This window comes from Mytilus edulis, chromosome 12 (assembly GCF_963676685.1).
Source record: "Mytilus edulis chromosome 12, xbMytEdul2.2, whole genome shotgun sequence".
NCBI lineage: Eukaryota > Metazoa > Mollusca > Bivalvia > Mytilida > Mytilidae > Mytilus > Mytilus edulis.
In genome coordinates this window covers 8,593,702-8,715,597 of record NC_092355.1, presented here as the reverse complement: position 1 = coordinate 8,715,597, position 121,896 = coordinate 8,593,702, and the positions used below count along the sequence as shown (strand labels likewise).

At 32.0% G+C, this 121,896-nt stretch overlaps 7 protein-coding genes across 10 annotated transcripts; 3 read left to right on the top strand and 4 right to left on the bottom strand.

Moving 5' to 3' along the window:
• Positions 1 to 2,383: 2,383 nt before the first annotated feature.
• LOC139499629 (eukaryotic translation initiation factor 5B-like) lies at positions 2,384 to 5,655 on the bottom strand. The gene is made up of 2 exons (XM_071288372.1): positions 5,376 to 5,655; positions 2,384 to 3,230 (listed from the first exon to the last, which is right to left on the bottom strand). The coding sequence occupies exons 1-2, from the start codon at positions 5,432 to 5,434 to the stop codon at positions 2,444 to 2,446; spliced, it is 846 nt and encodes a 281-aa protein (XP_071144473.1). The 5' UTR covers positions 5,435 to 5,655; the 3' UTR covers positions 2,384 to 2,443.
• A 7,746-nt stretch (positions 5,656 to 13,401) lies between these two features.
• On the bottom strand, positions 13,402 to 17,458 carry LOC139499628 (large ribosomal subunit protein eL30-like). The gene is made up of 5 exons (XM_071288371.1): positions 17,434 to 17,458; positions 16,271 to 16,324; positions 15,774 to 15,919; positions 14,279 to 14,409; positions 13,402 to 13,480 (listed from the first exon to the last, which is right to left on the bottom strand). Exons 2-5 carry the CDS (start codon positions 16,289 to 16,291, stop codon positions 13,434 to 13,436), a joined length of 345 nt encoding a protein of 114 aa, XP_071144472.1. The 5' UTR covers positions 16,292 to 16,324; positions 17,434 to 17,458; the 3' UTR covers positions 13,402 to 13,433.
• Positions 17,459 to 17,510: 52 nt separating this feature from the next.
• LOC139499626 (WD repeat-containing protein 35-like) lies at positions 17,511 to 51,503 on the top strand. 4 transcript variants are annotated; one of them, XM_071288367.1, is made up of 34 exons: positions 17,544 to 17,695; positions 20,827 to 20,944; positions 21,798 to 21,872; positions 22,837 to 22,929; positions 27,594 to 27,605; positions 29,078 to 29,179; positions 29,521 to 29,600; positions 30,081 to 30,161; positions 30,429 to 30,594; positions 31,040 to 31,185; positions 32,054 to 32,179; positions 32,838 to 32,930; positions 33,230 to 33,322; positions 33,752 to 33,948; positions 35,996 to 36,068; positions 36,885 to 36,905; positions 37,695 to 37,748; positions 38,111 to 38,220; positions 38,688 to 38,829; positions 39,640 to 39,708; positions 40,481 to 40,609; positions 41,067 to 41,155; positions 41,783 to 41,900; positions 42,323 to 42,408; positions 43,117 to 43,260; positions 43,668 to 43,800; positions 44,214 to 44,276; positions 44,857 to 45,069; positions 46,691 to 46,834; positions 47,198 to 47,330; positions 47,830 to 47,916; positions 49,247 to 49,376; positions 50,121 to 50,189; positions 50,883 to 51,503. In XM_071288367.1, exons 1-34 carry the CDS (start codon positions 17,672 to 17,674, stop codon positions 51,046 to 51,048), a joined length of 3,579 nt encoding a protein of 1,192 aa, XP_071144468.1. In that variant the 5' UTR covers positions 17,544 to 17,671; the 3' UTR covers positions 51,049 to 51,503. The 4 variants fall into 4 exon arrangements, with proteins under 4 accessions (XP_071144471.1, XP_071144469.1, XP_071144468.1 ...); XM_071288368.1 differs by lacking the exon at positions 27,594 to 27,605 and having other exon boundaries at positions 17,542 to 17,695; XM_071288369.1 differs by lacking the exon at positions 36,885 to 36,905.
• Positions 51,504 to 53,300: 1,797 nt separating this feature from the next.
• On the bottom strand, positions 53,301 to 56,129 carry LOC139497393 (uncharacterized). Its single transcript, XM_071285606.1, has 2 exons — positions 55,988 to 56,129; positions 53,301 to 54,180 (listed from the first exon to the last, which is right to left on the bottom strand). The coding sequence occupies exons 1-2, from the start codon at positions 56,127 to 56,129 to the stop codon at positions 53,486 to 53,488; spliced, it is 837 nt and encodes a 278-aa protein (XP_071141707.1). The 3' UTR covers positions 53,301 to 53,485.
• Positions 56,130 to 63,088: 6,959 nt separating this feature from the next.
• LOC139499654 (thioredoxin domain-containing protein 5-like) lies at positions 63,089 to 107,058 on the bottom strand. Its single transcript, XM_071288408.1, has 12 exons — positions 106,855 to 107,058; positions 100,868 to 100,958; positions 94,084 to 94,242; positions 92,995 to 93,201; positions 92,024 to 92,110; positions 90,347 to 90,481; positions 89,995 to 90,077; positions 72,365 to 72,491; positions 71,890 to 72,051; positions 70,067 to 70,149; positions 69,268 to 69,394; positions 63,089 to 68,301 (listed from the first exon to the last, which is right to left on the bottom strand). Exons 1-12 carry the CDS (start codon positions 107,007 to 107,009, stop codon positions 68,164 to 68,166), a joined length of 1,554 nt encoding a protein of 517 aa, XP_071144509.1. The 5' UTR covers positions 107,010 to 107,058; the 3' UTR covers positions 63,089 to 68,163.
• LOC139499660 (uncharacterized) lies at positions 74,820 to 82,397 on the top strand. Its single transcript, XM_071288413.1, has 2 exons — positions 74,820 to 74,911; positions 80,607 to 82,397. Exon 2 carries the CDS (start codon positions 81,382 to 81,384, stop codon positions 82,279 to 82,281), a length of 900 nt encoding a protein of 299 aa, XP_071144514.1. The 5' UTR covers positions 74,820 to 74,911; positions 80,607 to 81,381; the 3' UTR covers positions 82,282 to 82,397.
• A 160-nt stretch (positions 107,059 to 107,218) lies between the features above and the next one.
• On the top strand, positions 107,219 to 117,350 carry LOC139499663 (large ribosomal subunit protein P1-like). The gene is made up of 5 exons (XM_071288417.1): positions 107,219 to 107,423; positions 113,925 to 113,985; positions 116,415 to 116,543; positions 116,931 to 116,993; positions 117,325 to 117,350. Exons 1-5 carry the CDS (start codon positions 107,352 to 107,354, stop codon positions 117,336 to 117,338), a joined length of 339 nt encoding a protein of 112 aa, XP_071144518.1. The 5' UTR covers positions 107,219 to 107,351; the 3' UTR covers positions 117,339 to 117,350.
• The last annotated feature ends 4,546 nt before the right edge of the window (positions 117,351 to 121,896 follow it).

Here is a 121,896-nt window from a genome sequence, read left to right as displayed (position 1 = left end):
GTGTTTTCTTTTTAAATTGGTATTTCACAACTACATGAAATTTCGTTTTTTATATATTGAATGAATTTTGCTGAATTTCATTGCCTAACGGAAGTTAACGTTACTATTCATGTTAAGTAATACATTTAACAGAATTGATAGCAAAAAATGACTATTATGTGTGTAAAGTTCGAGAGAAAAGCACATGAAATACCACACATGTAGTTTCTTTGACATCCTTGTCAATCTTTGTTTCACTCGCCTTCAATAACACAACATTGTTATCCGCAAGCTAAGAGTTCTGTGGCATCGCCGCGGTTTTCTTTTATTTTTTAATCTTTTTTTCGGGGGGAGAGGAACGCAAATTGTTAAAACTATCTGTGTCCATTTCTTTGATAGGTGTTAAAACTATCTGTTTCTATTTCTTTGATAGGTGTTAAAACTATCTGTTTTCATTTCTTTGATAGGTGTTTGCTAACAATTTGCGTTTTAACTTAAAGTGTAATTGTTTAATGGATCCTTGATATATAAACAATGAATAATAGTATACAAAATTGAGCAAAGGGGGATTATCACTTAGTACTCTTGTCAGCTAAAAAGGGACGATTTTATACAAAGGAAACTCAGTAGACTATACCGGTATAGCAAATGATCCCATATAGACATACAACTGCAGTATCATTCAAGGATATTTTCATTTCATTTTGATAACACATTGCTACTATAGTTTTTATAGAGATCCTCTATCCGGAGAAATCTAACCTTTACAAAGATATCTATTAGTTAATGTATCGACAAATGTGTACACGAAGACACAGGCACTTGTCTCAAAAAAAAAAATTTCCTATATACCTTAATATAACATATATATTAAGGTATATAGGAATTTTTTTTTTTTTGAGACAAGTGCCTGTGCACGAAGACCATTTAGTAATTTGTATAATACTATAGGACAACATTACACGTACTAATGGGCCAACTAGTCATTTAGACTATATGGTTGTCAAATATGTTAATATGTACTTTTCAGTAAAGAATATGAAAAGAATCCGTTATATATCCTACCGCAGTATTTCAAATTAGTTGTAAGGTATAATTTACTTACCATGATGTTTGTAGATTTCATCAACAGATATGTATATGTTTGTTATGACATAAAGGTGTATTTTAATGTTTAGATTCTCAGTGATAAGTGACATTAGTGTTATGGAATGTAAATGTTAACAGGTAGTCAGTTCACCTATTTATTTGTATAAAGTTGATATCATAGTTATATGTTGGAGTGACCTTATTTATTTGTTTTAGATTACATCCTTAGTAAATCCTTCTTGAGAATCCTCGTACACCTTACCACAATTTATATTGATAGATATAATAAGATGCGGTGTTAGTGCGAATGAGACAACTCTCCATCAAAGTCACAATTTATAAAAGTAAACCATTTATATGTCTTCAACACGGAACCTTGGCCTTCACCGAATAGCAAGCTATGTTTATCAGTGGTTTTCGTATTTTCCCCAGCTTTTATATATTAATTATCTAACTCATGACATTTTATTTTTTCTTTGCGTCAACGGTATTGCCTTTAGATTTTGTTTTTCAACTGCCTCCCTTTTTTGTACCTTTTTTCCTTCTTCTGAAGACAGCTTTAACCGCGCTTTATTCTTTAATTGCCTGTTCCGTGTTAGCCATGAGCCAGTAGTTCAGTATCTAATTGTCGTTGGTTCATGTCTGTCACATTTGTTTCTCGTTAATTGTTTTCTTAGAAACTGAGCCGTCAGTTTTCTCAATTGAGTTGTTTCGTATATTTAATGTGGGGGGCCTTTCCAGTACAGACTGTACAGCCTACAGCCGACTCTACGATATTGGTTTTTCCTCATTATTAAAAGCCGTACCGGTTGCATAAACATGCTTACATCAACTTCTTATTATGTTGAATAGTTGTCTCATTGGTAACCATACCACATCTCCTTGTTTTTATTTTACATGTATACCTAAATCAGAAATTCATAAATGTTTTTTGTTTTCGTTTTAGATATAGATATACAGGTGGTTTCCCTGTTTGTATGGATTAAAACTAGTCATTTTGGGCTCTTTCAAGCTTGCTGTTCGGTGTGAGCTGTGTTGAAGGCTGTACTTTGACCTATAATGATTTTCTTTTACAAATTGTGACTTGGATGAAGAGTCGTCTCATTTGGCTAGGGGTTCAAGTCAGTTATGTATCATCTGTGTATGCAAATGACAACTGATCGGTATAGGATCCTGAACTTTTACATTGCCTATAAACATGGACAACTTTCACTCGTGATCAACCAAGCGATCTCTCTGTGGTCGTTTTCCTTTGTACAAATAAAAAGCAAATGCTTAAGGATTTCATAACAATAAATAAGCAGATTTTTTTTTTAAAAGTATCTATATTTACAGAAAAAAACCGAACGTTCTAGTGAGGTGTTAATTCGTCTATTCATGGCATCCACATTTGTACTCCTCCTACAATTTCATTATTAGAACCATCGGTACTATTGTTGTTCGTTTCTACAGCTGATTTTGTCTTTTCAATGTTTGGTTTCGTTTTTATGTTTTGGCCGTCTGATTTTGATTCTTTGTCCGTTTTTGTTTTTTGTTCGGTTAATTTTGATTCCTCGTCCGTTTTGTACCTTCTAGGAATAGAATTATCAAAATTGTCGTCCATCTTTTTTTTAACCAATACATATCTTCTTGGTCTTTCTGCTGGTTTCTCTCTTAAACTGTTGTTTTTATCAGGTCTTGTTAAAACAGTCTTTTGTGAATTCAATTTATGCGACGATGGACGATACCTATATTCTCTAATATTGCTCCCTTTCTCCAAGGGTTTCTGTCCCGAATCTCTCCATGAATTATAATGCCATGAACGTGTTTCTGAGGTAGTATATTCATTGTTTGTCTGATAATCATCTTCACTTGGACCATGATTGCTTAACGAGCTTGGTCCAACCTTCTGCGTATTGTTATTTGCTTGTCGCTCATCAAATATTCTTGTGTTCGGAGGAAGTGGTCTTTTCGAAACCTTTGATTCTTTGTCGACTTTTCTTGTTTCTGAACGCGTTGGTCCGGTAACATCCTCAATCACAGGCCCTCGTTGTTTCCGAGGCTCCTCTATGGGAGAACCACGGCGGTCCTCTGGTTCTTCAATTAGTGGCTCATTCTGATTGGCTCTCGATTTCCCAGTTGGTCTTTTCCTTGTTTCCCTTACATTCTCTTCTTCAGTATGTCTGAAAATTTAGTACGGTAAATAACAAGATTATTATGTTTATGAGCGTCTGGGTGGGGTTTGCGGAATATACCATAATGGCAAAAAAATCGTAAGGGTTCCACGGAACCCAGTGTCTCGCCTACTTTTGCTGTTAATCGCAGACTCAACAAAAATGAGGAAAAACATCAATAAAAATTTCCCTCTCGATACTGTCTTTTGATTGAAAGAAGCTTCCAAGTTTGGTAAAAAATCCAGGATAGTTTATGAATCTAATAAATGTTTTATAAACTTTAACTGCAGACTGTATGTAATGTTAACTGGAAGAAAAACTAAGTCCATTTATAAGTAAAATACGGAAAAAGTGATTTTTTTTTACAAAATTTACTTCTGAATAATATCTTATGATCAGAAACAAGCTTTTGTCTAAGTTTGGTAGAAATCAAGGATAGTTTAAGAACATTATAAAAATTTTAAAAACTTCAACCACAGAGTGAATGTTTTGTTTCTGGCAAAAAACTAAGTCCATTTATAAGTAAAATACGGAAAAGTGGAAATTTATTTTTACAAAATTTTCTTCTTGATACTATCTTATGATCATAAACAAGCTTCTGTCCAAGTTTGGTACAAATCAAGGATAGTTTATGAAAGTTATTAAAATTTTAAAATCTTTAACCACAGAGTGAATGTAATGTTTCCTCGCAGAAAAACTAAGTCCATTTATAAGTAAAATACGGAAAAACTGGAATTTTATTTTTACAAAATTTACTTCTGGATACTTTCTTATGATCATAAACAAGCTTCTGTCCAAGTTTGGTAGAAATACAGTATAGTTTAAGATTGTTTGGAAATTTTGATACACCTTTGAATTTCGTTCAACCCATGCACTACCTCATATGTTTCTTTACTAATCATTTTTGTAGAGCCTTCGACTTTAGTTGAAAAAGCGAGACTAAGCGATCCTACATTCCGTCGTCGTCGTCGTCGGCGGCGGCGTCCACAAATATTCACTCTGTGGTTAAAGTTTTTGAAATTTAAAAACTTTCTTAAACTATACTGGATTTCTACCAAACTTAGACAGAAGCTTGTTTATGATCATAAGATAGTATCCAGATGTAAATTTTGTAAAAATAAAATTCCATTTTTTCCGTATTTTACTTATAAATGGACTTAGTTTTTTCTGCCGGGAAACATTACATTCACTCTGTGGTTAAAGCTTTTAAAGTTTTAATAACTTTCTTAAACTATCCTTGGTTTGTACCAAACTTGGACAGAAGCTTGTTTATGATCATAAGATAGTATCCAGAAGTAAATTTTGTAAAAAAATAAATCCATTTTTTCCCTATTTTACTTTTAAATGGACTTAGTTTTTCTGCGGGGAAAGATTACATTCACTCTGTGGTTAAAGTTTTTAAAATTTTAATAACTTTCTTAAACTATCCTGGGTTTGTACCAAACTTGGACAGAAGCTTATTTATGATCATAAGATAGTATCCAGTAGTAAATTTTGTAAAAAGATAACTCCATTTTTTTCTGTATTTTACTTTTAAATGGACTTTCTTCCTCCCAGTTAACATTACATACAGTCTGTAGTTAAAGTTTTCAAAACATTTATTAGATTCATTAAGTATCCTAAATTTTTACCAAACTTGGACAGAAGCTTCTGGGATAGTTTCAAAAGAAATATTTTTATTGATTTTTTCCTCATTTTTTTTGAGCCTGCGATTTACAGCAAAAGTAAGCGAGACACTTTTTTTTTTTTATAGAATCTAGACTGTATCGGTTACATTTAAACATCAAATCAGTTCACTCAATATGTAAAAGTTGACGTTTATCGTACTTAAAACATTCTCATAGTTTTCGTTGCATTGTGATTTAGTATTGCAACCCGTTTGAAGAAGACCATGCAAAAACAACCCACATTTAAATCAATTTTCTTTGACAATGCCGACATTTATGCAGCCTAGCTAGGCATGTCAGAAATATATATGCATTTTAGATCGCAATCAAAGTTCCTACGGTTGCCTATAGTTGCTTACGTTCACATCAATTTAACTTTGGTGGATAGTGGTCAAATTGACAATCATACCACATCTCCTTATATTTTTATACGTTTATTATAACAGAACATTAATAATCCAAGGTATAACCATACACATATACTTACTCTAGTTCGGATTCTGAATTTCCCATAAAAAAATATAAGTCCAGTTCAGTTAATCTCATCTATATACTTATATTAAATGGGTTCTTCAATTATTTACACGTATATGCACTTCTATGCTATTTTAGTAGTGTTAAGAAAACATTTAAGAAAAGAATGCCAAATTGAATGAATTATCAATTATCTTTTTCAAGTGATCCGTAGCATGGTAAATAAAAAGTGTACAATAATAACTTTAAATGTTCGCTCAACTGGATAGTCAAAAATACGATTTCAATATACGATATTGTACTAGTCTTGTTAATTTCAACTTTAGCATTGTTCATTTAAAGAAGTAATGGTAATAAATTACCTCTCAAAAGACATGTCTGTCACATAGCTAAGAAACTACTAAGCCAACATGAAACGGATTGTTCTTCTTCTGTTGCTTGTTATAGGGGGGGCTTTATCGGGACTCAGGGATCGGGTGGTTTTAAGCTCGGGGGTTCGGGGTTCGGGATCCGGGAATTCGTTTTTCGAATTTCTGGATGGCGGGATTTATAAATTTTTTAAGTCGGGATTTCTAGATTTCATGTTTTTAAGTCCGGGATTTCGGGACCCCTCCTCTATTATACTACTTTGGCGATGTATGAACCCAAATTTCTTCAAAAATGATCTTAAACCACACAACAGAATTTCATGAAACTTAGTAAATAATCGGGGCATACTATATAGATGTGCATATCTACAAGAACTTGGAATTCATTTTTGTCGAGCCTTCGACTTAAGTCGAAAATGCGAGACATAGCGATCCTACATTACGTCGTCAGCGGCGTCCACAAATATTCAGTCTTTGGTTAAGTTTTTGAAATTTTGACAACTTTCTTAACCTAACCTGGATTTCTACCAAACTTTGGACAGAAGCATGTTTATGATCATAAGATAGTATCAAGAAATAAACTATCCTGGATTTTTACCAAACTTGGACTGAAGTTCCCTACAATCAAATGATAGTATCAAAGGAATATTTTTGTTGATTTTTTTCCTCCTTTTTTGTCGAGTCTGCGATTAACAGCAAAAGAAGGCGAGACAATGGGTTCCGAAGAACCCTTACGGATTTTTTTTAAAGGAGCTATGCCCCTTTGAACTTATTGACCTCATGCATTATACTACGATTGATTGTCATAGCATCTCCAGACAGCAGAATTTCATGAAACTTTGTAGATAAGGACATAATAAGATGTGCATATCGACAGGAAATTAGGATTCGAACTTGGCCTCATTATACTACTACAACAGCTTATCATAGTAGCATTTCTCAAACCTTTCAACAGAGTTTCACGAGGGTATCACCAGCCCAGTAGCCAGTACTTCGGTACTGGCATGAAAATACGGATTTTTTGTGTTATTAAAATTTGCTGTTACAAAATATTAGAAATTATTATAAATTAAGGAATGTATCTCCCTCATGCAAAGCTCTGATTCCTTTCACGGATTTGGCTATACTTTTTGGACCTTTTGGATTATAGCTCTTCATCTTTTATATAAGCTTTGGATTTCAATTATTTTGGCCACGAGCATCACTGAAGAGACATGTATTGTCGAAATGCGCATCTGGTGCAAGAAAATTGGTACCGTTAATTTTATTAGTAAACAATAATTTAAGGAAATACAATGTAGATGTGCAAATATGATTCAATATGTGTTCTAGGAGTTACGCCCCTTTGAACTAATTGTCCACAATATACTACTGCAACAGCTTGTCATCACAACTTCTCTTAAACCACAAATGCATGCAATTTAGTAGGTAATAGGGGGCATATTAGTCCGGCCGATTGGTGCAGATATAGAGCAGAATTGCTCACTTGATGAGGAAAGCATGAAACTTTGCATAGTAGTTCTTGGTTATATACCCTTTGATTTCAGCTATGGACCCACTCTGAAAAATCCAATATGGCTGCCATTTTCAAGATGGCGGAAAAATGGTATAAAATTCAAGATTGTCCTAAAAGTATTCTATATAATTTCGGAAATTAAAGTAATGATTCTTTAAAAATGGACTTCATGTTCTTGAATTTGTTATCAATTAATTCAAAAGTATAAAACAAATAATTTGGGTATTTCTATAATACATAAGTTGCAAATATAGCTGCATATACAAAAACAAATAGTGAAATTCAAAATGTTAATCAATATCATAATGTTACATGTTATTGTAATTGTTCTTTAAACGCTTTCAGTTTTAATGGTTGGAATGAAATAGGTTGAAACGAGTCGATTGACGTTAATATAGGTCGGATAAATGTGATGGAATAGTAGGTAACTCATCTGAACTTTGAGGCAGTGCCGAGGGCACCTTGTCTCGTGTCTCTTCAATGCCACGTCTTACGTCACTTATCGCGTTTGCATCTGCCGTACCCACTACATCGTCAAATTATTCTATGTAATCAATAGGTGTACCTTTCTTCAGGCGGATTAGACGATTGCCATCATTTAAAATGGTTAAGGGGCAACTATTTCCTTTTCCAACTACGTGCGTAACCAATATGCAACATTTCAGCGAGCATGGTCCTAAAATGCACTCCTGGTCAGCACTTTTATTAGTCTTAATGGTAACAGTCATGTTTGAACTTGGTGGAACTGTGATGGTTCGTTTTATGCAAACTAGCTGAGTTAAAATCTCGTTTCCACTATTAACAAATGACGCATTTATCCCTTTATTGTTAATGGTAATTGTGGGACTACTCAGGTTTATCACTGCGATCAGTGTGTCCAAAATAACTAGCCTAAGTATAACATCGTCTGTTAATGGCTCTTTGCACACATCCCATTGTATGTTTACTCTATTAATGTCGAGAGTCGTTCCTTATAATCTTCTCAATAACAAGCTGTTAACCTCATCACGTAGCGTTACGTTCTCCAAATCTCAATTTTCTACCGGAATTAATTTCTCATTTACTAATGTTATCATTGCAGCAGTGTCCACAATCATGCTCACATTCTGGTCATGTGTAGTACCTCGTACTACTAAGCTCTTTCAAATGGTTCGTCTGATGACAATATTGGACGAGGCAGTGAACCTCTGTTCGATTGTGTGATAAGATGATGTTTCATTGCCAATAGACTTTGGAATCTGAGTTGTCCTACTGGCCCGACCCTTTGCTCCATTGTTGAGGTTACACTTTGATTTGCTCCGTATCCTGGTGAAGGTGACCGTTGTCTGAAATATTCGGGATTTCTGGAGTTTGTCCGTGGAGATGCTAACCGTTGTCTTTAGGGACTATATGATCTCTAGCTTAGTGGGGGTGTTACTGATCGATAGGCATTAAGCTTGGATGTACTTCTATCTGCCGATTTACCGCGATTGTATTGCTCAATAGATCTTCCACGTTTATATTGATCAGGTGATCTTCCATTGAACTGGTGATCTTCCATGATTTTTTTTATCAGAAGAACCGAGATAATATTGATCGGCCAATCCAAAATTATGCTGATTAGTTGAAAGCATAACATCAGCTAGTTTTGTGACAAGTTGTGTGAGGTTATGCAACTCATAATCCAAAGGACTGCTCATATTTTCTTTAACGGTGGTCGATGGTCATAATTGACACTTTTTTATCCATATATCGCCATCTGGTTTGCTTTTGAGGTTTTCGCGTGTTTTAACGCCTTGTTGAATGTTTCTAGGTTCCTCTCTATTACATGCCTTGAAGATTCTTTGTCTTTAAATCCTCGACGGAATGTTTTGGTTGCAATCTGGTTTGATCGTCTTCCTTGCTGAAGCGCTGCTCCAAATGAATGCTTTTTAAGGCCTTGGAATCATCATCTGTGTTTACCATGCGAGCGTACTCAAAGCCAACATCGGCCTGGCTATCTGGGGCCGGTATCGGGATCGTTCGCCCTGATTACATGTTCGCCCTAGGTTCGTTCGCACTGAGTTTGTTCGCCCTGGTAATCCGTTCGCCCTGGGTTCGTTCGCCCTATTTTCATTTATGATATGTATATGTTACATTAATAAAAGAAATATATATTAATTTATATATATTAAAATTTATGTATATCTATTAACAGTTAAATACAGCATATTAATTAAATAAAATTCTTGGCTGCATTGTTACACTTTATTTTATAATTACTTTTAATTACTGTTGATTGAATTTTTAAAGCTGATTTGGTATGATTTGAAATCTTTGATATCACTGATTAGTATATGAATTGCCTTTGATGGATTAATAATGAAAATAACATTTTTCTCAAATAAAATAGTCGGCTTGGATGGGTAAAAACACTGATGTACAAATTGTTAGGCATGAACTTATAACCTAGTAGCAGCTAGCTGTAGACAACATAATACATCGTAAATATTCGGCGAAATTGTAGACCGACTGCAACATATTTAATTAAATACACACAACACAACACTATACTAAAAAATAAAAATCGTAAATATTCGGCGAAATTGTAGACTGACTTCACCATATTCAATTAAATACACACAACACAACACTATACTAAAAAATAAAAATCGTAAATATTCGGCGAAATTGTAGACTGACTTCAACATATTCAATTAAATACACACAACACAACACTATAATAAAAAATAAAAATCAGGGCGAACAGGTATCAGGGCGAACGGTCTCAGGGCGAAACGGAACTAGGGCGAACTGTAATTAGGGCGAACCGAAATCAGGGCGGACGGACCCGGATTCTCTGGGGCCTACACACATTTTTCCTGATTTCCCATTGTCATCTACCGGCAGTTCGTTCAAATTGGTAAATGAGCGCCTCCCAAGAGATGGATCCTCTTCAATTGAGTTTTTAAATTTGTGGCAGCTGTGGGCTTCGGCTCCGGTCCTTGCTCAAAGATTTTCTTGCCACATGGTATATTCTCTCTCCAGTGAAGAGTCTGAAGAAGAGGTGTTGTCACACTCTTTTTCTTTCCTCTGCCCTTTCCTGGATCGGTCAATGGAGCCAACTTGATGTTATGGGAAGCATATTAGAGCTCCAGAAGCGGACGAGGTTGTCAATATTGGAGTGATAAATGTGGGATTTGCCATTGACTCGACGGGGATGATACCGTAAGTAGGCACTGCATTCAACATTGGAGAAACTTGATAGAATTCATTTGCAGCTAATTGTTTCTGTAATGGTGTGCTGATCTAAACCAAATATTATTGACTCATAGTAGATGGTTAGTGTGCGTAAGAAGACACATAAGCCTTTTGCTGGTATCCTTGATTAGTACTAGAGGTTTATAGTTTGTTCTTAAATGGAGATTGTTGTTGAATAATTTGAACTGTCTCATGCAGGGCCAAGGGCCCTGACATAGGACTTTTGACTTAAGGCGAAGACACCTTCAACAGAGTTGGCACGGTTTATGGTTCATGCGAACTACAATTGTGGAAAGACCCACGGCATGGATTTTGATGTGTACTTTTGGTAAACTTGCGTTGTACTGGCTAAGGTCAAATTTTGGCTTAAATGTGTCCATTGCAGTAAATATTAACTTCTTTATTTCGATTGTCCACTGATTCATTCACAACAGATGCCAGTTGTTGGAAGGTACCCTGCTGTTCAAATGCACTTTGAAATAGAACTGTGTTTCCTTCCTCAGTTGTTGTCAGCTTGTCCATTCGTCTCACCACAACATTGAATATCTTATTGGTCTGACCATCAATTCCGCCAAGCAATTATTACTAGCCTTGTGGTCTATCCTGTCTTCAGACTGCTGAAGTTGCTGAGATATTGCTTTCACCTGTTTGTTATTGATATTCATTGCCTCTTTCTGTTCAGCTTGAAACGTAACGAGACCAACACATATTTTATATATTCGCGCTTCACTCTGTTTTATATTGCGGTAAATATCAACTGTTCTTTTAGCATTTGATTTTCTATCTGTTAAATATTCTTGGTACAATTGTTTAATAGTAATTTCTGAGCTGTCCTCTGTTAAAGCGTCTTCAGCTGTGGGTTTCTCAATATCACCAAGTGATTTAGTTTCTGCCATTTCAATGTTCTTGTCCTTGTTGTCCTCAATTCCTGCCATTTCACTGATATGTGTTTAACTGATTCTCAATTCAGTTTAATGTCTCAAATTGCAAAATATTGCGACCAAGAGATAAGATAGGCACTGAATAATATCTTAAGGCAGATAAATCCCAAATTACAGCTTTTATGTGTGACCCAAGACAACAAATAGTGCAGCTTTTAATGAAAGCTACTACTGCAGCTTTTTATGAAAGCTACTACTTTGTGTATGAAATGACAAGCAAGGCAAAATTAGAAAGGACAGAACTGGGACAGATACCAAATGACACTATACATCAATAAAATGCTTATATTCAGGTCAATTCTCAATAATGAATATTTGCTTATTTTTCAAGGCGGCCATTTTGAAAATAGCCGCCATTTTGTATTTCAAAAATAGAACAAAACAAAATCTTGCTAAGTACACCAAGTCATTCAAATATGTTGATTTTTGTGCACCCAGCACCAAATCCACTGTGGTTTGTGCAATACTGGAAAATATTTTAGAACGTACGGCAGCCATCTTGAAATAGGCCGCCATATTGAATTTTGAGGATGGGTCCATAGCTAATATTGCTCAGTACACAAAAATGTACCATCATGGAAAAATTGGTGCTTTCCTCATTATTTGAGCATTTTTTTCACCGATCGGCCGGACTATATCTACAAGAGCTTAGGAATCTTTTTATTTCAAGGAGCTGCCTATTTGAACTAATTGACCTCAATATACAATTGCTCGTCTCCTTTGACACCAGAATTTCATGATATCGTGTGGATTATAAGGACATGCTAAAATGTGAATATCAACAGGAAATAAGCTCGTCAGAGCTACTTTTCAGAAACTATACATCAGAATTTTATGCAAGTTTGTAGATAAGGAAATACTATGTAGATGTGCACATCCAAGAGATTTGTGTTATAGGAGTTGCGCTCCTTTAAACTTATTGGCCACAATATACTACTGCAACAGCTCGTCATAACTTCTCTTAAATACACACGACAAACATAGTAGATAATAGGGACATGCTATGTAGGTGGGATTCAATTTTGTTCAAGGACCTATGCCCCTATAAACTTATTGACCTCAATTGCTTTTCAGATCTTCAACATTTAGATGTACATATCGACAGGAAAATAGGATTCAATTTGTGTTCTAGGAGTTATATCCCTTTGAACTTAATAGCCTCAATATACTACAACAGAAATCCATGAAACTTTGTAGACAAAGAAATACTGTGTGCACATCTACAGGAAATATGATTCAAATATTTTTCTTGCTAGTTCTGCACCTTTGAACTTATTTGCCTCAATATACTACTACAAAAGTTCGTCATAGCAACTCCTCTGAACCACACAACCGAATTTCATTAAACTTAGATTTGCATATCGACAGGAAATAGCGAGGACTTTTTTCTCCGAGGTTGTGCCCCTTTGTACTTATTGGCTCAATATACTTCTGCAACACCTTTGAAACCATACAACAGAATTTCAAGAAACTTTGTAGAAAATAAGGACATACTATGTAGGTTTTCTAGGAGTTTTGTGCATCTTTCAACTTATTGGCATCATTCCACTACTGCAACAACTTGTCATCACAACCATGCAACAGAATTTCATGAAACTGTAGTTATAGAGGACATGTGTTAATATGCATATCCACAAGAATTGTTTTATCAGTTGACTTTTATAGAGTTGTGAGTTTTTGAACTTGGAAATATTGTCAGATTTTGTTTGCCCAGTGACAGTGTAGGGGCATGGGGTATGTGAGTGTGTTCACAAAGGTACTTTAATTCCTCATATAAAAGATCTAACTTAACTGTATCCACTGAAACTCCTCAGATACCATTATTAAAGTTAGTTTTCTTGTTTGATTTTTTAAGCTCACTACGGGTACATGTTTTACTCATTGTTGAAGGCCATACAGCAACTTTTTAAATTATATGTCTTTTGATGTGATCATCTCTGGTTGAGTTGTCACACTGATAATCATACCACATCTTTTTTCTATTAACAAAACAAATTTTGACCAGAAAATAATATTTTATTGTCCAATTACTGTTGGGTGTCTGTTGGCATGTTCCTGATGATATCTGAATCTCCTACAAATAGAAATAACCAGTTAAATTATGTACAGGGCCAGCAAATTATAAACCTATAAAAACATTACTATAAATCTGGTATACTATAGGAACAGTTATTGATGGTACATATGTAGTCGAATCAGTTATGTAAATTTATATATGCCTTAGGTGACTAAGACTGTGTGCTCAACACTTGTCTTAAACTCCCTCCATAAGGATGCCTTTTGATGCCTGTGTAGTACCTCAGTTGAAATGCTTCGACTACAAAATGTCTGCATCAGACTTAAAAAAAATATGAAAAGGATATTCAATGTATTAACACTTTAAAACTGATGATTTTTTAACTGAAAAAAATCCTATGCGAATCAAGTATATTGCACAAAAAAAAATCCACGGAGGAAAGGGTTAAGAAAGTTGATACTGAACTAAATTTGTAAAATTGAAACGAACAGAAATTTGTCCATTTTTTGTTTCTTTAGCATGCAAATCTTATTAATCCAAATTGTTTAAAACTTGAGTTATTGTAACTTGTGTTTCTCAGTTTAATGTTGCCCTAGATATAGAAACCTTAATATTTGAATTAAGCATAAGGAGTTGAAAGTTTTATTTTTAAATATCCTGTCAATCCAGAATTATAGCAGAAAGTGTGAGGTGGTAATAATCGCAATATCTTACTCGCATTTGGCGATTTTTTTTATATGAATTAATCAAATTTTTCTCAATATCGCAAAAAATCAAAATCTCATTTTAGTGTAAAATGGTTTTTCTACAATGAGTATCCAGTTTTATTATTACATATATCATGGTGCTACTAACCTGGATCTGTGATTCCTAAGGTACACACTCGGAAGTATTTACCACAGGCAGTTCCCAGTTCAATATTATTTCCTGTGTAATGATGGACACCTGTCTTGGCCAACATAGCATAGTATTCTATCTCACTTTTCCTGTGAAAATAATTAAGATTTTATTAATTTCTTAATAATATTACATTTTTAAGTTGCAATTTTACTGTGTAAGCTGTAATAAAGTATTGAGGTTACTAGAACTTCTTTAAACAAGAATGCACATTTTGATATGTTTCAAATAGTTTACTTTTAATATTAAATTTCATGCTGAAAGTCTTGATTTCGGTGTAACAGAAAATTGACACCAAGCAATTAATTATTAAAAGAAGATCAGGACCAGAAGAAACCTGTTAAAATAATATAAATAACTAATCCAAATACACAAAATAAAGTCGACATATTGCTTTAAAAATGAAATATAGAAACGGAGATACAGACCTTATTATCAAATTTAATTGTTGACCATTGAAGGATAAGGTCAAGGTCAAATTACATACAAACTATATTTATTTCACAGGATGTATCAATCTTATATCCTGAATCCACATTCATAATTAAATATCCTCAAGAACAAGAGGAACAGTAAAGAAAGATAACCTTATTACTATCTGTACAATAAAGTTTGAGCCTATCATGCTGGAAACAAGTACATTGTACAAGAATAAATAAACTCCCAAGTCTTTATTTATGTTGTTCTGAATAAACCTTTTGATTTGCTTACCATAATGAGGTCTACACACTTGGCTTGTCCTAGGTTAGACATCAGTCATACAGCTGTTTCATATAAACAAGCTTTGAACAGAAAAGAAAACATCTGAAAGATCGTGAATCCATCTTCACCATTTCAAATAATGGCTCCGGATTCAATCTCTATCAGTACACAAGTCTGAACTTGTGTAAAATTTCCTTCCTTTCCCAAACTAATGGATCCATTTGAATTTTAACCCTATACTTCATTCCCGTAGATTTTTAATTTTTCAATTTTTATTTGAATCAAAACATTAAACATTATATAATTTTATAGTGTACACAAAAATATAAGGGAGATAATACCAATTTTTTTTCTTTTACAATTATAATTTGTCAATGAAGCAATATAAAACTTCAGTGATGCCCATTTCTTTGAGATGTATTTTTTATTATATGGGAAAAGGTTATTGCTTATAAAGATTTTATTTACCTTTATAAACTTATATTATACAATGAAATATCTGCCAAAACTAGGATCTTCCAAAACTAATCGAGGAGTTCCACCTACTTAATGGAACCATTATTTAGCTATCACTTATCCTTTAAAAATTGAAAAGATCCATAAAAAGTTGGTATTCATTACCAACTGTAAAATTAAATCAGCAAATTCATCATCTTAGGCTTTTCTGATTTGACAGATGATATAAAAACACTTAAAACATTTGAGCTTAATAATATAGAGTCGAATGCTTACTTATCCAGTAATAACATACCTTAATGGAGGTGTGTTGTTAGCAATGATCACCAGTTTAGCTTTGCCTTGACGGAGGGTCTTCAGGGTTTGTTTGTATCCAAGTACAAACTTGCCACTCTTCATAACAAGACCAAGTCGAGAATTGATGTTCTCAATGTTCTTTTTCTGTAAGGCAAACAATTTAATTCTTATTTTCTATTTTCGGTTGTGGACATATAGCTATCCCTAATATACCTTAGTTCTGAAATATTTTTTAGCTAAGAATAAGCCTGAAGTTTATTTAAAAATTACCTTTAACAGAAAATATAAAATCTTTTACTTTTAAAATAACAAAGAGATCAGTATAAACTACCCCCCCCCCAAAAAAAAAAAAATTTGAATGGTTGCTGCCTTAGAGCACATATCCTCGACCTTCCATAGATCAGACAGAATTTGTGGTGTTTTTGTGTTGCTCAACATTTATATCTCAATACTTTTTTAATACATGATTGTGCTAAAACCAACATTTCAACTTACGGTTTTCTTTTGGGGTGCCATTTTTTCTTCTTTGGTTGAAGTCGTTAAAAATCACTACAATAAAATAAAATTAATAAATTTATTAGCTCCATAAGACAGGATATCAATAATTTTTCTAATTCTTTACTGAATATTCGAATCCATCACATCTCGCACCACTTATGAAATGAGGCAAACTCGCCTCACTTTATATGAGAAATAACCATTATTTAATAATGCCAACTCGCCCCACTAATGAAAAAGAATAAAAATAATCTCCAGTAGTATTTGAAGTAAAAAACATCATTAAATACAATCATATATTTAAATTTTTTTTTAGTTCAACAATAGTAATTATCATCCCGAAATTAATATGAAGTCCAACAGCGGTTTTGCCAGCCTTAGCTGAAGCCGTGTGAAGTTGTAGCTTGTTCCATATCAAAAAGTGGATATTTGCCCGTCTAAAAGAGATGCGCTGCCTTGTCGCTTCTTGCCTCGTCGATTAACGGCCTAGGAATAATATAAATTTTCCAGTATCAATTTGTCCATTTTTTATAAATAAGTTTCATCAACCTGCCACCCTTTATTTTCTCATTCAATGTCAAATGTGCCAAGCTCTTCTGGCAAAACAGCCATTGGACGTCAAAATCCTCGGACTATATAGAGGGGGGATAGGACCTTTATCGGGACTCCGGGATCGGGTGTTTTTAAGCTCGGGATTTCGGGATTGACCCTTTCGGGATCCGGGAATCCTTTTTTTCGGATTTCGGGATGTCGGGATTTGCTTTATTTAAATTCGGGACCGCGGGATTTCATTTTTTCAAGTCCGGGATTTCGGGATCAAGACCCCCTCCTATCCCCCCTCTATATATAGTAACGAATAAAACTTTCAAAAGTGATTTTTTTATAATCTGCTTTCATAAATATCTTAATCGTTCTCCGTCCACGAAATTTCATATACCTTATGAAGCGGATCATTCAATTATTGCTTTGTGGATTTGTTTCTACCACCCTCCCCCCTTTTTTAATTTATAGATGTAGAACAGCAAATGAAATAGTGCTTAGATTTAGTACAAATGTAGTCATAGACAATGGTATCATTAAGGTTTTTTTCTATGTATATGGAGACTATTTATCCATAAAACAGAGTCTATTTTAACAGTTCTACTTTAACACGTCCGTACCTTACGACCACGAGGTTAGAAAGGATAGTTTCCCGTGATGCATGTCAAATTTTAATTTCCGGAAGAAATTTTAAGTTGTCTCCCTTGACTGTCAGATCGCGCAGTTCTACAACAGGCAACGACAATAACCACGGCTGAATAGTCAGTCTACATTCCAGCGATGGCGGTGCTGGCCTGAATTGTTGTCTTTACGTTTTCTTCAATATTTTGCAGAAACTTATTGTTTTAAGTAGTCACAATGTTTGTGTATCTGAGCAAGAAGGTGATTTTCTTTTATTTAACTGGAAAAAACGTTTGTTATGATCACTGAAAACATTTCAACAGGGAAAATTTTATTGGTTGCCAATGAAGCTTTTATAAATATTTTTAAGATAAACAAGAACTAAATAAATAGGTGGTTAATTGATATCATTTACACGATTGTTGTATTTGAACTTATCAAAAGATGACATAATTTTTAGGCATTTCCAAATCCCTGCATTTGCATGTTTTGTTCTGTAAATCTGGGGTACAAGTCAAATCGGCACCTGGTTAAATCGGAGTTATATACAATACTGAATAGCGACATAAAATTACCACAGTGATAGAAAATACAGAGAGATTATAGTGTCAAGTTGACACTTCTAAAGACTAAAGACACATCTAGTCAAATCAGCACCTATTTAAAGTCAATTCAGCATCCAATAATATTTGATATAATATATATGGGACTGGGACTATTATGCTAAAAAAAATGTATAGATTTGATCATGATCTACTTTTGTGGTTGGATTTTATCATGCATTACATGTTAAAAAGCATCAAGCAGTAAAAATACAAAAGTTAATCATTTAAAGTTTTCTCAACATAATGTGACTGATGTTTTAATAAATTTTCTTTTCAATTAATTGATAACTTTAATCAAGTACATAGTGAATATTTTTTTTTTTTACTCAACAGTATACAGGAAGAGTTATTGATGTTTTATTCTTCAGGGACTCTATCGAAATGATTCACACAGGCGTTGGTTCACCATACATAGTTTTAAGTTGTAATGTTGTACAAATTATAAATTGTACAGAGTTTTTGTGCATGTTATCAGTGTTTTATGAACTGCTGAACACAATGTCATACCGGCTTTTGTTTCGCATATTTCTGTCATATTTTCACAACTATATGATACAATCTTATAGTGAGAATTAATACAAAAACATTATTAGACCACAAAAAGACTTTTTATGGATATATGGTATCAGGAGAAAATTAAAATTAGAATTTAAACCATTCTGGTATCTTCATTTCCATTGTGAGGACAAGGAGAATAGCACGAAATGATAGATTGAAATATAAAAATTTGAATTTTTAAACATTGAACTAGAACATTTTTAAAGATAAACTTGTAACACTTGGTGTAAGAAAATGTGTTTCAAAAAACTTATAACTTGTACAAAAACCCTGTATAAATTATAATTTGTACAAACTGACAATAAAAGATGCAGTTTACTTAAGTGTTGTTGTCAATGTAGCGGTAAACTTACATCTTGTACACAACATATATATATATATACTGTATAAACATTAATTTTCGTGGGGTTAAAATTTTGTGGTTTTGTATCCAAAAGTAAGTTCGTGGGGATTAATTTTCGTGGTTTTTAAGTTTAGAAAAAATTATACAAATGTCACTTTATAATTGACAATACTCAATAAAACTAATGTGAACTTTTGCCATTGGGAAAAATCAATAATTGCATTTCATAGTAACAGTGAGCACTTATCAAGTGTTGTAACCTGCACACGCTAATTGGCTGTTACACACCTTTGATGTTTTATTCAAGGACAATGATTGTGTGATAAATGTATTATGACTTGAGGGCATTACAGACACATTAGACTGTTAAATGACATTGATTGACAGTTCTTGATCATTATTAATTACTGTACAAACAAAGGATTAGGATTATCATCTGAATTAAAGAAAACCTTTGAATATCGATGTCTAATCAATTAACCTTTTTATTTCATTGTCTGCATTTATGTTCATCAATTATATAATGTCAATAAGATTTAGTCAGATCATAAAATAATGTAAATCTACAGTTAAATTTTCGTTGGGGTTTTAATTTCGTGGATAATTCTTATCCACGAAATAAACGAAATTAAATCCCCCACGAAAATTTGTGCTTTTACAGTATATATATATTAAACAAATTTAACATGGGTGCCGAATTGACTACACCAAGTGCCGATTTAACCAGGTACCAATTTGACTATACTGGGTGCTGCTTATACTAAGTGCCAATTTAACCAGGTGCCAATTTGACTAGAATTCGTAAATCTGTTATTTACAGGTGACTGAGGTGTACTGATATCAATCAAATGCTAGTCATTAAGTAACCTGGACGTTTCATATTTTGTTGTTATTATTTGGGGAATATTGACCAGAGTAGAATTTTATATTGCACACGATAACTGTTAACTTATTGGGGCTATTCCAGAAAAAAATGTATGGGGGGGTTGGAAGGCACATTATATTAATAATAAATGGGTGATGGGTATCAAAGCAACTTTTCACACTATAATGCACTATAATTCTCAATAACAATTGTCTGGGTGGCGGATGCTGACAAAAAACCGCCTTCAAACCCCCCCCCCCCCCCCCCCCCCACCTACATTTTTTTCTGGAATAGCCCTTGCTGAAATTTATTTCCGAACATGGACACAATTTCATTTCTATATAATATATTCAGTTCAGAAGGTAGTACAGTGGCGGATCCAAAACTTTTCTTAAGGGGGGGGGGCTCCAGTCATGCTTTAGTGATTCCCTATATAATCAACCAAATTTTTCCCACAAAAGGTGGGGCCAGGCCCCCCTCCCCTCTCCCCCCTTCCCCCCCTGGATCCGGCTATGTGGTACTCGAAGTAGAAAAGAGCTAGACGTGTAATCAGGTTAAAGTTAATAGATAGATGTGATAGATATGGTTTACAAGGTCAGTTCTTACCTAGTTAATATATACATTTTGTAACTAGGAACTTTCAAGACTGACAGAAGACACATTTTGATTATATGATTTGTAGGATATGAAAGAATTGTAGAATAGATATTTGAGATAAATGTATTATAATACTTAATATGGAACATATCACTACAGAAAGATGAAAAATCAGGTTTTACGTCAGTATAAACGTACAATCAAAGGAACAAAAAAAAATGACATTTCTGAAAGTTAAAAGACATAATCAAGTTAATACATATTCAAATGGAAGACAAAAGAGAACTTGAGTTAAAAACACACACAAACTTTAACTTTGTTAACTCTGCCAATTAATGCCAGTTAATACATGAAGTACACTTTTGTTTTATAGATTGATCGATATCTTATTGTTGTGCTCACGAACTTTACTTTTGTTTAATAGATTGCCATCCCTAACAACACTAAGTTGAAATATGTTTCATGGAACAAAGATCAAGGATATATTGCATGTGGCGGTGAAGAGGGACTTCTTAAAGTCCTAAAATTAGAAACTGCTTCAGGTATGTTTGGTACTTCTTAGAAGTTAGAGTCCTTTAGTTAGAATTTAGAAACAGCTTCAGGTATGTTTGGGACTTCCTTAAGTCAGAAACAGCTTCAGGTATGTTTGGGACTTTCTTAAGTCAGAAACAGCTTCAGATATGTTTGGGACTTCCTTAAGTCAGAAATGGCTTCAGGTATCTTTGGGACTTCCTTAAGTCAGAAACAGCTTCAGGTATATTTGGGACTTCCTTAAGTCAGAAACAGCTTCAGGTATGTTTGGGACTTCCTTAAGTCAGAAACAGCTTCAGGTATGTTTGGAACTTCCTTAAGTCAGAAACAGCTTCAGGTATGTTTGGGGTTTCCTTAAGTCAGAAACAGCTTCAGGTATGTTTGGGACCTTATTAGTCAGAATCAGCATGTATGTTGGTTGACAGGCTTTAACTGATTTATAAAAGTTGTACTTATTATGGAAAGGAAGGAAATGTAAAACTTATCAAAGCTTTTTTTTTAAAAGTTTATTTAACTCATATAGTCATACATATAATACATAAAATGAATTACCCGAAATACAATACAGTACAACAGTCAACATCTGACTATTAAAAAAAAATTTAGATGTTTTAAACAATAACAAACCCAAAAATTCTGGACTGATTTGATACTAACACAAATTGTGGTTAGGTTAAACCACTTGTATATGTGCACCTTCCTCCTCCTAAATAGACCTCATCTTCTACAGCACAATAAAATATCAATCTAAATATACACATGTTATAGCGAATATTCTTTATAAATATCCTTTGTTTAATTTTAGCCAGTCAAGGTCGTTAAAAACTTCCATTTGTTCATGTTGTTGTTTAATTTTACATTCAGGAAAAGATGCTAAAGTAAAAGGACTTGCAGCTCCAAGTAACCTGTCAATGAACCAGACCCTAGAAGGACATAGTGGTAAGATGTCATTGTTGTACTATTTACTGTTAACCTTTTTTTTTAAATTAATTGTTAACGAAGAGAACTTTACTTTTTACAAAGTAATATTCATTTATATGTTTAAGAACATTTGGGACTAATTTCACTGCATCTTATTCCTCTTTGGTAATTCCCTCCTGTTTAGGAGCACTTGGATGAGACCGAAATAGATTATATTAAAAGTATCTGTACATACTAAATGAAACACTTACAGGACCCAGCAATAAGTGGTCCTATTTTAGTATGCAAAGCTCTTGTTATTGGAGATATCTGACCACAATTCAGATATTCAAATTTAATTATAAACATTAATCAAACACTGTGACACTAGTAGTGTACTACAAATAGGGTTAAGGCTTTACTAAACCAGGCTTCTTTTGTAAAAGAAGAGACTTAAAAATTGTCAAATAACATATGAAAAATATTTAATCCATTCTGGATAAGTTCAGTAACAGTGACGGATCCAGAACTTTTCATAAGGGGGGGGGCCCGCTCCAGTCATGCTTCAGTGATTCCCTATATAATCAACCAAATTTTTCCCACGAAAGGGGGGCCTGGGCCCCCCAGGGCCCCCCTGGATCCGCCTATGAGTAACACAACTCTTTCAATCCAGTGGAAGCTATCTAGGGCCCTGTTTAAACATTTGTTCTTTGCATATTCATTTTCAAATAGTTAGGTTGTAAACCCTTCAAAACAAAGTATTTTGCTTCAAAAATTGGATCATTCACTATAAAAATTTCAAAATGTTTACTTTCTACATGTGTTCCTCCCTCTGATCAATACTTTTGAACTTTGTTTTTGTAAAACTTAACCCATAAATGACCGTTTATTTTCTGATTTGGACTAAATAGCTATAAGGTGCATTATAATAAGTTCTTCTTTAAAGATCAAATAATAAAATATTGAGAACAGGGTAATTATTTATGTGTATATATTATTACAGGTGCTGTCCAAGTTGTAACATGGAATGAACAATACCAAAAACTGACCACAAGTGACCAGCATGGTCTTATCATTGTATGGATGTTGTATAAAGGTCAGTATTTAAAAAAAGAATGAGTAGATGTGGTATAATTGTCAATAAGGACAAGAATGTATATATTTCGCTGTACAACCTTATACAGTAAGCATAGATGCCAACCATTACGATTTTTGCGTAGTTTTTCCGATTTTGCGATAAAAACTACGCTGTTACGGTCAAAGTCGAATAGTTACGGATTACCAATCATTGCCGATCAATTTTGTAAAACGCGGATTTGTATCATTACTTTTCCGTCCTGGTCCGGTATTTAGAAAACGCCAATGTAATGCTTCTGGTTCCTCGGGAGTTATCAACCTATTGTTTAGTAACTAACTGACTTCCGAAGAGGCAAACTTGCATTTTATGAAGGACCTTCCCCCCTTTTCTACTTCTCCTTGACAAAACGAAAATGTACGAGTCGAGAACATCTGAACAATTAATGAATGGAATACATACTACAGACAACATGTTAAACGACAAATTTTAGGGCACATCACTTTGCAACCACTCATCAGTAATTTTTATTGGTAAATGCACGTTTATAAATGATTACTGAAAACTTTTCAAAAATACGGAAAATTTGATAGTTTGTTACTGATTGTGTCAAAAGGGGGTTGGCATCTATGAGTAAGTTATATTCTTTGACAGTCCATGACGTTAAAATACTAAATCCCTGGGATGTGTTTTAGTTGATTTAAGTCTCCAATGCATGATTTTTTATCCTTAATTTTTTGGGGCTTTTGACTAGCTTTCAGTAACTGCAAGTACTCTCAAATTTTACTTTCTTGTTAACTTTTAATGCTTTTTTTATTTATTGAATGTTTACTTAATTAGGGTTATATTTCATCTCTCTAATTTTAATATAAACCAGCTTTGATAAGGGTTTGTTATGACTATAAATTCTGTTCTATGAACTGCAAAATTATTTAGTTTGTAAAATAAATATTTCAGTTTTACTGTATACCTTACAACAAAATTATTTTCATTTAACTGTGTACATTATTCTTTTTGGCAGCATTTTGTTCAGTTTTGTTTTTCTGAAATTCTATAACATATAACTATGGTGGCCGGTTAAGGCCATTTCGTGTTTTGCCTTTCATATTCTATAGGGCGAAATCGCGAAGTTGAAAACGCGAAACTGAATTCCCGTTTTCGACTTCGCCTTTTCCCATTTTTATACGACCGCAAATTTTGAAAAAATTTTCGTCGTATATTGCTATCACGTTGGCGTCGTCGTCGTCGTCGTCCGGCGTCCGAATACTTTTAGTTTTCGCACTCTAACTTTAGTAAAAGTGAATAGAAATCTATGAAATTTTAACACAAGGTTTATGACCATAAAAGGAAGGTTGGTATTGATTTTGGGAGTTTTGGTCCCAACATTTTAGGAATAAGGGGCCAGAAAGGGCCCAAATAAGCATTTTCTTGGTTTTCGCACCATAACTTTAGTTTAAGTTAATAGAAATCTATGAAATTTTGACACAAGGTTTATGACCACAAAAGAAAGATTGGGATTGATTTTGGGAGTTTTGGTTTCAATAGTTTAGGAATTAGGGGCCAATAAAGGGCCCAAATAAGCATTTTTCTTGGTTTTTGCACAATAACCTTAGGTTAAGTAAATGGAAATCTATGAAATTTAAACACAATGTTTATGACCACAAAAGGAAGGTTGGTATTGATTTTGGGAGTTTAGGACCCAACAGATTAGGAATTAGGGGCCAAAAAGGGACCCAAATAAGCATTTTTCTTGGTTTTCGCACTATAATGTTAGTATAAGTAAATACAAATCTATGAAATTTAAACACAAGGCTTATGACCATAAAAGGAAGGTTGGTATTGATTTTGGGAGTTTTGGTCCCAACAGTTTAGGAAAAAGGGGCCCAAAGGGTCCAAAATTAAACTTTGTTTGATTTCATCAAAATTGAATAATTGGGGTTCTTTGATATGCCGAATCTAACTGTATATGTAGATTCTCAACTTTTGGTCCCGTTTTCAAATTGGTCTACATTAAGGTCCAAAGGGTCCAAAATTAAACTTAGTTTGATTTTGACAAAAAATGAATCGGTTGGGTTCTTTGATATGTTGAATCTAAAAATGTACTTAGATTCTTGATTATTGAAGTTTTTTTGGTCCAGTTTTCAAATTGGTCTACATTAAGGTCCAAAGGGTCCAAAATTAAACTTTGTTTGATTTCATCAAAAATTGAATCCTTGGGGTTCTTTGATATGCCAAATCTAACTGTGTATGTAGATTCTTCATTTTTGGTCCTGTTTTCAAATTTCAAATTCTACATTAAAGTCCAAAGGGTCCAAAATTAAACTAAGTTTGATTTTAACAAAAATTGAATTCTTGGGCCTCTTTGATATGCTGAATCTAAACATGTACTTAGATTTTTGATTATGGGCCCAGTTTTCAAGTTGGTCCAAATCAGGATCTAAAATTATTATATTAAGTATTGTGCAATAGCAAGTCTTTTCAATTGCACAGTATTGTGCAATGGCAAGAAATATCTAATTGCACAATATTGTGAAATAGCAAATTTTTTTTTTAATTAGAGTTATCTTTCTTTGTCCAGAATAGTAAGCAAGAAATATCCTATTTGTGCAATAACAAGAATTTTTTTTAATTGGAGTTATCTTTCTTTGTCCAGAATCAACTTAAATCTTTGTTATATACAATATACAATGTATATACACTTTTTACTACCAACTGATAAATTTAAATAATCTTTACCATTCAGTGATAACAAGCAGTTTTTTTACATCTTAATATTTTATGATGTATTTAAATGAGTAGTTATTGTTGCAAACTCCATTAGAAATTTGAATTGATATCAGTTTTGAAAAAGGGAAACGGGGATGTGAAAAAAAAGGGGGGGGGGGGGTTAAATTTTTCTCATTTCAGATTTCATAAATAAAAAGAAAATTTCTTCAAACATTTTTTTGAGAGGATTAATATTCAACAGCATAGTGATTTGCTCAAAGGCAAAAAAAACCTTTTAAGTTCATTAGACCACATTCATTCTGTGTCCGAAACCTATGCTGTGTCAACTATTTAATTTTAGATTTAAAAAGTTTGAAGAAGAAATCTTTAATTGATTTGTAAAATCTTGGCATTTGTTTTGTGTAAAAAAAAACCATGTAATGTCAAAAATTTGATCACAATCCAAATTCAGAGCTGTATCATGCTTGAATGTTTTGTCCATACTTGCCCCAACTGTTCAGGGTTCGACCTCTGCGGTCGTATAAAGCTGCGCCCTGCGGAGCACCTGGTTACGATATGCATGTTATTATAACATCGCATTTAAAATATAATTGGATATATACATCTATTGTTTACATGTGTATATTAGTAGATTAATTATGTTTTAGTCATGTAGTTGATATTGTATTTAGAGAGCCTTTATAATATTTAAAATTTGTTTAATCCAAATGAGTTACTATCTTTAAATAAAGATTTTAGTATTATTATATTATTATTATTTTTATTATTATTAATATTATTATTATTATTATTATTATTACTAAATAAATTTAAAAACAGATGCATTTGTATTAAAATGCCTTTGAGTATACAATTTGCTTGAAATCATATTTTGGACATTTTAAAATATATTTGTTGATTGACCAGATTGAGTTTCTCTATTTGTTTTGTTCATCTGGTTCTGACACGGGGAGGATTGTTGTTATTGTCTACCACATTCAACAGTATATCCCTTGTGCCTTGGTGTCTCCTGTAGATGAACAAATTTACCTTTTGTTTAAATTAAAAGAACATGCGACAGGCTTAGGATATCTTTGCTAAGATCAACCTACGACAGTTTTGAGGCGAGGTCTTAGATAGTCCTAAGAGGATCATAAGACATGTCATAAGATATTCTAGTATCTTATAACAGGTCTTAGGATAGCTTGGCGAAACCGTCCCAAGTTTGAATGGACAAAAGTCTAATCTCCACAATTTATTAAATTTTTAAACTTTTTTTCACACAAGCTAATTTAAATATTAAAATATTTAGATTCACAACAAGAGCATTAAATGAAAGATTATGTATTTTAAGTAACCATGGTGATAATAATGATTAATTTTATTTATTTTAAAATGTTCAAACTAAAAGTTCCAGAAAATTATATATTCAAAGGCATTTTATACAAATGCATCTGCTTTTAAATTTGTTCAGTAATTGTCTACAAATAATGTAAAGAAATTGTTTAATTTATAAAAATATTTAAAATACGTCACAAATATGAAATTTATATGACAATCATTTGAATGATTTATACTTTGTAGTCTTGTCTCCAATCATATTTAAAATGTTACGTTATAAGAACATGCATATCGTAGAAACGCGAAAAGGGGTAGTCAACTTAGTATTTTCGCCTTTCATATTTTATAGGGCGAAATCAAGAAGTCGTTCGACTTTGTATTTTCTCGTTTCAGCTTTCCTGTTTTCTCCCTATAAAATATGAAAGGCAGAAATGTGAAATGGCCTTAACCGACCACCGTATATAACCCTTATTTTACTGATTTTGTATTTACAGTTGTGTTATAGATCAATTTTTTTTGTTCAGTTTACATGGTGTATATTCCCTTGTGTAAATATGTCTTTTGATTGAGTTGAGCCATTTCTATTGATATTTTACAGTGTGTCTTTTTTATGTTGTGATGTTATACTATTGTTTCAGATATTGGCGAAAGTTGGTACCTATTAAAACGTTTAAACCTGCTGCATTTTTTTGCATGTGTCCTTAGTCAGGAATCTGATTTTCAGTAGTTGTTGTTTGTTGATGCGGTTCAATAGTGTTTCTCATTTCTCATTCTTTATATAAATTAGATTGTTGGTTTTCCTGTTTGAATGGTTTTACACATGTCAATTTTGGGGCTCTTTAAAGCTTGATGTTTGTTTTGAGCCAAGGCTCTTTGTTGAAGATCATACTTTGACCTTTTTAAATTGTGACTTGGATGAGAGAGTTGTCTCATTGGCACTCATACCACATCTTCTTATATCTTATAGAAGGTCCTGACATGGAAAATGTGAAATAATTCAAAAGGGAAAACAAACGACTAAATTTGATATAAGGCTTATTATTGTTATTATTGTTATGAAGTAATTACCTTTTACTTTCACAAATAATGCAGATGCTTTTATATATATATGAGGGAAGATAGGACCTTTATTGGGACTCCGGGATCGGGTGTTTTTAAGCTTGGGATTTCATAAAAATTCAGGATGATGTCATGGTCACATTTCAAAAGCACTTCTATCATAATATAGACATAAACTTTCAGCCAACCAGAAGACGTATTAAAAGTAAAAAAAGTAAAATATAAAATTCTGCAATTTATTTTGTAAATGTGACAATTTTAGGGCAGTGGAAGGTTTCCCTTATTTTGGAATTATGTATAATATCATACATGTCATATATGCAAAAATATCCCTGAATTAATTGTTATTTATTGAGTGAATTTTTTAAAATTACTGTATAAAAAGTTAATTCATTACAATCATGAATGTATCAATCTGAAAAGTGTACTTTGGTTTCATTTATTTTCGTGGTTATCAATTTTCATGGATTAAGCAAAACTTACATGTTTGTTGATCATTTAATTTCGTGGTTCACCTGTACCCCAAAATCCATGAAAATTAGTATCCAACAAATATTAATGAATCTACAGTATATGTTTTCAATGCTTGTGCACCTGTAACGGATTCTATTTATCTAAAGAACTTTGCTCCTCATGTTTTTTAATTTATGTCAGATATTCGAAATCCTCTGGTTTTATCCATCTAGTGCCCATTAAAAATTTTGCCCATTAAGCCCCATTTATCTTTTCATAATTTTATTACATATAGTTTTATAAGTCATATTTGAAAATCTTACAAAATCCTTGTTACTTTTTCATTGTTTTTGAATGATAAATGATGACAATGTTAACTGTATGAAAAATCTAGAGAGAGATTTTTCCCGCCAAATTTTCAATGGCATATATCTCGAAAACAAGCACACGGACCCCTAAATTTTTTCGGCTTTTCTAGTTTCTTTATTTATATACTATCAATTTATAATCGTCTTTTAAAAAGCTTGTTATTTTGAAACAGAGTAGCGAACATCCTTAACCATTAGCTTTTATCGTTCTTGAATTATGTCCCTTTATAATATTGTTGTAGGAATGTGGTATGAAGAGATGATCAACAATAGGAATAAGTCTGTTGTACGTAGTATGGGATGGAACGCTGATGGACAGAAAATATGTATTGTTTATGAAGATGGTTTGTATACTAATTTTAGAAAAATAAAAACATCAACAAATTTTGGGTTTGATCATTTATTTATTTATTTTATAAAAGTGCTGAGGACACACTTAATTTATAAGGTATCTTTTTGAAAGCTAATTATGAACATGAACAGAATGACAGATGGTTGAATTTAATAAATTAAAGGAAAGTGATTTCATTTCATACAGTTCATATTTATTTCCTTGTTACATATATTTTGTCATTGAAAAAGATAAGTCGAGATTGACTTTCCAGCTGTTTTACAAACATATCTCATGCAGTACAATATTTCTCCACTCTCTAAAGTTATAAAACACTCTATAATTTATTTACAGGTGCCGTCATAGTAGGATCTGTAGATGGTAACAGGATATGGGGCAAAGAATTAAAGGGACAACAGCTAGCTCATGTTGCTGTAAGTGCCATAATTAAAATATTTAAGTTCAACAGCTATGGGATCAATTTTTATATACTGAGACTAATTTAATAATACTGAAGTAACTAACTTAATTCTGTTTCTAATGAAAAGCGAAAATATTTTATGTGTTGTTTATTTGCTTCAAATTCCAGATTTAGATCATATTGAGAAAATTTTATTAATTGGTAATATAGAAAAAGTTGCTAAAAGAAACTGTAAATAAAAACATGCCAACAGATTTTGCCATTAAAGCCACACAATTTAACCTCTTGAAATATTACCACTTTACATTGTATTCACTGTAAATCAAATAAGATGGATTATACATATGAATTAAAGGAGATGTGGACATCAGTGTTGGCAACTTAAGTTTTGTGTGCTATCTTTTTTATTTTTTTCATACTTTAGTGGTCAATTGATGGGAAATTTGGTTTTTGATATGACAAATATTACAAATCATGCTGTATTGTTTTTCAGTGGTCTGCTGATGGGAAGATTTTGTTGTTTGGTATGACAAATGGAGAGGTACATATTTATGACAACACTGGAAACTTTATTGTAAGTATACAGTTTGTTTTACTTTATTTTATGTTTTGACACATTAGAATAGAATATTGTTCATTGTGTAACACAGCAAAATTTATGGTTTCTCCATTGAAAGTCAAGTTAAATCAGATATATCGTTTATTGTATATTGTTGCATTTGTTTGTAAGTCTTCTAATTATGTGTCATGAAATTGACTATTTTATTGTTTCAAAACTCGTCTGGTGTGTCTGGGACCTTTACATTAACTACCTTATTGTATATATATTTTATGTTTTCAGTCTAAGGTACAAGTTTATTGTCTGTCTGGTGTGTCTGGGGCCCTACGCATTGCAGGATTACAGTGGTACAATGGTGTACATGGCTATGTAGAACCTAACTGTCCAAGTCTGGCTATCTGTTTTGATTCTGGTAGATGTCAGATCATGAGAAGTGAACTAGATGAAAGTAAGTCAACAAAACATGAGACTGAGAATCATAAATCCAGCCAATATTAAAATTTAGTCATAAGGTTGCAGCATAAATGTTGATTTCAAAGGAATATTTGGATACATTTATAAATCGAAAGTATCAGAAATGATAAAAAATAAAAAGTTATTTTCGTATATACTTTTACTAATTTAGCTTCATAATTATTGTTACTTTATTATTGCGATTGTAAAACAAAAGACAACTATGCAAGATGATTTATAGCAATTTCAGGAAATGTTCCAAACAAATAATTAAAAATGTAAAATACAACGTAAAATTATCTTTAAGAATTCTGTCCTGTTAATTTTTTTTACCAAAAATATTTATATGTACCTTGAATCCTACTATTATAAACTGTCATATTTACTATTAAATCATAATTTCAATTCAATGGGAGGTAACTTGTGTTTTAATTGTTTAGATCCAGTACTGATAGACACAGGTATGCAGGTGCAACAGATAGCCTGGAACCATACTGGTTCTGTGTTAGCAGTGGCTGGGTCACAGAGAGCAATGGGACAAGATAAAGAGGTCAATGTGGTCCAGTTCTATGCTCCATTTGGTGAGGTAAGTACACATTGATTTTGTTCTTGTTATTGGAAGGGAAATATTGCACAGTAACACAACATGGCCTCTTTTTCTAGCTTGATTTTAAGATAGTATAAAAAAGAAGATGTGATATGATTGCCAATGAGACAACTTTCCACAAGAGACAGAATAACACAGAAATTAACAACTATAGGTCACTGTATGGCTTCAAACATGAGCAAAACCCATACAGCATAGTCAGCTATAAAAGGCCCTGAAATGACAAATGTAAAACAATTCAAATGAAATAACTAACGGCCTAATTTATGTACAAAACAATAAAGAAAGAACAAATATGTAACACATCAACAAACAACAACCACTGAATTTCAGGCTCCTGACTTGGGACAGACACATACATGAATAAGATAAATGGCATTATCACAATTAATCATAGCTTTAATTGTGACAAGACAGTAAATGAAGGCTTTTTGATTGTAAAAGTCACTAAGAACTGCAGTCAGTTATAAGTCAAGAATCCAGTAACTCAATTCAGCAGAAACTAGGGATATCAGTAGGTCTAGGGTAACAGTTACTTTCCTTTAAACAAATTCACTTGTAATCCATTGTTGGTAGAATAGGTCTTTCAAAAGATTTTCTCTACAGCCTCATTCTTTTGTATATTGTATGCTTATTATATACAATTAGCAGGTGAAAATACATCATAAAAAGTTTTGGGTGTGAATTTGAATCTGATTTAATCCACTCGCAGAATAGAAAATAATAGAAACATCTTAAACATACATACAGAAATAAAGACCCATAAATTCAAATTTTAGGAGCATATTGTAATATTAAAGTATTCTGAGATCAAATTTTATTTAAGAATCTGTACATTATCTTCCAGCATTTGAGGACACTGAAGGTACCAGGTAAACAGATAGCCTCATGTTCATGGGAAGGTGGAAGTTTACGTATAGCTTTAGCTGTCGACAGCTTTATTTACTTTGCTAACATAAGACCAGATTATAAGGTAATTTATAATTAAGAGCTTCAAAAGAACTATAAAATTAATGTTTAGAACATGAAATAATAAACTTTTCTGTTTACACTTTTAATTTTAAGAATTGATACTTGAATATACAATTGAGAGGATGATACATAGTAAACTTTAACAAAACAGCAACCTGGAAACATAAATGAACCAAAATATACATCTTTTGGGTACACCAAATTAAAACATGTCATAAGTGTTCCTGGAGACTTGATTTGTCTATTATAAACTTGTGTTACCATAGCTACATCTGAAGGCTGCAGAAAGATTATCAGCAAATGTATTAAATTTTGGGCCATTATGATATTACACAATAGTCAAAAAATGTTGCCAGTAACCTATGAATGACATTTTCCAAGCACAAAATTACTAACTTCTTGAATTGAATTATTGTGGACACTGTTTGTCACAGTCAAATATTTAAAAGATTGTTTATAGGTGGCATAACATTACATCAGAAAATTTAATTTTAATTTATTATTAGAATTTAATATTTAATATGTTATCTATGCTTATGGAACAAAGAAATATGCTGTTTGTGTATTTCAGTGGGGATATTGTTCTGATACTGTGGTATATTCCTTCACCAAACCAGAGAGGGTGGAACATTGTGTTATATTCTGTTTGTGTATTTCAGTGGGGATATTGTTCTAATACTGTGGTATATTCCTTCACCAAACCAGAGAGGGTGGAACATTGTGTTATATTCTGGGATACCAAAAATGGAGAGGTATTATAACAATACAATTAGTATACAAACATTTCAAACATTTCAAACATTTCAAATGTTTCAAGCATTTCAAATGTTTCAAGCATTTCAAACATTTCAAACATTTCAAATATTGCATGCCTTTGATAGAACCATTCAGGTTCAAACATTTCAAACATTTCCAATATTTCATGCTTTAGAAGCATTATGATTCAGGTTCTTATATTTACATAAACGGGCAATTATTACTATGTTTAAATAAAATTATTATATTCTAAAAAAAAATAATAATAAAAGAAATTTTGTTATTTTAATTTCAGAAATATGTAAAGTATGTTAGGAATTTGATTGCTATCACTGCCTGTGGAGATTACTGTTGCTTAGCAACCAAAGCTGACGATTCAACCAACCAGGTTTGTTCTTAGATTTAGAACTTTGATATCAATAACTTGATTCCACATGTGAATCTCTACTTTGCTTGAATGCTTCTTACTGTGAAATACAGAAAAAGTAGAACTTACTATTGAGATGTTGATAAATCAGAAAAGAAATGAACTTTGATCAAGCTTAGACTTATGCATAAAGCCATACTCATCACAATGCTTCTTAGATTACACAACATAAATTTTAAGCTATAATTTTGTAACTAAATAGCAAGTTAACTAGTTTATTATTCACCAGTATATGTTAATATTGTGTTATTCCATTGGAACCCCTCTAGACTCTAAGTATGTTGAGATTGACCCTGTTTTTATTTTTCAGTATGTATTAGTACTGTGTAATTCCATTGGAACTCCTCTAGACTCTAAGTATGTTGATGTTCATCCTGTTTTATTTTGCAGTATGTTTTAGTGTTGTGTAATTCCATCGGAACTCCTCTAGACTCTAAGTATGTTGAGATTGATCCTGTTTATCTGACTATGACGAAGACCCACATCATTACAGGATCAAAAGAAGCCTTCTACACATGGCAGTTTAAAAATCCTAAGAAGTTATCTACCCTTGAAGTAGCAGGAAGGAGAAGGACAGGTACAGAAAGGTCAGAACATTTATCTTTATCAAATATCCATGAAAATGTTAAGTTTTCAGCAATACACGAAAAATTGACCAACAAAAAATATTTTTTCACCGTGATGCTATAATAATTCCCCCGACGCTATAATTATTTTGAAGATGCTATTTTACTTGTCCTCAATTTTGAACTTTCATCTATTATCGATTATGATCATAAAAATTATATCACCTTTATTTGTAATCCCCTTAAGTCGGACACTAAAGGCAATTAAGAGATTAAATAGCCAGGTGTTAATTGCCCTCAGGGTGATAACTGTTTGGATGCGAAAATCCCAAGCTGACACTCGTGACATGACTAATACCACGTGTCTGCAATCACCAATTTCGACATGGAAAAATGCAATCACAAAAACAATTCGAAATCTATGTTTTGTATTACGAAATTTCAAAGATTAAAAAGATTTTTTTTTTTAAAAGATCGTTTATTTGTGCAACTCTCCAAAAAATACTTTCTTTCTCTTCTGGTAATACGAGAGCGAGAATTTTGGTTTTGAGCTAAAATACGTTTTATACTTCTTTAAAAAGTGATCATAATTGGCTTAAGTTTATGTTTAATGCATTTAATGCATTAAAAGCGTCTTATTCATTCACAATCTCTTGTCAAACAATGTTTATTCTTGGACTCATTTTCGTAAATTTTTCTACGGCCGCCATTGCACATTTTTGTGTAAACTACGGATCGGAACCAGACCAGATATGACAAAAATCCGCATTTTCACGATAATGACAACAGACAGACAGTAGACAGAAAAAATATACCAATAGAGAAAACTACGCATTAATAGACTATTTGTTAGATAACTTTTAAAAAATACATATCATTTTGATGTAAAGATAAGAAACAACAAGGACTAATTCATCGAGTGCCATGAAACAATGAATTTCATAAACATGATAAAAAAAAAGTTTTTAAATTGATTGATTTTTTTTGCTACTTTTGCTCCTTTATCTTTACTTAATATAATATAAAAAAATAGTTAATTTTGTGTAATTTTGTGTAATAGATATTTAGTTTTGTATATATACAGGTTGCACTATAATGAACCATTCATTCATTTGACTTTAAAAGTGTTGGGTAACTGAAAGCACATATTTCTTTTTATTTGGCACAAGAGGAAAAAAATAATTCTGTAACTATAATTGAATAAAGAAAACATAAACTGAAACAACTGTTTTTGTTGTTATAGTTTAATTGTATTCTCAGTTATGAATTGAACAATATAAACTAAAACATATAAAGGAAATAGAGCATCAACGCGACGCGACAAATGACATTAAAAAAAATACAGTTATTTTTTTTTGCGCAAAATGTGATGCTATCCAAAATTTCTGGGGAGAACACTGATCATAATAAAGCTCTTTTGATATTTTAATCTACATATTTGATCTGTTTTGGGAATTTCATATCCTATTGGTACTAACATAGAACATGTGGTACATATTTAAAAAAGATATTCTCTGTATACAACATATATATAGATATAAAAAGATGTGGTATTAGTGCCAATGAGACAACTCTCCATCCAAGTCATAATTTGTAGAGTTAAACCGTTATAGGTCAAAGTATGGCCTTGGCTCATACCGAACAGCAAGCTATAGAGCGCCCCAAAAAAATGACTAGTGTAAAACCATTCAAACAGGAAAACCAACTGTCTTATCTATATAAAAAAACAAGAAATATTTATGAACCACATCAACAAATGATAACCACTGAACATTTCTATGTACCTACTTTGCAAGATCATCATGGGTAGTTATTTACTATTGACACATTTCTCAATGTTAATGGTCCATAACTATTGAATTGGTTCCAGTAATTTGCATGCTTTCATCATATAGTAATTTTCTTTCACATTTTATTTAGTTTAGACTTTAACTTATATTTAAAAGATCTTTTTGGTATCCAATAGTGTCACTTGTATATCTCTTCAAAATATTATTGATACCAAAACTTACTCATTACAGTGTCAATTACCTCCCTTGTGTAATAATGATTGTCTCCCCTTTTACAGATTACACCATATAGATGAACAGCCATCAGGAGGTGCAGCCCAAGATGAAGTAGATTTCTCCAAAGCCTTCCAGGTATTGTCAAGAATTTAAATTGTGGTGATGGATTTCGTTATAGTGTATATACTGTTTATATTCAATTGATGTCCGTAGATAAGGGCTATTCTTAGTCATTTTAATGTTGTTCAGCAAAAAATTGGGGAAACTAATGTAGAACTTTGTAGATTATATATAATTTTTGGGGTACTTATTTCCATGAATATAGGTGAACCACAATTTAGGTGTTTAACAAAGCTTACATTTTATAGGCGTAGTTTATATTGAAAATAGATTATACCCCAAAAAATTAGAATACATGAACATTAAATTTTTTCCTAATCCACAAAAAATATTACTCACTATTATAAAATTAACTTATGGTATTGGTTGAAAGAAAAGACTTCATCCTAGAATTTTATTTGTTCGTTATATTTGTTTTAATTTTTGTGAATTTCCTTTTTATGACACCAATTACTCAACATAGTCATGCAATACATTATTAAATTTTTTTCAGAAATAATGGCATACACATCCTTTGGAAAAATACTGTAGAGTATTATCAAATAAGAAAATTAACAAGTTTTCCTTTTAACATGGACACCAAGGGAAATTACACTGACTCAAGTAAAGGTCATATCGAAAAAGAACAAATATATTTTGTTCCCATAATAAACCACCTCTATATCATGTTGATATAAGGAATCAGATAACATTTTGAGCTATAAAAATGGAAAAGAATTGAATTTTAAGCAATATTATTTCAGCATGATTTCAAAACAATTTATTTGTAAGAAATATTGATGCATTTTGAAAAAAGTGAAAAAAATATTATTTCATTTTTATTGCCTCTAGAGTTTCCATCAGAAGAGATTGGTAAAAAAAAATATTCTGTTGTATTCATATTGTTCCTGAAGCTAATTCTGGTTTAATTATTATTTGCATGCTTTCAGTACATTAAGAAAGAAAAAAATATGTTCCAAAATCTTCAAGTTGCACCAAGTAAATTCCTTTTACTCAATCTTCATCTCTGAAGATTGAAAATAAAAGTGAGGTATTTCAGCTGAGAATTGATGATCGTTCTGATGTTTAATAACACCTTTGTATTGTTATATTTGATACCAACATCATATTGTAATATCCAAAACACCCAGCAGATAAATATGTAAATGTATGTGTCCTATACCATTGTTGTTTTACACACAGAAATATTTCAGATGTATTTATGATTGCTTAATTTTATTTTGTCAGTGTTTTTGAGAAAAAAAATCACAGTGATTGTATGTTCATTTTATGTAAATATTGTTTTTCATTGATTCAATTATGGTTAATAAATATAACTTACATTTAACACTTGATATTTCTATCGAAAACACAAACTAATTGTGTACAGTATTTAAGCTTCTCACTCTGTAATATAGATCTACAAAATTTGAAAATCCATGAAATTTAGTATTTTCTTAAAAAATAATTCTAGTTTGAATTTCTCAATCTCAACATTATGAAAATGAAAATTTTTATTCTTTTGCATGAAAAAAACCCCCAAATTTAACACAGAAAAGGAAATGCAAGGTATAGGTTAATTATATATGTACATCTCTATGTATAATAAACAAAAACCCAATAAGCATGATACGTTTGTAATTTTTCTGTTTATGCTTTCAGAATACAGAAGATCCCATATGCTGTATCTGTTCCTCAGATAAAGTACTGATTGTGGTGAGTAGGAAATTACTTTAATAATTTTAACTGAAACAAACAGCCAAAGACCACCGATGGGTCTTCAACACAGCGAGAAAAACCTGCATTAAGAGGTGGAAATGTGTAATAGTTCAGTGAAAAACATAAGACATACTCAAATCCAAAACATATAGATAAAACCAAAAAAAATAACAAAGCCAGAGGCTCATTAGTTCTAAAATTTGAATGATATTATGTTATATTAAAACAAAACACTCCAAAGTCCTATGAAAAACACAATGTACATTGTTATGCATTTCAGAAAGAGAATTGATTTGTTTACAATAGTACATGCTTGTTTTTTTTATCAATTAAATTTAATGTTTTATATTTGATTTCAGGGGAGAGAATCTGGAACACTGAACAGATACTCCATGCCAATGTTGTCACTGACACATAAATATGCCTTGAACTGTAGACCACATCAGTTATCTCTTAACTCAACTTCAAGGTAAAAGAAAATCAAATAATATATACCCAAGATTACATCCTTCTTATCAGGCGCTGTTAATTATGTGTATTGGCATATATATTATATATATATACTATTTCTTGTTGACTATTGTTAACTTTCAAAAAAGATTGGAAAGATATTTTCAGATACTTCAGTAAGGGTATTTTAAATTTATCGCCTGGTTCTTAATCACTTATTTTGAAACATGGTATAACCACATGTATCTAGATCTGATGACAGTGTTTGGACCAAGATCAATGCTAAGCATGCTATTTTATATCTTGCCTAATAGTTTAAAAAAACTACATATAATGGAAAAGTCCAACAAATTTAGATTCTGTGTATATATTGTCTAGTTTTAAAGCTGAAGATTAATTTTGATTTTTAAAGAGGGGGATGATATTGTATAACAGGAATATTTTGACTAAATAGGTTTGATTAAAAGTATGTTTATTATTTTTCAGTCGTTTGTCAATTATTGACATTAGTGGTGTGTTGACCTTCTTTGACATTGACACCAGGATAACAGATACTGACGGAAAAGAAGTTGTTGGAGAACATTTGAAGTTTGAACGTAAAGATGTTTGGGATATGAAATGGGCAGAGGTACGCTATAAATTTCCTCTTAATGTAATAATGATGTATTTTGACTGGTAGAGAGAAATGTTTCATAATTTTTTATATATTGAAATTTTCTTTTTTTTTGCCATTGTATTTGTCATGGGTTGTGTCATTTGATTTGTTACACCAGAAATTCATTTTGTCATACAATAAGAGTTTACTATTAGGCTATTTACAGTTTAGTTTAGATCCTAGATTATTTGACACTGAGGAACAGCTGGTTACCATTACACACATACAATTATACAGTCATGCAGAAACTCCATAGGATACCTGATTACAATTAAAATCCTGAGGTTAATATGGATATTTATACATTACATGGAATTAAACATTTATATCCCTCTTACACAGTGTTTGCCAAAAATACTGGTTTTTAGGTAAACAAATTTGCAGAGCTGTTAGGCAAAATGCCCCTTGAAAGCATGATATATTTGTATAGAATAACATGATATTATTATACAAAATACAAGCCTGCTTTTTAAACAATCTAAAGTTATTTTTCAAATGACGATTAAGAAATGCAGATTGTTTTATTTACTCATGATGTTGATAATTAGGACTAATCCATTTAAACATACTCCCTTCAATGGGAAGACACTCTGAAAAGAGGTTATAGCCATAAACAAATATATACACTCATGAATGAAGTTTCCTCCAGAAAATGCTGTGTACAACACTGCTACATTGACAGTTTTACAGTGAGTTCTTTGAATGGTTGAAATAGAATATCTCTGTGTTTTATATAATTTAACATAGTGTATATCTACAGTATAATAAAACAATTCATTTCAGGATAATCCTGAGTTGTTTGCTATGATGGAGAAAACTAGAATGTATATCTTTAGAAATCTTGATCCTGAGGTGAGCTACATTCCTTGGCAACATAGTTTGTAATGTTCATTTTGATTGGATAATGTCACCAATTTTCATAATTGATTCTATGAAAACGTACACACAAGTGCAGACCATGTATGGGAGATTTTAAACATATGATTGACGTTGCTTTCTGTCTATTTCATAAGATTGAAGATAACAAGATTTTATTTTAAGCTCCCATTGCATTAATTGGTGATTTGATGGTCACAAATACCTGTTTACTGGCTCCGCTAAATCGTTGCCAGTAAACTTAATCTTAATTTGTGACCATCAAACAACCAATTGATGCTAAAGGAGCTTAAAACACAATGCAGTTATCTCTCCTACTTGTATTCATTTATCGAATAAAACTATAAAAAGACATCCTGGATTACTGCAAGGAAATGCATTATTCTGGTCTTCATGTTTTATTATTTACACATTGCTAAAAAGACACTCAAATTGCAAACTTATTATTGCAAACTTTAGTTTTGATGTCAAGAGATTACTTGAAAATTAACAATCAAACAAAAATATGAGAATTTTTATAAAAAAACAAAAAATATTTCTGAGTTAAATGATAAAAATTTAAAGAAAATCAACCTGGAAATGATTTGAGGGAATTTTCTGTGAAAATTTTATAAATTTGTTATAATTTTTTGAGAAACCTTGAATAAAGAATGACTTTCTTCCACATATTGTTTATGTACAAATGATGCTTCTAAAGCTATGTTGATCTTGGACAGATAATAAATAATGTAATGTTCATATTTTTCAGGAGCCAATCTTAAGCAGTGGTTATATCTGTAACTTCAATGATCTACAGATAAAATCTGTCCTTCTGGATGAGATTATGAGGGATCCAGAAAATCCAACCAAAGAAAGCATGGCAGAAATGGAGATTAAAGTATGTAGTTCAAGATTAATAGAAAAAAATTAATAGTTCTTTCTGATGGCTAAAGATGATGTAAAATATAAATAAAAGATGATTGGATATAGGTCAATGAGGCAGCTTACAAACAACACAAATACACAAACAACATGACTTTGTATAGGTCTGACAAATGACAGCTATACTTGAAACAAAGCTTTAAATAGGTGTCTGACATTCTTCATCATATGATAATATATATATAGATGATAATTTTATAGAAAATTAAATAGTCAGATATGAACGCTTAGAAAATTGTACATGTGTACATGTATAATTCTCAAGACAACTCCTTATTTATATTTTCGTAAATTGAAGTTATGAAAGTACCCAAATTTAAGTCAATTCTTAAATTGGAAAATATAAAAAAAAAAAATTAACCCAGATGTTTTTTATATGAAAACTTTATATTTTACAAACTATTATTTTTCAGTCATTAAGAGACACGAGAGATTTGTTAGAAAAAGTTGGTATAGCTGATGCCCAACAGTTTATAGAGGATAATCCTCATCCAAGGCTATGGTTTGTATTTATTCTGAATAAAAGAGAACTATAATATATTTATACCCCACAGTGGGCCATGAATCTTATATACAATACTTAATACAACAAAACACAGATCAAGTTTGAATTCTGGTTACATCACTTTTATTGTTCTTCATTGAGTTATGTCCCTTTATAATGTTATATGCAAGCGAGGTATCATCAGTGTCCCATAGACACATTCCCCATTTATTATTAAATTCTTTAGTAATACTTTTGTGGATGTTTTTAGCAATGTTTTAGTTATAAATTATTGGGAGCAGGTCAGTTCAGAGGGGAATGGGTTACTATGACTATTACCATGACATTGAATAATTTAAAAAAACATTGTAGTTGTTGGACATTTGACAGAAATGTTAAACTTACAATTTTAGGCAATGTTGCATACAAATTAACTGTTTCTATTTTTTACAAGATTTAATGACACCTATCTTTTCTCAATGCTCGAATTATAAAAACATCGCAAACATTTCTGATTTTACAGTATTTAATCTGGAGAGAAAACCATGTAACCAATTTCATTAGATAATGACAATAATTTTCAAGCCTTACATAGTTCAGAAAAAAACAAATTTTCCAGGAATAACTTTTTTTTCTTGTTAACAGGAGACTTTTAGCTGAGTCAGCACTGGAACAACTGAATCTAAAAGTAGCTGAGCAGGCTTTTGTAAGATGTAAAGATTACCAAGGAATAGAGTTTGTTAAAAGGCTTGGTAATCTACAGGTGAGTTGAAAATGTGAGACACCCGGTTTAAAACCTGAAAGATTAGCCTCATTTTGAATGTAAAATAAATTTGCCATTCCCTGGGTCTAAAGTACAGTTTGTTTTTTTGTCCTGAATAAATCTATTGAAAAAAGAGATCAAAAATTATTTCAAGGTGATTTTAATGATGGTAATGTGGAAAGATAGTTAAATGATGTCATTGTAAAAAAAAGACCATTTTATGAAATAAGGTTCAATGACAGTTCATTTATAATTTTAAATTAATTTTTTAAAATAAATAAAGAGTGAGACCTTCTAACCATAGATTATTGTTGATCTTAAAAGTTTAAAATGGCATGTAAGTTTATCATTCAAAAATGGTTACTAAAGTTTTAAAGGTTTTTTTTTCATGCATTAATTTAATGTGTTTCACATATTTCCAGAGAGAAGATATGAAGCAGGCTGAAGTAGCTGCTTACTTCAGGAGATTTGAGGAGGCAGAGAGGAAGTACCTGGATATGGATAGAAGGTTTGTGATGTAAAACTTACAGCTAATTTGCTAATGCATGTAAAGCAAGACGTTGGTTAGCTTGCTTGATTTGTTGGTATATTGTACAATTGTAATTGGGATAACGTCCATCAAATTTAGATATAATATGTTCAGGTAAAGATATGCTTATATATAATCTTCAATGTTAATAACAAAGCTTAAATTAATGTTTATACAAGCAGAGCAACCCCACCAAAGTTTTACTCTAGAAGCATAGGAAATTAATTTAAATTAGCTGTAAATCAGTCAAGGATTACAAATTTTACGCTCAAAACAAACACCATTCTATTTCTTGGTTTATAGATGATAGCTTGATCATTACTTCCAAAAGAAATATCACAAATTTTTAAGATGAGTACAAAATGGCTTTAATTTTGATAAAGATTCTTCCTACATCTTGATTTGTAGTATACTATAAACCAACTATTTTTTCGATCAGATAACAGGAATATGAATCATTGTGGAATTTTTCATGATTAATAAATTTGAGAATTGAAAAAATTAAATTGCAGTGAAATTGGATAGAAAAATTAAACTTTAAAATAAAGTATCTGCAAAAATAAGTTGGTTAACAGTGTTCATTATTTTCCTGTCTTGGATAAGATTATTTTTTTTCAGCTCTTCCTTTACCAGGAAATTTATTTCTGTTTATTCTTTTGTACTGTAACTTTTCCCTCCCTATTTTAGAGATCTAGCTGTGAGCTTAAGGAAGAAGTTAGGTGACTGGTTCCGTGTTGTACAGTTACTAAAGACTGGTTCTGGTGGAGATGATGTACAGTTAGAGGAAGCTTGGAATGCCATAGGAGATTACTATGCAGACAGACAGAAATGGTAACATTCATTATTTTAAATCATGACTTCAAGTTATAGAGGAATGATCATATTATCAATTGATATTTAATATTTAATGATGTAGTTCAAAAATGAAAATAGGTCACTTTAACCCTAATTTATGAAATTTTGTTTTTAATGGAAAAAAATAACAGATATCAGCTGGCATTTTTGATGACTCTATTTTATTACATATTTTTATAGTGTGGAAAGAAGTGGCTAGCCTCATTAACAGTCTGCTATTTGGAATCTGTTTTAAGGAAAGATTGGTAAATTTCATCAATATCCTAGAGAACTCAACACAAAAAACTTAAAAATAACATTCCAACTGAAGTAAAAGAGACACATTATTGTAGTTAACTATCAATGTTTGTCGAGAAATCATATCAATATGTTCTAATTTTTAGGCAACAAGCTGTGACCTACTATGTTCAAGGTCGTAACCAAGAGAGACTGTCAGAATGTTACTACATGTTGGAGGACTATATGGGGTTAGAGAAAATGGTGATGGCATTGCCAGAAAATCATAAACTACTGCCTGTAAGTTTTAATACTAAGTAGAAAACAATTTCTAAAAAGTTTGACAATTGGAATTAATTTTTGGTGTGTTCATTTGTCGAGTGATTTTGTTTAATATCCATATTGTAGCAACTACACTTTTTACTAGCCATATAAATTGATATTTGCATCTTTAAAGTACATACTTTAATTGGATAATCTTGATTTGGTATCATCAGTCCAGTAATCAGCTCTTCTAATGGTAATTCCAGAAAGGTTAATTGGACGCGTGCAAAATGAAATAATTTAGAGACCTTTGAGGATTGTTTATAAGTCTAAGTAACAGTGCTGTATTGGAAAAATCTAAGACAGTTTAATGTACATTTTATGATTAAGCAATTGAAATAACTGCTAAAAATAGTGTTGTAATGATCATGTATTGTATTTTTCTTTAGGAAATAGCAGCCATGTTTGTTACTGTTGGAATGTGTGAGCAAGCAGTTAATGCTTACATCAGGGTAAGTGTCAGAATGTGTAAACAGTTTATGCTTATATCAGGGTAGATGTGAGAATGTGTAAACAGTTAATGCTTATTTCAGGTTATGTGTCAGAATGCAGATATCAGGGGAAATTTTTTCTTTACTCACTTGGTTTATACATAGAACATTTACGGCCTTTTTTTAATTTCATGACTGAAAATGTTCACAGACCAATTCTCAAAAATATATTAGAAATCTGAACGCTTAAACTGCTAAATGAGCTTACTTGATTCATCAGACAGATATGCTAAAGTTAAACAATTAAGAAAGCCTTACTAATAAACAGAATAGCACTAGACCAAACATTTATATATTTTAAACTATGTATTTTAAAAGAATTTTGGATGAGCGACCAAAAAAATATATAGAATTGAAATAAACCCTTAGAAAGTATCATGGTACTTCAGTTTTTATAGTAAATCATTTTTCCTTTAAAAGTTTAATATAAAAGTTTTTTTTTTTATTCAGTTTCAATACCTCAAACTTTAACCAACATCAACATTGTCACTAATATCAAACAATACAATCATACATAATGATATTTTGTCATATGTTTCAGTGTAACCATATAAAGAAAGCTATAGATTGCTGTGTCCACCTTAACCAATGGAATCAAGCTATAGAACTGGCTAAGACACATAATGTGCGGGAGATAGACTCTCTCCTGGCTAAGTATGCTCAACATCTACTGGAGAAAAACAAAGTGGTCAATGCTATAGAGTTGTATAGGAAGGCTGGACACTACCTGGAGGCTGCTAAATTATTGTTCAAAGTAAGTTTGTCAATGTTATAGAGTTGTATAGGAAGGCTGGGCACTACCTGGAGGCTGCTAAATTATTGTTCAAATTAAGTTTGTCAATGCTATAGAGTTGTATAGAAAGGCTTGACACTACTTTGGAGCTGCTAAATTATTATTTAAAGTAAGTAACATATGCGCAAAATCTTCTTTTTGTTGTTGCATTGCTGTCTCTTTGATATCTTGGATGGTCTCTATAGGGTTGACAGATTTCGGATTGTTTTGGTAAATTGTTTATATCTATTGACATGAGCTCCCTTTCTTTTTTTTTTATAAATTTTAAATTTTACGTTTCAGAGTTGTGGGGTTTCGAACAATATCTCAAAAATGCTTCAGCAATTGGGGAATTGTTTATAACTATTGATGTAAGCTCCCTTTTCATAAATTTCTAATATGACATTGTGAAGTAATCAAATTTTATTCTTCGAAAATGTGACTGGCATATCATGTGCTCATGGCACAGCTGTTCATTAATTTTAAATGTAAAATCAAACATGCTTTATTTTCTGATATCTATTGCTTATTAAAATGTAAATTCTGTAGACACCGATTGACTGTTGGTGTTTAACTCCACTTCAGCATTCTTGGTGATATCATACATTATAAAAACATCTTTTTTGGTTTATGTGTTGCTGTCCCATAGACATAATTTGTTTATATCATAATTAAATTGTAAAATCTAACATGGTGAATGTGTTTGCTAATTATTGCTAAAAAAAATTGCGACAGCAAATTGGAATTTTTGGAATTTTTCACACAGAAGTTATTTTGTTTCAAAATTTTCCCAATGGTGTACATATCACTGTCAGTTTATAGATATAGATATTATCCTTTATATTAATTATTAGGAAAATGCAAGAATATGCAAATACAAAACTTTTTCAAATGTCAGCAATAATGAATAATCTTGTTAGAGTGGGGTGCTCATTTTCGCCATATTTTTCCATGTTTTCATAGTTTATGTTCAGGTCTATATGTTTTTGAAGTGTACAGATATTTCTATATGAAGATAACTTCAAATGAAAAGTATTCTTAAGCTTGAAAACGTGTTTGTTTGAAAATAATCATCTGAAAAGTTAGAGTAAAGGGTGTAAGAAATTTCCTGATGTTTTGTCAATGGGGGACACATATTCGCCGTTTTTACACATCTATTTGAAACCAAATAACTGCAGCTTTAAACATGTTAAACAATATTTATCAAATCAATTTCATTATAGATGAATAGCAGACATTTCAAAGGCATAAAGAACTGAAATTTAGGGCAATCAGTCAAAGAAGTACTAAGAAATACTTCTTTAAAATCGTGTTTTTCATTCAGGAAAATGGCAGAAAATCGTTGTCCATTTTTCTGTCCTTTGCGGTAGGTTCCGCAATTTTGTCTCAGTTTAAAAAATATTTGTTATAAAAATATAATTTGACGGCATATTTCTTCCATTTCAGCCATCCTTTGAAGTTTTTACACCTCAAAATCATAAAACGGCGAAATTGTGTCCCCGGCAAATATGGGCGCCCCACTCTACATTACTATAAAATGTACGAACTTCACCTGTCTTTTAAAATAACAAAATTGTATTGTTTTATTTTTTTCTATCAACAGCTAGCCAATGAGCAGACAAAGAAGAAATTAAAACCTCTGCATATCAAGAAGATGTATGTTCTAGGAGGTCTACTGGTAGAACATTATCATGAACAGATGAAAATGACCTCAAGGGCAAAGGTCAAGGATAAAAAAGGAGCAATGGTAGGTCTATTTGAATTTTTTCAGATAAGACTAAAACAATTATTAATGCTTAATAAATATAATCTATTTAAGTATACTATGTAAACATCAGAGTAGTTTGGTTGTTTAGAATTGCTTACATCTTCTTTGTTTAAAATTTGGTGGATAGTTCTCTAATGGCTAATATCCTTATGGTTATATGTTAATCTTCTTTTAATAGGTCTACTACAATAGAATGGTCTACTTTTCTCATCAACTAAAAACCTGTGTGTCCTCGACTGATACTAACATCGTCAAGGACGACTAACACAAAAGATTACCAATTATTTTGTTGTATTTACTACTAAGTGTTTAACAGATATAATTTATAACTTTGTTATACAGGCGGCTTCAGCTTTAGCAGGATTCTTAGAAGAGGATGCTTCAGCCATAACAGATACAAGTATTATAGATAATGCATGGAGAGGTGCAGAGGCTTACCACTTCTACTTACTAGCACAGAGACAGTTAAATGAAGGTTTTGGGTTATTTTTTATTTTAGAACATTACACATTTGATACACACATTTTGTACTGACTTGTTTTACTATATTTTTGAAATTGATAGAAAAGTATGATAGATACTTTAATGTTTACCATGAATACACAACAAATATCAAAGAACATATTCATCTTGTTAAATGAATTACTATTGAGTTATCTCCCTGTAGTGTTAGGTATTACCTTAAATGAATTACTATTGAATCGTTATTATTTGTTCAGCACTGATTTTCATGGATTTCATGGATATAAGTAAACCATGTATTCTAATGTGCATCCAGTGAACCAACACATTTCCTTAAGGCTTGTATACAGAATTTTATGTATGAACTTAAGTGTCTTCAAAACTGCAATTTTTCCTGAATTTATGAAAAGTTGATACAAATAAAGACATAAATGAATCCCCATTATTTCTTTAATATCAAAATATAGCTAAAAGCAAATGAATATTTTATAACTATTTTCTTTGGTTTTCAGGTTATGTTGATGCTGCCATGAAAACTGCATTGTATCTTAGAGAATATGAAGATATCATAGACCCATGTGACGCTTATTCATTGTTAGGTAGGTTTTATCTGGAGTATGGGGCCTTGGTGGCCAATTGGTCTTAGTTGTTATACCACTGTAATCACTAGCTAGTCAGCACTGAGGTTGTGATTTCAAACCCCACTCGTGCAGGTGCACTCAATTCCAATCTTATGTGACTAGGATTGTCAGTTTTACATCAAAGGTCCATGGATTTCTCCCAGCACTCAGGCTTCCTCCACCAATAAAATCTGGTGGCCACAAACTAGCTCAAAAGTGGTATTAAAATACCAACAATCAATCAACAGGAAGGTTTTATCAATAGTGAGAATATGAAGTTTCTATATATCAAGTTTTTTCTTGGGTTTTATTTTTCAAGACTGAGGGGCATCAAAGTATACGAAAAAAATTGGCAGATTTAATTTTGGCAGTTTCCCCATTAAATATTCTGGTGGATTCTAAAAAACTTACCATTATTATCAAAAGAGCTCAAATGTACTTGTCTCATTTTATTTTTGCTTGAGGAAGTTCTTTTTCAAGATAATTGAACTTATAGCAAATACCTTTATTGTCAATTTCAATCAAGAAAGTGACTATTATTATGCTAAAATGATTTTGTTTTACACGAATAACTTCTCATTTATTGATAATGTTCTAAAACAGTGAATCCTTAGAACCGTTAACTAAGATGTTTGTCAAATGATTTTGTTTTACCTGAATAACTTCTTATTTATTGATTATGTTCTAAAACAGTGAATCCCTAGACTAGCGTTAACTAAGATGTTTGTCAAATGATTTTGTTTTACCTGAATAACTTCTTATTTATTGATTATGTTCTAAAACAGTGAATCCCTAGAATACCGTTAACTTAGATGTATGTCACAGATGTATTAACTTTGTGTAAATGTTATGGTTGATAAGTTACATAATCCATCTGAAGCTTTTAGCCTTTTTCAAATGATATTTATAGTTTTTTGTTCTTATGTTGTACTGTTGGCCTCAATAAATATCAGTTTTCGTTAATAAGTGGTTTAATTGACTTTTGAAAAACTTTTGAAAAACTGATATTTTAGTTTTTCAAATGGCAATTAAACCAAATATATCAATTGACAGTATTTGTATAATGTTATACTAATGTTATTACCAGTTCACCGTTTCAAAATCTAATGCATTCTGGGTAATATTTTCAAAAGTGTACACCAAAACGTCATGACTGGTTGAAAAGTTCCAAAACAATAGAATTCAACCAATGACGTGACATTGTTTTCATTTTGGGGTACAAACAATGAAATGACCCATGATTCTTTAGATTATGAAAAGGAAAATTGTGACGATGTTAAATTTCATATCATAATTTTTTTAATTTCAGCTTTGGCAGCCACGGCAAACAAAGCCTTCGGAATGTGTTCTAAAGCTTTTATAAAACTGGAAACGTTAGAAACATTAACACCTGAACAGAGAAATCCATATGAAGAACTAGCTCTGGAAATATTTACTAGGTATGAATAACAATAGTAGGGAGATCAGCCAAAATATGAAGTATTGAGAAAGTGCAGAAAATAATGAAAGAGCACCAAAAAAAAAAAGAGATTCAAGGGGCCAAAATTTTGGAAATCGGTCAAGTGGTTCAAAAATAGAAATTTTTTATAAAAGGAAAACAGTTTTAAATCAACCAAGTTTTACAGGCTTCCTGCCCGTCGTTCATTTGTTAGTTTACAATTTATAATGCCAACTACATTTAAATAGTAGCAAATACACAATAAACACACTCACATATTTTATGTATCTGATATGAATCTACTTGATATGTGATAGATCAGTAATGGACAAAATAACAAGTGAACATTAATTAAAACACTGTTCTTTGTTGCCTGACTACAAACAGAGTGTCAATTATAGAGCTTTAATTTGGTACTTAATGATATGACAAAAATCAGTCCTATGTGTACCAAATAAAGTGAGTTATATTACATTTTATTCTCAATAATTAACAGAAACAAATGTGATATTGGACTATAATCTACAATACAGACAAAAGGAAAATAAAAAAAATACCGAACTCCAAGAAAAATTCAAAATGTTAAGTCCCTTATCAAATGGCAAAATCAAAAGCTCAAACACATCAAACCAATGGAAAACAATTGTTATATTCCTGACATGGTACAAATTACCAATTGTGAAGAAGAACAAATGGTTTAATAATGCCTAACTGAAGCTTGATGGTTGTATGTATATGTTTGTAGACACAGTCCTAAAGATAACAGAGCTAACAAAGTAGAATGTACTAGCTGTGCTACAAGTATACCTGATTGGTAAGTTTAAACAATACACCTTATCACTATTTTCATACACATTATAGCTATTTTGATACACATTATCGCTATTTTTCCACCATTACTGGACATCAAAAAGGTTACTGTAAAATTTTAAGGGGAAATGACAAAGCAACCCAACAACATGAATAACTGAAAGACATCTAAGATTACAACATGGTCTTTTTATGTAGTACAGCTTTAAGTGTTCACCATGAAAATATATCTTATATAAACCAATGCATCAATTATCTTGTATGCATGAGTTTCTTTTAAGGGAGTTCACTTCTCAGTTTCAAAGTAATTAACTTTTCAAAACACTAGTTTATATTGATAGGGGACTAAGAAAGGAATCCAAAGAGCAAAAAAAATATAGAGGTCACCGTGCTCGTTTTCTATATATTAGCCATTGAAATTTTGGCAGGAAAATGTTCTCTCTTGACTTTTCATAGCTTTATTATTGACAAGTTAAAGTCCTCAAAAACTATTAAAAAGTAATTAAAATTTTAAAAGTTTTTAACAGACAGCTTATCATTATACATGTAAAAGAATTATAGAAAGAAAAATGGGGGTCACCGGGGAAAATTTGTTAATGCATTCAAATGGATAAAAACAGAGGATTCCGAAAATCTGACCAAAATTCCAAAACATGACAAGCCAGCTTCCTTAAATTATATTGATATTATTTTTCAGGTGCACAGTTTGTCCAAATTGTGATACAAAATTCCCAACATGCATTGTTACAGGAAGGCCACTGATGGAATACCAATTTTGGATGTGTAGCGCATGCAAACATCGAGCTTATGAAACAGAAATTTCTAATCGTCAAACATGTCCTCTTTGTCATACACAAGTTTAACACTATGAAAGTTCTTAGATATATGTATGAAATTTAATTTATTTGCTCTGAGAAAAAAACCATTCCAAATCTACTCTATTGGAGTTATTGACTACTGATATTTAATATTAAAACTTTGAACTCCAGTTTGACATTCATGAAAAGAGGAGAAGATATTACAGAGTAATTTAATTCTGATTATAATTTATTTTTTCTATATATACATTAAACAAAACTGACAAAAGTATTTTGTATTTTTGAAATGTCAAACTTTTGTCTGAAAATTTAAAATTTTACTCTAATTACTTATTAATGCTTTGGTTTTCTTCAAGGTAGATGAGATGAAATTGTTATTTTTGTATAATTTGTTGTAAACTTTTATTGTCTAAGTTATTGAATATCTGTTTTTATATCTGAGTTTTCCGTCCATGTGAAAATCTGACTTACTATACACAATAAAATTCTAAACATTGAAATGTTAAATTTTTTTTTGGGTATCTGCCTGTCAGAGAAAAATAAACCAGGATTTATTACATTTACTTATGTAATAGTTAAAGCAACAAAACCTATATTGGGCTCCATATTGTCATGAGAACAGCAAATTCATATTTAAAGGCATTGAATCAAGCATTCTCTCAAGTTTTCACAGAATTTGACATTTTTATATGTTTAACCCCGCCCATCTTTATGCCTGTCTCTAGTCAGAAATCTCTAGTCTTTCTAAATCCAGTGTGTTTTTTTTTAATTTTTGGTTCATTTATATGTTTCAAAGTTTAGTGTAGCTTCTATTTCCCTGTATACATTATTGTTTAGGGGCCAGCTGAAGCCAGCCTCAAGACAGGATTTTCTCACGGTGTTGGAGACCCATTGTCTGCCTTTGCTTGTTTTCTGCTGTGTGGTTGTTGTCTCTTTCATAAACCCCCTGTTTCCATTCTCTATTCAATAAAGTGCAAATTTCAATTTAACCAGGAACCAACTCCTCAACAACAAAATGGAAATAATAAACCAATCTTTACCTCCATTTCTTTTTGGTTTAGCCACATATAAAAATTTAAAAGGGTTTTAAATTCAGTTTTTTAAAGTCCTCACATGAAATCAAACTAAAGTGCCATTTTTCAATAAAACGAGGAACATAATTCTAACTCAAATCGACCCCAAAATAAATACTAGGTTACTCCCATCTATATTTTCTATCAGCTAAAAAGTTTCCAACCAGGTAAAGGAAAAACAAGTTTCCATCAATAAACTACTATTTTCTATGTAAAGTAACAGTGACATTGAACTTTGACCTATAGCTATTGACCCCAAGTAAACAATAATCTACCACTTTTTGTGTTTTTCATCTTTATAAGGACACAGGCACAGGGACAAAGTAAAGGCTTCTGAATTTGAGAAGGTATAAAGTGGGCAAACAAAACCCATGTGTGGAAGAAAACACATACACCATTATCTAAAAAATTAAGTTTGAAAAGTCAATAGTGAACACAGCATTTAAAGCAGACTGCTTGTACATGTGGTGTCTTGTGTCCGAAAACTGCAAACTTAGGTCAACATTGGTGAATACCACATCTTCTAATTTTTATAAATTCTAAATCCAGGATGTTTTCCTGACAACTTTGTTTCAAGAGAAGAGAAGAAGGACACCAAATAGAGAATAAAGACTATAAGTAAAAAAAAGACTGAAAAAAACATGGCAAAAAAGTATAAAAAATACAAGTCTTAAAACACTACAAATCAAGAATGTGTCTCTAGTACACAGATGCCCCATCTGCACTATCATTTTCTATGTTCAATGGACCGTGAAAATGGGGGAAATCATAATCATAAGGAACATGTGTACTAAGTTTCAAGTTGATTGGACTTCAACTTCTTCAATAACTACCTTGACCAAAAACTTTAACCTAAAACAGGATGGACAGACGAATGCACAGCCAGAAAACATAATGCCTGTAAATGGGACATAAAAAAGTAAACATCAACACAAATCCCACCAAATATTGGTATTGATATCAGGTGCTCGTTATAAAACGAAAAATATATCAAAGCTAATATAAATCTGTAAATGCAGTGTAAGAAAACTGTCTGACATATTTGGTTCACAGTATTTCAAAGGTTCATACAGTTACTGTAAAGTTGATTAATCAGACTGGAAGACCATTTAAGAAAATCTCACACCCTGGTACATAGTAACATCATCATTTACGCTGTATGGTACATCTATGATCTCTATACCAAAAAAGCAAATTGAAGCCATAGACTCAAAAGACCAGCAATTAAATTTAAGATAAAGGAATACTTTATTTTTTCAATATCATTAATCAGTATCTTTATTATATCAATGTATCAATCTAACTAAATTAAAATTCTTGATGTGGTCTTTTTTTCCAGTACTCCTATATCTCTATTTTAATGTTGGATTATCAGTGTCTTGGTTTTTAGTGGTGTTTATTGTCTTTTTCTATTCATACATGCTGCCATATCCATAACCTTTGACATTTCTATAGCGATAGCCACCATGTCCCTTTCCTCCATAACCATAACCTTTACCCTTTCCTTTGTAACCATGACCATTTTCATTTCCTCCATAGTCATAGTCATTTCCTGCATAACCATGACCTTCGCCATTTCCTCCATATCCATAACCTTTACCATTTCCTACATAGCCATATCCGTTACCATAACCATGACCTTTGCCCTTTCCTCCATAACCTTTACCATTTCCTCCGTAACCATATCCGTTACCATAACCATGACCTTCACCCTTTCCTCCATAACCTTTACCATTTCCTCCATAACCATACCCTTTGCCATTTCCTCCATAACCATGGCCTTCACCCTTTCCTCCATAGCCATTACCATTTCCTACATAGCCATAACCATATCCTTTGCCATTTCCTCCATAACCATATCCTTTGCTATTTAGTCCATAACCATGACCTTTACCATTTCCTCCATAGACAGAACCATAACCCTTGCCATTGCCATCATAACCATGACCATTACTCTTTCCGCCAGAACCATAGCCGTTACCTTTTCCTGCATGGCCATGACCTTTGCCTTTTCCTTTGCCTGTGTGGCCATGACCTTTTCCTTTGCCTGCATGACCAGGACCTTTGCCTTTTCCTTTTCCAGAATCATATCTAGAGTCACCGTCTGAAAGTAAACAGTTGCAAACTTTTCATTATTACTGGTATTAAATTTAAGCATAGAAAATGATAGTATTGTCCACACCAGACTTTGCGTTGGCCTTTAACTCGTTTCCCGTATCAATATAAAAAAGGTGTTGTATAATTGCCAATAAGACAACTTTTCACAAGAACACAATGACACAGAAGTTAACAACTATCGGTCAATATGAACTAAAATAAGACGGTCTTATCGTTCCTTCAAATAAACTTATTCTAAAAGGTTACCAATTCAACACTGTCATTAGATCTTTGACTATTGTTTTATTGGTATAAATATTCATTTTTTTTATCATTAAATTAAAAGCAAACTAAATATTACTGATAAACATATGCACATTCATGGATCTACAATCAAATATTTGGGTTTGAACGTCGGATGAAGGTTTATCTCGAAAAGCGCTTCGGACGATAACGTATTTGTATATGTTTATGAGAGCAACTCAATGACAAAAATTAATAATTATAACATATTTATAGATTAAGATACAATAGACGGGTGTCTACACGAATTGTCAAACTCTAAAGTTTTCAACCTTTACTTAAATTCGATCAAAGTTGTGCAATGTATTTTTACAACAGATCTTCTCACCATAAACATTGAATAGCTGAACAAACAAAACAATGACCTAAATGTAGCTATGTCAAGATAAGAAAACAGTGTTTTGCATGAGGGAGATATGTTTTTGAATTTGAAATGATATAAAAAGTTGATACAGCAAATTTCAATTAAACAATGTCAGAATTTCCAAACCAGTGCCGAAGGATCGGCTACTGGATTGGTGACACTCTCGGGAACTTGCAATCCAACAGCAGAATTTACGCCGAATGATAGTAATGGTCCCAATTTTACTGCACCTCCATGCAGATGCGCATTATGACAACGATGATGCTCGAAGACGAAACTTTTTATATTAAAGTTTCCAGATTAAAAGCTACTGGTTCAATTATCAACAGAATTTACATAACTTTGATAGGTTTTGTTAACTTAAAAGCATGTAGAATTCCAGAGCCCCTCCTTTAATTAAAACATGAAAAATGAGCAATTTTGTATAAATATGCATTCAAGACCGACATGAACAAATTGCCAATCTCACGGTTAACCCAAACGGTAGCCATTCAAGCTTCAAATCTGAAATCAAAAGTTGACCACCACCTCGATTTCGACGATACTTTTGAAAATATTCGAAAATAAGCCTTCATCAACATTTGTACCTTAAATGAATAATAGATCACCATCTCGAATTTAACAAGGTTTAGAAATCTTATGTACCTAATGGATGTGATTAACCTTTTTTTTTTTTTTTTTTTTTTTTTAAATTATATTAAAAATAAAAAGAACACCCAAAATTAGTTCATAGTTCTTCGGAATCGCTAGCTCAAAAATTTTGGAAACCTAACAAAAAGTTATTGCTTAACTAGTATTTAGATATAAGCAACAATTTTGTTTTAAATGCCATCACTCCCCCAACAATTCGTGGATAATAACTTTTTTGTTAGTGTTAAAAAAATAGTTCACACTCGCCAAATTCAGGTATTGCTTTCTAAAATATATTCATTCTTGAAAGTAGAAAATATTTGAAATGATAATTGCGACGCTCGCTCTAACTTTTGCTTATTAATGTCCGAAGAAAAGTACTCAATTTGGAGTGGCAACATATGATACGGGACCAAAAGGTAATTTGAAGAGCACAGGAAACTGTAATTCAAATTCAAAATAATTGTGCCAAAATGTATCACTATGCAGAAAGGTAGATATATTGTAGTTAACTTACTTTTGTGATTCTGATCGACGTCCAATGTAGGGTTTGTGGGGTCCTCGTTTTTAGTTATGGTTTTGCGTATCCTTGCCGTGTTAACAAAATGAACACTTCCCAAACAAACAAACCAACAGGACAAAATAGCTACAAATTTCATCTTGATTAATATCACTAGCAGTGAACACGTACAGTCCTAAATTAGATTTTCTAGATGATATATTTTTTTATAACATCAAAAACGTAACAGATTGTGACAACTGATACAGAATAAAAATTTTAAAAAAACTAAATTTATGTGACATCTTGATGAGAATTTATCTTTTACTGAATTTCTTAAGACAATGAACTGCGTAACACTTTCTCTTTGTTCTCAGAGTGTAATATGTTTATTTTAAAATAGATCACTAAAAATCACCAAAATAAACCCACCAAACTCCGAGGAAAATTCTAATTGGAAAGTCCGTAATCAATGGCAAAATCAAATGCACAAACACAACAAACAAATGGATAACAACTGTCATATTCCTTACTCGACACAGAAAACCCTTCCATGAAGAAAATGGTGGACCAAACCTGGCATTATAGCTAGCTAGACCTCTCACTTGCATGACAGTTACATCAAATTCCATCATATTAACAACGAAGTGTGAAGAAAGCAAACAAACACAATAGGTAAAAATGTTAAAAAAAAATATGGGTAAAACAATCAACATTGTGTTATAATCTTAATCACTCTTTAAAAACATACAAAATATGTAACAATTTAAAGAAACACAAAAGGCATATAGAAAAAGCATATTAGCAAAATAGAAAGACAAGAATACAAAAATTTACCACAGCACTATAATACAATGACGGGATGTGTAAGTAGAAAGACATGTTAAATGGATATCACAAAAAATAGACTAGACAGTAAAAGTGATATTAAAAAAAGACAAATAAAAGAATAAGTGCCTCTATCATAATAAATCAATAAATTAACAAAGACTTAATCTATTATTTATTGTTTATTTGACGTCCAGTGTCAAATAATTCATGTTTACTTAGTAGGAGGAAAACAAGAGTTACATAGGAGCCGGAATCGCTCACATGTTTTTTTCTTTTGCCAAAAATAAATTGTTACAATGCACCGAAATAATGTATGTTTATTTGAAGCTAAGTGGATTAAAATCTCTCTTGATGAAGTAAAGACCAAAGCAAGTGTACCCATCCAATGAACACGTAATTTATGCATAGATAACCTTAGCTGTATTTGGCAACACTTTTAGGAATTTTGGATCTCAATGCTCTTCAACTTTGTACTTTATTTGGCTTTTTTTTTTTAACTTTTTTGGATTCGAGCGTCACTGATGAGTCTTTTGTAGACGAAACGCGCGTCTGGCGTATATACAAAATTTAGTCCTGGTATCTATGATGAGTTTATTTATATTAAAGACATAATGTGTACCAATATAATGGTTAGTCTCTGATGCATGATTTTTTTATTATTAATTGGTTTTGGCTTTTAACTAGCTGTCAGTAACTGCGAGTACTCTCAAATCGTATTTTCTTGTTAATTCGACCTGTTGATACTGTTTATAATGCTTTTTTGTCATTTTTTATTTATACGGATCTTGTCTGTACACCAGCTTTGATTATTTGTAATATCTTCACTTATTCTTACAACATTTGTATAAACTTCAAGATTATAAAAAAAACGGTTTTTTTTCTAAAGTGAACATTGATTGGTTAAATATTTCTCAGTCATGTCCTGTTTTTGAATTTGTTTGTTAGCTTTTTGGTCATGAATGTTTGTCTCTAATATTTAATTAACTGTGCATTTGTATTCAGATATCGCAGATCAAATTTATTCGTTCATTGTTTAATCATACGTTTTTTGATTGAGTTAAGTCTGCCAATTGATATTTTATCATATGTTTTTCTTTGTTGTGATGTTATGCTATTGTTTCAGAAAAAGGGAGAAGGTTTGGATCCATTAAAACGTTTAATCCCGCTGCAAATGTTTGCACCTGTCCTAAGTCAGGAATCTGATGTACAGTAGTTGTCGTTTGTTTATGTAATATATACGTGTTTCTCGTTTCTCGTTTTGTTTATATAGATTAGACCGTTGGTTTTCCCGTTTGAATGGTTTTACACTAGTAATTTTGGGGCCCTTTATAGCTTGTTGTTCGGTGTGAGCTAAGGCTCCGTGTTGAAGGCCGTACTTTAACCTATAATGGTTTACTTTTTAAATTGTTATTTGTATGGAGAGTTGTCTCATTGGCACTCACACCACATCTTCCTATATCTATGTAAACATACAAATAGAACTCATTTAACTCAGTTATCTAATGGCCATAAATGTCAAGAGACAAAGACTGAATACCAATCTAATGGCAATGTTAATATACAAAGAATAACAATGTAATGGTCATGTAAAGACACAAATTGTACCAATCTAATGACCATGTAAAGACACAAATTGTACAAATCTAATGACCATGTAAAGATACAAAGAAGATCTGTCCTATAGCTAATGGCCATGTAATCATACAAAAAGTACCAATATCATGACCATGTTAAAATACAGACAATGCCAATATAATGGCAATGTAAAGATACAAAGAATAACACTGTTATTGTCATGTAAAGATACAAAGAATAACAATGTAATGGTCATGTAAAGATACAAATTGTACCAATCTAATGACCATGTAAAGATACAAATTGTATCAATCTAATGACCATGTAAACATACAAAAGTACCAATATTATGACCATGTTAAAATACCGACAATGCCAATATAATGGCAATGTTAAGATAAAAAGAATAACACTGTTATTGTCATGTAAAGATACAAAGAATAACAATGTTACGGTCATGTAAAGACACAAATTGTACCAATCTAATGACCATGTAAAGATACAAAGAAGATCTGTCCTATAGCTAATGGCCATGTAAAGATACAAAAAGTACCAATATTATGACCATGTTAAAATACCGACAATGCCAATATGATGGCAATGTTAAGATAAAAAGAATAACACTGTTATTGTCATGTAAAGATACAAAGTGTACCAATCTTATGGCCATGTATAAAAGTCCAAAGAGTACGGTCCAATCTAATGACTACGTATAGACACAAAGTTACCAATGTAAAGGCCATATGAAGATACAAATATTAGAAGTACCAGTCTATAATTCTATTATATGACATTATGCTATTGTTCTGTTATAAATTTGATAATACTTTGAACGATAAACAACAAAGTTATGTCATTTACGTAGTAGTATTAACCATACATGGATTCTTCAAAATTCTAAAGAACTGCTGGATAATTTTTAATCTCGGTCTGTTTCTTTAATTAATTCTAATATAACTTTTGATTTTATAACCCTGCATACCACCATTCTTCATGTAAAATTATAATTGTTTTGAATAGACATTGAATGACAAAATTTCTTTTTTGTGACTTTTGTATTTTCTGACGCCAAACACGCGAAAAAAGGATTTTTTTTTAATTTGATAGATGATTTTTGTGTTTTTTGTATATGTTTGTTTGTCTTGAGATTGTAACACAGTGATGACTGCTGTAACTATATTTTGACTATTTTTCCGATTATGTCTGTTTTGTTCACGCAAAATGCGACTGTCATGGGGGTGAGAGGTTTTGTGCTGTGAAGCCAGGTTCAGTCCATCAGTTTCTGCATTTGAAGATGCCTGTACTGGGTCGGGGGTGGGACAGTTGTTGTCCATTCGTTTGATGTGTTTTGTCTTTTGATTTTGCCGTTTGATTGGGGACTTTCCGTTTTGAATTTTCCTCTGAGTTCGGTATTTTTGTGATTTTACTTTTTGTCATGAAATAATACAGAGAGTACCAATATAAAGGCCACACAAAGACACGAATAGTAGCAATCTAGTGGCCATGTTACAATACAGAGAGAACAAACATAATGATCATGTAAAAACTAGAGAGAGTACAAATGTAATATTATAATGCCCATGCAAGGATACCATCAATGACATGACCATTTATTTATTATGATTCAAATAGTACCAATCTATTGATCATGTAAATATGTAAATAAATATATAAATAATAATAATCTGCTTGATGGACAAAGAAATGCACTTAATACACCCTATCAAACAAACATTCAAAGGAGTAAAAAGTACATTGTGCTAACCTTATAATCATGCAGAGACACAAAGAACCAATATAATGGCAATGTTAAGACACAAGTATTATTGATCTACTGGCCACGTGAAGATAAAGTCAAAGAGTACCGACCTTATGGCCATGGTCATGGCAAGATCATAAGAGTGCAAATCTAATGGCCATGTCAAGATAAAAATGATACTAATCTAAAGATAAAGAGTCCAATCTTATGGCCATGCCAAGATACAAAAAGTGCCAAATCTAATGGCCATATCAGGATACAAAGAGTATCAATCTAATGGCCATGTCAAGATAAAAATGATACCAACCTAATGACCATGACAAGATAAAGAGTCCAATCTTATGGCAAGTCAAGATACTAAGAGTGCCAAATCTAATGACTATTTCTAAATTCAATTAAAGAAAATCAACCGAATGGCCATGTCAAGATACAAATAATATTTGATGTGTTTGAGCTTTATATTTTGCCATTTGATGAGAGACTTTCCTTGTTTTAATTTTTCTTGGAATTGATTTTGTTTGTGATTTTGCTTTCTGTTTACCGTGGAAAGATATGAAGAGGACAAATCTAATGGCTATGTACTGATACAAAGAGTACCAGTATTAAACTAATGGCTACACAGACACACATAGAGTGTAAATCTTATGGTGCTGTAAAGACACGAAAAGTACCAATCTAATGCATGGTCTATAAAGTCAGAAAGTTTAAAGATACAAATAGTACCAACCTACTTGCCATGTGAAGATATAAAGAGTACCAACATAATGACCATGTAAAACCACAAAAAAAAAACCAATCTAGTATTTAGTTCTTGTATCTATGATGAGTTTATATACCGTGGAAGGATACAAAAGCACCAATATAATGGTCATGAAAAGATACAACGAGTAACAATCTTATAATTGTTATGTTAATATATAACAAGTACCTATCTAGTAGGCATGTAAAGACACGTACAAATAGGAACAATCGAATGGTCATGTAAAGATACAACAAGTACCAAACTAATGATCATGTAAAGATATAAATAGAACCAATATAATGGCAATGTAAAGACACAAAGAGTACCGATATAACGGGCATCTAATGACACAAGTATCGATCTAACGGGGATTGAGTACCAAACAAAGTCAAAATGCATATATATATATAATATATATATATGTTCAAACTCTGTTGGGTCATTATTTTTGTAACAACAAACCAAAGAACTCTGTCAATTGAGATATGTTTTTATATAAGTTATAATCGCCTTTGGATTTTTATTAGATAACATTTTTGTTGCTAAGGAGATTCCGCATATTTTCAAGTTATCTGAATTCCAATGGAGACTAACTGTGCACCACTTATTGCAGACATGTTTTTATATTGTTATGAGTTACAATTTATGACTTAAATCAGCACAGACCAATTGAAACAACATCTGATACAAAAATTTAATAACACTTTTACTTATTTGGATGATATATTGGCTGTAAATAATGACGACTTCAGTATGTACACTAAAGAGATATATCCTGTTGAAATGACTTTAAATAAAGTTAATAATAACAATGAAACCTGCCTTTTCTGGATCTTGATATATCTATCTTTAACGGGAAGCTTAATACAAAATGTATGATATAAGAGATGATTTATCATTTCCTGTTGTTAATTATCCACTTTTAGATGGTGATCTTTTGGTCTTTATAGATCTCAACTTGTTCGATTTGCACGTAAATCCCCTAGTTTTAGGTGGGGTTCGTGGGGTTTATTCTTTAGTTTTCTATGTTGTGTCATGTGTACTATTGTTTGTCTGTTTGTCCTTTTCGGTTTTAGCCATGGTGTTGTCAAGTTTATTTTCGATTTATGAGTTTGACTAACACTAGCAAGAGGGATTGTGCTTTGATTTTTTTATATGATGAACATAACCTTTCAATCAGTTTAATTGATGTCTTGAGCTGGCATGTCAGTTAACTCCTAGTAGTCTTTTGTTCATGTATGTATTATTGTCATTTTGCTTAGTTTCCTTTGTTACCTATTGTCATCGGACTCAGACTTCTTTTAAACTGAGTTTTACTGTGTGTATTGCTGTGCGATTTTTTTCTTCATTTGTAAAAGGTATGGGGAGGGTTGAAATTTCACAAAACATGTCTAACCCCGCCGCATTTTTGTGTCTGTCTCAAGCATCTGGCCTTTGTTAGTCTTGTATGAATTTAAATTATAGTTCAATTATATGTTTTTGAGTTTAGCATGACGTCAACTTTCAACAAGAACACATTTTGTTTAGGGGCTAGCAGAACCCTCTTTCTGGGTGTGGGATTTTCTCACTGTGTTGGATACCCAATTGTAGCCTTCCGCTGTTTTCTGTTCTTTTGTCAGGTTATTGTCTCTTTGAAATATTCTACATTTTCATTATCAATTTTTAATAATAAACTAAATGTATAAATCAAATGGACATTCACAGTAATAAACAGTACCAATATTATAGCCGTGTAGACCCAATAAAGGCAACAGTAGTATACCGCTGTTCAAAACTCATAAATCTATGGACAAAAAACAAAATCGGGATAACAAACTAAAACTGAGGGAAATACATTAAATATAAGAGGAGAACAACGACACAACATTAAAATGTAACACACACAGCAATGGACTAAGCATTAGACAACATCCAATGAGAATAACCAATATAACATCAAAACCAAATACATGAATTTGGGATAGAAAAGCAAACCTATTTAAACTTATGTAGTCTGTTTTTGTGTTTGTTGCACTTTAGTGTTTCTGTTGTTGCATTTTTTTCCTCTTATAGTTGATGTGCTTCCCTCGGTTTTCCTTTGTATTCCAGATTTTTTTTTTTTTTATCAATCAATTTTTGACTTTCAAACAGCGGTATACTATTATTGCCTTTATTTATAGCCATGTAGAAGGGAAACCTATTTTATATCATGGTCATGTGAATAGACAAAGACTACAAATCTAATGTTTATTGAATATATATATATATATGAAATAAAATAAAATAAGAAAATGAGTAATTTATATCAAATCGTTACATATATTGCTTTATATATTTCAGATTGTCATGTCCACTAACTTACTGATCTTACAATACAAAGCTGATGGCTAAAATAAAATATATGACAAAAGATTTTTCTTAATTCTCTGGCAACTGGCCAGTCTTAAATTATTAAGATAGATATGTTGTACACTGGTAAACTCTTAGCACTATTGTCACCTGTGATTTTGCCTTCTGTTCATTCTATTATTTAATTTATTGCAAGTTGCTCAATGCAACTTAGGGAATCTAGGGAATTCAATTTTATTTTCAAATAGACATTGATAAAATATAAATTGAATCCGTCATTCAATTGTGATAATTTTTAACACACTTGAAGACTAAGCTGGTTCAAAATAGCTAAAGGGTATGGTATATGTATGTATAAAGTGAATATGGGGTATGAGTTGATGAGACAGTAACCAAACAACTAACAGAAACCTCAAAGTTAGCACTCAGTCTTCCAAAATAAACAGGTGTCTATAAAACATTTCAACCTCTAAATCAACCCCATTCTACAAAATTTGAAAACAAATTGAACAGAGACTATGTAAGATCTATGATCAACAACGAATTCTTCCAATGACAAAAAATATTAATATGACATAAAACAACTATAAATAATCTTTATTAGTATTTTATTAGTTACAATCTTTTAAAAAAACCTTCAAACCTAAGAAACTGAATAAACAACATCAAAAATTAGAAATGACCATTTAATGAAAATGTTAATATTCTTGCAATATATTGCTTTTTTGGCCCGATTCACAACTTTAAAGTTTTTAAACAGTATACTTTTCCTGCAAGTAGTTTTTTCAGTTAATTTTAAAAGACATTCACAATTTTCTGACATGAATAGAATAATGTAAATTCTGGTGTAAATGTTGAATATTTTAGTACGAAAATAACATATTATACCAGCAAATTTATTGCATTCAAGAAAAAAAGCTCAAAGTAACAAAAATTAAGCACAGAATGTATAAAATACTTGAATAATTGAAAATCTATATGACCAAAAGGGTCCAAAATAATAATAGCAGAGTTCACATATGATCAACATTTTCTGAAGTGGTTCCTTTAGTTTCTTAATAATTTCTTAATTCATAAACCAATAATTTAAAGATAAAGTAAGCATAACTATAAATGTAGAAGTTAGAATGTAAAATAAGAAAAGCTGTTAACAAATTAAACACATAAGTAGAACAGTTTGTTTATAAATGGATTTCTTTCTGTAAAAAGTCTTGAAACCAAAATCCTCCTAATTTTTTTTTCTTTCTAGCAAGTGATCATTTTAATAACCTATCTTTCGTCTCTCTGTTAATAAAGACTTTTGTTGATAAATAGTTTTACCTGTAAAGTGAAAAAAATTCAGAACTTTTAGGAGTAATTTTGATTTCATAAATGATTAAATATTTAAGTAGTTTTTAGTGCATATTAAAGTGGAACATTTTGACCAATTGCAAGAAAATACATGTGTAAGATTGGAGAAATTTCAGTTCGAGACACAAAATACATACTTTCCAAAACCAAAAGTTGGTATTAAAAAACAAAGCTTAATAATGCGGAAAAGTTAGTAAATCTATGAATAACATACACACAGGGTAGTAAATGAGTTTCAAACATTACTTCTTTTTCTTTTTTTTTATTTCTCACATTCTTGTATTGAAAAGTTGTACTGAGAAAAAATAAGGTGTGGTATGAATGGCAATGAAACAATTCTACACAAGAGGCTAAATGACACAAGAATTAAAAACTACAGGTCACCATACTGCCTTCAAAAATGAGCAAATCCTAATTGGCTATTTACATTGTCATGAAAACATGTAGAATTGCACAATTCTGTTCTTTTACTTTTCATTCATCAAATCACTTTCAGTTTATTTCTTTCATGTTCATGACACCCATTACCATACTGCCTTCAAAAATGAGCAAATCCTAATTGGCTATTTACATTGTCATGGAAACATGTAGAATTGCACAATTCTATCCTTTTACTTTTCATTCATCAAATCATTTTTAGTTTTCATATTTCTTTCATGTTCATGACACCCCTTAAGGATATAGACCTAGGTAAAGTTCAACACCCTTATATAACCATTTGCATCAACATATTCTAAGCTTCTAATTTACATAGATTATTTCCAATCTGTTTTAGGTAAAATGCTTAAATTATATTGATGAAACATGACTTTTACAGATGCAACTCTGAATCAAAGAGTTATCTCCCTGAACCAAGGTCTACTCCCCTTAAATACACACACATCACATTTGTAAGAAACACAAAGTACACAGGTTATCATGTTAATTTCAATGTCAAGTTTTGTTTTACAGAAAATAACATGCAAATAAAAAAATACATTAACATGTTATTACAACAATTAATATGTTCTATAAATTAGATAATTTAATTATGATATTTTTATTGCAAGAAGACTATAAAATAACACTTTAAAAATCACAAGTTTAGGTCTTATTGAGTGAATAACAGCACAATATTTATGTGTTCTCTAATTTTCAAATTTTATCTAAAAAGACAGATGTTGAAATGGAAATAACTTAACAAAACTACAAATAACTAGGTACCTGCATTAAGCTGTTGGACTTAAGCAAAATTGGCATTTAACAATTTGTTCAATAACTTTTGATAAAATAAAAAAAATTGCCATCACCAATGGTTGGAAATTTTGGATAATACATGATATTAGTTAAGAATTAATTGATACAAGCTATACTTTATTGTAGTTTTAACATGGGTAAGCATTATATTCGTGATTATTTTTGCCAGAGCTATAGCTTGAATCAATTATTTTGATTCTAAATAGGACAATTAAGGTAATTTCTATGTCCTATAAGGTATAAGTGTAAAAGCGTTTGTGTAGGTTCTTCCATGAACCTCCCTTTTTTGTTTGTATAGAAGCAAACGGCTGGCACTGTGATTTTTCAGATGGATGAGTTTTAACAGCCAGCATGAACGGTTGTCGTATCTAGGTCAAATATGTCAATTTTCGAAATGCAGCACATAACAGTCATAATAAATGAATTAGTAACATCATGTGCACCATTTAAGAGTTTGAAAGTGTTTTAAAGTTAAGGAAATTATATTAAGTGCATGATAATTTGATAAAATTCATTATTCTGAAGAAGTCAATATACGCATGCGCAAACAAATTTTAATGGATTTAGAGCAAGGGTTTATTCACAAATCGAAAGAAGCATGTCATATTAGAATTGATAGTAATGACAATTTCATTCATATATGTTAATCACATGTATCAAATCAAAACACTTAATCCAGACAAAAAAAAAATCAACACAATTAGAACACACATATCCCTGTATATACATATCTAACAAACCACACAACTACTTAGTACAAGATATGTTAAGAAATCAATGATTACTGTAAATTCAGAAATTATTGGGAGGTTTTTAATAATGTGAATAATGCGACTGGATGGGTATCACAATAATAAGAACTAGCATTCTGATAACTGAAACATAGACCTGTATGCAGAATTTTTTTAGAAATTACAATAACTAAACTCGCATTTTTGTCCATTATTGAAAAATCGCAATAATTTCTGAATTTACAGTATTAAATTTGTTTACATGAAATGATAATGTTAATTATGGAGCAACACTAATCTCAATAAGCTATTTCATCTGTTCTATCTTCACCTGTTCACTGCTGCTTTTGCTTTCATGTATAACCTTCAAAATGAAAATCGTGTAACAACTAAGTATGAGTGGGGGGGGCATGACCTTTTCAGGGACGTCAGGATCAGGTGTTTTTAAGCTCAGGATTTCGGGATTGATCCTTTCGGGATCTGGGAATTTTTTTTTCTCAAATTTCCGGATGTCGGGATTTTAATTTCTTTAAATCTAGGACCTCGGGATTTCATGTTTTTAAGTCCGGGATTTCGGGATCAGGACCCCTCTGACCCCTCAAGTATATACAATGAAGCCATTGTCAGCCAATATAAAATTAATTCTGTATACAATGGAAGAAAAATGAAAAGAAATGGCACATATTTCAATAACTTTGAACAATAGGCAACATGTATTTCTGAGTATACAGTACATATTTTATGACATCACCAATATCACATGTCATGATCAATAATTAGCAATAAAATTATAAAATAAAAATAATATGAGTTATGCCACCAAAAAAGAGTAATGCCACCATTACTGAAAAATCTTTTATCACATGCTGAGAAAATACCACTGATACAAATATCCCTGGATTTCATACATCACTAATACCATCAAATATACAACCCCTAAAATTGTGTCTAGAATGAGGGGGGGTGGGGGGGGGGTGATCTTTTTCGGGACATCAGGATCAGGTGTTTTTAAGCTTGGAATTTCCGGATTGACCCTTACAGAATCCGGAATTTCTTTTTTCAAATTTCGGGATGTAGGAATTTGATTTTTTTAAAATTCAGGTCATCGGGATTTCATGTTTTTAAGCCCAGGATTTCCGGATCAGGACCCCTCTGACCCCCCTCCAGAATGTCACATTAAAAACCACAAAAAGAACCAAGAAGCCAGTTAATCACACTAGAAATGATAGTTCGGAAATATCTTGCAAAAAGATAAACTAAAAAGAAAAATGTCTGCCTTATTCACTCTACCCTTATAATTTGGCGTTTCAGAATCTAACGCATTGTGGGAAAATTTTTCAAAAGCTTACACCAAAATGTTATGATTGATTTAAAACATACTTAACAATGATTATTCAACCAATGACATAACTTCATTTTTATTTTGGTGTACAAACAATGAGATTACCCATAGTCCTCTAGTTTCTGAAAAGGCCAATTATATGTTTACATGGCAACTCCCTAATGCAAGTTGTTACCAAAATTGACCAATAAAACCCTTTATTTCAAACATTTCACAAAATTCCGATGTTAACAAAACTCCCTAATGCCAGCTGTTACCAAAATTGACCAATAAAACCCCCTTAATGTTGATACATTCTGATTACAACTCTTCTTTTCTGTCGCTGTCAGAATTATGTTTCTCAACAAAAGAACTCAAACTGTCCAAGTCTCTCCCTCCTCCATATTCTTCCTTCTTCTCTCCATCCTTAAACATAAGCAATGTAGGATAACCTCTGACCTGCAAGTAGAAAATAATATTACATTACAAATTACCCAATAAGAAGTGTACAAAGTGAGGGAAGATGTAGAAGAAATGACACCAAGGCAAATTTCATTCAACTCTTTAAAAGTTTTGAAAGTATTAAAGATAGGGATTAGATTTGAGACAGCAAACATATATCTAGTTAGAAGCACATGGACTGATTATTTCTTCTAATTGATCAATAGGGCTTTGGTTAACAAACACATATGTAAACAAACATTCGGAGAGAATTGAATGGCAATACACATCATCGCTATTTGGAAATATGTCCCGCTTGACATTTTAACTTCATACAACAATAACTTTTCTATTATGAAGACAAAATTTTTAATGGAACTTGTGTAATACTTGTAAAATATAACTTGATCTGTAACTTGTCATGGTGTAAACTATATAACAAGTATCAAGTCAATATCTTCAAGCATAACAAAAAAAAGATGTGGAAAAATGATTATTTAAGTGAATTTTCCAAGTCCAAGGACTATATCTCTGCACACCTAGGGTAGGGGATTAAAACAATTGAGTAATTCATACAGTCTTGACATCTTTTCAAAATACCATAAAAATATCTAAAGTATTAGTGGAAAATATATGAATATAACATATACTGTAAATTCAGGAATTATTCCATGCATTATTTATTGCCATTTTGTCATTGTAGACTAAAATGCGATTTTAATTTTTGCGATATTGAGAAAATCCTGTTTAATTCATATATAAATAAAAATCAAAATGAGAGTTTTAATTATTGCGATTATATCACTGTCGCATTTTTCGCAATAATAAAAACATCGCAATAATTTCTGAATTTACAGTACAACAAGTAGATTTTTATATCTTTTTTCAACAAACTTGTAATTCTTCAGGGATAATGGTTAGTTATTCTTTTATTCCATTTAAAAGACCCTGAATATGTATTATAAAGCATGATAAGAAGTTTACCTGATTTGCTTGACAAATATCTTTATACACAGTACAATCTACTTTAGCTATTTTCACAGTCTTTTCTCCCTCAAATCTCTTAGATAAGTCCTCCCAAGTTGGAGCAAGGCTTTTACAATGTCCACACCTACAACAAAGTTCAAAAGATTAGTTGTTTTTCAACACATATATATATATGTATTGTCCTACATATTTTGGGATTAAAATACAGCCTTAAGACAAGATGAGACATGAGAAGGAGTATGGTTCGGTAAGTTAAAACACTACTTCTACTAGGTAGAACTTTGGTTACTAATTAGATGTCTAACCATTCATAAACATAATATATATACCTGCCAACTTTTCAAAATGCCCATGGGGGTAAGATGGCTGCCATAGTCCTAAAAAACCTTCTAAGGCCTTCAAATACATTTTAATGTTGTTTTTTCGGCTTCTTCATACTTTTATTAGCCTAATGTCATTGTAAAATTAATTGTTTTGTTTAAAATTGTCGACAAAATTGCTCTTTCAAAATTTCAATTTTGGAGCCTCCATGGGGGAAATCCCTCCAAATAGCGACAGTTGGCAGGTATGAATATACAGGAACATAGACCAACTTATGTGGTCAAAATCAAGAAATCAATTTCAGGTAGACAATTATCATACTCAAACTTTTGATCATGGATACTTGCCCTGTAAGCAATTTTCATTTCCTTGATGGCGATGTTTCATTGGCTATTTCTTATAGGATGTAAACATTTCAAAGTGTGTTTGGTGTGCTGGTGTTTGCAATGATATACTTGCAGTATACTCAACTTACCATGGTGCAAAGAATTTAACAAATGTAACTCCCTCACTTATGGTGGGTTGAAAGCTTGCTGTATCCAAGTCCAAGACAGGCGACTGAAAATATAAAAGGGCTTCTAATCACACCATTTAATAAACAGCTGCGCCATGAGCGCATGATACGCCCGACGTCTTGTGTGAATTTTTTTTGCAATAATCATAGTTTCTGAGAAAGTTTTAAGCAATAACCATATATTGTTTTTGAGACACGGCGGGACATGTGAAACCCCCAACCCTGTTTTTTTTTTTACAAAAAACTAAATATCACTTATATAAAATTTTGAATCAAAACCAAAAAGTATACAGATCTTTAGATTAATATAACAAAAAAGTGTGTAAAGTTTTAAGCAATAATCATAAATTTTTTTTGAGATACGGCGCGACATGTAAAAAAACCCTTCCCTGTTTAACAAAATACTAATAACTCCAAAATAAAGTTTTGAATCATCACCAAAAAGTATACAGATCTTTAGATTAATATAACAAAGAAGTGTGTAAAGTTTTAAACAATAATCATAAATTGTTTTTGAGATACGGCACAACATGTAAAAAACCCTCCCCCTTTTTTACAAAATACTCAATAACTCAAAAATGAAATTTTGAATCATCACCAAAAAGTATACAGAGATTCAGATTAATATAACAAAGACATGTGTAAAGTTTTAAGCAATAATCATAAATAGTTTTTGAGATATGGTGCGACATGTAAAAAAACCCTCCCCCTTTTTTACAAAATACTCAATAACTCAAAAATGAAATTTTGAATCATCACCAAAAAGTATACAGATATTAAGATTAATATAACTAAGAAGTGTTTAAAGTTTTAAGCCATAATCAAGAATCGTTTTTGAGATACGGTGCGACATGTGAAAAAAAACACACCCCTGTTTTAGTTACAAAGTGCCGTAACTCAAAAAGTTTTAATCTTATTTTCACCAAAAAGTATACAGATCATTTGACCATCATAAGAAACAACTATATAAAGTTTCATGAAATTTGGATAAGTCGTTCTCAAGTTACGGTGCGACATGTTTACGCCGGACAGACGGACGGACGGACAGACACCGGACATTTGTATACCATAATACGTCCCGTCAAAATTTTGACGGGCGTATAAAAAGCCTGAAAATTGCTATGGTTATTTCAAATCTAATTTGTTTTATTCAAACATGGTACAATGAATACTATGTAATCAAACTTTTGTACTAATTCATTAATATTATAATATGGTCAATCTGTAAAAGTTATTCACAGACATGAAATACCTTTCTGTGTATCCTTTATATAACGGTTATGTAAAAATAGATAATAAATTACCTCCCTTTAAATCTAAGAGAAAGGGAGATAATTTTATTTTTCTTATTTGTAACCTGGTCAAAAGAGGTTTAGAAATGGATAAGCTGCTTCAAGAAATAACAGAAAAAATGATTTCCTGAAAATAAGCAGTCTCTGGCCGAGAGTTGTCTCATCGGCAATCATATAACATCTTTTTTAAAAATATTTTTACAGTTTTTTGTGAATGTTGGCCTTTTACTGAAAATGAGTTATTCTACTGAAAATTACAATTATTCTACTGAAAATGACAGTTATTCTATCATTTTTCACATAAAAGAAATCTGAAGGCAGTCATAGAACCTAGCTAGTTTTCTTAATTCTCCCTAATAATAAGTGATTCCAAGAAAAAAAGTGAAATAGATCACAATTGATTGTCCACTATATCTAAAACTGCATAAAGAAATTGTAAATATTTCAGTTTATCACGGAATAATAAATAATTAAATATAATAACCAACATACATTAAATTCTTCTACAATTTCTGATGGTATTTCTTCCTTCATGTCACCAGTAAAGACAAATCTATCTAAGAATGTTTCCAAACTGGGCAAATCTCTTCCTCCACTGTATTCTTCTTTCATCTCTCCATTCTTATACACTATCAATGTGGGATAACCTCTGACCTACAAATTATAGGAATATTCATAATTTCAAAATAAAGGATCTTATTATACTAAAAAGTTTTAGAAAGTATTACAAAATGTTAAAAAAGTACAATACTATAGAAAGACATACCGTAAACTATGAAATTATTGTGATGTTTTTATTATTGCGAAAAATACAAAGGGTTGAATTGGCAAAATTTTAAACTCCCATTTTGAAATTTAGTATGCGAGTTAAACAGGATTTTTCTTAATAAGGTAAAAATTAATATGACATTATAGTCTAAATCGACAAAATCTCAATAATAAATGCAGGCAAAAATATCACCATTACCTTTCTTTCCTGACATAATTCTTTATGAAGTGTACAGTCAACCTTGGCTATCTGTACACTGTCAATATCAGCATACTTCTTGGACAAATCTTCCCAAGTAGGAGCAAGTCTTTTACAATGTCCACACCTTCAAAATGATAAAAATGTTATTTAAGACAATATAAGCATCTAAACACTATTATGATTCACATTTTTTATATTGATTAGACCATTGTTCTCTCGTTTAAATGGTTTTACACTTGTAATTTAGGGGGCCCTTTATACCTTGCTGTTCAGTGTGAGCCAAGGCTCTGTGTTGAAGACAGCACGCAGTGGCGGATCCAGAACTTTTCCTAAGGGTGATCCCGCTGACTGACCTGCTCCAGTCATGCTTCAATGATTCCCTATATAATCAACAAAATTCTTCCCACGAAAAGGGGGGCGGGGCTGGATCCGCCTATGGTACTTTGACCTATAATAGCTTACTTTTATAAATTGTGACTTGGATGGAGAGTTGTTTCATAGGCACTCATACAACATCTTCTAATATCTATGTATGCATGTGTCAAAGTAAAAATTGTACAACGATGCATAAAAAGGTCAATGAACAAGAAAATCATAAGGGAAAGAGCTAGAAATTTAACATTGAGAAAAGCTTTAATTTCTTTGTAGTTTAATTCTTCCCAAAAACCCTCATTTTTCCTACTTAAAAATCTTAAAAGAGGGGATTGTTGTAAATTACCAAAGGTTACCTTATACAAGGCACAAGATAAGAATTAAATATCATGTTTTATTCTCTTCACATTTTTATGTCAAATATAAATGTTCTTTCAATTAGAACAGAATCGCCTTTAAAGAAAACCACACAACAATTTCATTTAACTTAGATTCCTTTAGGATCACAGAAAGAATAGTGTTTTATTTTGCTCTTTAAAAAAAAGTAAAATCACAAAAATACTGAACTCGGAGGAAAATCTAATCGGAAAGTCCATAATCGCATGGCAAAATAGAATGACGAAACACATCAAAAACGAATGGACAAGAACTGTCATATTTCTGACTTGGTATAGGCATTTTCAAATGTAAACCAGATGCTCTGCAGGGCGCAGCTTTATACGACCGCAGAGGTTGAACTCTCAACAGTTGAGGCAAGTATGGACACCACATTCAGATTCAGCTCTAAATTTGGATTTTCTTTTTATTTATGAAATCTGAAATAAGAAAATTGCCCCCCCCCCCCAATTATTCAATTTTTGATGATATCAAACAAACTTTAATTTTGGACCCTGATTTGGACCAACTTGAAAACTGGGCCAATAATCAAAAATCTAAGTACATGTTTAGATTCAGCATATCAAAGAACCCCAAGGATTCAATTTTTGTTAAAATCAAAATAAGTTTAATTTTGGACCCTTTGGACCTTAATGTAGACCAATTTGAAAACTGGACCAAAAATTAAGAATCTACACACACAGTTACATTCGGCATATCAAAGAACCCCAATTATTCGATTTTTGATGAAATCAAACAAAGTTTAATTTTTGACCCTTTGGGCCCCTTTTTCCTAAACTGTTGGGACCAAAACTCCCAAAATCAATCCCAACCTTCCTTTTATGGTCATAAACCTTGTGTTTAAATTTCATTGATTTCTATTAACTTATACTAAAGTTATGGTGAAAAAACCAAGAATAATGCTTATTTGGGCCCTTTTTGGCCCCTAATTCCTAAACTGTTGGGACCAAAACTCCCAAAATCGATCCTAACCTTCCTTTTGTGGTCATAAACCTTGTGTTTTTTAATTTCATTGATTTCTATTTACTTATACTAAAGTTATTGTGCGAAAAACCAAGAATAATGCTTTTTTGGGCCCTTTTTAGCCCCTAATTTCCTAAACTGTTGGGACCAAAACTCCCAAAATCAATCCCAACCTTCCTTTTATAGTCATAAACCTTGTGTTAAAATTTCATAGATTTCTATTTACTTTTACACAAGTTGTAGTGTGAAAACCAAATGTCTTCTGACGACAATGACGACGCCTACGTGATACCAATATACGACCAAAAAATTTTCTATTTTTGCGGTCGTATAAAAATTATCAGAAATAGTAAATAGAAATAGTAAATAATGCCCCCCACTTTTCTTTATGTATAATCAATTTTTTAAACAAGTATACCAATTTTCCCTAATACTTATGTATTCGTTTGTTTTAATTTTCTAATGCACATTGATCAGTTGATTAAATTTTTTTATTAGAAATAGTAAATAGAGATAGCAAATAATGCCCCCCCCCCCCCCCCCCCCCCACCCCTCTTTCTGTATGTAGAATCAATTTTAAACAAGAATAACAATTTTCCTTAATAGAAAATTTAAATCCCACTGATGTCCCGATGATTAAAATCTATTTTTAGCTTTTATTATTTGGATCAGTTATTTTCCATGTCATTTAAATATTTACTGATAAGTTAACTTGAATCAAGTATAGGCATGTGACATAAATAACTTCCTTGTTGGTTGACATTGAACAAACGGTGATAGAGAACTAAACTTTTGTCATAACAAAATCAACAGGTATCTGGTTAAATTAATAGTTATTTTATTTAATGACTAGGTATAAAATGCAGGGTAATGTGTATGTAATCTATGTGCATACATTGTAAAAAATATGTCTTTTTGTTCAAAGGAGTAGGTTCATTAAGGTTCTAAAATGTCCCCCTTTTTTAGCGTAAATTTCAAGTTAGGATTTATTGAGCAATATCACAATAAATTATAGCTAATACAAATAAGCCATTTTGTTGAAAATTTACGTTTCTGTGTTTTATAATGATGTAACAAGTTGTACTAATATTGATTTAATCAAATACGATTGCCATTGTTTCATCGACACATGTATGCATGTAGCTGGATAATATTATTTTCAAAACTAATTCAAATGACAAACAGACATGTAAAATAGTTACAAAATAGCCAAACCCGGATAAAAGTGTATGAACAATGTAATTAGGTCTATTGTGTTCTATTTTTGTACTATCAATACCAAGTTTACTTTCCACAGCAGTCACTGACTGACTCAGAGTGAGAGATGTCAGAGAAGGTATTTTATTTCACTCAATGGTTATTATATTTTATTAAGTGTCTGTTAGCGATGCGCCGACGTATAGTCATCAATGTGCTGATGGATCGTCGTATGATGTAGATGTAGATTTCAATTCGTATCTGATCACCTTTTTTCCTACGTTAATTCTAGGAGGAACCCCATTCCTAACTCTTTAAATATTTAATTTCCTTTGGATCAGTCATCATGGCTCCTTTCCGTACACATTTATCTGTTTAAATTGCATTGGTTTTTAATATAATACGACGTTTATTGACAGAATGAGCTAATACTTGACGTCTTGTTTATATTCAGAATTCACGGAAGTTACTGCCGGAAGGGAGAAAACTCGAAACGATAATATGGAAGACTCCATTTCGCCTGAAGGGGTGTTCTACGATGTGGAATATATTTATTTTAATCTAAATGATGCATATGATTTAAAATATGCAACAACAATAACCCTCAATAGCAGACATACATAGAAAAGATCCCATGAGTTATAAATTTATTAATTGAGTGGGGAATCCAGAGCAACCATTCAATCTAAAACCCCTTAAAGTCAAGAAAACTATACGCATGCGCATAATTTCCCAATCAAACCCTGGGGCAAGATATATTAAATGCTTATTAAACGACCTAGATGGTTCTCAATTTCTTTATGGAAGTACAATCTCAAATACCAGTTTCATAACGGTAACATCTAAGAAAAACTCTACTTCAGTTCTTATATGACAGAAATAGATTTATCGGTATTCAGAGAACTCTCGCATTTTATCAAAACTGGGAATTCCCTCTGACATGTTTCTAAATTGATAACTACACTAAATATAAATACTGCTTAATTCTGATTTTCCGTGTTGTTAAAAACACGCATCGAAGTCAAGGGAATTATCAAACATGAAGATTATGAAAAGAACATTATAGGAAAGTTGATTAAGTTCAATCTCTTTGTTTGTTTTTACCTTTTAAAGCAAGACAATCATAAGAATCTGAGATGTTCCTTAATGTTTAGAATAAAACGATTGACGTGAGGGAAATTGCTCTGAGCCACCGGTATAAGTCTACAGATTGCTTGAAAAGCAATCGTATCCCAAAAATAAATGAAAATGGCTAAATTTCCATAGATTATTGGACAGGAAACATAGAGGGCATAAGTCGACAACAAAGATCTTTTAAAATAATGTGTGTAAAGACATGTCATGTCTTTTTTTAATATTTAGTTTGTCGAAGCCTACGCTCTATGTCTCCTGCAGGGTTGGTTTCCCCTGGGTCAATTATTTTTTTTCGCCACCTCTTTCGCCAAAACAATATATTTTTCGCCACTTGATTATGTTTTTCGCCAAGTGACATAAATAAATTTTTCGTTTAAAATTTACCTTTTTTTCTACCCCCCCCCCCCCCTACTTCCTTTAAACCAGGTGCTCCGCAGGGCGCAGCTTTATACGACCGCAGAGGTCGAACCCTGAACAGTTGGGGCAAGTATGGACAAAACATGCAAGCGTGATACAGCTCTGAATTTGGATTGTGATCAAATTTTTGACATTACATGTTTTTTTTTACACAAAACAAATGTCAAGATTTTACAAATCAATTAAAGATTTCTTCTTCAAACTTTTTAAATCTAAAATTAAATAGTTGACACAGCATAGGTTTCTGACACAGAATGAATGTGGTCTAATGAACTTAAAATATTTTGTTTGCCTTTGAGCAATTCACTATGCTGTTGAATATTAATCCTCTCAAAAAAATGTTTGAAGAAATTTTCTTTTTATTTATGAAATCTGAAATGAGAAAAATTTAACCCCCCCCCCCCTTTTTTTTCACATCCCCGTTTCCCTTTTTCCAAAACTGATATCAATTCAAATTTCTAATGGAGTTTGCAACAATAACTACTCTTTTAAATACATCATAAAATATTAAAATGTAAAATAAAGTGCTTGTTATCACTGAATGGTAAAGATTGGTTGGTAGTAAAAGTGAATATACATTGTTTATTGTATAAAACAATAAAAAAAACTTCATCAGCAACATTTTATATTAGCAAATTTCCAATGAAGTTGTTTACATAAAGTTATTGGCAAATAAAAATAGAAAATGACATCATAGTCATGTCTGGCAAATGTCCAACATACATTATCTAAAAACATTTTAGACAAGATCAGGAAAAAAAGCTTCATCAGCAACATTTTATATTGGCAAATTTCCAATGAAGTTATTTACATAAAGTTATTGGCAAATAAAAATAGAAAATGATATCATAGTCATGTCTGGCAAATTTCCAACATATATTATCAACTTCTATTCTATACAAAGAAAGATAACTCCAATTGAAAATTAATTGCTATTGCACAATATTGTGCAATTAGATATTTCTTGCTATTGTGCAATACTGTGCAATTGAAAATTTCTTGCTATTGCACAATACTTGATATGGAATCCTGATTTGGACCAACTTGAAAACTGGGCCCATAATCAAAAATCAAAGTACATATTTAGATAAAGCATATCAAATAAGCCCAAGAATTTAATTTTTGTTAAAATCAAACTTAGTTTAATTTTGGACCCTTTGGACCTTAATGTAGACCATTTGAAAACTGGACCAAAAATTAAGAATCTACATACACAGTTAGATTTGGCATATCAAAGAACCCATTTATTCAATTTTTGATGAACAAAGTTTAATTTTGGACCCCCATTTGGACCAACTTGAAAACTAGGCCAATAATTAAAAATCTAAGTACATTTCTAAATTCAGCATATCAAACAACCCCCAGGATTCAATTTTTGTTAAAATCAAACTAAGTTTAATTTTGGACCCTTTGGACCTTAATGTAGACCAATTTGAAAACGGGACCAAAAATTAAGAATCTGCATACACAGTTAGATTCGGCATACCAAAGAACCCCAATTATTCAATTTTTGATGGAATCAAACAAAGTTTAATTTGGACCCTTTGGGCCCTTTATTCCTAAACTGTTGGGACCAAAACTCCCAAAATCAATACCAACCTTCCTTTTATGGTCATAAACCTTGTGTTTAAATTTCATAGATTTCTATTTACTTAAACTAAAGTTATTGTGCGAAAACCAAGAATAATGCTTATTTGGGCCCTTTTTTTGCCCCTAATTCCTAAACTGTTAGAACCAAAACTCCCAAAATCAATCCCAACCTTTCTTTTGTGGTCATAAACCTTGTGTCAAAATTTCATAGATTTCTAATAACTTAAACTAAAGTTATAGTGCGAAAACCAAGAAAATGCTTATTTGGGCCCTTTTTGGCCCCTTATTCCTAAAATGTTGGGACCAAAACTCCCAAAATCAATCCCAACCTTCCTTTTGTGGTCATAAACCTTATGTTAAAATTTCATAGATTTCTATTCACTTTTACTAAAGTTAGAGTGCGAAAACTAAAAGTATTCGGACGACGACGATGACGACGCCAACGTGATAGCAATATACGACGAAAAATTTTTCAAATTTTGCGGTCGTATAAAAAGATGATTTAGCGCCATTGTATCTATGATTATTCTCTCAAACTTATTTGAGAGTCTACATTTTAATGAATAAACACTAACATTTACTTTAAAACAACAGATTTTTTTTAACTTAAAAGGGAAGTATTTTAAACAGCTTTTCTAAATGAGGGGGCTACTATACTTTTAATAATAAAGAAGATATAAGTCCTGGAATGTAACATAATTCATGGACATCTTTTGATCATATAATACCAGTATAGTTCGTTGGGAAAGTTTATTTAAAAGAAAAATACTGATGTGCCCTTTTGTACTAGCTAAGAAGTGGTTTTTACAACAAAACCGCTTTCATCACATGAAATTGATTTCTCATTTCATGTGTAGTCATTACATTGAAGGGTTACTCTCATTCGAGGGATTGTTCCCAACCTTTTGGACAGTTTTCTTTTCTTGACCATCTTAAATGAAAAAGTTGAGACGTAATTTTATGCTTGAAACACGTGTGTCACTCAAAACGAAGTTACAGTAGACTCCCTAAGCAATTACCTATATTAAAGTCAAAGGATAATTAAAGTTTTAAATCGGAGATTTTTTTTGCTTTTGAACATTTTTCGTCACAACAACAGCTTTCTTTTCTAAACTATCGTTAAAAGGAGAGGAGACGTCAAAAGTTAGCTTCAAACTCGTGCGTCGCAAAGTGTGAATAAATTATGTATGTGACATTTAGCGGAAGCCATTTAACCATATCATTTTTTTCAAAAAATACAATCAACACCTTTATTAATTAGTGCTTTGTTGTCGATAGCTATAAAATGCAATCAGCTGATTATTGATTTTCTGTCCAAATCTTAATGAGGTCAAGGTGAATTCCGAGTATTGTCTGATCGGGTAAAGTCCGAGAAACTCGGAAAAAAGTAAATAAACAAGATTGAGGAAAAAAATCGTTATAAATATTTCTTTCGCCAAATTCTTTCGCAAATGACAATTTTTTATCGCCACAATTATTATTTTTTCGCAAATTGCAAAAATGGCGACCGCCAGCAGAAACCCTGGTCTCCTGGTCATGCTGGTCATTAAATTGGTTGAAATCCATCTGATTCTGTCAAATTTCACTAAAATCTCTTATCTTAACCTTTTTTGGGTGTAAAAATCAATGTATTAGAATTAAACTTTGACAAAAATAGTTCTATTTAACTTTCTTACACGTCTCCAAGTCAACTTAAAACATTTTTTTGTCTTGTAACATTGAACTTTATAATCAGGGCCAAATATGGTCCTTACGGTACTAACTCCTTTATAATCTACAATGTAATCCATCATTTTTACCTGTGTGATTGAGAATTATATATTCAAATTAATTTTGTTGTATGTAATTAACAAGAAGCACAGCTAGTGGCCAATAAAACAGGGTGAATCAATGCAAGATAAACAAATAAAATATACAGCAACAAACGACAAACATTGAATCATTCAACAAGTCCCTGTCCCTAGTCAGGAGCCTGTAATTAAGTGACTGGAGTTTGTTGTTCATTATATTTGCTTTCGTTCATTTTTATGTCCATAAATCAGTGTGTTAAGTTTTCTCCTTTGAATTTTTTTACATTGCTCATTTCTGGCCAAGTATCATTATCCATTCACCATTACCTATTTGGACCTCGACAAGAATGCAAAATAATTTTTATCTTGGAAATTTTCAGGTCATGGCATCCAGTAAACCTATTCCATGTGGACCTTGTATAGAAGGAAAAGTTACCACTAAAGCTGACATCTGGTGTTACAACTGTGATGAAGGATTGTGTTCAACATGTTCTGGTCATCACAAAAGATATAGCTTGTCACGTGATCATACGACTGTTGATATAAAAAGTTATAACCCATCTGTCCGAGCTATCAAAACAGAATGTGACAAACATGGTCAACAGCTCAACTTATATTGCCAGAGTCATTTAATGCCTTGCTGTGATGAATGTATTTCCAATAGTCATTCAAAGTGTATGGGAATAAAAAGTTTAGCTAGCATTGTGGAAATAACCAAGATTGAAAAAAAGAAAAAATCAGTAGAGAAAGATGTCAATTCCATCTTACATCTCTTAGATAAAATTGTAAATAACAAATCACAAAACATTAAAAGAGGAGAACAAGAACATGAAAGCATTAAGGAATTCATTGTAAAAATACGCAATGAAATAGATGAACATTTAACCCACCTAGAGAAGAAGATCTACCAAGAAGCAGATACCATCTTGAATCAGGAAAAATCAAAAGCCACAGATTTAATAGCCGAAATTGAAGGAAAACAGAAAAACTTAAAGAAAATGCAAGATCAACTACATACAGTCATACCCCATACCCCATGCCTCAAAACTCAAATCATTTCTAAGTGTACATCAGATTGAACAACAAGTACATCAATGCCAACGATACATAGATGATCTGGACAAAGACGACAGGGCAAAAGAATTTACCATCAAAATGGAGAAAAACAATGAAACAGAAAAGATAATAAAAAAGTTAGGATCCTTAGGAGAATTAACTGTTGTGAAATCAGATACAGATTTGAATACAGAAACAGGTGTGAGAAGGGAAGCACAAGTAGAATCACAAGAACAATCAAACATAAACAACATGACCATCAACATTGAGAGAAAGATAGAGATCAACATTAATAAGAGAATAAGTGACATGATTTGGCTGATGGATGGAAGACTTATAATAGTGGAATGGTGGAACAAAGTTAACCTACTTACTCCTGATGGCAAACTACTGAAAAAGTTACCTATACCTGGTCAAGCCTTCAGTGTTACACAGATCAATGAGGACACTATTGCCGTAACTTATCCTGATGAGAACGCCATTAAGATCTTCAATATGGAGAATGAAACAGTAACCAAAGTTATCACATTAGACACATATTGCTATGGATTATCATCATCAGATGATTCTCTTGTTGTAGGTTTGATTGATGATGAGATCCGTATTATAGACTTAGAAGGAAATACACTGAAGTCAATACGAGTCGAGTGTGAATCAAACCTGCTTCACCTTGTTTACTGTAATGACAAAGTAATCTATAGTGACTATTATGGTAAAGCAGTATACTGTGTTGATGGATCAGGTAAACAGATCTGGCAATATACACAGGATTTATCAGAACCAAGGGGACTTTGTACAGATACGTATGGTAACATTATTGTAGCAGACCAGAACTCTCATAGAATAATAGTTATATCAAAAGATGGAAAGGAGAGTAAAGTACTGCTAAGTGATGGACTGGGGTATCCTAAATTTATTTGTTTGAAACATTGTGAATCTTCAGGTTTTATAGGTGATGGCTATGGCAGAAACTTGACAAAGTTCAATTTCTTGATTTAAATGAAATATACACTGGGAAGTCCAATGATTTTACCTGACTTTGATAAATGTTCTACAACTAACAACTTGTTATTTCTTTTTATTTAATATCATTATATACAGAATCAGTAAACTTATTTGTTTGTTCAATTTTTACATAAATTAGGCCCTGGTTTTCTCGTTTGAATTGTTTTACATTGTCATTTCGGGGCCTTTTATAGCTGACTATGCGGTATGGGCTTTTCTCATTGTTGCAGGTCGTACGGTGACCTATAGTTGTTAATTTCTGTGTTATTTTGGTCTCTTGTGGAGATTTGTCTCATTGGCAATCATCTAATTTTTTTTTATATAAGTTGAGTCTGGTATCAGTTATTTTGGAACATATCCTGTCTTAGATCTCTCCATCATGTTCATAATTTTAAACATCTATACTTTATATTGATATACAATTTGACAGCTGTCATGATGTTAAAACAGAGATTCAAAGGATACAAGGTTAAATAAGAATAATGTAGGACAGATTAAAAACCACATGCTCCGCAGGGCGCAGGTTTATACGACCGCATAGGTTGAACCCTGAACGGTTGGGGCAAGTATGGACACAACATTCAAGCTGGATTCAGCTCTAAATTTGGATTGTGATTAAATAGTTGACACAGCATAGGTTTTGGACACAGAATGAATGTGGTCTAATGAACTTAAAATATTTTTTTTGTCTTTGAGCAATCACTATGCTGTTGAATATTAATCCTCTCAAAAAAATGTTTGAAGAAAGTTTCTTTTTATTTATGAAATATGAAATGAGAAAAATTAACCCCCCCCCCACCAGTTTTTTTTCACATCCCCCTTTCCCTTTTTTCAAAACTGATCTCAATTCAAATTTCTAATGGAGTTTGCAACAATTATAAACTACTCATTTAAATACATCATAAAATATTAAAATGTAACAAAAAGTGCTTGTTATCACTGAATGGTAAAGAGTGTTTTAATTTATCAGTTGGTAGTAAAAGTGAATATACATTGTGCATTGTATAAAACAATGATTTAAGTTGATTCAACTACTATTCTGGACAAAGAAAGATAACTCCAATCAATTGAAAATTTCTTGCTATTGCACAATCTTGTGTAAATAGATATTTCTTGCTGTTGCGCAATACTGTGCAATTGAAAATATTTGCTATTGCACAATACTGTGCAATTGAAGATTTCTTGCTATTGCTAAATACTGTGCAATTGAAAATTTCTTGCTATTGCACAATACTTAATATAGTTTTGGATCCTGATTGAACCAACTTGAAAACTGGGCCCATAATCAAAAATCTAAGTACATGATTAAATTCAGCATATCAAAAAAGCCAAAGAATTCAATTTTTATTAAAATCAAACTTAGTTTAATTTTGGACCCTTTGGTATTTAATGTAGACCAATTTGAAAACGAGATTAAAAATTAAGAATCTACATACACAGTTAGATTTGGCATATCAAAGAACCCCAATTATTCAATTTTTGATGAAATCAAACAAAGTTTAATTTTGGACCCCAATTTGGACCAACTTGAAAACTGGGCCAATAATCAAAAATCTAAGTACATTTTTAAATTCAGCATATCAAAGAACCCCAAGGATTCAATTTTTGTTAAAATCAAACTAAGTTTAATTTTGGACCCTTTGGACCTTAATGTAGACCAATTGGAAAACGGGACCAAAAATTAAGAATCTACATACACAGTTAGATCTGGCATATCAAAGAACCCCAATTATTCAATTTTTGATGAAATCAAACAAAGTTCAATTTTGGACCCTTTTGGGCCCCTTATTCCTAAAAACCTGTTGGAACCAAAACTCCCAAAATCATACCCAACCTTCCTTTTATGGTCATAAACCTTGTGTTTAAATTTCAAAGATTTCTATTTACTTATACTAAAGTTATGGTGCAAAAACCAAGAATAATGCTTACTTGGGTCCCTTTTTGGCCCCTAATTCCTAAACTGTTGGGACCTAAACTCCCAAAATCAATACCAACCTTCCTTTTGTAGTCATTAACATTGTGTTTAAATTTCATTGATTTCTATTTACTTAAACTAAAGTTATTGTGCGAAAACCAAGAATAATGCTTATTTGGGCCCTTTTTTGGCCCCTAATTCCTAAACTGTTGAAACCTTAACTCCCAAAATCAATCCCAACCGTTCTTTTGTGGTCATAAACCTTGTGTCAAAATTTCATAGATTTCTATTAACTTAAACTAAAGTTATAGTGCGAAAACCAAGAAAATGCTTATTTGGGCCCTTTTTGGCCCCTAATTCCTAAAATGTTGGGACCAAAACTCCCAAAATCAATACAAACCTTCCTTTTGTGGTCATAAACCTTGTGTTAAAATTTCATAGATTTCCATTCACTTTTACTAAAGTTAGAGTGCGAAAACTAAAAGTATTCGGACGCCGGACGACGACGACGACGCCAACGTGATAGCAATATACGACGAAAAATTTTTCAAATTTTGCGGTCGTATAAAAAGCTTCATCAGCAACATTTTATATAGGCAAATTTCCAATGAAGTTATTTACATAAAGTTATTGGCAAATAAAAATAGAAAATGACATCATAGTCATGTCTGGCAAATGTCCAACATACATTATCTAAAAACATTTTAGATAAGATAAGGAAAAAAAGCTTCATCAGCAACATTTTATATTGGCAAATTTCCAATGAAGTTATTTACATAAAGTTATTGGCAAATAAAAATAAAAAATGACACCATAGTCATGTCTGGCAAATTTCCAACATATATTATCAACTAATATTCTATACAAAGAAAGATAACTCCAATTGAAAATTAATTGCTATTGCACAATATTGTGCAATTAAATATTTCTTGCTATTGTGCAATACTGTGCAATTGAAAATTTCTTGCTATTGCACAATACTTGATATGGAATCCTGATTTGGACCAACTTGAAAACTGGACCAAAAATTAAGGATCTACATACCTAGTTAGATTTGGCATATCAAAGAACCCATTTATTCAATTTTTGATGAAATCAAACAAAGTTTAATTTTGGACCCCCATTTGGACCAACTTGAAAACTAGGCCAATAATTAAAAATCTAAGTACATTTTTAAATTCAGCATATCAAAGAACCCCAAGGTTTCAATTTTTGTTAAAATCAAACTAAGTTTAATTTTGGACCCTTTGGACCTTAATGTAGACTAATTTGAAAACAGGACCAAAAATTAAAAATCTACATACATAGTCAGATTCGGCATATCAAAGAACCCCAATTATTCAATTTTTGATGAAATCATACAAAGTTCAATTTTGGACCCTTTGGGCCCCTTATTCCTAAACTGTTGGGACCAAACTCCCAAAATCAAACCCAACCTTCCTCTTATGGTCATAAACCTTGTGTTTAAATTTCATAGATTTCTATTTACTTATACTAAAGTTATTGTGCAAAAACCTGATTTGGACCAACTTGAAAACTGGACCCATAATCAATCAAAGCGCGAAAGCGCTGTAAAGGCAGTTAATTACAGGTTGTGTGTATTTCTAGTCCAGTTATATCATTATCTTCCATAGAACAGAGGTGGTTTGTAGAATTTAAGATTTAGAGTTCTTTTGTACCTAGTTCACCTATATCTATAGTCTACTGTTTACAGTATATTTTCTGTGCCTCGCCATGAAATGCATTTTTAGCCATGGCCTTGTCAGTTTGCTTTAAATTTATGAGTTTGACTGTCCCTTTGGTGTCTTTCGTCCCTCTTCTTTAGACATATAAGAATTTTTCCTTTTCAATATAAATAGACTATTTTTAATTATTGATTGTATACGCATATTCTATGACTCCCATAAAAAATAGTTCACAAAGATTGACTAGTCTCTGTACTGTGTGTATAGCAAGAACATCAAGTAACATAATGGTAAATGTACATAGTAACACATCAACTTTTTTGATGACCATACCTGCCAACTGTCAGTATTTGCAGAGTATTTCCCCCATCGAGCTCGAGGCTCCCAAATGGAAATTTTGTAAGAGCAATTTTGTCGACTATTTTAAAGAAAGAACTGGTTCCCAGAACTTCGGATGTACCAAAACAGGTACTTCCGATCTGACAAAAAGGCAAAATGTACCCTCCTTTTTAAATTTCATGCCATTTTTTTATAATTCAAATTTATCAGTCAAAAATTGTTCTACAATGATCACCAGTCATGCAGCTTTCATTTGATACCAAAATTAATAAAATATTTTGAAAGTTATGTCCATGCGTAGGAACTATTTTGTGTTAAATATGTACTACTTTCTGGTATGTGCTTTCTGGCCGGGCCCGAATTAGTGGTGTTACACCTAAATACTATGTGAAGAAATTGAAAAACACCGACGGCAACAAATCCCGTAAAATCTTTTCTTTTTTTCAAACCAAGAGCTGTTATTGACGATGCCGCAACTGCATGTAATGAGTCAGAGGCAGCATTATCTAAGACTGAATCAATTGAAAATGTTACCGATGTTGTTGATGTTTCTTCCAATGACAATTTAATTTCAAATGATGATCAAAGTCAAACCAATACCGATTCGCTACTGATACAACCTGAGGACCAAGCTTGTAAATTCCAAACTCAAACTGAAATCTGTAAACCAAATAATGAAATACCAACAATGAAACCTAGTAGTAGTAAAGTCATGACTGTGTTGGGTAGTACTGACAGTAAAACTGCTCTTAATAATAAAAAGTATATGATATATCAGACAGAAGACTTTTTGATGCAAGGAGGTATGAAATGATATATAAATGGTTATACTATAATGAATCCTTAGAGGGATACGTCTGCAAATATTGTGAGTTATTTCCGTTTGGTAGTACTGACTTTAGTAGTAAGGGGGTAATTTTAGGGGATCATCCTACAAGACAATTACAAAAACATGAGATGAGCAATAAACACCAGCAGTCATCTGAAAAATCGTCTTCTTGAGACATTCAAAAACAAAAAGGACAGAAAAATAAAATTATAAATGACAATGAATCATGTATTGTAGTTTTTCTTTATTTTCACAAAAAAAAAAAAAAATTCTAATAAATTATAGTATGATACATACTAAAACTGACTTCTGGTTTATTTGTAGTTTTCCCAATTTCTATATAAATCGCGTAAAAAAATTCCCAAAAGTGGCCAGGGTCCTTTTTCCCAAAATACCCAGATAAACCCCTGTAATACCCGGAACGTAGTACCGGGAACCAGGATAATACGTAGACAACATACATAACTAATACCGAAATTGAAAACGCTTTACGGTTTCGTTTATAAACCGAATTCCGCTTTGAATTATAGAAGATGCAATATTAACCATGTTCAGTCGACTTTTCATTGTTATATCAACGTCTGAACTAATTAAAAAATCTTTAGATGTCAGATAACACTCGAAATTGACCCGACCTCTTTCCACACGGAATACAAATAATGATAGTTTGTAGTCAGGTTGACTGCTTATAATGCAAAATACACATTAATAACAAGTTCTATAAAACGAACAATACACACTGATCGTTTCTTTAGTCCCCAATGTAAATGAAAGAAACAAAAACCATATCATACCATAAAAAGAAGAGGAGAAATTCGAACATTTCCGGATCTAATTCTGGCCAAAAGACCCCCTGCATAGATTGCGTATGAAAAGATGAACCTCATGACTTGAAAGTCAGGCCTTAAAGCACTGCCTTTAAAAATCAAAGTACATGTTTAGATAAAGCATATCAAATAAACCCAAGAATTTAATTTTTGTTAAAATCAAACTTAGTTTAATTTTGGACCCTTTGGACTTTAATGTAGACCAATTTGAAAACTGGACCAAAAATTAAGAATCTACATACCCAGTTAGATTTGGCATATAAAAGAACCCCAATTATTCAATTTTTTTACTAAAGTTATTGTGCAAAAACCAAAAATAATGCTTATTTGGGCCCCTTTTAGGCCCCTAATTCATAAACTGTTGTGACCTACAATCCAAAAATCAATCCCAACCTTCCTTTTGTGGTCATAAACCTTGTGTTCAAATTTCATTGATTTCTATTTACTTATAATAAAAGTTATTGTGCGAAAACCAATAATAATGCTTATTTGGGCCCTTTTTTGGCCCTTAATTCCTAAACTGTTGGAACCAAAACTCCCAAAGACAATCCCAACCATCCTTTTGTGGTCTTTAACCTTGTGTCAACATTTCATAGATTTCACGACGACCACGACGCCAACGAGATAGCAATATACAGTCAAACCTGATTAAACCGGACCCTGAATAAACCGGTTTCCTGTCCATTCCGGCCGAAAATGAAAGTCCCATATTTTTCCATTCAAAGTCTTTGTTAAAATACCCTTTGTAAACCGGACCCTGTGTATTCCGAATTCCGGTCTAATTATGAAGTCCCAATACTCTTAATTACATTAATTATTACCTGTCAAAACCGGTTTGTCTAATTAATTTCAATGATCGATATGCAATCAAAACATATTTGTTTATACAATTATATGGCTTTTCGTGATAATCAATTAGTCAGGTGTCAAATTGTGAACCTACAATCGTACAGTAGTGAGCGTATTATTTATTAAAACATTATAAACGTGTTAATTAAACGAAAAGAAACACCGAATATATCTCGGATTGAACTTACGTTTTAACTTGGATAAACAAATTAAAATCGCGGAGTAAGAAATTCACATCGTGATTTGAAATCCTGGGTTCCCTGTTGTGAACCCCTAAACAAATGACCTTGATAATGAAAAACACCCGGATGACAACAATCAATGGATATTGTACACTGTACGACAACCTTTCGAAAGTGATGAAATTACGTTTGATAATATTCTGGCTTTTTAATCGGCCATTCCAACATTTCAAATTATTGATCATGGGAGTAAATCGAAACTCTCGTCTTACAATCCAAACAACGCGAACATTAATACTGAATATGATGCAAACAATGAAAAACGAAGTGAAAGTATTTTAATTTAACAGATATAATTTACAATCAGAGAGAACTTTTACATGCAAAATGTCGGACGTCACAAGTCATTAACATCCGGTCAAAACGGAAACCTGAATAAACCGGCTCAGTCCAAACCGGACCCTTTTCATAGTCCCGTAGCCCGCCGGTTTATACAGGTTTTACTGTATGACCAAAAAATTAAAATTTTTGCGGTCGTATGAAAATAGCTTGCTTTAATTTATCAGTGGGAAGTAAAATTAAATATTTCATTGATGAAGATGATTCAACTACAATTATGAACAAAGAAAGATTACTCCAATTTAAAGACAACTTCAATAATAACATCATTGATATTTTCATAACAGATACTAGATTCCTGCACCTTGCACAAGTCACATAGAAATATTCATGTATAAGATGTTTAGAATGTTATGACCTATACACTGTATTTTGTGTATCTCAAAAGTGTGATAAACCTTGAAAGATTTAGATACTGTAGATTCAGAAATAATTGCCTTGTTTATATTATTGCGAACAATACGACAGGGTTATAATCGCTATAACTTAAATTCGCAGTTTGAAATTTCAATATGAATTAAACAGGATTTTTCTCAATATTGCAAAAATTAAAAGCACATTTAAGTCTTAAATGGAAAAAAATCTTTATAATAAATGCAGGCAATAATATCAAGTCAGTACCATAGGGTTTTATTTGGATTTCATGCAACCTATAAATAGATATAAAGATATTACTACATACCATGGAGCAAAAAACTTGACAAAAGTAACTCCATAATCAATGGCTGCTTTAAAACTGGTTGCAGTTAACTCAACAACACCATCCTAAAACACAGATCAAACACATTCATCAATTTCTAATCACTGACATTCAATTAAGGTCAAGAGTAAAGTTGATTTTAATGCAAGTTACCACCAACTTATTTTTTGTGATTACTTTTTATTAATTCTTTTTAGTAGACTGTAAAATAAACTATTAATTTTAAAAAATCCAAAAATAAATATTTGGATTACAGTATCAAAAATTTCTCAAGATCCTCTAGAGGCGTTGTGATAATTTTTGTAGTTTGTAAGCTGTGTAAAAAAACACTTACTTCACTCTCTTGTGTAGGAACTTTTTCTGGCACTTTTTCCTCTTCTCTCTCAGCATTTTCATCTTTCTGATCGACCATTCTCTTGATGAATTCCTTGAAGGAACTCAGATCTCTTTGACCAGCATACTTTTCTACCTATAAAATATTTGGTCTGTCGATGAAATTTAACTAAAAGGAGTTGAGGTCAAAAATATGTTGAATAAAGTCATGATCATTTCAGTATAAATAAGGACCAATTTTTTTGCCATTTCATTTAATACTAATTATTTGACTTATCAGATAGCATTTGTATATTTTGCATTATAGAAACAAGTGTTATTCAAGTGTTATTCTTTGTTTCACAAACAAGCTACTCTAAATTGGCATTAAAATTAGAAAGATCATATCATAGGGAACATGAGTAAGAAGTTTCAAGTTGACAGGATTTCAACTTCATCAAAAACTACCTTCACCAAAAAATTTAACCTGAAGCAGGACAGACAGACTAACAGATGAACAAACAAATGGATGTTAGAATGGAGGAACAGGCACACAGACTGAAAATCATAAATGTGGCATTAAAATTATCTTAGGCCAGGATTTTTTAATTTGTTGGTTTACGGATCCGCCGACCCGATTTTTCCGATTTCCAGAATAAAAATAAAATTGACTTTTCATGCTTTTTTATTCCCGCCGACCCTAACAAATGCATTATCCCTGAAAAATAATTGAATTTTTTTTTTTATGAAATGAAATGCATTAATCACTAACAAAATTGATAACACTTTCTGTTGTGAAAAAATAAAACTTCCAGTTTACGTTTCTAAAAATAGACAAATCAGTTATAACTGACCTTGAAATGTCGTTTGCGCAAATAATATTGCGGAACCAAACTTTTTTTAAAACCAATTACACAATAAGTTCGTTTCCCTTATTTGTCATCGGTCCGTAAGATCATCATCTCATAGAAATAGACTTGTCCAAATGTGGACAGGGTAAAGGCATCAAGTTGAAGTACTGAATATTAACAAATCATTTGGAATTTTCTTGTTTCATAGATAATAAAAAAATTATCGTCCATTTGGATAAAAAACGGGAATGCGAGACAACAGATTAACCCGATAATCTCGTTTTCCAGTGGACGAGTCTATTAGGTTTTTAACACGTGTGTTGAAACTTATTTTCGTATGACGTTTTTACATTTTTTTCTTTATCAGTTTTCGTGCTTGAAGATCATTATTCACCAAGTTTTCTGGAATTGATAAAGAGCTACGCAAATTTATTTTTCTTGTTTCTGATATGACGATTTAATTTCGTCTTTGTCCGTGCACCCCCCTTTTTTTACTGTAATTTATTAGACAATGTCATGCGATGTTTATAACATTTGAGCAATAATATTTCATCGAACTAAAATTTAAGAAATGATGATAAAATAGCATAACAAACATATTGTTAGAAAGGTGAAATATATATTGGTTTTGCATATTTTTCTGTCTTCAAAGATGATTTTTTTTCTTTTTTTTTTTCCCGACCGACCGACCCGACTTTTTCATGGGGAAAATCCGTAAACCATCAAATTAAAAAACCGTGGCCTTAGATGCTTAAATAAATTTCTTATCATTTCTAAAACTTAACATGTATTTTTTTCCATGTAATTATAAAATCATGTTACATGGACAGTTTAAACACTATACAAACCTTTTGTCCATCTTTGAAGAATAACAGAGTAGGATAGCCTCTAACTTCATGGGAACTACACAACTGTTGGCTAACTGTACAATCAACCTGGAAAACACAAACTATAAAACATCATCCTAATGTTTAAAGAGGGTGGTAAAGGGTTATTTTCCTGCAACTTGATTGTAGTTTTTATTTCACGTTCAACATGTTTTTACTTTTTTATTGACGTTCAGTTGTGCAAGACAGGTGCCTAGTTCAACGTGTTCTGCTTATTTAATTTTACGTGCATTGTGATTTTCAAAGTCTTATTTTGCGTGCTCGGTATTTTTCAAATAAAATTCAAACACTTGGCAGGGATCGTCAAGAAATACTTTTTTTTAAAGCCGTAAACCAATTATATCATAAATGTGTATACTAAATCGGGAATATCAAGTAAAACAAAGAGTAAAATATATACAAGACAGTGATTCAGTCACAAAAAGTTCACATAAAAGTATTTATTTTACGTGCAACGTTCATTACAGAAATTATTTCACGTTCAACGTGAAATTATGTCTTATTTCACGTTTTTTTCATGCAAGCATCCCCCTTTACCACCCTCTTTAAATAATATATGAAAGGGAGGAGATGACACATTTTGGGGATGTGGATAAACTGTAAAAATGTTCAGATATTTTCAACAATATTAAACAATACAATTTCTAAAATACTTTGATATAATTTAGTGAGAATTCACCAGATTTTATAAGTATAACTATGAAAAGAATAAAATATTAAGAGGAAAGCAAGAAAATCTGATGTCATCATCAAATTTTGGCCGATGTAGAAGTGAGATCTAAACGAACCACATGTTGATTAAATAAAATAACCTACAGATCAGGAAAAGAATAAATCATGTAAGAATAAGAGAAAATTTATTTTCATACCGTGTGGTCTACAGTGTAAACAATGATTGTCGCAATATTAGCTTTAGTATAGAATTTACAAACCTTAGAAATAGTAGCTGGACTATCATCCTCATCAAATTCCTTGGCTAAATCTTCCCAAATTGGAGCCAGACGTTTACAATGTCCACACCAGGGGGCATAAAACTTAATGAAATGGTTCCCTGTTTCTGTGAAGCCAGCAAAGTTTTTATCATTAAGCTCATACAGGGGTCCAGCCATTTCCTCTTCTACTTCCTTTTCCTCCTCTCCCTAAAATAAAACTGTAACAGTTACTATGGATTTATAATATTCGTTGGATATCAATTTTCATGGATTTCGTGGGTACAAGGTAACCACAAATTTTAATATTCAATGTAGACTTTGCCAAAACCATGAAATTAAATATATATGAATAACTTCTCCTCTATCCACAAAAACTGGTACCCACACAAATAACTGAATCCAGATTAGTCAGAATCTCAGGATATGTTTTTATTTGAATTTGATTACTGTTGATTCATTATAATGTGCTGGATTATACCAATCTTTGTGTTTGTTGTTCAAACAAGTTTTTTATCAGGTTGTATGTGGACTTTGGCCAAGCCACAAAATTGTAACATATTCAAGAAAAGGCAAGTTTCAGTGGCGGATCCAGGAATTTTCATAAGTGGGGGCCCACTGACTGCCTAAGAGGGGGCCTACTCCAGTCACGCTTCAGTGATTCTCTATATAAGCACCCAAAACTATTTCCCCAAAAAAGGGGGGCCTGGGCCCCCTGGTCCCCCCTCTAAATCCGCCTCTGAGTTTTTTTTGCAATCCAGAAAAAATGGTACACATGAGAATGTAGGAATCCAGAGTATTCTCTTACCTATAATTTAGTTACCTTGCACAAATTGAAGCTTGACTGAAAGATGAATGTGGATGCAGTAGGAGTTCATTTAAACATTATTATGTTTGAAATATTATCAAGATCTCTGTAACTAACCTTTCCTAGCTGTTCCTGAACAAAGCTCTGAAAAGCTTCCAACACCCCCCTCCCCCAAGATGCTTCCTTGTATCTCTGTAACTAACCTTTCCTAGCTGTTCCTCAACAAAGCTCTGTAAAGCTTCCCCCCTCCCCCCAAGATGTTTCCTTGTATCTCTGAACATTACCTTTCCAAGCTGTTCCTCAACAAAGCTCTGTAAAGCTTCCAGATCCCTCCCACCTTTGTATCTGACAGCACCATCTTTACCATTAGAGAAGAACTTGATGGTGGGGTAACCAGTTACATCGTTGTCGGCACAGAGGGCTGTCTCTACAGTACAATCAACCTGTAATGGAACAAATGATTAAACACCCTGGAAATAATCTGAGTTTTTGTGGTTTTAAGCATTGTGGATAAGTTTCAAAACATTTGGTCATTTGGTTGAGGCAAAATTAAGTAAGAACAGAAATAAAAAAGTTCAGCTGTTGAACAGAAACCAATTTTGGGGCGTACATGTGGACAATGGTAAAACATAATGCCCCCTCCACTATGGTGGAGACGTAAAAAAGAACAATGCCTCTGTTACTATTGTATCTATTTTTGTATGTAGTGTTTTGTGATCTTTTGTTTTCATGTTGTATTACTGATGGTAAGGATGTAATCTGTCTTTTCTTTGAAATATCATTTAAGAGATAACTGTATTGTATTTGAAGCTTTACCGACGTCCATCAGTAGTTTTACTGTCGCAAATTTAGTTTCTCTGGCGACCAGAGTGGAGACACGTAAACATGTATTTGCGACAGTAAAACTACTGATGGACGTCTATTCTAATGCAGAACTCAGTACACAATTCAATTTCAATCATTATTTCAGTGTGAAATTTTCGTGAATGAAAATTCTGCGAAAGATGTTATCTTCTTCAGCCCCTAAACTAGGCGTCAAGCATAAACACTGTGTGTTTTCTGGCATATTAGTTGCTTAAGCCTCTGTCACACGCACGAGAAACGGAAAACGTAACAGACAGAATGGATGTCGAACATACATCCAACGGACGAGTACCGCATAAATCGAACACCTAACGGAAGCGTACCGGATAAAACGGACGAACAAGATATACGGAAATTAAAAGCGACAATAATAATACATGTAAATCACATAAATATTCAAAATGTTTCTGGTGTAACTGGTTTGGGTTTGTTCTTCAAAATTCAGCCAAAAGGCAGTATCTGGCCTGAATAAGAGCTGCTTGATTGTGAAGACGTGCCCTTACTCTAAGATTGATTATGAATAATAAGAATTCATGAACCTTAAAAAATCTTATTGGCATTTCTGACGCGAAATTTTTATTGGCATTAATTCGTTTAAGGTGGTATGGGTGTCTTCCTCCATCTTGGATTGTAAAAAACAGAGAACCAAAGGTCCATATTTTCTATCAAGTTACCAAAATGGGATGCAGGAATGCAGATATTTAATGTGATTTTCATTTAAAAGAACCAATTTATAAGAATATAACTTACAAATATTATTATTTTTGCAAATGTTGATTAGTTTTGGTTGTTTTTAAATTTTTTTAAATTGGCATTTCAAGGGGAGGTAACTCTATAACAGTGCATTTTCTGAAGGATTCTACATGAAATTTTCCTATTTTGTACATGTATTTTAGGCGGGAAAAAACATACGGTGACCCTATCTTTTCTTTTGATATTCTCAAAGCATTGTCTGAAAGCTATTTTTTCCTAAGTATTTAACAATTCTATCATTTAGTTTAGTTTCTAATCACAAAATGGTGTTTTTTCCTGTATAATCCATACAAAATGTGTCATTTTGTCACGTCCTGTAGCTTGAGAAAATGCACGGTGACCTATCATTTTTATTATATTTTTCAACATATATCAATTCATGTATATACTACGATTTGGCAAAGTATGAACAAATTCTATCATTTTTATTTTAGACTTCCATACCACCTTAATGTTCATCATCCGTTTTATCCGTTATACGCATACCTGTCAACCTGTGACGATGAAAATGCATGTCATGACCTGCATTGAAGAATCAAATCTCAGGTCATAACGCGTACAAACTTTTTCGAGCTGAATTTCAGTATTTATGGTACACTTTCTTATAATGTATATCAAAGATACCAAAACATCAATGCATGTTCACTTTGTTAAGCCATTTTAAATCTTGTTAAATATTATTTCATTGCACTTTTAAAGATTTTTATAAATTTGTTTAACTCAGTCTTATATGTGCTTTACTTTTTGAGAAAAAAATACCACAATTATCAAACACCAGAATTTAATGTAATTCTTAAATGTTAGAGACTATATACTAGGTAGCCTTTAAACATAATAATGTTCAGTTAACAAGGAAATTAGACTATGACAAAATATAGTAATACAGTTAAAGGAAGTATAAATGTAAAAAATAATTTTCAACTTTTTTTAAAAAATTGTATAAAGGTATAAAAATAATGAAAAGTTATTTTTCAATATGTATTTGAATTTTATATTTTTATGATTTAATCTTTTTTACCCATAAAACGTAAATATAAGGAATAATTTTGAATGGTGACAAATAAGGGGAAGTAACTCTAGTTCTGTTTGTAAACCGATGGTGCAATTTATTTACGACCTAAAGCTACTTAGGTAATTGGTGTTAATTAACAGTGTGTTTGACACCAAAGCTGTCAAGTGAAGCCATGCACTTAATGGGTCACTTAATTTGACAGTTTACATAGCTAGATGAACTTCCTGTTCAAGGAAGAATTACGAATTTGCCGGTATTTCAAAGGAATATTACTTATGAAATCAATCTCAAGGCTATATATAAGAAATACGGGTGAAATCGGGTCATTTTCGGAATTCCCGGGTTATTTCAATGACCCGGCGGGTGTTCCGGGTGATCCGTCAGAATTGTGAAAATCTCAGGTCACACCCGCAGAATACTAGTCAGTTGACAGGTATGTATACGTCCGGTAGAAGTCTGTATCACATTTGTTCAACATCCGTTTTATCCGTTAGGTGTCCGTTAGAAGTCTGTTGGTGACTTTACCTGCCAGACCTCCAACAGATGTATAACGGACACGTAACGGGTACAAAATGGAAACAAAACGGAGGAGTACCGTACAAAACAGATGCCTACCGTCATTCAATGGACATTTCATCTGTTGGACATCCGTTCAAAATTTTAAACATGCTCAAAGTTTTCCACTGGACAAAACAGACGTCGACAGATAAAATGTACGATAAACGGACATGCAATGGATATGGACAGACGTCTAACGGATAAGAAAAAACGCCTAACGGACATACACAGATTGAAAAAAAGTTATCCGTAAGGCATCTGTTCGAGCTATCCATTTAGGTGTGACCGAGGCTTAAAGAATTATACTTATTTATAAATTATATTGTAGAAATTACATGTCAATACATTCTTTAGAATTAGAATTTTGATTCTTTCCCTTTGAACAAATTTATTTTCCAATTTTTGCTTTGATGAAATGGAAAGAACAAAGCCCCTTTTTCATAACTTTTTTTTTTTATATATGTAGTGTTTTGTGAACTGTTGTTTGTTTATTTGTTGTATTACTGATGGTCTCACACAGTGTCATCTGTTTTTTCTTTCAAATATCATTTTCGATTGTCTCCCTATGAACAAATGTATTTTCCATACTTTTGTACACCTCCACACAAATACCAGTAAGGGGTCATCCATAATTGTCAACCATTTTCCAAAGTGTACAAAACGTACACTTTTTCAGACCCCCCACCCTCCCTCAAAAAGTGTACATCAACCATTTTCAGATTTCAAGAGAGGAATCAATCATTCTTAATAAAAAGAAGATCCTGTTTATTATATTTTAGTTTTTTTAATATAGAAATTTGCATTGAAAATAAACTAAAACATATCTGACTGTTTTATTTGATGACATCTATCTGTGATGCTTGTGTTTTGTTAGAATAAAGAGTTCAAAGATTAGTGTTTCCCCTATCACTCCAATGAAAAAGGGCACCTAGAGCATGCAAAAGATTAACAAAAGGACACATAAACTATGCTAAGAATCAAAGAAAGGGAAATGCATGGTTATATTGCATTGGTAAAGTATGGACTGACAGTTGTTGATGGAATCAGAGCTCAAGACAGCAATCAATAAAAGTGTAATGTTTTAAACATTTTAAGTTTTTAAATTTCCCGCCTGTATTTCTATTTAAAAGGTCCCTGTAAATATGCCATTCATGGCACTATTATCGTTTATGTATATATACTGTGACGTGTACATATATTGGATAATTTTTAAGGTTAATGTTAAACTTCATATGGAGGTGCTCCTAATTAAAGGAGGCTTATACTCAGAAAAATAAGTTTACTTCCGTTTTATTGGTTTACTGTTTTGGAATACATTACAAGGAAATTAATTGATGGACCAGTTTAAAATCTTTTCACAAATTTGCGTCTTGTCAAAATCAATACATTCAAAGAATTCAGTGTTTCCTTCAGTTTTGTTTATTAAACAGAGTGAAACGATAACGATTTATAATAAAGCAGGTGAAATTGACAATCGGGGGTACTGAGAAATGCTTGTAAACTTTTTGTTTTAAAAATTTTACAAGTTTAAATTTTCATGATTTTTGAAAGATTTAGTTTTTATATGATTTGATCTTTTAATCGTTCAATCCCGATTGAGGAGAATTATGATATCGAAATAAATATCATCAAGTGAAAATAATGAAGAAGAAATAAGAAGAGAAACACACCCAAGCCAATTCTCGATCGACCTTCCCTACGGAAACAATATAAATTCTGGAAATTAAAAAAAAAAGCGTACGGTAAAAATGTTGATTTTTTAACCCCCTCCCCCCAAGTGTACGTTTTGTACACTTTGGAAAATGGTTGACAATTATGGATGACCCCTAAGCAAAATCTGTTTGAACATGTTTAATTGATTTTTATCAAATTTGATCAAATATTTAATGAACCTTCCTGAATTTGAACACTCGTTCCTATAATATGTGTACATTGTCCATAGCTAACTACTGATGTTGTACATGTGTTACACATGTGTTGTTTAACAGATGGTGCTTGGAACATCTCTATTCTTCTTTTATATTAAATCTTTCCCATATGTCTTGATTTAGTTGACTTATTTTTTCATTTATCTTAACTCAGCACTAAGAACAGATATTTTCTTTGTGACAAAAATTATCTTGTCAGCATATCAGCAAGAAAATATTTTTCTCTGAGTTAAAGATATGTGTACTTTATCAGACATTAGACATTTTACTAGGTGTTAGCACTTTGTTTGGTAGATTGATATTTAATTCATCAGAGTTCAAATAAATGTTGAAATATACCATTTTATAGTGCAGGAAAGATAAAAATTGCATACAGTGATCTATAGCTGTTTGCTTCTTATTTACCCAACAGTTTGACTATGGTAAACGCATAATCGGTCTTTAAAGTAAAGATCATAATCTAAATTAAAAATGACAGAATGTCCTTAGGTAAATGGCAAGATCAAAAGCTGAAACACATCAATTGAATGACCTGCATTTTTCTTCTTTTATCACTTGATAATAATTATATAATTAAGTTCACTCTTGTCAAACTTAATAAGACTTTCTAACCTCTCGTCCTTAACCTGAGATCTCTTCACCATGGTTATCAATGTGTACATTTTTTTTAGAGTTGAATGTCATGAAAAATACCGTCATTTTCTTGACTTTAACAATTTGTGTAAGTTTTATGTATTTATAAATGTTCGTAAATAACCGTAGGTAACATCTCTTTTTTTTTGCTCCAAAGCTATTTCTTGTTTAAACCTAAATTAATATGTAGTATATAAGGTTAATCTACCACAGGCAAAAACATTAAACATGAAGTAAACATCATGTTCTTCAAAAGTTTGGGTATCTATACAAAACCATGTAACAAATCAATTCCTTGATGAATAAATTCAGACAACAACTTAAAGAACATATACTGTAAATCAAGAAACTATTGTATGCAAAAAACTGCATTGATGATTGAAATTTTTGAAGAGTAAACAAAAATGCATGTTTGTTTTTTGTAATTTTAGGAACATACAGATCTATATATGTACCAGAAATCAGAATGCCAATTGATTTCATGTAGATGTAACAGGGGATTCAGAGGGGTCCTGATCCTGAAATCTTGAGGCTTAAAAAAACTGAAATTCTGAGGTCCAGAATTTAAAGGAATTTAAATTCCGACACACGATATGAAAAAAAGAATTCCCAAATCCCGAAAGGATCAATCCCAAATCCTGAGCTTAAAAACACCTGATCCCGACGTCCCAAAAAAATGTCCTGTCCCCCTTCATGTAACTCATTCATAGAAAACAATTGGAGTTTTATGTCTACCATATATATATGTTGTGTACAAGATATAAACTTGTTTATACCGAAAATCAAAATGATTCACACAGGCGTTGGTTCACCACATGGAGTTTAATAAGATATAAGTTTGTACAAGGTTTTTGTTCCAGTTATAAGTTTTTTGACACATAAGTAGCCTTCTTGCACCCGGTGATACACGTTTATCTTCTTAAATGTACCCGTTTAAAGTTCTAAATTCAAATTTATATACTTCAATCTAAGATTTAGTGGTATTCTCCTTGTCTTCAAACATGAAATGTGGATACCTAAATGGTTTAAATTCTAATTTTGTTTTTCTCTGTATACCATATTCATATCAATAAAAAGTCTTTGTGTGGTCTTATAATGTTTTTTCAATCAATGCTCAGTATTAGACTGTATGACGTAGTTGTGAAAATACGACAGATATATGCCAAACAAAAAACTGTGTACTTGCATCATCCATTTGTATTAAGCAGTTCTTAAAACACTGATATTTTGTACATAATATCTGTACAAATTATAATTTGTACAACATTGGAACTTGTACACAACATATAAACATATAACCTGATAAAGAAAGAAACTGACCTTTGCAATGACCACTTCTTGTTCTTCTTTGTCATTAAAAACTTTGGCCAGTTCATTCCATGTGGGAGCTAGTCGTTTACAATGGCCACACCTGTAAATAAAAAACAAACCACCATTCCTTTATTATCATATATATACTTGGCCAATTTATTGCAATTCTTTCTAGTCTTTTACAACAAATACAATGGTTACACCTACATGACCTATAAAAATAACCTTTCTTTGTTATAATATACTTTCACCTATTTATTCCATGTTGGATCTAGTTTTTGAATAAATTGGGAATCCATGAAGCATGACTGGTGCTGCCCCTCTTGAGGTCAGTCAGTGGGACCTGTTATAAAAAGTTCTAGAGGGCCACTGCTTTCATACAGAGGAAAACAATCCTGCTTCAAAATCTAGCAAAACGCATACATGTATCATATGTATCATGAGTATACTGTACAATAAGTATAGATATTTGTAAAATAACTTTGGAAGATTATCTCTCATGGTGTAAATAGACAGATCACAATAATAAGTAGGTGCATAATATAAATTACAAGATGTATGCAAGTTCCCATTGTCTGAATGGTTTAGGAGGTAATGCAGATTGGAAAACACATCAGCATGTAACACAAATACAGGTATCTTCTTCACATTGCAATCAGCTATTTGAGATAACCCAATTTACCATTGCATGTAAAATGTTTAATAATTCAGATGCGACTGTCATACAAGTGAGAGGTTTAGCTAGCTATAAAACCAGGTTCAATCCACCATTTTTTACATTTGAAAATGCCTGTACCAAGTCAGGAATATGACAGTTCTTGTACATTCGTTTTTGATGCGTTTTGTTATTTGATTTTGCCATGTGATGATGGACTTTCCGAATTAATTTTCCTCTGAGTTCAGTATTTTTGTGATTTTAACTTTTCATTTACTAACTGGAAGGTGTTTTTTTGTGATATTTTTTTTCAATTATTTTACAGTATATAAACAAAGTAATTTTTTTTATCCAAAGGGCATTTGTACCAAATTGCATTAAAAGGGTGCATGCCCATAATCAACTTTAACAGTTACAGTTCAACCAGAACATCAACTTTGACAGTTGTTTTCAGGGGGGTTCATACTGACCCCTCAAACCCCTCCTGGCTACGAGTGTGGATTGTTTTCTTGACTATGCAAGAGGGTTTCACAAGGTCAGTTATAATGTTGAATCTCCAATATTGTGTTATTCTATTTCGCAGGCTTTTTGTTATGCATGGAAGCACAAATAATTAATCAAATTGTTTGAAAAAAAACCCTATATAATTGTATCATGCGTATATTATATTTCATTAGAATTCAAATCAATATACTACTTATGCTGACATTATGCTGACATGGCAAATGTGTTACAAACTTAACAAAGTCAATATTTCAACACAGATAAAGTAAAAAAAAGATGATACACCCATCTGTTACACAAAATCTTCTTTAAAAATATGTCATTTCATCAGTAAAAATATTATTGAAGGCCATCCTTAAATAATTCTATGTTTAATGTCACAAGAACTTGTAAGAACAAAGAAATAACAGTTAAATAGAAAAGATATAAAAAATTGAAAATATAATTTTATTCATATATGGATATTATAATATAAATGCCTAAAATCAGTTAAAACAACAATTGTAGGGTCTTGTATAGCTAGCAACTGAGAGTAAGAGTCCAACAAAAAATAAAAGTAAGCATGATACATAGTTGTGATTATTAAAAAAAATTCCCGGTATTAGGGACAACATCAAAAAATCAATGAAGGATAAAAAACTTAATTCAAATAGTTTGGGGGTAGGGGGTCAAATTGCTGCAAGTTTTGTATAAATTGACATCGATTTTACATATATCCTTATTGGTCAATCAATTTTTCCCAAATTAAGTTAAAAGGGGGGTAGGGGAGTCAGTGAAAAAACTATATGGATTAAGTTTTTTATCCTTCATTGAACTTTTGATGTCATCCCTTACATGCATTATATACAAGCTGAGCATATTAAACACAAAGTGGCATCACAGATTTTTTTTTAAATACATGTATATACATAATATATCAATGCATTATAGAAGTTTACAATTTTTTAAACTTAAGAAAAGAGGTTTTAAAACAAATTTAGATCATAAGCATGATAATATTTCAGTTTTAGATAATGGTAATGGATACAATTTTTTTAATGTTAAACAAATATCCTCCAGGTAGAACATTAATAACCTTAAGGATATATATATATATACATGTATATATATGATAAAGTTCAATCTCACTGTGCCTATTTACGTCAATAAATCTATGAAAAAAGCTTCCGTGTTATGCCTAAAGCTTTTGGCGAACAACTTATACTGATACTGTGATACTTACTGGTACCGTTTCTTATGTTTTATTATCATAGATCTTGACATCAAATATTCCTTTTTAAAATATTTTAATACACAAGACTTAACATGCATAACTTTATTACTTTTCTTAAAATCATGGAAAATAAGCGTATGCTTTGATGAATATATCATTATTATCCATTTTAAATTTTTCATTTTTAAAAGTTAAAAGGCATATATGTATATATCACTGTTTATCTTGTTTGAGTGGTTCTATAGTTGTGCACATAAACAATAAAAAAATCTTTTATAGGTGATCCACAATTTAAAATGACTGACTTTAATGACATACCTGCCAATTTTTCAAAATGCCCATGGGGGTTTTACGTGAAAGATTGTTCCTATAGTCCTACAAAACCTTCAAGGGCTAACAAAGGCCAGAGGCTCCTGACTTTGGACAGGCGCAAAATCGCGGCGGGGTTAAACATGTTTATGAGATCTCAACCCTCCTCCTATACCTCTAGCCAATGTAGAAAAGTAAACGCATAACAATACGCACATTGAAATTCAGTTCAAGAGAAGTCCGAGTCCGATGTCAGAAGATAAAAGAAAATAAATAAAATGACAATAATACATAAATAAAAACAGACTACTAGCAGTTAACTAAGGGACCTTCAAATATATTCTAATGTGGTTTTTTGGGTTTTTTATTAAATGACCATCTTAATATCAAAGCCAAGCAATTACATTATTTTAAACAATATAGATACTGAGAAAATAGTCACAAATAATTTAATTGTCACAGATTCCACAGTACAAACCCATAAAATAATTCAAATCAATTAAAAACAAAGGAAAAATTTGAAATACAATTCCTCAAATTGTACAAATCTAATATCATTCAGTCATTAAAAATTTAAAATTCATGAATTATTCCTAATAAATCACCTTTTCTCATCAGCATTTAAATGGAACAAGTTAATGTGAGTCTATGATTTAAATACAACCATCAAATGACTTTTAACTTTTGTATTGAATAAATGGAAATACTAGGAATTTTTAAAACTGTATTCATTTGTATCAGCATATGAAATTAAGCCACGTCAGCAGTTAAAAATAGATTATTGCTAAAAATCATGATTTAAGGCCAAAGAAAAAATTAAATATTTTTTTAATATAAATTCAATCATCATCTTTTTTAATGATAATCATTGGTAATTGTTGCAATTTTATTTCATTCTTTCTACTTCCAAATCCAATAGCTTGTCATGAAGCATCTGTTTTATCATATATCCAATTCAAGACCTGACAATTATCACATTATATGGGGGGAAAGTCCCTGATTACAGTAAGAAAATCAATTAAACAAAGGGGGAAAGTCCCTGATAACAGTAAGAAAATTAATAAAACAAAGAAAACAGTCAATCTACCAACATGACCAACGAACTTAGAATCGTTAACTTTTACTTCTTCCAACTTTGAGTTTACCTTATTTGTGGAACAATCTTGTTCTTTCTTTAGGTCTTGTTTATCAAGAGACTCAGTAAAATATTGGAATGAGAATCATAATGGTTTCGGACTTTCCTGCAAATTTGTTGTTTTTATAACGAAAAAAAAAATGCCAGGTGAAAAATTTAAATAAATTTTTTACATTTCAAAATGAGTCTGGACCTTATAATTAATCAACATAAAAATAAGGCATATAAATTGTGTTCTCTTTGGAACCTTACCTGATAAATCAACTGTAAATTTTTAGTATCTGATCAAAATTAACAAGCTGACTTGGTACATGTATCTTCATTGATATAAATATATTTTTTTTAAATTCTTTGATATGAAATTAAAATTATTTTCTGAATGATAAGTGTCTCTAAGTTGACATTGAAAACAACTTCACAACTGAAATCCCTAACAACAGGACCAAAATTGGACATGTTTCCCTATTTTTTTTTTTTTTACAGATTTTTTCACAAATGTTTCAAGTTAAAATATGCTATAATTCCACATTTTTTTTCCCGTACAGTTGAGCTTGCACACATTATTCTGTTGACAAAATTAGACAAATGCTGCCATGTTGAAAGTCATATGATTTCCTCCATATATATAATAACTGTTTATCAAAAAGAATACTAACTAGACAAACATTTTGAATTTATTCTGTTTCTGTAGTTGCAGTTGTATTGTGGACCTAGTGGCGGATCCAGGGAAGGGTTTCCAGGGTTGCAACCCCCCCCCCCTCCCTTTTTTTAGGACGATCAATGCATTTGAATGGGGACATGTAGTTGGAACCCCCCCCCCTTTTATCCTGGGATGGGAGCCCCCCCTTTTCAAAATGGCTGGATCCGTCCCTGGGACCTGATTCCTTCTACAATGTATTGTTATGAGTTACAATTTATGTATAAAATCACCAATAACATCTGATTTGAAAATTTAAATAAATATCTGAAGCTTGTCTCCCATTGTCTCCTTGTGCTTGATTTTCTCATTGTGTTGAAGACCCATTGGTGGCTGATTTCAATTTCTATTTCCATTAATTTTATAGTAACAATATGTGACAAAAAAAGTGAACATTTATTTTTAGACTTTTTTTATTATCACGCATTTGCGCAGAAATCTACTTCCTTCTTCCAGTCTTGTTAGTCATGTAGTCATGAGTCTTTAAGTAAAATATATATTTATCAGTCTAGTAAAATAAGGAAGAACTTCATACCAATTTTGTTTTTATTAATTCTTTGATATGAAAAAAACATTACCTGATGATAGCTTTTCTTTGTTTACATACACCTTATTGCTATTTGTCCTCCATTACTGGATATCACACAGGTTCCCGTAAAAATTTTACGTCATAAAACAAAATATCTGATGCCACAATGGAAAAGTGATTGTTGTATGCGTCAAAAGTTCAAGCGGCCGGGTCAGCCGGGATTAGTGATAAGGTGTATTGATTACATTCAATAACGTTACAACTAAAAATCACTGACAACAGAACATTTACAGTATTTTCGTTTCTTTTTAGATGTGGTCCGAACAAGTTTGTTGTATTTCAATCTTACAAAGTGAATGATTTTAAACAAATAAAGGGAAAAAATAACAAACAAAAAATAAACAAGTTAAATAAATTTATAAAATGAAAGACTTTTCTACATTCGCTAGAGGTATAGGGGGAGGGTTGAGATCTCACAAACATGTTTAACCCCACCGCATTTTTGCGCCTGTCCCAAGTCAGGAGCCTCTGGCCTTTGTTAGTCTTGTATTATTTTAATTTTAGTTTCTTGTGTACAATTTGGAAATTAGTATGGAGTTCATTATCACTGAACTAGTATATCTTTGTTTAGGGGCCAGCTGAAGGACGCCTCCGGGTGCGGGAACTTCTCGCTACATTGAAGACCTGTTGGTGACCTTCTGCTGTTGTTTTTTTCTATGGTCGGGTTGTTGTCTCTTTGGCACATTCCCCATTTCCATTCTCAATTTTAGTGTAAGTATACTGCAGTAGACAGATAACTAGTCCAAATAATTATGACGTCTGGCAAGGCTATTTTACTTTTTTTCTGGGACAGGAAGGCGTCCTAGAAAAAAATTAAAATAGCCTTGCCAGACGTCATAATTATTTGGACTAACAGATAACTAAACTACTGTACAATTTTTGAAAGTCACTCACCATGGGGCAAAGAACATAACAAATTGTTTTGTCTCCTCCACTTGGGTAGCAAAACTATCGGCTGTATGTGACACAGCTTCAGATCCATGATCATCATTGTCAGCAGTCACAACAGCAGAAAAAACAAGTAACAACACAGCTCCTACTTTCCACATGTTTACTTTCGAAATAGAAACAACAACCGGAAACGGAAGTACAGATCGCTAATGCAACGTTGATAAATCTCTAAAAAAACAAAGTTTTGTATCCATATCAAATAGATATTTGCTAACCCACATACATACATTTAACAAAAGATTTTGATATCGTTTGGTTGATGAATCCCTTAGATGAAATAGTCAAAAACTTTTTTCAGCTTTGAGACTCTACTTCCGTTTCCGTCCTTTTCACATTTGCTTGAAAACAAAAGTGTGGTGTTCTTTCAAAGCTAAGGCCAATCGGCGACCTACATTTTGTTTTATTTGACATCGTCCCTAAATTGTAATACACAACTAACAATGGCATCAAAAGACGAACTTGCCTGCGTATATGCCGCTCTTATCTTGGCAGATGATGAAGTAGCAGTAACGGTGAGAGACGACGTGTTTCGATAATCTACTTTCGTTTTCTTCTTTCAATTCAGAGTCCGACTCTTCTTGAGTGTATTATAGGCGTGTTTTATTTTCTTTCAACATGTTTGAGGTTGAATTTAACCAATAACCTGGTTAAGAGTAAAACTTAAAACATGTTTCAACACAAAATAAAACGGATTAACCAAAAAAACCTTAAACAAAAACAAAACTTTTAAACAGATACTGGCAGCTTTGCAACCAAATAGAAATGTGTATTAAAGAAGACAACAAATTAAAACTTGTTATTTAATAATAAATGTAATCCGTTTGTAGGACGAAGAACATGCTTCTAGTTCCCTTTGATATATTCATGTACAAATTTCAAGAATTATTTTCAACTAAAAAGAAAAACTTTAATGCGATTTTCTTGGATTTTTTGCATAGGAACCCGAACCAGGTCCAAAATTAATGTCATGGTAAATCAGCTATTTCTGTAGAAAAGCAAGCTCGTGTGACATTGTGATTGACAATTTTGTTACCCGTGTCTGTTATTATTTATGTAGGACAAACGGACCGTATTCCACTAACTTTTTAAACATAATAAAATTGGGAATGGGAATGGGGAATATGTCAAAGAGACAACAACCCGACCAAAGAGCATAAAACAGCTGAAGGTCACCAAATGGTCTTCAACGCAGCGAGAAAATCTCGCACACAGAGATGGGCCTCAGCTGCACCCCCCCCCCCCCCTTAATAAAATGTGCAGTTGTTCAGTGAAAATGGACGTCATACTTAACTTCAAAACATATAAATGAACTAAAATCAAAAACATACATGACTAACAAAGGCCAAGTTGGGACAGCAGCAGCAAAAATACGACGAGGTTAAACATTTTTTATGAGATCTCAACCTCCCCTTTAACTCTAGCCAATACAGAATAAACAAACACATAGCAAAACGCATAGTAAAACTAAGTTTAAAACAGTGGCGGATCCAGAAATTTTCATAAGTGGGGGCCCACTGGCTGCTTAAGAGGGGGCCCGATCTCGTCACGCTTCAGTGAATCCCTATATAAGCAACCAATTTTTTTCTCAAAAGGGGGGGCGGGCCCCCTGCCCCCCCCCCCCTAAATCCGCCTCTGTAAAAGAATTAAGAGTCCGATGTCAGAACAGGCTACAAAAGAAACTAAGCAAAGTGACATAATACATAAATTAGCAAAGGACTACCAGTCGTTACTGACATTCCAGCTCCAGGCAGACCTAAATTAGTATGTTCCAAAATTTCGTATCTCTTGTTGCAGCAACACTACAATTATTGCCATTAAACATTATTTGTTTTCTCCAAATTTCCGACTTTTTATAGCTTAATTTTGTTGTAATTTGTCTATTTATAATGTAAAAGTACATGTACTTGAAAGTTTAGCACAAGTTGAATGCGATTGATTTAAAATATTAAAGTCAAAAATTTAGATTGTGATCTGCATGACATGCGTACTCCCTTACGCAAGACCATAGTGGATAAATTTTCAATAGTACATGCAAATATCAATGCTGTTATTATTCAAAAATTGTGCTTTCTGTCGTTAACGGTCGTTCACATATTTTCAATCATTAAAATCTTTCGAATGTGTATAAGGACTGTTACTGCCACAACAGGACAATGTTTGTGTGTGTTAACCAGTGCCAAAATGTTGCTGCATCGCCGGGCCCTTTTAATCTTTATCTATTATGGGATTTACATGAATCATTGCAAAATATAAAATATAGAAAATGTCAAACTCCAAGGTAAAAACGGAAAGTCTCTTATCAAATGGAAAAATCAAAAGCTCAAACACATCAAACGAATGAAAAACAACTGGCATATTCCTGACTTGGTACAGGCATTGTCTAAGGTAGAAAATGGTGGATTAAACCTGGTTTTATAGCTAGCTAACCTTTCACTTATTTGACAGTCGCATAAAATTTCATATTATTGACTGCAATGTGTGAACAAAAACAAATTACAAGTAGGATTAAAATAACAAACACTACACATATCAACTTTTTCACGTTGAAAAGGGGTCTCATAAGTCAAAGACAACAATCAATTTCTCTTAATGTTCATTGTATACATATGAGAAAATAGTTCCTATCAAAAGTGGTTTTGTTTTGTTAACATGAATGATGATATATGTTAAAATATATAATAAAATTCTTTATTTGAGAATTTTGGCAAAAAGTGTGATTTGCCTATAGGTAGAAAAGGTGCAATTTTCTTGTTCCGAAAGTCTTTGGTTTTAAAAACTTGGGTACATGCTATGTCAAGTTTGTCATTAGGGTATTGGACAGTACAATTTTCTATTTTTTATATGAATTTTTGATCAGTTGATGTGATTTTTTTGCATAATTAAAAAATAAGGCAATCGTTAAGTGTATAATTGTTGCACCTGTCCTAAGTAAGACCCTAAGTCAGGAATCTGAACTTCAATAGTTAACTTTGTTGATGTCGTTCATAAGTGTTTCTTGTTTCTGGTTTTTAATATAGATAAGACAGTTGGTTTTCCAGTTTGAATGGTTTAACACTATTAATTTTTGGGCCCTTTATAGCTTGCTGTTCGGTGTGAGCCAAGGCTCCGTGTTAAGGACAGTACCTTGACCTATAATTGTCTACTTTTATAAATTGTGACTTGGATGGAGACTTGTCTCATTGGCACTCATACCACATCTTCTTATATACAAACACTGCATGTACATAGTGACAGGTATAGGTGACTTATTGCATATAGTCACGGTGAAACCGGTTAATAAAGGTTCTGAAGTGTCAAGTATTTAGAAATGACGGTAAAAACTACATTTTATATAACACAAAAAGTCCTATTCTTTGAGGCATTCTTATCCAACTTTGGACAATATTCAAGATCTTCCTGAAGCTGGGACAACTATAACACTATGTTATAGTAGTCGCAGATAATACTAACAGTATAATAGTCCCAGCCTGAAGTAAGCTCATAAATAAATAAACCGCCCTTACCAGATATAGATATGAACATATAGACTTAAGCTTCAATTTTCAAACATGGGAGCCCGAAGGTTTTTTCTCCATTATGTATGTTAGAGCTCTTACTTTTATATAAGTAAGACTAGCAAATACACAGAGAAAAAAACCCATCGCCGGTAACCTAGGCCACCATTTTGAAAATATCTAAACCGTCCTTGGAAGTATGGTTAAAGGTTTCATTAACCAATAACCAATTGGTTAAGAACAAAAAATAATAAAACATTGAACCAATAACCAAACTTCAACCAGGTTAATGGTTAAAGAAAATAAAACACGCCTTATGATTCTTGCTCATTTAATCACAAAGCCTTTCCTCTTCCATTATCATATCCGAAGTAAAAACCCAAGTCTGTAATCTGGTATATTTCGTAATAATGTTGAAATTGTCTACATATAAACCCATGTGATGATGTGTATTCATGAAATTATTTGCTAACAGCGGTCTCACTAATTAGCGACAACAAGAATTTTAGCGACAACAAGCGTCAACAAGCGACAAGAAGCGACAACAAGAATTATTTTAGCGACAACAAGCGACAAGAAACTATTTAGCGACAAGAAAACATTTTTTTTTAAATTAAAATTAATTATTGCAATAAATATTAAAAGAATATGCAAAAGAAAATAATTTTAGCGACAAAAAAGTTAAAATTGATAGAAAAAAATGAACTTGGACATTATTTACATAATATTTTATCATCTATTTTGAATAACAGCCAGTATTAATTATTGTATTATGAGATTACTTTTCCTTGTGTTTTAGAACATATTATTTATCTTATAATTTGTTTTTTAAAACTCTTTTCGTGCAATATATATTAAGCTCGCAAAATGAATTAGTTGTGCATCATTGTCCTGAAAACATTGACACAAATTGTGAAATACAAAGAACTGAAATCAAACAGGAGGAAAAGAAAATTGAAATGTGAATGTTTTCATCTTTTTATTTGTTTATTGCCTCATTAAACGATATTTATCATGTTTATGCATATTGATTGAAGATGAAAGGAAATTAATGACCATCTTGAGTTTTCAACAGCTGTTCACTATTTACAATGATTGTATATTCTGGCGCGTGTAATTGTATAGTCTGACGCGTGTACAAAGTTGAAGGTGTTAATTCGATGTTATTGTAGCAATAAAACAGGGGACACGCGACTCGTTAATCTCATTTAATGTTCCACGCGACTCGTTAATCTCATTTAATGTTCCACATTGTGTGTACTGTTATTACCTTAGGGTGAAGCCACATCTAATGTTGTTCCTATCAAGAACAATGAATTATACTGTTAGAAAGGAAATAATATTTCATGTTTTTGTTTCAATAAATCCTTCAAAGGAAAGTTGACCTTTTTTTTGTTTTTGTTTCAATTTTATAGCGTGTGCATTTCCATTGCTCTACCAAACTGACTGTTCAAGTCATTCAACTTTTATGTTTAGTATAAAGTAAATTGTCAGCATTTCAGTATTATTCTCGCAAAAGTACGTGCTCTGTGCAATTGCTAGAATCTAAAACGCAACTCGGTTTACCTTTGATTAATAAATCAGTTACTTAGAACGTCTTTGATACTGCGCGGTATCAAACGTACCCTTTGGTACAGGGTTTCAATTTCCTTTTGTGCAAGGGAATAAAGGTTACGACTCGAACTTCGATAAATGCATATTAGAAGTATTATAATTATACTATAGTGGACACGTCCGTTCATGATATCCCCTTGGGCAAGGGTAAATATTGAAACGCACTTATTTTGTCACATCGCCGTGTCAAACTGAATCCCTTGGGATAAGGGTTTTCCTCTTGGGCAAAGGAAATAGTAAGGGAAGTTATACCCTGCAATATTAGTCTTACACTCTAAAATGACACGCCCATGTGGTAACTGTTCAAAAAACTGCACTCGAATGTGTGTGTTTTGTGAAAAATGTGAATCCTGGGGTCTGGAAACACGCTTAAATAATAAAGATGGCAAAGCGTGGCTGAGAGTTCTACAAATAAAGCATCGAATTGACATAACAAGAGTACACTTCGAGCATAGTATTAAGCAAATGAATCAAAATATTATATTCCATTATGCCCGCTCCATATATATCTCCATTCGTTTATTCATACTTTGACTTTGATGAAAACAGATACATACATTATCTTATACATATTCTTCATATTTAAAAATTAAAAAAAAGAAGCTCAATCTCTTTCTTCTTCACAAATGTTAAATTTCTTCATCTACCAATATACTAATATAAACTTCAAAATCTCTTTCTTCCTCACAAATGTTTCATTTCTTCGTCTATCTATATAATAAACCATTTTAATAAGACATATCTGCTCGTATATTTATAAAAAAAACATTAAATACAAATTTCTTTATATCTAATAAAAAAAAATGTTTTCTTGTCGCTAAATAGTCTTCTTGTCGCTTGTTGTCGCTAAAATAATTCTTGTTGTCGCTTGTTGACGCTTGTTGTCGCTTCTTGACGCTTGTTGTCGCTAATTAGTGAGACCCGCTAACAGTGATATTGTTGTCTTTTTTCAAAACTACCTCTACCGTTTTTTATTGGGAAAAATGCATATTTTTTATTGAAATTGGGAAATTTGTATATTTTATTCTAAACACATCTCCAATTTTTTGCTGACCTTTGCTGTCTTTTTTGCACTGTTTTTTCATGTATATTTTGGTTGTCAGACATTTTCAACCTGAAAGGTACTTTTCGGAGAGGGGAAAGAAACAGAAGCAATGATGGTACTTTATGCATTGAAAACTACATGTGTTACAAACATCATGATGATTCTGAACAGAAAACCGGATCTCAAAAGTGCTTTCTAATATCAAAATAATAGCATGAATACGATATTTACAAACATTACACCAATGCCATCACTGTTTGGGGAAAATTTGAAACTTTTTGGGAGGAATTTTAAGCCATTTTTTTAAGTAATTGGGAATTTTCTCTAGGGTTAAAGGCCGAATTTCTGCTGTAATTTGAGGCAAACAATATCACTGGCTAATATTATAGTGTATAACAATGGAACTGAGATATTGTCAGTTGGTTTTCTTTAACAATTTGTAAAAGATATGATCCTGTCGACTGTCGTTTAAACCAAAGAATCAAACATTCCCTTTCCTATGCGATCAACCATAGTGATGTGTGAAATTAAGTCCATGCCAGTATTATTCCTAGATAAATAACATTTTTGTCAGAATTCTGTGACGAATTACTTTTCCCCAACAACGACTGATGAACCAACAGATCTAAATTTTGTAGATGTAGGCAACTATCCAGCTTTAAATCTACTTTTATCAAGTAAATTTTTCAAAACGTGCATATTTGTATTGAAAGATTTTCATGTTTTGGAAGAATTTGTTAAAATTTTGACGAAAAAGATCCCTTGCATGTCTATTTTTCTGTTTTGTTGCTTAAAAAATTATTAAAGTTGTATATCAGACTTTTGCATAAAATTCAATTTTGCTTTCTTCTGTTTTTCAGGCAGAGAAATTGAAGACCATCCTGAAAGCATCCGGTGTCAATGTTGAGCCATACTGGCCTGGTAAGACTATATATTATTTGCATTATGATTTCAGAAGGTCAATTCTTTGCCTATATAGTCTATAGTCGCCTTCAGCTGAAATTCGTAGCGGTAATCGGTAAAAATAATCTAAACTATCAATCGCGTTCACTCGATATATAGTTTTTCACATTCCATTCATAAATCGCAAAAAGAAAAACCACTACTGACCTACCTTTTAAGTGATCACACTGTAATAATCCTGACCTTCACATTTTACAGAATATTTTCCATTGTAATTCCGCCATCTTCGTTTCTATGAGGATCATTTGTTTACATATGACATTCGTCACTGTACGCAGTTTCCTGAAATGTTCCTTTCATTGATGTGATAAGGTTTCCCGCGCTTTATGCAAATTTTATGACATTGAACTCCACGGAAACACTTCCGGTAAAAACAATGGCTGATTCCACCATTCAAAATCGTCTATGAAAAAGTGAAGGTCAGGATTATTACAGTGCGATCACTTAAAAGGTAGGTCAGCAGTGGTTTTTCTTTTTGCGATTTATGAATGGAATGTGAAAAACTATATATCGAGTGAACGAGATTGATAGTTTAGATTATTTTTACTGATAACCGCTACGAATTTCAGCTGACGGCGACTATAATGGATATGGACTTTTGTATAAAGGGTTTAGAATAAGACGAAAACTTTAATGCTTAATGTACAGTTATACACATATTACTCACAACTTTGACTACGGTTCTACTGATTATATCAGAACTAAAAAATAGATATAAAAATAAAATTATTTTAACTAAATGAATACAACTTTAATATTTTGTGGAGCAAACCAGTCTAATGAATTATGTGAAATCTTGAGCTGAATTTTGTCAACACATGGCATGTCCTTAAACATGTGGAGACTTGATCCTTTGACCTGGCTTCAGTATTTAATACTACCAAGTACATTCATTTTGTCAAAATAGAATAAAATCCCTATATTTCAGTGTTCTCCCCAGGCCATTTTAGCTTCGCGGTACTGTGACGCTATATTTTTTCACCGTGATGCTATAATAATTTCCGCGACGCTATAATTATTTTGAAGATGCTATTTTACTTGTCCTCAATTTTAAACTTTCATCTATTATCGATTATGATCATAAAAATTATATCACCTTTAATTGTAATCCCTTTAAGTCAGACACTAAAGACAATTAAGAGATTAAATAGCTAGGTGTTAATTGCCTTCAGGGTGATAACTGTTTGGATGCGAATATCCCAAGCTGACACTTGAGACACGACTAATACCACGTGTCTGCAATAACCAATTTCGACATGGAAAAATGCTATCACAAAACAATTCGAAATCTACGTTTTGTATTACGAAACTTCAAAGATTGAAACGATTTTTACTTTTTTTTTAAAAGGTCGTTTATTTGTGCAACTCTCCAAAAATTACTTTCTTTCTCTTCCGGTAATACGAGAGCGAGAATTTTGGTTTTGAGCTAAAATAAGTTTAATACTTCTTTAAAAAGTTATCATAATTGGCTTAAGTTTATGTTTAATCCATTTAATGCATTAAAAGCGTCTTATTCATTCACAATCTCTTGTCAAACAATGTTTATTCTCGGACTCATTTTCGTAAATTTTTCTACGGCCGCCATTGCACATTTTTGTGTAATCTATGGATCGGAACCGGACCAGATATGACAAAAATCCGCATTTTCACGATAATGACAAGATGGGACAGTAGACAGAAAAAATATACCAAGAGAGAAAACTACGCTTTAACTGACTATTTGTTAGATAACTTTGTTAAAAATACATATCATTTTACTGTAAAAATAAGAAACAACTGGAACTAATTCATTAAGTGCCATGAAACAATGAATTTCATAAACATGATAAAAAAAAGTTTTTAATTGATTTTTTTTTGTGCTACTTTTGCTACTTTATCTTTACTTGATATACTATAAAAAATAGTTATTTTGTGTACTAGATATTTAGTTTTGTATATATACAGGTTGATCTATAATGAACCATTCATTCATTTGACTTATTGTTGGGTAACTGAAACCCCATATTTATTTTTATTTGGCACAAGAGGAAAAAAATAATTCTGTAACTATAAATGAATAAAGAAAACATAAACTGAAACAACTGTTTTTGTGGTTATAGTTTAATTGTATTCTCAGTTATGAATTGAACAATATAAACTAAAACATATTAAAGAAATAGAGCATCAACGCGACAAACGAAATTAAAAAAAAGTTATTTTTATTAACGCAAAATGTGATGCTATCCAAAATTTCAGGGGAGAACACTGTATTTAATACACATGTCATGCTGTTTTATATTATTGGGATAATTGTTTTACTAGGACTCCAGCCTTTTAAAATTTGTTGAAGATTGCTTCAGAAATAAGTCCTGGAATGGATCTGTATTAACATATCTATATTTTCACAGGTTTATTCTCCAAGGCATTGGAAAGTGTCAATGTTAAAGAACTGATAACCAACATTAGTAGTGGAGTAGGAGCTGCCCCAGCTGCAGGTGCACCCGCTGCAGCTGCAGAAGCAGCACCAGCCAAAGGAGGTAATTAAACAGTTGAATTTAAAAAAAAAAAATTTTTATCATAAATTTGTTGTACATAAAAATAAGATGTTGTACTGAGCCAAGTTGTAATGTTTAAAAAGTTTACAATCATCGTGAAAGTACAGCCTTCAAAAAGGACCCTTGGCTCACACCAAAACAGCAAGTTAAAAAGGGTCCCAAAGTGACTATTGTAAAACCATTCAAACGGGGGGGGGGGGAGGAAACAACCGAAAAAACCAGAAACATTTGCGAACCATGACAACCTTGGATCAACAGGATCTTGACCTGCAACAGGTTCAAACAAATACAGCTGGTTAAAACATTTTTAATAGGCACGTAATCTATAATGATACTTCCTGTTTGACTGTTTTATCTTATTTTTTGTAGCTGACAAGAAGAAAGAAGAAAAGAAGGCTGAATCTGAGGAGTCTGATGACGACATGGGTTTTGGTAAGTATCATTTCTACAAATCTCATTGGAAGTGAAGAAGATTAGATAACTTGTTCATATTTTTGAAGGATAACTGTTAACCAACTAACTTTTTCAAGTGATTTATTTTATTGTGGCAGTTTTTTGTTTTTTCTGGGAAGCGTTTTAAAAACATTTCTGGAATACACAGGAAAAAATCAAAACATATTTTGGTATTTATAGTTTTTCATTTGTTTGAAATTGAAATCTGTCTTAAACTTGCCTCTAACATTTTGTTTTAATTAATACTATTGTATATTATTCAAAGGTTTATTTAACACAATAGTAATAACATTGTATTTTCTCTTTGTAGGTTTGTTTGACTAAACAAGGAAAAGACTCATACAGCAGACTTTTAATAAATAAGAAAAAAACTTCACAAAGCTGTTTTGTTAAACCTCTTGTAGTAAAAGCATAAATGTAGTTTCTTCTGTTGCACCATACAGCCTTCAACAATGAGAAAAACCCATACCCGTATTAAGCTATAACAACTTATTGTCGGATACTTATCTTTAATGAAGAGCAAATTTTAAACTAGTTTTATGAGGAAAAATCTGAACCCCATTTGAAGCTATAACAACTTAAAACTAGTTCAATGTAAGCGCTTCATCTTTAATGAAGATCAAGTTTTATATACATGAGCACACTGGCCTGGTTCCTGTTCCTGCAATTACTTAAATAGCAGTTTATGTACATAGCTGTGAGTTGTGATGATCAAATACTTGCTGGTTTCTACACAATTGTTGAATAATAGCCCGTCATTGCTTTATATAGTATTGGTACAAAAGAAACACTTTTTAAGACGCATTAATGTTCATCGCTGGACATTACAGGCTTCACTGATTAAATCAGATTTGCAAGAGAAAAATTGTGGACACCATAAATAAAAATTTATTTTGTGCATGTGTCCCAGGTTCCTAAAGTAGAGATGATTAGAAGCTCAAAGTACAGCCATGTCTATGTTCTTTACTTATCACTTGGTATCCAAAACGAAGTCTTATCTGAAACTTCTAGACCGAACTTTGCCATGAACTTTATTTGAAATTAAGTCTAATAAATGTGTCTGTTGACCGCCTGCCTATCAGGATGGCTAACAACTTAAAACAAAAGTGTGAATTGCAAGTGTATTTTGAAGGGGATTTTTTGTGTGTGTCTAATCTTGAACTGTAAATAGATTTGGAGATGTTAAAACAATCACCAAGACCAGTCCCTTGCATAAGTATGCACACTCAAAATGATCAGTTGATAAGACCTTTGATGAAATATTTACCCAATTTTTGTCGGTCCTGCGAAGATGCAGTATGTGAGCCATGGATATTAATATTTGGGAGCAATTGCTTAATTTAGTAGTACAAAGCTTTCTTTTCATTTCAAAAGGTTGAAGACCCGAATGCCTCATATCTGCTTGGCCTCATTTTTGTTGGTCAGCAATTGTGAGTAAAAAAAAATTAAAATCCAAAGGTCCTATTCGTTGTTTGAATTTTTATGCCCCACCTACGATAGTAGAGGGGCATTATGTTTTCTGGTCTGTGGGTTCGTTCGTCCTGCTTCAGGTTAAAGTTTTGGTCCAGGTTGTTTTTGTTATATGACCGCAAAATTTTCGTCGTATATTGCTATCACGTTGTCGTCGTCCAAATACTTTTAGTTTTCGCACTCTAACTTTAGTAAAAGTGAATGGAAATCTATGAAATTTTAACACAAGGTTTATGACCACAAAAAGGTTGGTATTGATTTTGGGAGTTTTGGTCCCAACATTTTAGGAATTGGGGGCCAAAAAGGGCCCAAATAAGCATTTTCTTGGTTTTCGCACTATAACTTTAGTTTAAGTTGATAGAAATTTTGACACAAGGTTTATGACCACAAAAGAACGGTTGGGATTGAATTTGGGAGTTTTGGTTTCAACAGTTTAGGAATTGGGGGCCAAAAAAGGGCCCAAATAAGCATTATTCTTGGTTTTCGCACAATAACTTTAGTTTAAGTAAATAGAAATCAATGAAATTTAAACACAATGTTAATGACTACAAAAAGAAGGTTGGTATTGATTTTGGGAGTTTAGGTCCCAACAGTTTAGGAATTAGGGGCCAAAAAGGAACCCAAATAAGCATTTTTCTTGGTTTTCGCACCATAACGTTAGTATAAGTAAATAAAAATCTATGAAATTTAAACACAAGGTTTATGACCATAAAAGGAAGGTTTGTATTGATTTTGGGAGTTTTGGTCCCAACAGAATAAGGGGCCCAAAGGGTCCAAAATTAAACTTTGTTTGATTTCTTCAAAATTGAATAATTGGGGTTCTTTGATATGCCGAATCTAACTCATGACTGTGTATGTAGATTCTTAACTTTTGGTCCCGTTTTCAAATTGGTCTACATTAAGGTCCAAAGGGTCCAAAATTAAACTTAGTTTGATTTTGACAAAAAATGAATCAGTTAGGTTCTTTAATATGCTGAATCTAAAAATGTACTTAGATTCTTGATTATTGGCCCAGTTTTCAAGTTGGTCCAAATCGGGGTCCAAAATTAAACTTTGTTTGATTTCATCAAAAATTGAATAAATGGGGTTCTTTGATATACCAAGTCTAACTGTGTATGTAGATTCTTCATTTTTGGTCCTGTTTTCAAATTGGTCTACACTAAAGTCCAAAGGGTCCAAAATTAAACTTAGTCTGATTTTAACAAAAATTGAAATCTTGGGGTTCTTTGATATGCTGAATCCAAAAATGTACTTAGATTTTTGGGGAAAGACGGCTTCAAGCCGTCAATCCCCTATGGGGTTGACCAGAGTGACACTCCCTCACATCATTCATTTTGTTTTTATACATGTAATAGTGTGGAAAACCCCACAACAAATCTTATTTAGATTGAAGAGAAGGAGACCCAGAAATGAATAGTTTGACTTTAAACACTTTTTTTACACATTTCCCTTCTGTTTCTCACGAAATTATCGTATCTTGAACTCTCCTTTACACTATTTACGTTTCTTTTACAAGGAAAAATTAGTATGACGAGATATTCTAAATATATCCAACCTACATTGTATTTTATAGTGACGTCATTCTTAGAAGAAGCAGGGATATCCTTCACCAGTTCACTGGTTATTTAAATCATTCTTTGAGATCGTGCACTAATTACAAATTTGTATATGTTAAATCTAAACATAATATTGTTTACTGTAGATGATTTAAACATCAACATGCAATACTTTAATTTGTAGGTCAACAACTTTCAAAATAAACAAAGATTGTGGGGTTACATGAGACAGGGGAAAGAAACGATTTTATTACTTTTTTCGGGTCTCACTAATTAGAGACAAGAAGCGTTAAAAAGCGACACGAAGCGTCAAGAAGACTATTTAGAAAAATATTCTTCTTGTCGCTTCTTGTCGCTAAAATTCTTCTTGTCGCCAATTAGTGAGACCACTTTTTTCTGTAAAAATTATGAGAATCTTCCTCCAATTCAGGAGCACCTCAATTGATGAGTAATTATCCACTAAAATAAAAGTTAATGTATTTAAACACTTCAAATGTGACATTTCATTGGATTAGTAGTCTTCTATTAAAACTAAATTTTTGTGTACCTACATAATCATTGTAATGGTAAAAAAAAATTTAAAAAAATTTGCATTTTGTAGTTTAAACATATTTATTATTTACAAATATTTCAAAATTAAGATTTGGAAACAAGCTTCACACAGTTTACATCACTCATATTGTTTTTTTTATTAGTACCTGTTTCCCTGTGATGAGAGTTGTAACTTAGAACTTTAACAATGGGAAATTTAAAACTGAATAGATTTTTCAGTCCACTCTTTCTAAAGAAAACACTTAAAAATCCAAGAGTACTGTCACAAAAAATGGAAAATGGCCACAGCCTGCAGTTCAGTGGTACACAATCAAGATTTCAAAAAATATTGTAGTTGTTGTGAAATGACAGAATTCAGTTGAGTTTTAGATAATTAGCTATCAACTTTAATCAAATGTTTAGATTTAGAAGATGCAGATCTCTTCCATTGGTCCAAATTGAATCCTAAACTAAGGAAATGAAATTACATAAACAACAATTGATTTCAATATTGTCAACCTTTCTACATGTTCTAGCTGTTCTCTTTTTCATTCTTCATATGAAAACTATCAAAAGATACCCCCCCCCCCCCCCTCTTTCCAAAAACATAATTAAATAGAATCAAGGGCCGTCTTTCCCCTCAGAGCTATTCAGCTCTTTGATTGGGGAAGACGGCTTCAAGCCGTCAATCCCCTATGGGGTTGACCATAGTGACATTCCCTCACATCATTCATTTTGTTTTTATAGTGTGGAAAACCCCCCAACAAATCTTCTTGAAGAGAAGGAGACTCAGAAATGAATAGTTTGACTTTAAACACTTTTTTACACATTTCCCTTCTGTTTCTCACGAAATTATCGTATCTTGTTCAGCTCTCCTTTACACTGTTTATATTTCTTTTACAATCCGGAAAAATCAGTATGACGAGATATTCTAAATATATCCAACCTACATTGTATTTATAGTGACGTCATTCTTGGTATGCCACACTACGCAGAAGCAGGGATATTTTTCACTGGTTATTTAAATCATTCTCAGAGATTGTGCACTAATTACACATTGGTATTTGTTAAATTTAATCATAATAATGTTTGCTGTAGATGATTCAAACATCAACATGCAATACTTTATTTGTAGGTGAACAACTTTCAAAGTAAACAAAGATCGTGGGGATACATGAGATAGGGGAGAGAAACAATTTTATTCATTTTTAGCTCACCTGTACCGAAGGGACAAGTGAGCTTATGCCATCACTTGGCGTCCGTCGTCGTCCGTCGTCGTCCGTCGTCTGTCGTCGTAAACTATTTCAAGAATCTTCTCCTCTGAA

Coding starts and splice junctions, on each gene's coding strand:
- LOC139499626 (XM_071288367.1), top strand. CDS start 17,672: ATGTTTGTGTATCTGAGCAAGAAG. Junction 36,906..37,694: donor GTTTCCATCAGAAGAGATTG/GTAAAAAAAAAT, acceptor TTATGCTTTCAG/AATACAGAAGATCCCATATG. Junction 46,835..47,197: donor AGGATAAAAAAGGAGCAATG/GTAGGTCTATTT, acceptor TTTGTTATACAG/GCGGCTTCAGCTTTAGCAGG.
- LOC139499663 (XM_071288417.1), top strand. CDS start 107,352: ATGGCATCAAAAGACGAACTTGCCTGCGTATATGCCGCTCTTATCTTG. Junction 113,986..116,414: donor TGTTGAGCCATACTGGCCTG/GTAAGACTATAT, acceptor ATATTTTCACAG/GTTTATTCTCCAAGGCATTG. Junction 116,544..116,930: donor AGCAGCACCAGCCAAAGGAG/GTAATTAAACAG, acceptor TATTTTTTGTAG/CTGACAAGAAGAAAGAAGAA.
- LOC139497393 (XM_071285606.1), bottom strand. CDS start 56,129: ATGAAATTTGTAGCTATTTTGTCCTGTTGGTTTGTTTGTTTGGGAAGT. Junction 54,181..55,987: donor CGTCGATCAGAATCACAAAA/GTAAGTTAACTA, acceptor GTTTACTTTCAG/ACGGTGACTCTAGATATGAT.
- LOC139499629 (XM_071288372.1), bottom strand. CDS start 5,434: ATGAGATTAACTGAACTGGACTTATATTTTTTTATGGGAAATTCAGAA. Junction 3,231..5,375: donor AATTCAGAATCCGAACTAGA/GTAAGTATATGT, acceptor CTAAATTTTCAG/ACATACTGAAGAAGAGAATG.
- LOC139499660 (XM_071288413.1), top strand. CDS start 81,382: ATGGAGAAAAACAATGAAACAGAAAAGATAATAAAAAAGTTAGGATCC.
- LOC139499628 (XM_071288371.1), bottom strand. CDS start 16,291: ATGGCACCCCAAAAGAAAACC. Junction 14,410..15,773: donor AACAACACACCTCCATTAAG/GTATGTTATTAC, acceptor TTATTTTCACAG/GAAAAGTGAGATAGAATACT. Junction 13,481..14,278: donor CTTAGGAATCACAGATCCAG/GTTAGTAGCACC, acceptor TTCTATTTGTAG/GAGATTCAGATATCATCAGG.
- LOC139499654 (XM_071288408.1), bottom strand. CDS start 107,009: ATGTGGAAAGTAGGAGCTGTGTTGTTACTTGTTTTTTCTGCTGTTGTG. Junction 90,482..92,023: donor TCTTCAAAGATGGACAAAAG/GTTTGTATAGTG, acceptor AATATTTTATAG/GTAGAAAAGTATGCTGGTCA. Junction 68,302..69,267: donor ATATTTGTCAAGCAAATCAG/GTAAACTTCTTA, acceptor TTCTACTTGCAG/GTCAGAGGTTATCCTACATT.